Source organism: Serinus canaria, chromosome Z (assembly GCF_022539315.1).
Source record: "Serinus canaria isolate serCan28SL12 chromosome Z, serCan2020, whole genome shotgun sequence".
In the NCBI taxonomy this organism is placed as follows: Eukaryota; Metazoa; Chordata; class Aves; order Passeriformes; family Fringillidae; genus Serinus; species Serinus canaria.
The window spans coordinates 44,382,821-44,487,000 of NC_066343.1; the positions used below are offsets into that span (position 1 = coordinate 44,382,821).

The 104,180-nt window shown below is 38.5% G+C and overlaps 1 protein-coding gene across 4 annotated transcripts; it reads left to right on the forward strand.

Moving 5' to 3' along the window:
- The first annotated feature begins 1,639 nt into the window (after positions 1-1,639).
- TTC39B (tetratricopeptide repeat domain 39B) lies at positions 1,640-78,620 on the forward strand. Of its 4 annotated transcripts, none has more exons than XM_050986584.1 (19): positions 1,640-1,807; positions 26,610-26,644; positions 54,472-54,576; positions 55,840-55,971; positions 57,797-57,873; positions 59,032-59,099; positions 61,074-61,138; positions 61,298-61,403; positions 62,724-62,789; positions 64,331-64,439; positions 65,271-65,338; positions 65,425-65,484; positions 65,787-65,948; positions 66,417-66,508; positions 66,799-66,919; positions 68,872-68,983; positions 72,318-72,435; positions 73,523-73,639; positions 74,613-78,620. In XM_050986584.1, exons 1-19 carry the CDS (start codon positions 1,757-1,759, stop codon positions 74,692-74,694), a joined length of 1,746 nt encoding a protein of 581 aa, XP_050842541.1. In that variant the 5' UTR covers positions 1,640-1,756; the 3' UTR covers positions 74,695-78,620. The 4 variants fall into 4 exon arrangements, with proteins under 4 accessions (XP_050842541.1, XP_030092775.1, XP_050842542.1 ...); XM_030236915.2 differs by having other exon boundaries at positions 74,632-78,620; XM_050986585.1 differs by lacking the exon at positions 74,613-78,620 and adding an exon at positions 73,775-73,805.
- Positions 78,621-104,180: the final 25,560 nt, after the last annotated feature.

Genomic DNA, 104,180 nt, shown 5'->3' on the forward strand with positions numbered 1-104,180 from the left:
CTTTGTGCTTAATTAACTGTTTTATTAATGTAAGATCTATCTCAATAGGAGTAGGTGATAGTCTGCGGTACATTGTGTAATTGGTTTTAACTAACTGGTCGGATGTCACTGGGGCTAAGTACGAAAAATTACACTCGGTAATTTAACAAAATTACAAATACAAAAGTTAGAATGATTTCTGCTAGACAAAATAACATCATTGTTATCAATCTTTACAGTAGCACAAGCAGTTCTTAGGCACACACAACTTTTACTAATATATACGAGTACAGTTTTTTGATCAGTGATTGGATGAATTTCAAAGTGGCAAATACTTTGTTCAGTGTCTGGACACACATCTTGGGCATTAATAGTATTGCTTTCGCAGATGAATCTCAGCTATTCTCTAGTAATGCAGGACTCTAAGTTTACTGTTTGCCATTTTTCATTTACTTTTCGTGCCTACACTCTATGTTCTGAAGGGTAGAGTACTGTTTTTTCATGATTTATTCTTAATGCAATGATGGGGTGAATAATGTAAACAGTAGCATTACGTATGGTCAGTACAAAGGCAGTAGCTACGTTAGAAGTAGGATCATAGGTGAAATTTACTGTAGTCTACTAGGATTGAAACTTCTTTTCAAAATCAATCGCATTATTTCAGACAACTTTCTGAATTTCAGCGGGAAAATTCCAAAGCACTTTGGAACTTGGAAAATTTTTACTTTGTCTCACATGCTACCTGGCTCTTAGCTGGCATTAACCTCACCTGGCAGAATACAGAAAAGAGGAAATTGGTAGATTTTGAGCAAAGAGCATTATGATACTGTGAACTAAAGACAAGACAAGGCGAGGCGAGGTGGGGGACTCTAAGAGTTCTCAGAGAGCTGGCTGCTTTGTGAGCTTTCTTTCCAAGTGACAGCCATCATGGTGATGAAGCCGTTCTTCCCCAGAGCCCGGCCACTGGGAACTGAAGGACTGTAAATCCAAGTTCCTTCCGGACATCAGACAGTGAATACCAGCAGCTCACTGACAACATCGGAGTGGCAGGGTCTCGACGCAGTGCTACCCGAGGCCCCTCCGCACACGAGCACAGCCCGCGCTGCCCTTCCCTGGAGCAGCTGGCCGGGCGGCGCGGCAGATCCCGCCTGTCCGCCACCGGTGGTTCAGGTGTGCTGAACCGGCCCGGGCTAACGCTCAGGTAAGCCAGGCACTGGAAAGGACATCGCGGGAACGACTGCGAGGAGCTTCGCGGCACCTCGGTCAGTGAAGCCGGTCGCGGTGGCGCGAAGCCGCAGCGTGGCTGGAGGTGGGGCTGTAGGACGGGGGAAGGACGGGGGCTTCGGCACGAGTTTGGGACGACGCTCCGCTTGCTCTGACCCGTCCAGCTGCACGCTCTGACCCGTCCAGCTGCACTCTCCGACCGCCCCCGGCTCCGGCGGCCCCGGGACATCCCATGCCGCTCCAGCCGAGAGGCAGCGCGGGCCGTGCGGCGGGGGCGGACGCCGAGGGCCAGCGGGGCGCGACCGGCGGGGGCGGATCCTGCCATGCAAACGAGGGGGCGCGGCCGCCGGAGCCGCGGGGCGGCCGGGGCGGGAGGAGGCGGTGAGCGCGGCCCCGGACGGGCCGGGCGGGAGCAGCGGGGCCGGGCCAGACCGGGCCGGATCGAGCGGGGGCGGCCGGGAAGGGCGTGGGGCGGCACCGCCTCTAGACTGTGAGCAGTGGACGGCGCGCGGCGGGCGCCGAGATCTCTGGCGGCGGGCAGCGGAGAGGGAACATGGCGAGCGTAGGAAACGGCACGGAGGAGAGCGGTGGCGGCGGCGAGGAGGTAAACGGAGGGCGACTGCCGAAGGGGCTCCGGGCGTGCGGGCAGCGAGCGACCGTTCCCGTCGGCCCGGCTGCGGCGGGGGAGATGTGGGCAGGGGCTTCTCTGCACCGGCCGTCCCGGTCGCCCACCTGCTCCGCGGTGGGGGCTGGCGGGAGGGCGGCTGGACAGGATAGGGGCAGGCCTGACTGCCGGTCTAGGGGCGAGTCTGTCGCCTGGAGTTGGGGTGAGTTGTCCCGGCAGGGGGGCCGCAAGCGGCCCCTTGCCGCATCCGCGTCATTTGCTTTTTGCCTTTTCCAATTGTCCTTTTTTTTTTTTTTTCCTTTTTTTAAAAAATTTTTCCCTTAACCCCAGCTCCCGCTCTGCTCCGTGCGAGCGTGCCGCGCCGCCGCTCCGGTGTGCGTCCCTCCCGGCGGGGCGGGCGGGCGCGAGCGAGCCGAGGGACAGGTGTGCGGGCGGGGGCGAGCCCCGGCTGCGCGCGCTGGCCGAGGCCTCGCTGTGGGGCCGTCCCAAAGGGCCCCGTGTGCCCGGGGTCTGCCGTGAGCACGTTCTCTGCCTGGGAAATGCAGCTGGTCAGAGCTGCAGTGTACGTAAGATGCGTTTATAATTCCGCCGTTGCTTTATTAAAGGTCCTTCAGACAGCCCAGACAGAAATCCCTTCAAACGGTCGCTTGAACTTGAAGATTGTCCTTGTTACACTGCCAGTCTGGGAGAACACGGTAGCTGGATTCCTTGACAGCACCTCTCGGAAACTGGTGATTGGAAAGTGTTGTCCTCGATGAGCTTTTGCGAATGGTACTGCTAAACTAAGGCAGTTTTAACTGGAGTGTGCTTTTAAACACAGATACCCAGATACACGCAGCCCTGGCAGGCGCGTGTGGGAATATAGACTTGATTTTTGACTGCACAGTCTAGAATGAACGATTTTAGTGTTGTGTGCATCCAGCTGCTTCTTTAGGAAGGCTGGCAAGGCAAATCTGCCCAAATTTTGCTGAAGATGCTTTATGAATGAATACTTAATAGATTTGGGTTTTTTTCAGTATGCAGTGTTTGAGGTGTGGCACTGTTTTGTACGATGTGGCAAGTGACTAATGTCTACGTAGGACTTGCTGTGCTGTGTAGTTCAGTGGAACTAGCTTGTTCTTGGCTAGGGAATGGCAGTATATGTTAGCCTGTATTTCAGAGCATGCTGTGAAAGTTTCTTTTTCCTAAGGTTATATGTGGCAGGAGTGAAGAGGATGTGAAATGCTTGAATTTCATTGTATATCAGAGTGAATCACTGCAAAATGATAAAGTCATCTCTGTGAAGCTGAGATTTTTTTCCAGAGTAGGGAGAAAAAGAGTTATTAACTAGCTCTTGCAGCTCTCTCAATAAGCAAATAGTTGAAATTCACAGCTGTTGAAACAGGTATTCAGCAACTTTGTTGAAGCCCAGCTGTTCTGTATGAACAGTAGTAAAGAACATACTTCATTGAGTTTGGTGTTAAATGTTAATGCTTTTTCAGAGGAAAAGAAACTGCCATGAAAAAAAAAAAAAAGGTAGGCATAAAAGACCATGAAAGAGGTGTTATTTGAGCAATACCTTGTAAAAAGTGTAAAGTTTCCTCAATATAAGCCTAAAAGACTTCATGCTCTTTGCATGTACCTGATTTGCTTAGTGCTTGATTCTTTGGAATCTGAAACAGACCTGTAGTGGTAATGCAGAAAATACTTAGATATTTCCTGGTCATATTCCAGAGTTGAGGAGGAGAGGGCACATGATTAATTTGGGGATGGTCACTGCTTTTGTTACAAAAGTTGTCTAGACCACTGTAGACTGTGTTTGCCCAGTCAGTATGTCAGTATATGTTCAGTATAGTCTGTTTACTTATAAGCTTGTTGTGATTTTATGCACATGGTAATTGTTCTTAAGTCTTAGCTTTTTTTTTTTTGGTGTGTTTTGCAGTGGCTGTGGTATGGAGATACAGAGGTAGCAGAACCACTCTATAAGCAATTTTTTTTTATGAGCTACATGCATCTAAATAGTATTGTTAACATAGAACACAGCAGATGGGATCTCTGCTTCCTGATTTAAGTGTGTATGCTTAGTACTATATGAACATAGCTTTTAGCATAGAATTTTGCTTTGCAGGGACTTGTGAATGCTTCTTCAACCCTGAAGCTTTGAAGAGGAATATGTTAAGCTAAATCTTGAAGTTGGTTCCTACTTAACAGGACATAGATCAGCAAGAACCCTTCTTCTAAAGTCCAAGCATAAGGTACCAGGTAGCTGCCTCCTGTTACAGTCTGCCCCTGAATAAAATTTATGCTTTTCCTGATGCTTCTTGCAGCTCAGGGAAGTGCCAGATACCATGGGGTTTTTGTTTGTTTGGAGTTTTTTCTTTTTGTTTGTTTGGGGTTTTTTTGGGTTTTTGCTTTGTTTTGTTTTTTTTTTTTTTTTTCCTGATTTATGTCTCATTGGCTGCAGCAGTGGCTTTCCGGTGGGAACAGCGAGAAAATGGCATGAAGTGTAAATAAATCTTTGGATTTTCTTTTTAAGTAACATAAGTGTATTAGTCCATTGGTGTTTTTTAATTAAAGGAAAAGAAACCCACCAAGAGGAACCAGAGACCTAAGACTAAGAGGCTGTATAAATGAGATAGTGTTGTGGGTATGCCTTCTAGGAAAACAAATAGCTCTTAAACTCAGAATTTTCCTGAGTGCAGTGTTGCTTCTTTGGTGTTGAAGTGTGTTTATTGTCATTCTCTACTGGGAAGCAGTTTCCTGATTCCCTAAGCAGGATCAAAGTGTTCACCTGTGGTGCGGCTAGTTTGTGAACTCAAACCTGATATACCATCAACACTTAAACCACTATATGACACTGAATTCACCCCCTAAAAGAATTCACACTGGTATTCCTTTGGAATGAGCTGGAAATCTAGGACAGATATACTTAATGTTAAGGGCAAAGTAGCACTCCCAGCCACTGGAAAGTCTTCAAGCAAAACTTTAATTCTTCTCCCCATCCACCCTTTTCCCATCCCCCCTCACTGTCTAAAGATTACTTAAAATAGCGGACCAGATCTGCTTCCCATTAGGTTCACTCTTTGATGCCCTGGTTTTTCAAAGTCTTAAAGCCAGCTTAATTGGTTACTTGGGGATTCCCTATCAATTAAAAAAAATTAACCCACAGACCCAGTTGAGGTCCTTGTGCATCTGAGGGCTGTGGCTAGACAGAAGGGTTTATGATTGAGAAGCATCTAGATGATAAAAGAACTTTTTGCTTGGCCAAAGGGAGCTGGACTAAGGATTATTTACAGACCTGAAGGTGATTTGGTGCTCTTGTGGTAAACTCTAGGGTTTTGTCCTGACTTTGGCTGGGCTAGCGATAATTGGTGTAATGCTTTGTTTTGGATTTAGTATGAGTATCCTTCGAATAACAGTGATTTCTAGTTGTTGTTATGTAGTGCTTACCCTAAACCAAAACTTTTCTCAGTGTGCTGCCAGCAGCCAGATGCACAAGAAGGTGTGAGGGACCATGGCCAGGACAGGTGGCCTGTATATTCTATACCCTTGACCATCATAAACTGAGGAGAGTTGGCTGGAAGGGGCCAATCACTGCCTGCCTGGAGACAGTCTGGGTATCAGTCAGCAAGAGTGATCCACAATCTCAGTGAGAGATTGTATAGTGGATCACTTCTTCCTCTTGGGTTTTATTCCTTTCTCCTTCCCCCTTTCTCTACTGTTATTAATAATTTTACTTTATTTCAGTTATTAAACTGTCTTTATCTCAACCCATGGATTTTACCTTTTCCACCCAGTCTTATTCTCATCTCACTGGCAAGAGAGCAAATGAGTGGCTGTGTGATACTTGGTTGCTGACTGGTGTTAAACCAGGACAGTCTTGTGCCAAATAGGAGTTCAGGTAATAACAAATCTGACTAGAACATGTTAGAATTTTTTTTTTAAACCATTCATTATTATATATTATATGTATTAGTGACATGGGAGGAATACAGAGATGCTGTTCCCCATTGTAAGGAGCAAATTTGTACATTCAAAGCTCAGCTGGAGTTGAAGATGGCCAGGACTGTCAGAACAATAAAAAAAAAAGGTTTTGTCTTTTGATATGTTATTAGCAAACTGCAGTGCAAAAATAACGTTGGCCCATTACAGGATGAGGACGATCACTTCACAAACAAGGACATAAACAAGGCAGAGATGTTTAGTGCTTTCTTTGCCTCTCTTGTCAATACTGAAAGTGGGCTAAGAGTGTCCTAGCACCCTGAGCTGGAGGATCATGCCTATGAGAATAAAAAAGTAGCTGGGTCCCCCGAAGTCTGTGGGGCCTGATGGGATTCAGCCAAGAGTACTCAAAAGAGCTGATGATGTCATTCATCACAAGATGTCTTTAAATGAATTTGGAATGGTCTTGGGAATCTGGAGAGGTCCCAGTCACTTGCAATCTGGCTAACATTTTCTGAAGAGAAGGGACTGCAGATGTGATCCTGGAAACTACAGGCCTGTCAGTCTCACTTCAGTGACCAGTAAAAGTGTGGAGAAGACTATTTTGGGAATGACTGAAAAACATCCAAATACAATGTAGGTATCAGAGCCAGTATGGCTTCATGAAGGGAAAGTCCTGATCAGTACCATCAGAAGAAGAGAAGGTCTTTAAATATGTCAAGAAGGTGACAGGCTCTAACTCCATTGGTGGGCACTGCAGGTGGAGCAACTCATACAGGTATCATTCACGTAAACAAGAAGAAATGGACACAGAAGTCAGCTCATAGTAAAGTAGGATGAAGCAGGGCTATTGGAAGAGTTCAAGAGAGAGGATGTAGAGGGTAGACAGAGTGGGTTGCTTTATGTTTTTATCTGAGGGATCATAGAGTGGACGTGAGAAAATGGGATAGAAAACCTGCCTTCAGCCCTAGAGGCACTGATACCTGAGTTGTAGGGAAAAACAATCCCAAGTGTTTCTTTTTAGCCGGAAAGTTGTTCTTCCAGTCTCCAGTGGGCAGTTTACCAGAGTGGAAGGTCTTATCTTACTCTTAATTTTTTGGAAAGAAATTCTAATCTCATTTTCTTTAAATGAGGTAAGTGAACAGTCCAGTGACCAGGAGTGAAGGGGCCCTGTTCCAGCCAGGTGGAGGAGAGGGGCAGCCATCTTTATTAGACTCTGTGGATCCGATGACCTAGCATGTCAGACCCATGTGTGTATATGGCCCTAGTAGACACCAGTGCAGAGTCAAGTTATAAGAACTCATTTGTAGTTTTGGAGTGACAAGGGCATCCCAGTAGCTGACTGTTGGAGTCTGAAGTGAGCTTGACTGGGAATGAGTGACAAAAGCACCTTACTGTGGTGGCCCCAGAGGCCCTGTACATCCTTGGCAGAGGCTATCTCCGGAGAGTACATTTCAAGGGCCTAAAGGGTACCAGTGGTGCTTTGGTGTCTCTGCCTAGCACTAGCAGAGCCCATGATTCTCACCCAGAAGCTGATCAGTCAACTCCAGAGCCAAGAAGTGATCAGCAGGACTCACTTACCCGGTCAAGTCCAAGGGAGAGTGGAACTAAGGGACAGGAGAACTCTTGTGGCCTGACTGAAGTCATGCCACCTCTGCGTGTTGCTGTAGTGGACGTGCTGGGACTTCAATAACAACTGGACTCAAAGGCAGCCGAGTGGTGCCACAACTGATAATGTTAGTGCATTTTTCTCAATGCCTTTGGCAGCAGAGTTTAGGCCACAGTTCACTTTCACTTGGAGAGGTGTCAAGTACACCTGGAACTGAGTGCCTCAGGGTTGAACCACAGCCCTGCCGGGGGTATGGGGTGGGGAATGTGAGGTGTGATGGGGTGAGAGAGCATCTGTGTGGTATTTAGTTGCTGGCTTAGTTGTAGGTACAAGACATGACTTGTATTAAGGACAGCTTGGCCAATTCAGCTAATCTGTGCTTTATGTCTAAACTAAGCTATTAAGGAAAATTTAGGTAATGAAGGACTTATGATGCATGTTGTACTCTCTTGAACTGCCCAAGCAGGGATAAACACTGTATAGGCTGGCTTTACCAGCCTGGACAGTTTATCTTCAGAGCTAATTTCAAATGAAACCGGCATAGTCTTTAATTCAAAAGCCGGTTAGTACTTGGTTTAAGTACTCAAGAGTTTCATCCACTGCTGCAGCAGCTGTTGCACTTATGATTAAAGAACTTCCTAGTGGTATGCTTCTTTACATCCGTATTAATGCACTTTATAATAAATTATAGAATGTGCAGCACTGGCTATTTTCTCGCTGATGTTTATGCTGAGGATTCTTCAGCAGTCTCAGTGGTAGGAGCCAGTGGTAGCTGCATTTTCACAGAGACATTGAGAAACTGGAAGCAAGGTACTGTGGTGCCTTTTTCACCTTAAAACTAGAATGTGTTGAAAATATGGAATTGGGAAGCACTAGCGGGGGTACTTTGTCTCTTGAAGGGTAATTTTTTTTTAAACATCCTCATCTGACTTGTATGATTTTGTTTCCTTGAGAAGTACACTTTAGTCAGCTGAAGAATTTAAAATTTGTACTCCTCTTGCCTGATTTCTCCAAAGTGTTGTGTTTTGGCATGTGGCTCATCTATTTTTCCTGGTTCTGTGTTGGTTCTGTCCTACTGTCAGAGCACATCTGCATCTAAGATAAGGGCCATTCTATTTCAGCAGCACAAATGGAAAACTAAACATGATTAGTAATTTCTTTTTTATTAAACAAAATTAGGTTGTCTGTCCTTCCAAGATTCTGAAGTTCTTAAGTTCAAATAAAAATTTGCTATACTTATAGGTGTACCTGTTGAGAGGTACTGTGTTTCCTTGTGACTAATATTCAAAATAAGGACGTGTACTCCAATTTTATACTACCTGTGTTGTTCTGAGATGACTTACTTTCTTTTTTTTTAGCTTTTCCATTTCTTACTTGCTTACTAGAGTCATGCATTTTCATTCGTTGGTTGACTGCAACCAAATCTGAAAGCTGATTAGGTAAAAAACCCTGCGTCTTTATTGATTTGCTGGAGAGAAAAAGGAGTATGGAGTATTCCAATTAAATTTTCTTAATTTATATAATAGTATAGATATATAATAATATTGAATATTATTATATATAAATATATATTAATATTCACTGTTATTAACCTGTGAGCTGTTTCTCTTCAGAGCGAGAGGTAAAAGGTACAGAAGATATGGGAAAAGGTGGGGTCACTGCAGAAAGTACCATGTGCCTTTTAGGGAGGCAGAGCTGATGTAAATGGGGAAAGCTATGTACCTATGATGTGAATTTTTAAAGGGAAGTAAATTTTGCTTTTACTTATTTTCTGAGGTTTGGTTTAGTTTTGGGGTTGTTTTTGTTTGTTTGAAGTTTTTTGGTTTTAGTTTGTTTTTTTTTTTCCTTGGAGGAGGGGTATGACGTGGTGATACTTGAATGCTTACTTGTATATGAATGGAAAACAGTATAACCAAAAGGAAGAATTAGCTTTTTTCTTAAAGTTTTGGGTAGTCTTTGTATATTGAACTGGTGCTATTCTGGTGTGGGAAGTAGCATCCAATATCTTTTAATGTAGCCTTTTCTTGGAGCATTGGAAGTTACTGTCACTACAACTGTAAATTGTACAGTTGCCTTGGTAATTGTAGGAAAAAATTTGCCAGCCACTGTGGAATCACAGAATATTAAGGGATTGAATGGACATGAAATATCATTTAGACCCAACCCTCCCACCCAGGGCAGGGACGGCTCCCACTAAGACTAGGTTGCTTAAGGTGTTGTCCATCCTAGCCTTGAGCACCGCCAAGGCTGAGCTATCCACAACTCAAGATTAAGACAGTTCTGAACTGTTTCTTCCACAGCCTGCATGGAAAGACAGTTCTGTTTCATATATAAGCTTAAAGGGGGATGGCTTTCTTGTACTTCCAGTCAATCTGTGTGAGAGCTATGACTTTGTGGAAACACATTTTGTTCTGCAAATGTTTGTTCTTTTTTTGCTGACATATTGGTGCTGATACGCTTTGAAAAACCTGTAGACCTGATGAGCTTGTTGAAACTGCCAAGTTGATGCCATGGCTTGGATAAAGGTTCTTGCTGGGCCCCTCTCTTGGCAAAGTGGTTGTGTGTTGAAAGAGAAAAGGAACTTAGTTGCTTCTTGGCAGACTATACATTATTTAGCAGCATGGACCAGGATGACTCAACATAGGAGTAAGTGATAGACATGCCTGATCTTGTGCCTCCCGTCTTAAGTAAATCTCCCATAGCTTGCCTGGCCATAAGGACATATTCGAAACTTTCCTTGCTGTTGCAACTAGTACAGCTTTCTTTAAACTTTCCTTGCTATTGCAACTAGTATGGCTTTCTTTTCCCGTGTGACACCAGCATAGGAGGTAGAGATAAGATCACAGCTGTAGGTGGCAGGCTGGCAGGAATACAGCAGGGCACACTATGCCCATCTGGTGGGCAGTAATTTTAACAGATACTGTTTCTTCTGGATTAATAGAAACAGTATTAGAGGGAACAAAAATGGTGGATCACTGCTCTTGTTTTGAAAAGGGAGCAAAACTGCATGGCTAAAGACTTGAGAAGTAGTCTAAGAGTTGGGCACATGTTGCTGTTAGTATGTGTTCTGATTCTAGCCTGGATATGGCCAAGACCTGTGTGCCACAGTTAGTCAAGTGTCCACTTAAATAGTCAGAAATGGGAGAATTTGTGAGAGCTGAAAATTCTTTCTGCTTTTCTAAGCCCTTCAGGTTCAAAAAAAAGGTTTCTGCTCAGTCAACAGTAAGTAAATATCACAGACGTGTGGACTTATGCCCAAATACCAAGTGCTAATGGTAAAGTTTTCTTATCAAGCGAGTAAAGACTTCCTTGTCATCTTATTCTGGAGTAAGGAGGTAATGCTGTTACCACATACATATCTTAGTAGCAATGGTATTTTTTGTTGTGATGCAGTGAATGTATCATGCTTTTATTCCAGTTCTCTTATGCATTCACTTTGCAATAGAGTGGTGTATAAACTTCTGCAAGCCAGCGTTTGGGTGTGCAGCACTTCCCTGATTTCTTGTCATCCCCAGAAGTCAACCTCACACGCACTCCTGCTCTCCAGAAATCCTCTTATTGGAGGGTGAACGAGGACACTCTGTCATCCAAACAGAGAGGAGGTTAGTGGAAAACCTGTTTCTGAGAGTGATTGTGTGTCTGTCAACTCTTGGCAGCACTGGTTCTTCTAAAAAGTATAATGTTGGGTAGGTGAGTAGGAATACTTGTCTGTAACTGGTAGTAGACCAGAGGAAAGAAAAAATATTTCTATTAGTTTTAGTTGAGCTAAGTGGGATTATAGTGATGATAGAGTATATCACACTGGCTTTTATTTTCACCAAGAAATAATGGACTAAGATGAAGATCTTTTATCTGGATTCTCTCCCTTAAGACTGTTGTTACTAAATGCAGTGAGGCAGCTGGTTAAACTTAATGGCTTTGTGGCTCTGTCTTTTTGGTTTTTGTTTTTTTGGTTTTAGTGGCTCTTTGTTTGTATGTGGTTTGATTTGGTGGTGATTTTTTGTTGTTTTTGGAGTTTTATTGCTATTTTTTGTTTTGTTTTTTTTGGGTTTTTTTTCCCTTTTCTGCAAACTTACCGTTACCAGGGCTAGAGAATATTTAATATTTTTCTTTTTTTTTTTCCTCCCTCCTCTTTAGCATGTATAGTTATTTCAGTTTAAACAGCTACTCTAAGGTCCTGTGGCAAAACCTGAGCTTGCCACTGGAAATATGGTGGAGTGATGGAATTACCAGTTGTGGATATGGTAGATCCATCACTTTTTAGGTGTATATTATGGTTTAAGCCCAGCTGACAGCTCACACAGCTGTTTGCTAACTACCCCACCTGTGGGATTGGGGAAAAAATCAGAAGGGTAAAAGGTAAAGAACTCATGGGTTGAGATAAAGGCAGTTTAATAGGGAAAGCAAAAGCAGTGCACAAAAGCAAAGCAAATCAAGGAATTAATTAATTGCTTCCCTGGACAGGCAGGTGTCCAGCCATTGCCAGGTGAGCAGAGCTCCATCACAGGTGACAGTGACTTGGGAAGACAAACATCATCACTCCACAGACTGCCCTGCTGTCGTCTTCTTCCTCCCCTTTATGTACTGAGCATGATGCCACATGATCTGGAATATCCCTTTAGTTCATTTGGGTCACCTGCCCCTCCTGTGTCCCTTCCCAACCGCACATGCACCCCCAACTTCCTTCCCAAACTGGAATACAGAAAGCAGAAAACAAAAAGCCTGTGGGTAAGTCCCTCTCAGCAGTAGCAGAAACATCTCTATAGTATCAACTCTTGTGCTCAGCACAAATCCAAAACACAGCCCTGTACTGGCCACTGTGAAGAAAATTTAACTCTAACCCAGCCAAAACCAGCAGAGTGAGGCATCTTACACAGATGTTCAAGGTTCTTCTAGCTCAGCTGGAAGGAGCTGAACAAACATGCAAAAACTGAAGGAGTCCTCATTTTTGACAAAACCCTCCCACCTTAATTTGGGAAATCGGTAATTTTTTACAAAAACAATTTAATAACTTTGAGAAAAGTAATATATAATATGAGATGTGAAACTTAAGTACTTTTGGACTTTTTTGATAAACTGTAGCATAACTGAACACTTCATGAAGTACAGCTTTTTTGGCTCTTCCCTGTAAGAAAAGTATTTTGAAAAGTAATTTTGTTAACTGAATTGAGGGAGAACAGCAGCGTTTGAGCCATTTTAATCTAAATATTATATTATTGTTAATAGATGACGAAGGTGTTATTTAATATGTTCCTTTTCAAGAGAAGTGTGAAAATCTTAAGAACTAAACTTTGGAGACAAAGCAGTCTGCCTAAATTTAAGTGTGTGGTTTGGACCAGAGAAAGAATTTTAAGGTAAGACTTGGTGGTGTAAGAATATTTAAATCTGTGCCATGTCCAGAAGGAGAATCTTAGCAGGAAAAACATATGCAGCTCTGAGAAATCCAGTTAAATATACCTGCCTGTGTAGTCCTGCTTGACACCACTGAAGTACCTGGCTTTGTTAAGGGGTGGTCTACTGAGCTTAAGCAAAGTTTTCTTAAAACATTGGAAAGCGACATTCAGTAGCAGCTCAGTGTCTGTTTTTTAATGTCATTTGGACTAAAGTGCCACACATGGTTATAGCTCTGGAAAATATGGGGTAGCTCATGGCCATTCACTTCTAGAAGATGGCATACTTGGTTTGATGCTCTGCCAAAGTGCTGTATCTTCTGCTAAATGTGAACTATGTAATTTGAAATCATGCCAAGATGAAGGGGTGGCCAAAGTTGTATTGTTGTATAAGCTTCAGAGTGAGCATTTTTCTCAGCAAGTGACACCAAAGGAGTCTTAAAATCCAAGTTAAAAAAGAAAAAAAAAAAGAAGGTTGTTTAAAAGTCCTTTAAACTTATTTGAATGGAAGGATTTTTAGCTGCTGAGTTCATTAGGTTGTGTTTGGACTGGAAGTGCAGGCTAAATGCAGCTTTTTTTTTTCCCAGCTTTTTTCTTTTTTGTGAACTGGAAACAGAAATATAGGGTCATGTCAGTGTCAGAAATCAGGTCCCACATGGGAGGGTCTCCCTGGAAATAATTATCTGTATTTATTCTCTTCTGCAGTTCAGAGTTCCCCTGTGAAAGACTCCTCCTAACTGCTTTCTTGGTTAGTGCTTGTTGTGAATTTGCATGCTGGAGCACTGAAAAAGTGCTTGTAATTTTAAATAGTAATGTGTGTGAGTGAAGAGGAGGATATTCAGGTTTGTAAGGGAAAGTAGGCAAGAAGTTACTGGATACATGTTTAAGTTACTGGTTTCATGCTGAATCCGCCAGGGTGTTCATCTTAGAGTTGTGTTATCACAGGTAGCTGTGCATGGGTGCAACTGAAGGAATTGTAAAGAAAACATAATGGGGACAAAGACTAGAGATTACATAGTAGAAGTGGTTTATGTGCTTTTTCTGAATAGTTTGAGTTGCTACATGGAACACAGTTTGTGGGCATGTGTTACCTAGTTTCTCTACAAAAAGCAGCTTGTCTTGGCCAATGGGATTTGTACAGTTGCGCTGAATTCCTGTCATTGTTTCTGTATCGGTCTGTTCTGGTCTGTTCCTAGAGAAAGGAAGTCACCTGACATCACTGAAGAAGCGGAAGTCCAGTGTGGTTAATATTTTGGCTTAGTTTCTTTTTAGTTTTTAAACCCTCATAACATGTTGCTTTGTCTTTGTTTGTGGAAGTCCTCTGGTGTTAGGAGGACATATGGAGAGCAAGAAGGGGAAGCTGAGGTTGTATCTTGTGATGACAGCCAAGGATATAGGGCTTGCCTTTGCAATTGTCTCTGAAACATGCTCCTCTTGTCCTTGACTGAAAGTTTTGTGTCAGATCCTTTTTCTTTCTTTTGGGTCTGGTCTTTGATATAGATGAGATAAAGCAGTTTTATGCTGAGAAGGTAAACTCTATATCAGTTTTGTGGCTTGTATCTTTGTAGATCATACCGTAGCACTTGGTCTCTTCAGTTTATGTATGTGAGGTCTGGTAGCTATTGACCCTAGAATTCTTAATTGCAGAATTTGGCCTAAATGGTATCTTTCTAACATTAAAAAATACTCACCTTTAAGTGTTTGTGTGGTCTGAATAAGTAATTTAAAAATCCATGTGAAATTTCAAAAACTTTTGCAACAGCATCCACGAGTTGATAAAAACTTTCTAGTATATAATGAATGGGCTAAAGTGAAAATGGATAAGGATACGAGCAATAGGTAGAGATCAGCTATGACTTAAGTAGTTTCCTGGCAGCCTAGAAAAATTTTCTGTCTGATACTTCCCTTTCCATAATTTAAAAGAAATTCTCTACACCTCATGTAACATTTTTGGCTTTTTTCTGTTCTGTGTCTCTGAGTGCTGGTGGAAGGAAGAAGGGTGCAAGGGAAGGTTGAGTGCTTTGGATTGAACCATCTTGTGGTCGCGCAGGATTTCCTTTGGCAAGATATGAGTCATGAGAGCCAGAGGCAGTTGCTGCTGTGTAGGCTTGCTGTAGAGGGACCAGTGCTCTCGTTGTCCACGAGTACTCAGGAGCAGGAGGAGGAGGGAGTGTGTGTGCATGAATAGCTGACGTACTGTAAACTTACTTTTGTGGTAAAGTGACCCTTTGGGTAGAAGGAGTGACAAATCTGGTAACAAATGTGCATTAATCCTCTCCTTGTTATTACATGCCAGCTAGAATTTTCAAAGGCTATAAATTCCCCATGACATCAGTAAGCTGTAATGGGGGCTGTGCATGCTGGGGAATGGAACTACAACTGTCTGTCAAATGTTACAACTTCTGACTGTGAAACACATGCTGGTTTCAGTGCACCTGTGTAGTCCATTTGGTGTCTCTATTCTGGATCCTGCAGCTGTCCTTCAATACCTGAAGAAATACCATGCTCTCCTTGGGGATGGACTGGATGAAGAATTGACATTGGAGCAGTCATGACAGAAGTAGTAAAGTTGTAGACTTACATTGACACTTGGCACATTACCAAAATTTAGGGGGACATTAATAGGCTAACTATTACTTTATGTTAATGAAATATTTGTGTTACTTGTAGGGTTTTTCTGTTTTATTTTCTTGTAAGAATTACTGTAACTTCAAATGAGAATGTGTTCTTTTTGTGTTTGCCTGTAAGTAGTCCAGGAAGAACTAGCCCTTTAGCTTACTGGCTGGTTAAGTCAAGATCTGATTCTGCTTAGTGTAATTTAATGTGACATTTGGTCTGAATGTGACGCTGCATTTCTGTGTTAGGTGTTTGTCTGGCTTTTTTTTCTGGTGGAAAGAACAAACTTCCTAGAATGCATATAAGGCAGTTAATAGTTAGTTAATTTTATACTGGTAATGAAGTTATACTGCCACAACCTTTAGACAATGCTTTTCTGTTAATGAAAAATATATAAAGCAGCTTTCAGAAGAGGTGGAAGCTGATCTTGCACTGAGAGAACAAGCTGTGGTCTGCTTTCATCTTGTATTACTTTTAACTCTAGATAATGTTGGTTTCTAAAGGTCTCTTCTGTTACTGCAGTTAGTACTGCTAATGGATCAGAAGATATAGAGACTTTGAAGTTCTTAATCAAAAATAGGGTTGTTTGAATTACTGCTACTGCAGCGAGATCTTTTAAAGGAAATGAACCAGTTAAGAAAAATAACTTAAATTGCTTTTCACTGTAAAATAGAACCTTGTGGTGCTAAATATGCAGCAACTGCTGTTACAATTCGCATTTTTTACAAATGAGTGATCAGCTGTATAGTCTAGCAGATACTTAACCTGAGGAAGACAGAAGGTTAAAACCTGATACTCATTTTAATCCCCCTTTCATCTTTTTTTATTAGTTACAGGCAAAGCTAGCCTTTATTAGTTACAGGGAGATTGTTTTTAATATGAGGTAAACCTGTTCTGTTTCCCAGCTTGGGGTCATCTCTGGAATGTATTAATATTACCAGTGGCAAGGTAGTGTGTCTTTAACGAGATTTAATATAGGATTGTTGATTGCATTGTAGTGTATAAGCATTCTGGAATACCGTCAAAATAGCCCTCTAGGGAAGCTGTAATTTGATTTTGTCTGCATAGTCTATATTAAGTGCATGGTGAACCATAATTAGGGTTTTTCCAGGTAGCTTTAGAAATCTGTTGGATGTGGTAAGTATCAAGCATCTTTGTATGAAATTGCTTAGTAAAGTCCAGGACAACACAATGTGCTCTTCTTCTAGCTATCTATATTTTACTGTAGTGGGAAGTAGACTTCACAGTGTCTGTTTCTTATGTTGAGTCAAGAACATTGTAATTGCAGCTTGACTTTCACTATGTGTTTGATCCATCCTGATATGTGTGAGCTATGTGCAAGTAAAAACTGTCAGATTCTGCCTCGCCAGTGACACCACAAACACTGAAGTATGGGAATGAAGGTGGAAACGTTAGATGAAACTGCTAAATAGACATACCCTTGTGAGACAGGAAGCACGATACTCCACCTCCGAGAAGAGCTCTGTTTTCTGGTGTTTGTTAAATGGATCTCCTTATCATATTTTTCTTTCCTCTTCACATAACTTTTATTTTATTTGGTAGGTTGTATTGACTCAAGTGAGGGCAAAAAGTATCTTGGCTTCTTATCCACAGATACCCTATCTCTTGAAGAGATAACATTTTGTTATCAGCAAACTGTCTAGTGATCCTTTCACTAAACTGAGCTGAAGTTTCTGTGAATGTTACTGAGTCATGGAAAGTTAAACTTAATGAGAGAGCCAGTTCTGAACTAGAATAGGTGATAAGTCACTGGCTAGGAAATACTAACCTTGCCAGATTGGGAAAGACCAAACTTTTTGGTTTAAATTGCAGTATGGCTAGTGACTTTCAAGTTGCTCATGCCTTGACTACCTATGTTAAGAGAGTTAACATTTGCTCTGTTTTCTGCTGCTCTACCTTCAGTTAGTGTCTGAAAGTACTCTCTGCTTGTGTCTCTGAAATTACTTTGTGTCCACCTCTTTTATCAAATGAAAAATAATGATGGAATAGTCTTATTTGGAAGCCAACAGAAGTTTAGTGAAAGTTTATTGTTAAGCTGTGTGGCTGAAAGTAGGAAAAGCTCTATCAGATTGGTCTTTCAGCAGCGGTATCTCATCCATGTTTGTGTCCAGTGTTCTGGAAAACACAGCTGTAACAAGTACTTACTGGTTATAGTGTTGGAATTATTAGGACTAGAAAGATATAGTAGAACTCTTGCTAACTTTATAAACATAATAAATAGCATCCTAAAATTCTTTTTGATTTCAGTGGTGTTATATGCAATTTCTGTGCAATGACTGAATGATGGTACAAGATTTTACAAAAACTGATGAGCTTGATACAAAGTTCTTGCAATACTTAGAGGGCTTGTCTGCTGCAAGAAGACTTATTTGATTGAATAATCTTTCTTATGTCTAGAAAGGACAAGCTTAGTGATTTCCCTTGTGTAGTATCTGTTTTGAGAAGAATGCTTGTGTACGCTTTCTGTCTTCTCAGGCTCCTTAGTTGCCTTTGCATTCTTCTCAAATCTCTCTTCCTACAGTGGGAAAAATAAGATGTATCCAGACAAGGTGGTTGTTTGTATTTGCCTTTCAGTTTAGGATTGCTTGGCAATCAGTTTTGTGTAATGAAGTTGACCAAGAATAGAATCATATGCAATATTTGTAGAGATTTTCTATGAGGACTGTACTTCGGTGCAAATGTATCGAATGTTGAACTCCTGATTGAGTATGTGGTTTGTGTGTTTTGTTTGTTTTTTTCTGGTACCTCTTTCAAACAGAAGCTACATGACACTCCTTTGGTCTTGGGGGTGCCCGAGGAGGTTTGTGTGAGACAGACAGAAATGGTGATCAGCTAGGAAGATCAAAGCTTTATTGCAGCAGTGAAGTTCTATGCTCTTCAAAGTGCTTCCTTTGTAGAAACAATTGCAGGTTGAATAGCAAGAAGGTGCCACTGTAAACAGTAAGTAAAGTTGTCTTGGTGATTAGCCAACTTTTACCTGAAACTCTGTTCTACTTTCTTGTACAGCATGTTGGATATGAATCTGATCATGGATAACTGTTGACAGCAGCCATTTGTATGTCAATTAAAATAAAGTAGTTATAATGCTTTACTTGGTGAGTGTGTAACTGAATCTGCTGATTTCCACTTTTCAGTCATAAGGGAACGCTTTTAAACTGTTTAAAACAGTAGAAGCTCATCCAGTTGTTCACAGCAGATGAGAGTGATACAAGTTTATTAAAATGTGACTGCCTGGTTCCCCATCTTTACAAGCAGGTTCAGAAAAACCTTCATCTTGGGGCTGCCTCTGGTATGCAGCCAGCCTGACTAGCATGTCTGACTGCGATTCCTTTGGTTGAGGTTTGTTGTTGGTCCTGCCCTTGTTTATACAGTATGGCTGTCTAAGAATCATCTGGCTGCATGCAGCTGAAGGCAGAGTAGGAACTGTCCACTTTCTGTAACATGTTGATTAGCTGTTCCTAATTATAACAATTGTTTCCATTGCAAATGTCTGTTCAGTGTAAAGCATGGAGGGTAGATTTTTTTTTAAGACTCAATTTTCTTGTTTCTTCTGGAAATTTCTGGGTGACCAGCAGCACCAAAAGGCCACTGCTTTCCAGACTGTAATGGAGAAACCTTTATTGTGGTTACTGATATCTAATTTTTGAGCTAAGTGACACCAAAATTTGTTTTAATTTCTAATTGTTTGTCAGCTCTTTAGTTAGCCTAACTTCTAGCAAAAGTGAGTTTTACCTTAGCAGTTCCTCATTTCTTCTTGGTATGTGGGTATGTTTCTGGCATTGTAATATTTGGTCTCGTTTTGTTTTTATGGTTTGGTTTTAGTTTGTTTTTTTTTTGTTAAAGCATGACTCCCTCCCTTGAATGAGGCATGTTCTATTTAGATGAGAGTGAATAAGTAAGTCTGAATTACCAAGTCTGATCTTTGGCTTCTGACTACTGAAGCTCTTCATCTGCAGTGGAAAACACAGCTTCTCCAAAACAACCACCTTTGTCTGTCCACTCAGCTCTCTGGAAAGAAGCTCTTATTTTAGGCAAATAATATTGAGAGTTTTTAAAAAGCAGATGAGTTATGTTTATAGTTCAAACCAGTAAATCTGAAATAATATGTAACCATAAAAATATGTGCATTTTTTCTTTTAGAGAAATTAATTTCACTTTTTACTTTTCATATGAAAATTTGTTGTGCTGTGTAGAGCAGAACTTGTGCATTTTCATTCCATTCTTGCTGCCTCAAGGCTATTTCTGTCTCTGGCAAAGGGAAATAATTTTCCTGTTTTGTAACAGCTTCATCATCTCCTTCCCCTTTGAACTGAGTGTTATTCATTTGTTTCTCTTCCTAGACTATTAATTGTTAATACCAGGATCTGGTGTCAAAGTGTCAAATAAAGCATGTGTAGGTGACAGAGATGAAGAGTTGGAGATATCTTTCCCTTCATCTGCTCTCCCAAGTTGTTTCTCTGCCAAGACAGCATTAAAATGATGATTTTCTCCTGTATTTGGGGGTCTTTTTGCCTGAAAACATAAAGATGGAGTTTAACTTCCATTTTATTTTCTTCTGGTTTGTAGAGTAGACTGCTCTTTTCTGTAAGAAATTGCTATGAAGTTTAATGAAGCAGTAGCTAAAAATTAGGATTTTTAAGCCCTTTATAATGCAGAGTATTGTCAGTTCTACAGAAATATTAGGAAATGAAATGCATCTTAAATTTCTGAGATGAAACCTAAATTTGTCTCATCAAAGTACTTATTCTTTACATCACTACTTTATAAATTAGCTGAAGATGTGTGACAGATTAGCTTTTGGGTCCTGCTGTAATGCTGGGTATTTTGTTTCCTAACGTATGGGAAAATACGCAGTTCTGAATTGGGTTTTCTCATGCAACTGCCCATTTAAGCAACAGTTATTCTCTCCACTGCCATTCGATTTTTATGGACACCTTTCCTGCATATTTTAACAGCTTATGTTTCATAAGTCAGGTTCTCAGAACTACTTTTCTTTTTGTAGTTCATGCATGTACTGTCTGCAGTTTGTAGATGTGTGTAGCTTTGTTACCCTACTTCTCTTAATTGCAGATGAATCAAACCCAATTTTCATGGCTGACTATTTATTTTGGACTGAGCTGTCTTACGAGCTAAATTTTTGTAATTTAAGACTGATGAGTTGCTCTGTTGTTCACCTCCATCCTTTTTTGTGAAGTACTGATTTCTGATATTTGATGCCTTTGACTGTTGTCCAAAAAAATCAGATTTGTCAACTGATGTGCAACAAGCTAATAATTCCACAAGAGAGACATTGATTATTTATTTATTTCAGAGTTGCACAAGCTTGGGTGTTCAGTGGCATTCCACAAGTCAAGCATGCCCTTCCAGGCTTCCCGTTCCATTATTTAGACACAGAGTTCAGTGTTAGCAACCTCCCAAGTACAGCCCCTCTCTTTAGTTAGTGATTTCCATACAAGTTACATAATCACAGAGATGGGTCTTCACCTGAGCAAGGGTCTTCTTGACTGGGAGTTTTGTCAGTCGTGTTGTTGTTCTTTGTTATTTTCCAGCTTTAATAGCAGTTCTCAGTTCAGTCAAGTCAGCTGAGTGGAAAGATAGCATGCTGTTGTTTGGTACTCTGGAGTAATATTCTAAGGAGCTTTCACATTGCTATAATGTTTGAAAACTTTAAATGCGCAGTGATTTTAAGTTATCACTTCTGTGGACCTGTAAAATTCTTAGCTACCAGTTTCTTTGAATAATTTTTAATGTAGTCCTGGCTAAGGCTAAGGAGAAAAAAACACTCACAAAATTTCATAACAAAAAAGGAGGGGAAAAAAGTGTACATATTTATATTCTATTCCATTTGATAATCAGAGTGTGTGGTGACTGCTGGCTTAGAGAAGCTGTTTGGAAACTGGTTTCCTTGTTGAAATTTTGAGAAATGACCCTCACTTTTAAAATTTTCAAAGGTTTTGAAAAGAGAGAGGACTATGGGAGGACATATTACAATTACATCACTATACATTTTAACATCCACATAATATCTATCTCTTCATTGTGAGAGCCAACTATAACATTACTCATCTATAACAAAATGAAGACCATATAGAAGGTCTTCTGTAGTCTCTGTTCATAGTATAAGCATTGTAGGTCAGTTTCCTCTTATATCTCACCCATTGTCTTCCCATGGTTGCATGTTTTTCCTGTGTTCAGTATTACCGAGGGAAAAGAGGTTTAATGCATACTCCCACATGCAATGTATATGCTAGTGCTGTTTCGGCTGAGTCTGCCAACTTTTCACCAGGGTCAATAGGAAGCCTCTCCTGTAATTTTAGAAAGCTGCTTATTAGCTTGTCAGCCAAGTTTTATTTAAAATGTCTTAAGTCCTGTGGGATGAATCCACACACAGAATGATAATTTTAATGTGAACACAGTGAAAGGTGTGTTATCCTTTCTTTTCGGTTGAGAAAATTTAGACTTCTCAGTGAAACCTTTTTCTCTTCACATCGAATTCAGTGACTGACTTCCAAACTGGTTGGTAACAGAGCTTTCCATGGGTAGCTGCAGGCAGTGAGTATGTAGGGCTGCATGTCTGAGGCCAGAGACTGGGTTTCCTGTGCATCACTTTCACCTAGCTTTGATGTCTTTTTTGAGAAGAAAGATGGTGTGAGACTGAATTACAAAAGACAAAAGAGTAAAAAAGTAGTTAGATGTATGCATACTTGAACAGAAGTTTTGACAAAAGCATCTTGAAGAGCAGGTGCTTGCTAAATACGCAACTGTCTTCATAGATTCCCATGCTTTGCAATATCTTAATATGTGGGTTTCCCAAGGAGGGTATTACAGATAAAATTACTTGGTTTTTCAAGTAATTTTAAAACTATTCTTTATTTAATACTGACAAAATAAAGGACAAGTAATGTGGTAGAGCAACTGTATTAAATGCTGGGTAGGAATTCATTATTATTTTGTGATCTCATTTATCTGTTGAATCATTAAGGACCTTATTCATGGTATGTTTATATTTTTGAGATAACGCCTTTAGTGGAGCTTTGTTTCCTTTGCCCAGTCAGTTGGACTCCAAATTGTGGCTGCTGTATCTAGATTCTATTGGATTTAGTTTTTTGAAGTAATTTTGTTTTCAGCGAGGAGAACCTAGATGCTTCATACCCTACTTGGTAGTCATATCTTATCATAAATCTGAATTTTAAAGGAATAGTTTAGGTTGATCAGATTGGCCTGCTTCGCTTGGAAAAGAGCAGTGTTTAAATGCTTAGCTTGATAAAACATTTAGTGAACTTAAAACAGCAGTTTAGGAGTCACAGGATGTATTCTGAAATTTCCTTAGAGTTGATTTATGATGAATGTGGAAGAAAGTAGGGTTCACATTTGATGCTAGGATCTCTAATGAGCAAGGCAAGAAGTTATTTCTCCTTTCTTCCAGTGCATTAGAGCAAAAGTGTGGGTAGATGTTCTTATATTAGTTGAAGAACCTTCCTTACGTGGTACTTTTGTAAAGCTTGAGAGTGAAGTGTCTGCTGTGAGTGGTTTCTGCTGTCATTGCTAGAGTGCAGGAACTCTCCCCTTTTTCTCCATTAGTACACTGTGTCCATTTATGTTTCTGTTTTCTTCATAAAACATGTTAGTATCTCTGAGTTATGTACACTTAATTGTTTTTAAGCCTGCTTGCATCTTGAAAAGGATGCATCATAAAGATTTAAAGAAATAATGCAATTATCAAACAAAAAAAAAACCAAAAGACTGTACAATTCAAGAAACATGATTTTGATACAGCTTTATTTTGCTAAATCTTGTGCTAATGATTTTCAGGTATCTGCGGAGTCTGAGTCATGCCATCTAGTGGCAGTTTTGCATATATTTGTGTTTTAAATTCTTGGATGGATGTATACTCTAGAAAAAGTGCACGAAAAATCTATGGATTGCAGCATTAACCAGCATTGTATTAAGCAAGATAGTTGTCAGACTGTTTCTCTTGGTGCTAGTTTACGTGCTCATGTATTTCTTTTTCTGAGTAGAATGTCTGAAAAAAGGCTTTGTTGTCCTTTTTGAGGATTTAACCACAGTTCATATTTTCTGGATATTTCTGCTGTATGTTTGTCCTGTGGACAGGACACCATTATAACAAGGACATACTAGAGTAGGAACTTTGGGACCTGCTGCCAGACAAACCTGGATGAGGTGAAGGAAATGATTGAAGGATTGTATCCACCTCAGTCTCTTCAGCCATGGAAATGGTGTTCTATGCTTAAGTGTGGAGGTCACATTCAGTCTTGAAGGAACGCCGTGGCCAATGCCTGAAAGTGGCCTTTGTTTGTGCTAAGTAAAAACACATCCCTTGCATTAAATAGCCTGCTTTGCTGTAGACTAAAATGAACAAGCAACTCTGGAAACTTTTGGGGCTTCTCAGCTGTGTCAGGTGCAACTTGCAGTGCTGCAATGAGCACTTGAAAATAGAAACTTTACCAGGCTTTAATTGAAGGCACAAGAATGTGTCTGTCCATGTTTTTGGTCTCCTTCTGTACTCTGAAGAGTAGACAAACTTTATCAATCACTAGAGTTTTTGTGTTGACATATGCGTACATGTACACATTTGTTAAATACAGCCTTAGGCCTTTAAGATGCGGTGTATTTTATGTAACACTTCACTCAATTTTTTTGTTGAACGGACTTAATTTACAAGTAGATTTTAACAGACTACTGGGGAAAAAGTGAATATGTTCTGAGTACTTATTAAATCATTTGTTTTGTGGTAGGAATGGGATCACTCCTAGAATTTGATAAGCGAGGAGTTATTCTGGTTACCTCTGTTTCAGTCCTTTTCTTTACACCTTAGGATGATGTCACTTTTTGATTGTAATGGGCATGAAATGGAGTAGAAAATGGCTGGGCTTCTCTTCCACTGCTCCCAGCTGTTTTCTGAGAGTCTGTAGAGTCAACTGCAAAATTGTGTAAGTCTGTGGAAATGGGACCAAGATATCAATTTGAGTACTTTCTAATAACCATTTTGCATGCAGTGGGAATAGGAAGACATGGGAAACTTCAGAAAAAACCTATGGATTGTGGTTTTGGTATTTTGTTGTTCTGCTGTTTCTTTTTTTTTTTTAACATAGAAGCTGCCTTTAGTGATGTTGTTTTTAGCACCTTTGAGGAGTCTCTTGAAAGTCTGTGATTGTTCCCTATGCCTTGGTGTTTGGGGAAAAACACTAAGGTTGTACTTCATCCTTTTAAATGTTTGGACAGCCATTTGAACAGTGTGAATGGCAGGAATCAAAACTCAGAAGCCACTAGGCAAAGGAGGCATTTAGCAAGACAGAATGCAAATTTTCTCTCTGTTTCTTCCTGTATGTAGGTGCTGCCCTTGTATGAAGGTTTGAAAGAGCCTGCAAAAGGCTTACATCACAGAGATTTTTTTCATGTGAATTTCCAGTCATTACTATTCTTTATTAAGTACTTGACAGTTAAAAGTATATTGACTTTTGCTTTTCACGTTTGTTCTCCTAGGAGAAATGGAATTGTGCTCAAAAAGCTATAAGTGTGTTTTATTGTTTATTCTGCTGAGTTTCTTCTTTTGACTCCAGAAATGTCTAAAGGAGGCAACTAGTATTTGGTGAAGGAGTTTATTAGAAGACTGGTGACTTCTATCAGGGTCTGGGGTGAGACAGGGATAACAGAATTTCTGTTCATGATGTTCCTGTTGGTTTCTGTTCAGCTTTTTGAAACTTGGGTTCTCCACAGATCAGGAGGATCATTTAATTGGCTTTTTCTGAGTTTTTTTAAGTTCTCCCTATACTTGGCTCTGGTGAGGCCACTCTTGAAATTCTGTGTTCTGCTTTAGTCCCCTCATTCCAAGACAGACAGTGAAGTGCTGTGGCATGTATAAAGAAGGACATGGAACTGGTGAAAGGTCTGGAGCATAAATCCTGTGAGCTGAGGGATCTTAAAGGGAGGGAGCTGAGGGTGTTTAGCCTGGAGAAAAGAAGGCTCCAGAGAGATCTTAGAGAGACTCTCTACAGCTAACTGAAAAAGGTTGTATAGAAATGGAGGTTAGTCTCCTCTAGGTATCTTCCTAGAATATATTAAAAATCTGTTCCATCATGCTTCCAGTTTTTCTTAAGGGAAGAGCAGAATGAACAGCTACAGGTAGGAAGTAGTTTTTGATTGAAGAGTGACTGAGCAAAGTAGCAGTCTTTGGCTCAGAAGAGGGATGAGTTGGATGATGTAACAAAAGTTTTCAAAATTTAAGTGTCAAGGAAAGAGTAAGGACAAATAGTTTAACAATTCCTAGTTTTATTTATTCAAAAACAGTAAAGAATCCAAGGTAGCTGGAGCCAGGTTCAAGTATAAATTCTTATTTTGCACAAAACGGGTGTCAGGCTCATGGAATTCGTTACTAATGTTATGATTCATGAATAAAACCAAGTCTACGTGGGATTGGGGAAACTGGTATTTGGAACAGAGATCTATTGAAAATCACAAGAGGGTCAGACTGTATTTAGGCCTTGAATACCTGGAGTTGCCAGAGGCTGGAAAGTGTGAATTTGAGTGTGAGGGAGTGCTGCAGCCCATTCGTCCCTGCTACACACTTCTAAAGCCCAATTTTGGAAACTGGATACAGAAGTAAATGATCTTTGAGCTAAGCTGTTCTGCTCATTTTCACATTTGTGCATTTCTTCCTTTATTTCAATTTGAAATTTGAACCTAGGTTGAAAGACCTTTGAATCCAGGTGGAAAGAAACAACTTCTAGATTTCTGGACTAAGCTGTTCACATAACAGCTTTTAATGTGGAAGCTGGCTGTATGTGCATGCTGCATTCCAGACCTCTTGTATGTACTCTGGCCAACCTGCATATCAGGTATATGCAGCTTTTGTTTCTAGTGTAGTTTATACTGTTCAGCTAATGCATCCTGAATATGCCACATGTGCTGCATAGACTCCTGAGGCATAAGCCTGCATTGTCTTCGGTGATTTACATGGTGGAAGCCTAGAATCTAAAAAGGAAAAGATTTTAGTTTAATTCAGCTGTAGTCTGATGTAGTAGGTCCATAGGAAATCTCTCTGTGTAATAATTTGCAGTGAAAGCTTAGCAAACAGTCAGTAGACTGTGACTGTCCCTATGATTACTGTCTGTTACAGAAGTAAGTGCTATCTGGTAATGGTAAATTTCTGCTGTGTTACAAAACATATACACATTAGATTGAAACTTCTTTTTTTCTTCTGCAGGAAAACTTTGAAGATGCCTATGAAAACATCCCTGTGTAAGTAGAATTTTTAAAAATGTGTGTTTGTTGAAACTCTCTATACAAAAATAGAATACTGTGTGCACACCATTCCAGGGAAACATAATTTTATATGCACTTACTACATTCACATTTTTCAGAACATTTAAAGTCCTCAAGAGTTGAGAAATAGAAGTATGATTAGGTTGATATATGTGATGAAGTATTTGTCAACAAATGGGAAAATTGTAAGGAATTAAACCAGGAAATCTAGTAACTGATTTACATACTGACAGCTCTAGACATTTTTGCGTGGTGAAAAAATATAGTTACTTAACATTATTGGGAAAATCACATGCTATGCAAGACCATCTAGGAAGATTTTCAAATGGCAGTTTCTCTGTCTTTTAATATACTACTACACAGATGTTTTTCCCTAATGAAGTGAGATAGTCACTTCTCTGGTGTATGATCTCATGCCAGAGTAACACCTAACTTAAACTGACTATGATGAAAACACATTATGCTGTTTTTAAGTGGTTTTAGTTTTTCTCCAGGATTTTATTGCATTTTTATGCCATGAAACACATGAGGACAGGTACTTCTGATATTCTCAGATTGCTAAAACACTTCTAGACTCAACAGTAGGTTTGGACTGAACTTTATGGTCAAAACATCCATGGTCTTGGCAAATTGTATTTTACAGATTGCCATACCCTCTGTTTGTATCTTATCTAGAATACTAATGTCTGATGTTTTGAACTGAGAAAAATTAAACTTTGTTTCTTGACAGTCAGAAGGAAACAAGAACTTGATATGTTCAAGTTGAGAATTCTTCATGTTAAAGATTGCTTATTCTTCCTTGTCTGCCTTGCAGTTTGTCTGTGGTTGGGTAACTTATCTCTTCAGCTGCTGTTTTTCCCTGGGACAGGGATGAGTGTAACTTTGAAATACTGCATGAGAATATTTATCCAATATTCATTTGTTCTATGACAAAGTGATTTTGTTGTTTTCTGTTGATGTCTGAGCTGGGCATGGTTGTTTATTTTTGGCATGCAGAGCTTTGATTTGTTCTTCCTGAATGTCTCTTCTGTGTTCATAGCTGTTTTACAGGTACACTTTTCATAACAGAAGTTAGGATGTCAGTTTATTCTGGCTGGCATTGCTTCCATCTGCAATAAGCATTGTATAGAAGAGTCAATGGAAGATGATAGAGAGAATATTAATGGGACAAAAAATTTTGTTGTTACTTAACATGACATTGAACATAGCGAATGTGTATATTCTTTTGTATCTGGGCAGGATTGTTCACTGAATTAGACTCCCCTTTCTCAAATTCTTTCAGAGATATGGCTATTTAAAAACGTGTGCCTAAGGAACTGAAAAAAAATCTTGGAATGTTTTATGAAAGTCTTCCGTCTCATCTTTCTTAAGATGTTTTGATTGTAGTTTTCAAATGATGCTAGTAGTTTGCCTGAGGGAAAGCCTTTTGTAAATCTAATGCCATACTGTTTTTTCCTGACTTTATCTATGAACAGAGAATTAATTGAATTTTTTCATTACTATATTGAAGCAATGAATGGCTCAAGGTTTAAGCTTCTGGGAAGCTGTGTCTGGTTTTTTTTTTTTATTTTGCTGTTGTTAATACTCACTTTCATAATTTTTCTGTGTCAGTGTTTCATTCTCCCTTATTTTGGATTGGAAGGTGGCATTGTTATAGCTCTGTGGTGAGATGCCTGGCATTGATTTGAGTGCTTTGTTGCAGTAAGTTATATCCTATTGAATTTACCTAAAATGGACCTTTTTTATAGGGAGTGGGTCAACAAAAGCTCACATTTACTTTTGAGATCAGTTTTGGTTCAGATTCTGTCAGAACATCATGGTGGTTTAGGAAAGAATGTTTAACAACCAGATCTTCATAGTATTTCACACACCACTCTGCAGTTCTTAGTGTAAAATATGTATAGAGTAACACAGCTCTGTATTTGCACCAGTAGATGCTAGTGAATAGTTTTGGTAATCCAACTTGACTTCAGCTGGCTTTATTCTTTAAATATTGCTGCTTACCAATAGATATCAGATTGTGCAGGTTAAATGTTGAAAGGGCAGTAAGTTACCTTAATATGGTAAAGTCCTTTCTTAAATCTCATGTGCTGGCTGTCATGTCTGAGGACAGGCCCAGGAGGAAATCAGTCTTTGCTCCAGTGGTTTAAACATATTAGATTATCTGTCTAGACTCTTTTGTCATCTTCTACTCATGGTAGCTATTGTAGATATAAACAACAACTTCAAAACATGTGGTCACAAAATACTTGCTTTGTAGAAACATGAAGAAACCTTTAAACAGAGTTATTTACTGTAAATTTTGTTCACTGGTACTGAAGGTGAAGAAAGACTATTACAGTAGGTCACTCTGCTATTTTACTTAAAGCAAGCACTAGCATTTAGTATCTTCTTTGCCAACAAAAGTAACTGAGTTTTCAAAGTACTGGTTTGACAGTAACACTTGATAGACCATCCTCAACCTTCTAAAGATAATAGATGGAATATATGTCAAAGTAAATTCACCATTAACTGTTTGTGTTAACTCAGAGCGAGTTTGATTGGTGTATTCTGTTTTTAAAAGGAACTGAGTAACTAGAGACAACTGTGATTTCTGTTGTGGAAAGTGAGGTCTCTGACAAGAAGTTTTGTGGTGGTAGGCTGCTTTTTACCATTTTTGCACTGAAGTGTCTGCTTCTAAGTTTTGGGCTGGGTAGATACATTTGACTAAGTTGCCTAGTGCCTGCCAAGCATCTACAGGTATAAAAACATAGATATACATAGATGGAACAGATTTGTGTGTGGTTTATTCTTTTATTTAATGCTTGCTAAAAATGCCTCATCAATACCTAAATCTTACTGTGGAAGAACTGCAACTTCAATTTCAGTCTTACTAAACAAGATAATTCTCTACTTCTTTGATTTTTTTTTTCAAAATATTTCTGCTACCTTAAGTTTTACTCAAATAATTCTGAAAAGATCTTTGTAGATTGCAGATATTAATGTTTTCTGTTGCCAAAGTGTTATTTTCTAAATTATATTGTCTTTGGCTTTGCAACTAGATTGAAAGCGGGTTGAGTTCTCAACAGTTTTTAACCATCACTGTAGTATGCTTAGCATGTACTGACCTTGCCACTGCTGTTTTAATTTCTGTATCTATTTTATCCTCTGAAGTTCTCAATTTGTTTAGAACATATATGAAATATTAATTCTGTTGGTATTTTTGTCCATCTCATTTTACTTACTGTTCCTTTAAATGTCATCTGTATGTAAAAGGAATAAGTAGCCATCAAGTTATGTTTGTCCATGCAATCTTTCTTAGATTGCCATGCAGTCTTTGTCTTTGAGATGAAGGAAAAGACAGTGCCTTTATTTACTAACCCAATATCAGAGGCTTATGTAAATGAATAGCAGCATTTAGAGCAACTGTATTTTGATAGCTGTGTGAGTATGAAGATGCACTGTCATAGTCCTTGGGAAGAAACACAGTTTCTTCTGCCTGACAGTTCAAGCAGCTCATGTGCAGAGGAAGTCTTCATGTTGTGCTATTTTTATAGAAATTTCAGACACCAGACCCTGTGTTATGTCATCAGTGGAAAGATAGTGAGATCTCATTTAAATATGTTTAAAACATAAGTATTGGAAAAGTGGGAGCTTTTTGATAAGCAAAGCAGACAGACGATTTTTGATCAAGAATGGAACTCCTTGGATTTTTCATCTTTATAAATTTCAGCAAAAAGAGACATAGTTCATTGATTCTCTTTTGCATTTTCTTTGCCTACCCGAAGCTGTGTACTGTTAATCCTTGATCCTGCCAAAGCAGCTCTGTGTGGTATTACTGGGGTGATAGATTAAGGGCCAGAAGTGTTTAAGGAAGTTAGAGCAGGTTATCCTTGTAATCTTAGATGTGTAGTTAAGATTTCAGTTACACCTGCACATGTGAGTGTTTTGTCAGTGAATGAAATTCAACAGTTAAGGAAATTGCTCTAAATTCAAGTTTAAATTCAGGGAGCCAACAACTTTTAGGAACAGTTCCTGTCTTCATAACTTTAAACTCACTTTTTGGCATTGTCTTTAGATGGCGAGAAGCAGCTGTGACAATTTAAATGATCAAATTTTTATTCTCTTATGTTTGACCCTCAAGGTTAGTGGAAAAAAGTTCCAGTAAAGGCAGTTTTTGTGTCTAGAAGATAATATTTTCTGCATAAATATAAAAGTATTTATATTTTTATATATAAATACACACTAGCTACTTTTTATTGTGAATTTCAAGATATGAAAGAGTAGTAATGATACAGCAGCCTTACCTCTCTAATCTTTCCCCACCCCAAACAGTTCTAAGATTATAGATTTTTAAATTTGGAGAGGTTTCCATTGGTTACGCATTTTCATGGTTACACATTTTCATGTGTAAATACCTGTTTATTCCCACTACACCTTTTGCCTGTGCCGTAATATTTCTTTGTGCTTGTATTTCAGTAGTAGACTTCAGGCCACATTGTGCTATTGTTTGTATTGGGATCTTCTGTTCACTTGGAAATCTGTGTTTCCACTTGTGTTCGTAGCTCCTTAGAAAGTGAGGAGAGGAAAAACCCAAAGATAAAAATACCATTTCAGAGACATTGTACACAGAATTGCCCAAAACTCTGCATGTTTTCCACACCCTGTTATTCTTTTGCAAGCCTTTGCTGAAAAGCTGGTGCATAAAAAGATACCACAGCATGTTTTTCTGTTTTCCCATGTTCACCAAAAGAAATCTCTCTTAATTGAGCGTAAATATTTCTTTGCTGTTCTGTGGCTTTTTCTTTCATTACAAATCAATTAATGCTGTGGCTTTAAATTCACAAAATTTTTAGAGTGAGACTTTCTGGAGAATTCTGGAGTTTAAGTGTTGTGTTGGAATCTTGATATTATGCTGGAATATGTTTTCATATCTGTGTTTTCTTTCTTTAAAGGTCTTTCAGGAAAGTAATGATTGTTCTTTACTTTAATAAAGACTGCATAGCACTGTTAGTAGCCCTGCAGCTCAGGAATTGCCTTCTCTGAATAACTGCTGAGACTTGGAAAGTGATGTAGACTTTTGACCATTAAGATGTAAGTGCTTTAGATAAGAAAATGGAAAGATGGGTTTTAACTCATCAATGAAGAAAAAGAATAAATCGGTCAGAATTTGTTAATAAGTAGGATTGCTTTTAAGGAAAACAGACTGAAACACAGATTTGCCTGTTTGTTTATTTTAAGATATCAAGCAAAAAAAATTCCTGGTTTTTAATAGTGTTGCTTTGGTTGTTTGATTTGGTTATGTCATGTCCACCTCCTCCTTTCCTTCCCGAATGATTAAATGCTGTCACAGAATGTTTTGGGAATCAATCTGTGTGAAAGGTTTAGTGTATGTGTATTAGTTGATTTTCCTTTAAGTCAGTCCAGGGGAAAACGTTTGAGCATGGGCTGATATTTGCAGACAGAAAGTTTGTTTTTGTCAGCTTTGTGCAAATGTTCTCCTGACTCACTCAACTTTTTCTAGAAAGTAGTTTCTGAGCCATCAAATGTGGACTGTCTGAAACTTATGCTGTGTTAAAAACAGAACACTGTATGTTTTGTGGGGAAATTGTGTTGACTTCTTTGTGACTGGGCAACCTCGACCGAAACTTGTCTATTCTTCATGTGTAGAAAAGGTCACAGAAGTCCTGGCACTTTTACTTTCCCTGCCCCTAATATTGTCAGTATATTAACTGACAATATGCATAAGCACTACTTCAAATGACATGGTGGAGAACTTGGATATGTATTTCTGAACTCCTTGGTCTTTAACACTGCTGAGTCAGGTTTTATGGGAAAGGTAGGATGTCCTGATTTTAAAGATGCTGTTGTCCTTCAATTGCAGGTGTCAATCTCATCTCTTTGAAAGATTTACAAAATTTATGAAACCTTTTTCACCTGATCATAGTCCTTGGTTCCCACAGGCGTTCTTGAAAATACTGTGCAATTCTTTCCCAGTATGTTACAAATAAGAATGTTTTAACAAAAGTAAAATGTTTAAAGAAATTGGTTTGAAGTATTACTGCTGATACCTATTTTGCATGCACCTGAAATAAGTAAATGCAAACCTATGGTTTCCTGCATTTTGCTTTAGAAGATTTGTTTGGGCTATTTTTTGTGAGTAAATCTCAGTTCATAACAGTAAGCATAGCTAGAATTAGGTACTATTAGTTCAGTTGGTACAGCTTTAAAGAATACCTTTTGAAGGTAATAGTGGAGGACGTAGTTTAATTTTCTGCTGCTTAGCTCCCATTTACTGAGCTTTCATCATATCTCATCTAGAGGGATTAGACCAAGGAGGATAAAACTATCTGTGTTATAGCTGTTTTGCTTTTGATTCCTGCTTTCTCCTGTTGCAGCTGATATTCATGAAGAGAATTGTTTTTTAACAGCTCTCTGTGTTAATGATTTGTTTTGGTCATAGAACTCTAGCTAAAAATTTGGATTTCTAGGAGAAAGAACGTTGAAGGGTTAATTAAAAAAAAGGGATGTTTGAGTGCTGTCAAATAAAGAAAATCAAGCATGAGCTAGTTATTTTTCTTCAGTGTTCCTTGCTATGAACTCTCATATATTTGATCTAGTTTTCCTCCAGTTGCTTTAATATACTTTACTGCAGTTTCATTAGCATACTTTTCCTTTTCTGACTTCGTTTTTTTGTTTTGTTTTTTTTTTTTTTTAATTCAGGAAATACAAAGGTGACTCCTTTTTTGTCTTTAAATATAAATTACTTTGCATTCCTCATGTCTCCGTTTTCCTGTTGCAGTTAGGAGTGATGGATTAGAATTAGGCTGCAGCACAGATTGGTAGAATCTCCCAGCATCCTCTTCCTGCAGAGGCATCAGCTTCCAGCATTGACTGTAGCTGCTGCCACTCTCACTGACATTTCTTTTGAATTCGGCTATGGAGAGTGCCTCTGTTGCCAGCTGCTGGCATGGAAACTTTTATTCTTTTTGCTTGATAACTCATTAATGAAACCTCATGGATATTGAGAAATAAAACAGAATCACTTTTCTATTTATGCTTTTCTTTGTCTTTTTGCCTTTTTTTTTTGGGGTGTGTGTGTGTGCGCACGGTGGAAAAGAGTGAAAGAAGCAGCACTTATTTTTACACAAGGACTATATTTACATACCTGAAGTTAACTGTATAAATCCTGTAAGTATATTATCTCTGGCTAATAGTTCTTAAAATCATGAATATGGTAGTAAGATTTATGGGATTTTATCTATGAAAATTTGCTTTAGAATGTATGTCAAAATACAACATTGTTTTTTTAATATAGATTTCCTTGAAGATAAAGGAAAAAGTATAGTGTCACAATAGGATTATAAAATAATTGCTTCTCCTCTGCACTTTGCTGTGGTGAACAATGCTTTTAGAGAGCAGAAGCTTCTCTGCTGATGTCAGTGCTTAATCAGCTCAGATACTGTAGGTTGTAGAATACTGCAAGGTGTGTATTTTGGGATGCCATTCTTTAAAATGTGGTAGTTTAAGGACAGTATCAGACTTAGAGCTACTTTTTCCATTTATAGACTGTCTTCTGCTCCTGGTAGCTGTGCTGGTTTAACCATTTGAGGTTATATAATTTTTTACTTAAACATAAATAATTTATTTCATGGGATGCAATGCAGTACTTTCAAAGTATTACATGTTAAGTATAATGCAGTGTGCTTTTAGAGACTTTAGTTATTTCAGAATACCTCCAGCATAGGCTGTAAGTTAACTATGTAATAAATTCAAGTAAATTGGTTTGAAGTTTAGGAATAGTGTCTTGCTAGGATCATGATGTCCTAATTGTCTCTTTGGATCTGGGCCAGTATTTGTGTGACGCAGTGTCAGTCCCATAAACATCTGGCCTGATCTGATGTCCTACTTGCAGCATGATTTCTTTTTTTTCCCATAGAAAGATAAGTGAAATTTTTATTCATTTAATGTAAAACTGCTAGTGAGCTGTCATTATTTTCATATATGCTAGCTCTTCAAGGAGGAGGTTCCTTCTCAACCTATTTTCTAGTCAGCATACCTTATTTGGACCTATTTTCTAGCAGAAATGTTGAACAGATAAAATTATGTTTTTTTTTATGGTGAACATCTACTTGTCTGTATCTACATGCTATATATTAAGTGTGGCAGTATCACTCTCTGCCATATTCACGTGGTCATTTTTGTACACCATATTGCATGCATTGACCTCAGCTTGATTATTTGATACAAACTATTAGTCTGATAAGGAGTATGCAAACATAGTAAATTTTCAGTTTGCCTGCAAAGATCTCATGTTAAAACTTAAATCTAAAAATACTGTCTAACCACTGAGTCCTATTAAATGAATCTGATAATCTTTTATACTGCTGTGTATTTCCATTAGTCTTGAACTGAATAGAAATTTAGAATAGAAATAGGAAATCGGGTTTTTCTTCTACCTGCAAACCAATGACACTTACTTGATTTTTCTTACTGACACTTACTTGATTTTTCTGCCTTCTCAGGCAGACTGTGGTCAATTCTGAATGCCTGTGATCTGATTGTTTTGTTGGCAGTTCTTAAGCTTTCATATATTTAGGGTCAAATTCATGCTGGACTGGCTTGATAGAGTTAAATAGGATTATTTTGTAATCATTTTAGTGATCAGATGAACTGTGTATGTATATTCAGGTGGGTAAACAGTAACCTAAGGAGTTGGCATGTCTTGCTTTCACAATATGGCTGAGTCCTAATTGAGAATTTGGGTCTCTTCCTGTCCATATGCAGTGCAATCTGCTGTTGAACTTAAGAACTTGTTGTCATATTAAGCTGCTGATGTTTCTCAGATGATAAAAAAATCACCTGACTTGAAGTAAATTGATTATTGGTTTACTGTATCTGGATAATGATCAGTCAAAAACTGGAACATTTGGCTATGTTCGTGTTTTTTTTTATAAATACAAATAAGATAAAGTGGCTTGAACTGTAGCCTGTGTTATTTTCAGAGTAGTAGACTCTGTTGGCAATGGTGAGTTGATGGTGAGCCAGCAAGATGAGCTTCATCTTGGCACTATATCCTGTGGCACCTGAGATTCAAGCAGATGGTCAATTTTGCCTAGATTTTCTTCCTTCATGCTTATTCTGTTGCTTTGTTGCCTTGCAGAGTAGTATGTGAGGATACACCAATCAGTATTTTCTTGTGATGTTCAGACGCTGCATTGGTAGAGATATGTAGATAAGCAAAATCCATGTTTTTAATAAGATAGATGACCAGGAAAGTTCCTTGTCTCATCATCCGTCCCTGCCCCCTCAGTCATTGAAATATTTGGAAGCTAAGCCTCTTGATCACTTTCTTGTAGTCAATTGTTAGATTCCCATGAGGCAGCATTGTGGGTGCTGGCCTGCTTTCTGGCTGGAAGGCAGGCCAGCGCATGCCTTCTTAAGTTGGAGATTGCCAACAAAACTTACATGCAGAATGTAAAGCAAATAACACAGGGTGATCTGATACTTAAATTTTAAGATCAGATGATACTTCTAAGGAGAAATTTTTGTTTGTGTAGAAAGGTTTTTTTTTTGTTTGGTGGTCTTTTAATGCATTTCATTTGTAAGACAGCATTACAAATGCAGCAGCATTACTGCTACTGTGAGCAGTAATAAGTCCTAAAATACAACACTGTCACTTGTAGGTAAATCTGTTTAGTTTAGAAGAGCGAAGACTGAGACTTCTAGTTCTAAAAAGAAAGAGAGGAAAAACACTTTTCCTAAATACTAGCCGGTTTCCCCTATGCCCAGCTTCTGGTCTGTAAGACGGAGCTGTATCTGCCATCCTTGCCCTTGCCTTGTTACATTACATGTAACATTATATCTGTTAATGTAGCAATGTATTAACTAAAATCCTCTCTTAGTGAAATTCCAGTCCCTTTGAAAAGCTATCAGCCTCACCTTTTTTTGACAATGCTAAGGCATCGATAAAAACTGTGAAGTCATTCTCAGCTAATTTTGGTGCATATTATTTTAATAATAGTTGGTTTTCAATTGGAGCAGCTATCTCCTTTTTTTCTCCCCTCAGTTGCCTCTTCCCTTCTCACTGTTTTTTTTTTGAGAGCTCCAACTCCTTTTCCGTAGCTGTTTGTTTTTGAAAAATAGTTTTCAGTGCTTTCTCTTTATGTATACAAATGTGTAATATCATCTAGGTACTGTTTCTTTTTGCTCTCAGTCATCTTTTTTGCCACAACTGTAAGAGGAGGGAGAATAAATAATTTAAGAAATCCTAACCCAACAGTAAACAAAACCCCAAAACAATGAAACAAAACCCCCAGTACTATTAAAGGAAGGAAAATGACCTAGTGGTGAGTTGGCTTGATCATTCAAAGAATTGTATAGGCAAGTCCATTGGTATTGCAGCGATGATCCAGAAATTTACTGATAATGATATAACCAGCTAACTAAATGCTGCCATCTCATAGTCAGGTAGTGTTGAGGAGGGAGGTGCAACAACACTGAATTGCTTTCTAACATGGTGTTTGCATCATGTGCATATTACCAGCTCTGTGGGTGGATAGTTGTCTCCAAAAATTCAAATGGAAGGTAGCACCAAGGAAGGGCTTGGGTAATGACAATAATGTATATCTCTCGCTGCTATGGAATAAGATTTCAAATACAGTGTAAGGAAGTCCTAAGGGAGAAATAAGTGAAAATAAGTGTGTTACCCTGATGGTTTTGCTTGAATACCAAGCTACATTACCTAATGTAATTTAAACTAAATGATTGTTTAGGGGGTGTTTTGTTGTCAGTTGTGTGTTTTCTGGTGGGGTTTTTTATTATTTTTGTTTCTTTCTTTTCAAATTTGCCGAATGTTGGATACATTTTATTATACTGAGCTTTTAAAGTAATTTCTGCCTGTTTGCAAATTTGGCTAGCACAGTTGTGCATAGTTTTGCTTCCAGTTGGGTTTTTTAAATGAATGTTCAGCATACAGAATATTGCATGCATTGATGAAGTTCTGGAACAGTGAAGACAGTGAGCCTTCAAAGGAATAAAGAGTGCCTTGCATCGGCAAGAAATTTTTTTTTCAGTGCTTACCATAAATATTTTATTTACCTAAAATTCATGGTTCTCATAAGAAGGGGTGGATCCATCATGAATGCAGAATTTGCTATGGAAGTATGGCTAATGGATGGGTAAAATTAGGTACTGTTTATTATACTGACTAGTTGACTGAAGTTTTCAGACTTTTTGTATTAGCCTAGGATAGGAAATGCTTTATATAAATTGCAAATCATTTCATATGCCTAGCAGTATACCTTAAAGCATTTTTCTTAGGGCATTTAGCCATTTTTCTGTTATGTGATTATAAGTGGTGTTGAACACTGAGTTTTAGATTAAATGGTGAAAGAGCTCACAGCAATTTTTCTTTTCATTAAAAAATATTGATCATGTGATCTTATATTTCTCCAGGATTATTTTAAACTAATGCAAAAGATTTAAGAATCATTTTTGTTCATAAACTGATATGATTGGCTGCTTAAAAATATTGTGATCCCTTTAATGTCAAGGATGTAATATGCTTTAATATCTTTGCAGCAAGAAATGTTCCGCTGTGAGAAAGGTTACTCAGTTTGATTCTGCATTTCTGAATTATTCTCTGGGTGAAAGGTATGCATGGCATGCCTGTAGGCGAAAGAAGAAAATTTCAGCTTCATGAGGCTTGCCTAATGGCCCTTCAGAGGCTGAGTCCTGTACCTGTCCAACAAGATACTGAAAGACAGGTACTGAAAGCCAGCTCTAGCATAGTGTGGGATTGAGGTGTGTGTGCAGTTTCTTGCGTGTGTCCCTCAGAATAATGCACGTTCATGAGAATTCCTTAGTTTCAGACTTGATTCAGGAATTGTTCATAAAGGTTGTGCATGATTGTATTTGTTTAAAACTAAGTCATACAGAAGTTTCTCACTTGTGAGATACGAGAGTAATCCCTTGTATAAGAAAATCCAAAACAACTAAAAAGGTATTTGCTTTTTTTGAACATTTCTTGTGTGTGTCCGTGGATTGTTTTACCTTCAGCCATCCTTCAACAATGTAGAATATAAAACGTAGACCTAAAGGAATATCTCAGCAGGATTTTGCAACAAGTTATTTTGCTTCATTTCATCATGTTCTTGCTGCGCATTTGCCATGAGAACTAGTGCAACCCACTTCTCTGTGGTAGGTAGGTAGTACTCCTTCAAGTATGTCACCTTATGTTTGATGGCTTGTGTTGCAACTTTGTCTGTGCAAATGGCTAATAGAAGTGATAGCAGCTAACACTGTCTCTTAAGAAGGGTTGGAAACTAAATTTTGGCACAGCACTGAACAGGAAACTGGAATACTACTATTGTCTCGTATATGAGTGATGCATGAGAGGGATAAGATGCAAAAGCCATTTTTCTTTTCAAATTACAAACTTAGCGGTGAGAAGTCCAATGCTTTTGAAACACGAAGAAAGTTATTTGAAGAAATAGTTCCAGATAGCAGAAGTAATATCTGAGTTGCCTGTATAACTGCTCAGGTACAGCGAATACACATGGACCTATGCTAGTCTTTTTGTGAAAGTAGTTCCTGTTGGACATTTCAAATCTTTGCAGTTGCTTGATGTCCATATAAAAACATCAAATGCAGCCTTAAAATAGGTATTTCAGGGACAAAGCATCAGAAAAAAATGTTCACAAGGAGATAAGCAATCCTGTAAGCTTTTCAGACATAGCAAACTGCCCTCTATTTGGATGAGTATTAAATAGGTACTAAGAACCATACTTCACTGGTGTTTCCTTAAATAAACACAGTAGTAATGTTTCCTATTACCCACAGATACACAGTTTGAACATTTTCTACTTAAAGTTTTTTCAAAGAATGTGAAACCTTACAGAAGAAAAGGTGTTGAATCACAAGAGGAATTGACACATGTTGGTGGAAGACAAAATAGTCAAAGAAAATAAAAGATATAGGGTTTGTATCGTATTTCACAGAGCTAGGGAGAAATAAAGTGTCCCTGCCACAGTAAAGGATGACTCTTTCCACTTCACTGAGACTGAAGTAACAATAGATTATAAAAGGATTTCCAGTGTTTGAATGTTTGAGGACTGACAGAAATCAACAATAAAGAACCTGTTCCTTAACAATTTCCTTTTCCTTAATGTATGATTTTTAAATGTTGCAGAATTAAGGATGTTAGTTTTCTTGTCCTAGTGACATGCTTCTAATCTGAAGCATTGTTTAAAATTAAAACACAGCAAAAAGAATTATGCCAGCAACAAACTTTTGCTGCAGTAATACAAGGTGTCTGGGTCATTTCAGTCTGAAAAAAGAGTAGTAATATGGTGGTGACAGTTTTCCAAATGTTTTGGATTTTTCCTATACTAAAACCAGGCAAGAGGACATCTAGTGCATTTTGGCAATGTAAAGTTATGCAAGACATGAACATGAAGTGACGATTCAGTATGTCTGTGACCTGTAAACTGTGACCTTTGATACTGTAGTTTTAGTACAGCTTTTGATGTTGGCTGGGAGGAAGTCTTCCAAGGAGACTGGGAGTGAAGCGGAGTGCTTCAGCGGGCTCTTCTGAGAGCGACCACCGCTTTCGGGGTCCAGAGCACACTTGCTACCATGGCTGACGAAAGAGTGGAAGGATGGGTCTTTGTTTGGAGATCCAAAAGCTGATTATTGCTTTGGAGAGGGTCCAGGGACAAAGACGAACTTGGGCTGGGTGGCACAGGCTTTTACATGGGGAAAAAGGAAAGGGGGTAGATCTGAAGGTCAATGACCAATGGGAACAGGTGAAAGTGGTGCAGAGGAGGGACAGACAACCAGGGGGACCAGTAGGGTAACAAGAGTGGAACACTGCAGCAAAGTGGGACCAATGGGTTTCAGGAGAGGGGAGAACATTCTACGGAATATACAAATATGGTGAACTAGGGCTGAACTGGGGTGGAACAACTGTACAAACCAATAGAACTTAAGACATTAACACGTGCCTGCAAAAGCCTATGGGAGGGAGGCAGTTCTCGCCCTAATCTTAGAGGGGTGTTTCTCTTTGCCTGCTTTGGCGTCTCTAGGGCTAGAGCATTACAGCCCTAGTAGCAGGCCCTTGGACCTCTACATGGGAGAGCTGGATTTGAGTTTATTTTATGCTAGGTAGGCATGGAAGTACACAGCACAGGGTCAGGTGTGTGGGAAAAGCACAGTGTGGTCTGCACATAGTTCCCTTGGTATGTGGAGGGAAGAGGGATCCTATCAAGTAAAAAGCTTTAAAATGACCACTTGAACATTCCAAAGGATCAGTAAAGTTCAAGTAGAGCAGTGTACAAAAATAGAGCCTTCTAGCTAAGAAAATGGAGCTATGAGGTAGATTCTACTGAGGATCAACTGTTATTTCCCGTTAAGAAGTCATGTTGTGGCTGTTTAAGATTGACAACGAGATAGTTACTCTTTTTGATATGATAAAACATAAGTGGTTCAATATTGAGTTTTCTTGAACCAATTCATTGCTGCAAAGGAAAAGATCTACTTCAGAAAGAATATAAACATTCTATGTAGTGAAAGTATCAGATTTTGACAGCATATTATGACTATTTGACTTAACAATCTTCCTGCAGAAGACAAGCACCAACTGAGAGCAATACATTTTAAAGCTGTTTTGTCATCGTTAGTTTGGCAGTAAATACTCCAGCAGATGCTTGCATAAATGTTGTTCAAGAAGAGTACTGCATATGGTAGCTTCTTGCTGCCTTTACCTGTTGATACTGTAGTTCACACATGAGGTGATATTTATTTAAGTTTACAAAAGTAAATGTCTCTAAAATACTTTCCTTCTGATTAAGCTTCACTAAATGTTAAGGGTCACTTGTTTGCTAAAGTATTTATGTTCTGGGAAAATTATCTCTTAATTGTAATGCATCTTGTTTTCTTGATACTTGTACTCAAAATAGCATTTTCTCCATATTCCCTGCATTTTTAGAAGACATTATTTTTCCCCCTTTAGTTTGTGTCAGATTTGCATCTGATTATGATTATCTTAAAGTCGTTATTAGTAGTTTCACTTTTTTGTGGTCTTTATTACTTACAATTTTGCTTTATTCCAACTTATCATTACAAACATTTTCAGTAACTGTAGTGAGACTTCCTTTGATAAGAACAGCTGAACAAAACAAATTTGCTGACAATTCAATGTTATTTGAATTGTCAGGTAAGGCTGATTATTTTAGCTGTGTTGTAAAAAGAGACAACAAAATGTTTTAGAAGTTTAAGAACTAAATTCTTCGATCCCTATTCATGCTAAGCGTTGCTTGAACATTTGAATCTAGCTAATGTTAATAAGGTGATGTGGGACTGAGTCCTAAATATTTAATATAAAAGGTGGAAAGCATTGGTAGATTAGAGGTAATTTTTTTTTCTGCGGTTCTCACATTTCTAGCTCCTGAATCCCCTTCCAAGAGAAGAGTTGGTAAATCACTGCACCTGGGGTGATTGTTAAAAGCTTACTAAATCTTCAGCAAATACAAAGACAGCCGCCTATACCAAGTTAATGTTTAACTTTAGCTTTATAATGGCTTTTCAGGAATACTCTTACACTAATCCCTGATGCTGTGACATAGATGTCATTGCCTAACTCATTACTGGTATTTACATAACTTTTAAATACTAACACACTGACTTTTCCTTTGTTTTAGGCTAGTAGTTATGCTCCCTTTTTCTATTAATCTATAGAGGGGGGAAAAAGGAAAGGTCTTTAGGCTGTAAACTTTTTGACATTTTAAATTAAAAATGTTCTTGTTCTGTGTTCATCTTGAGAACTGTTATCCTAATAAGTGAGTATTCCGATATGTCTGGGGGTTTTCAGTTTGTATTGTTATGCTTTGTTTTTGTTGTGGTCTCAAGTACTTTGTTCAAAGAACCTTCTTAAAGTTGCTAATAATTAATTTGCTTATGGACAGTATATCCCAACTGAGTTGGAATAATTCCATTAGTTTAATACCAAGCTCAAGGTATACAAACTATTGCTGGAATTCACAACCTCTTTTTTTTCCTAGAAGAAGTTTGAAATAGTAGTGAGAGGAAAACCTAAAAACTTACATGTGTTGGGGAAAAAAATATCCCTGAAGTGTCAGGACTGTAACACAGTAGCATTTTATTCTGCTTGTAATATAATATTATTATCTTGCTGTAACATTCAATGTAGCATATTTTTCTGTTCCTTTTTATTTCATTTTGAAGTGAATGAGATTATACTGGTTTTGGCTGAGGTAGCATTAACTTTCTTCACAGTGGCTGGTATGGGGCTGTGTTTTGGGTTTGTGCTGAACATTGGTTGATAAACAGAGATGCTTTTGTAACCAGTGAGCAGGGCTTGCACACAGCCAAGGCCTTTTCTGCTTTCTGTAATGCTGCCTTGGTGAGGAGGCTGGGAGTGCATAGGAGGTGCTGGGAGGCACATAAGAAGGACAGCCGGCATGTATTTCAGAGGTGCAGGTCCTGCCTTACCAACCTGGTCTTTTTTTATGATCAGATAAACCAGCTGGTGGATGCAGGAAAGGCTGTGGTGTTGTCTATCATGACTTCAGCAGGGCCTTTGACACCATTTCCCACAGCCCTGTCCTGTAAAAGCTGACAGCCCACGGCTTGGACAGGAGTGCCTTTCACTGGGTTCAGAACTGGCTGATGCCAGTGAGGCCCAGGGAGTGGAGGGGAATGGAGCTGCATCCAGCTGGTGGCTGCTCACTAGTGGTGTCCCCCAGGGATCAGTGTTGGGCCCAGTCTTGCTAAATATCTTTATTGATGGTCTGGATGGGGAGATGAAATATGTCTGCAGTAAATTCACAGATCCCACCAAATTGGGAGCAAGTATCAATGAGCTGTAGGGAGGGTAAGAGGGCTCTGCAGAGGGACCTGGACAGGCTGGATCAATGGGCTGAGTGCAGCAAAATGAGGTTTAACAAGGTCAAGTACCAGGTCCTGCACTTTAGCCTCAACAGCCAGTGCCCCATGCAGCACTACAGGATGGGGCAGAGTGGCTGGACAGTGGCCAGGCAGAAATGGACCTCAGGGAAGTGACTGACAGCAGCTGAACACGAGTCAGCTCTGCCTGGCTGGCCAAGAAGGCCAATGGCATCCTGGCCTGTATCAGCAACACTGTTGCCAGCAGGTCCAGGGGAGGGCTTGTCCCCCTGTATTTGGCACTGGTGAGGACACACTTCGAGTGCTGTGTCCAGTGCTGGCACCCTCAATTTAGGAAGAATGTTGAGATCCTGGAGTGTGTTAGGAGAAGGGCAGTGGAGTTGATGAAAGGTCTGGAGCCCAAATGCTGTCAGGTGTGGTTTAGGGAGCTGGGATTGTTTAGCCTGAGAAAGGGGTGACCTTATCATTCTCTACAACTGCATGAAAGGAGGCTGTAGCCAGGTGGGGATCAGTATCTTTTCACAGGCAACCAGTGACACGACAAGAGGACATAGTCTTAGGTTACATGAGGGGAGGTCCAGGCTGGTCATTAGGAAAAATTTCTTCACAGAAGGAATGACTCTGCGTTGGAGTGGGCCACCCAGGAAGGTGGAGGAGTCACCACCCTTGAAGGTGTTAAGAATCAAGACTGAGTGTGGCTTTTAGTGCCATGGCCTAGCTGACACAGTGGTGTTTGCTCATAGATTGGACTTGATCTCAAAGGCCTTTTCCAACCTAGTTAATTCTATGTGATTTTGTGGTTCAGGTGACCCAAACTGACCAAAGAGATATTGCAGACCATATGACATCATGGTCAGTATATAAAGTGGGGGGAAGAAGGAAGAAGGGGAGGACATTCAGAGTGACAGTATTTCTTTCCATGTCATCGTTATGTGTGATGGGGCCCTACTTTCCTGGAGATGGCTGAACACCTGTCTGCCCCTGGGAAGCAGTGAGTTGTTCCTTGTTTTGCTTTGCTTCTTTGTACAGCTTTTGTTTTCCCAATTGAATTGTCTTTATCTCAGCCCACAAGTTTTCTAGCTTTTACCCTTCCAATTCCTTCCCACCAGTGTGATAGTAAGTGAGCAGCTGCATGGGGCTTGGCTGTCAGCTGGGGTTAAACCACATGAGTCTTTTTTGGTGCCCAGTGTGGGGCACAAAGGGTTGAGATCAGGAGATATCTGAATAGAGTGTGATAAAATAAAATAAAATTGTTATAAACATTCATTGTATTGGTTTAATAGTTGCTGGTTACAAATTACTTATTTGATCTCATACTTGTGGTATTTTGTCTGTATTATAGAAATAATTCTTTACTTGCAGTACATGTTCTGTGTGGTGTATTTTATGCAACAGGCTTATCATGTGATGGTGTTGCTGGTCACCAGTCTGGTGTGTCTGTATTCATGATTGCAGGCACCTTTGTGCTTTGGGAGTCACCTACTGAGAGCAACTAATAATTACATTTTTGTTTTATTTGGTTCCTCAGAGGAACAGCCTATGAGGGAAACACCTTCCTATATCTTTTTCTCCTTTTTTTTCCTTCCTTGTCTTCCAGGCTGGTAGTCAAGATTTTAAAGATTTTTGAATATCCTTTGGCTGCCCTTGCAACCAGCCTGGGTTTTTTTGCTAGGAGCCAACATGTTGTTGCATATGGTTCAGGTGTTGTTTAAGGTCAGACTAATAACATGAGATCTGCCCAAAAGCTGGATAATTCAGAATGGCAGCGTGTTTGGGGTTGAATGGGCCAGTACCTAGGGCAGTGAGCACCTTCAGTGTCCTTGTACCTTTACTCCTGAACAAGTGTACAATCCAGAAGAACTAGCAAAATATTGAAAAAAGTTGCTCTGTCACGATGTTGAACACTGCTTAGTACCTGCAGGAGGAAAAGAAGGTCTCTAAATATGACAGTGAGATGATAACAGGCCCTGCAGCTGCTCCAGCCACCTGAAAGACACTGTGACTGCACCACTCCCACTGACTGTGGCAATGAAACCACTGAAACAGAGAATCAGATTGGGCTGTTGTCAGTGGAACTTGCACAGAAGGAGGAGAAATGTGCATGAAAATTGCCCAGTCAAAATGCTTTTGCAAAAAACAGTCAATGACAAGGAGAGTGAAGATGATGTAGCAGAGCCATCACAAGTGTGATTTTTCAGAGCCATTATCAAGGCCATCACAGGAACCAGAAAAGGAGACAGAAGAAACATGACTTTATCCCTATCCCTGAGTGAGCTGTGGGAGACACAAAAAGATTTCAGCAGTCATCCATGAGTGTATTACTGCCTGGCTAGTGTGCTGGTGGGACAATGGAGCCAACAGTGTGGAATGAGAGGCTAAGAAGCCAGGCTGAGATCACTTGCTAAGGACCCAGACTCTGACAAAGCAATGGGCAAAAAGACAGGTCTTTAGTCTCTGGAGGTTATTCTTATCAAGTATGAGGGGGAAAGGTATCCCCATAAAGATGATATTCCATGTAATTTAGGAAGATGGACTGCAGTAGAGAAAGTGACTCACTTCCTAAGGGAATTAGCTGTTCAAGAAATGAAGTATTTTGATGTGGACAGTGCCCAGATCCCCACAGAACAAAATCTTGTGTAAATTACTCATGTTGCAGAAATTTCTACAGAGTGCAGCAAGGGCACATAAAACCTCTTGACAGCTGTAATTTGGAAAGATGATGTACCACCAACAGCAACTGATGCAATTTGGCAGCTTGGGTAATATGAAGACAGTATTCCTTCCTCCGTCATAGCATTTGTGGAGAAGTTAACCAATGAACTGATTTAAGAGCTCCAGCAATTCAGAGGGAATATGTCATACTCCCCATCTGTGTGAACCTGTGTTTCAGTAACTGACAGCAGGTATCCTCTTCCTTCAAGAAGGATATGCACACCATGGGGTACCCTACGGTTTTACCTGCAGGACCATGGAGATGATACAAGGAAGTAGGATGGATGGGAATACCTTGATTGTAGATGAACTGGTGAGGGAATTGCAGGGAAAAACAACCATATCTCAAAGTTGCTGCTCCAGTCTCCAGTGAACAGTTTTTCAGGCAGATTGAAAGGTTTGATCATACTACTAACTGTATGGATTTAAAATTGACCAAAGGCCCTGGCCTTTGCGGGGCCTGATCCAGCTAGCTCTGGACCCCCAGGCCCTTCACAATCTCACAAGAGCAAAAAGTGAAAGACTGGAGATTCTCTTTCCCCTCAGGACGAACATCCCATGTTTATTGTGGAATAACTCCAGGAGGTCCAGGAGAGAGAAAAAGAGACTGAGGGTCTTGTTGTGGGAGATTTTAAACCCAGGGGAAGGGGGGCAGAGCAGAGGGGCCACAGCCAATGGGATACAAGTGATGGGAGGGGAGAGGAGAGGAATAACCTGGGGAGAGACCACCACCCCAGAGGCTTTGAGGGAGAGTGGGGAAAACGGAACAAACCATGTGATACCAATATACTATTCAGTGCAAAATACCAAACCCAGTGCAAAACAACAACTGAATAAACTATTTAATGCAATACAACATATGGAGAGAAGTACAAGTCCATTTCTGCAAGATATTAGTGGGGAACATTGTGACCAGTATTGGAGGGGCCCTGCTTCCACCTAGGGGGAGAAGAGAAATAACCAGGTTAATTGGACTGTGTGGGTTTGATGGCCTGGCATAGGAGCCCCACAGGAGTACAAGGCTTCAGATGGAATTCATAGATTCCATCCCTATGCAGCTTGATGACATTGACTACACTGGTGGTCAATGTCATCAAGCTGCATAGGGATAGAATCAATTTGGATTTCTGGGGTGTAGGGAGGGATCCAAACCACTGACTGTATTGGAAACTGAGGCTAGCCTGACTGGCATGAGTGGCAGAAATACCCTATCTTGATGGGAGCAGAGGCTCCATTCATCCTTGGCATAGACTCTCTCAGGAGAGGGTATGTCAAGGATTCAAAACGCTGTTGATGGGCTTTTGGTATACCTGCCCTGTAGACTGAGGAACTTTCAGACATCCCTTTTGTTCTGGGACTGAAGAACAGCAGCTGCTAGTTGCCACCACAACAGTGCCCTAGAAGCAGTGTCTCACAATCTACACTCTGTAATTCCCATTTATAAACTAATTTGTCACCTAGAGAGCCAAGGAGTGGTCAGCAAGACTTGCTTACGTTTAACAGCCCTGTATTGACAGTATGAAAGTCCAGTGGAGAGTGGAGGCTGACAGTAAACTGTGGCTTGAATGAAGTTGTACCACCTCTAAGTCCTGGTCTACTGGATATACTGGAACTTCCGTATGAGCTGGAATCAAAGGAAGCCACGTGGTGCCACAATTGATACTGCTATTGTGTTTTTGTCAGTCCCTTTGGGAGTTGAGTGCAGGCCACAGTTTGCTTTTGTTTGGAGCTGTGTCCACAGTACCTGGAATCTACTGCCAGTCAGAAGGAAACACAACTGTATCATCTGCCACAGACTGGTGAAGACTGGAACAAGGTGAAGCTCTGGAACACCTGCTGTGTGTTAGTGATACCATTTTGTGAGAAAGTACAGCAGAAGAAATTTTTGAGAAAACGAAGCAAGTAATCCAGTCCTTTTAGAAGCTGGTTTTGCCATAAAACAGAATAAGGTAAAGGGACCTACCTACTACAGAGATCCAGCTTTTAGGAATCAAATGTCAAGATGGACATTGTCAGATCCCAGTGGTATTTATTAAGATAACAGTGATGTTTCCAGCAACTAGCAAGAAAAAGAAACAAGACTTTTTAGGTGTTGATTTTGTAGAATGCACATTCCGACTTGAAGTCTGATTGTAGCCCTCTATCAAGTGACCTGGAAAAAAAAATATTTCAAATAGCCCTCTGAGCAGCAACAAGCCATTGAACAAGTCCAGTAGGAAATAGTTAATGCTGTAGCCCTTGGGCCAGTCTGAACAGGGCCAGTCTAAACATATGTAAAAATATGCTTTTTATTGTAGCTGGAGAGAATGGACCTACCTGGAGTCTCTGGCAGAAAGCACCAGGGGAATTTTGAGGTTGTCCTCTAGGTTTTTGGAGCTGAGCATGCAGAGGATCTGAAGTAAGCCCACTATACTCTTAACTGAAAAGGAGATACTGGCAGCTTTCAGAGATGATTGGTACTGACACACACAGCTTCTGGCACCACAGGTACCTGCATTGAGTTGGATGTTCAAAGGGAGCAAAGGAGTTGCATTGATCACATAGAGTTTGGATAGGAAACCCTTGTCATCCAGGAAATTTAGAATTTATCATGGACTGGCCAGAAGGCAAAGATTTTTGGAATGTCACCAGGCTTGTGCTGAAGAGGCCCCAGTATATAAACTCCCAGAAACTGAGAAGCAATATGCCTTGTCAGTACTGATAAATCCTTCTGTCTTGTGGGAAAGCAGCTGTATGGAGTCCCTAATGACAAGTCACAGAAATTGCTGGAGGAGGACATGAATTGAGTAAATAAGCAGAGTTGAAAGCTGTTATAAATGATCAGCAAGAAAGCCAAATTAATAATAATAGCGAAAGAGGACCTTGATAGCCACGTCAAAGAGACAGCATCGAGCCCGGGATTGGCACTGGGTGAACACTGATTCAACCTCTATTACATCGGATCCCCTCTGTTCACAAATGCCGTCCTTTTTGGGGCTGGTTTTATACAGATTTTTCTGCCTGAGGCAGAGGTGCACCTATTCTTTTGTTGCTCCGCATATGCATGAAGTCTCTTTTCTCTGTGCAGGGCTGGACAATGCTGTTTCTGGGAGGTGGTGGGCGTTGATGTTGAGTTATGGGAATCAGGTATTCAGATGAATGTTTCTGACTGAAGATACTTATCAAGTGTTCATCACTCTTGGGTGTTCTCCAGATAGTCCTGGGAAAGGCCCATCTCCACACCGGCCACGTCCTTTTGCTTGCTAATTAGGCTTTCTTTCCTTACTGCCATCTGGAGTTTCACAATTTCAGTCTGGCAGTCTGTCTCCTGAGTGTCAGGAGATTTTGGATTTTTGTTACATACAGAATTTTTTTTACAACTTTATTTCATATATATTTCATATAAGCATGAATTATCTCACACCGCATACTACAAAAGCTATCCAGCTGGCCTTAGACATTGCTGAAGGAGAGAAATGGCAAATGCTCTTTTTTTTTTTTTTTACCTCTGTACTGGTTCATGGGTGATGGCCCTATGGGAGTGGTGGCAGCAGTGGAAGCAGAGTAACTGGCAGCACAGGGGTAAACCCATCTGGGCTGCTAAGTTGTAGCAAAACATCTCTGCCTGGTTGTCTCGGTTTGAAAAGACAGGTATCTACTAAGGAAGGCAGGAACCTCTCTTGAAATGGAAAATGTAAACCCCCTCCTTCTGAATTTTTATGGTTTTGATATTAAGGGGCTCTTAGGCAAAGATATGGGAGTAGGAATAACAGTTCTTTATTAGGAAAAATAAAAAAACCACAAAAATAAAAATGCAGTAATATAAAACAGCACTGACAGAGTCAGAATACAAACTGACACCCTGTTGGTCAGGGTCTTGGTAGCAATCTCGTTAAGTGGTGGCTGCAGTCCTCCTGGAGTGACAGATGTGATCCTGTAGGAGGGTATAGGTTTCCTCTGAAGGTCCAGTGGCAGTGTAGATGGGCCTGGTCTTCCTGTGGGAATCCAGTGGGAAGAGACTGCCTGTGGTATTCCAAATCAGGTAGGAATAATTGGCTCCTCCCCCTGGGCAGAACATCTCCCAGTGGGAGATGATGTAACTTTATCAGTCATGCAGTGACACTCAATGGCCCATTAACAGAAGATATCATCCTGGAGTAGAGATGGATTGTGGAAAAGATAAAGAAAACTGCCCCACCTGTTTTTGACAAGAGGCCCAATTAACAGAAGATAGCTGCCCCACTTCTAACAGCTGGCAATAGAATACACACCCCGGCCACTTCTTGTGTTTGCAACTTAAGACAAAAGGCTGTTTCCAAAGGTGAAGGACGAAGCTAGAGACTTCATGGATTCAATAATTTTTTTTTTTTGTGGACATTTCATGAACATTTAACAACATCCACAGACTAGGGGAATGATGTCTGCCTCTGTATCTATCAAAACAGCTAAATAGGGAAGGTGTTGGGATATTGGGAAGTGTGACACTTGGTGTGACATGAAGGGTATGGAGTAAGGGGTGGATAAGTGTTAGTTTTGGCTGGGTAGAGTTAACCTTTTTCACAGTGGCAGGTATGGGATTGGATTTGTGCTGAACATAGTGTTGATAGTATGGAGATATTTTTGTTATTGCTGATCAGGGCTTACCCACAGCCAAGGCCTTTTCTCCTTTTCATTTAGTGACGCTGGCAAGGACACTGCATGTATGTGGGAGATTGGAAAGAGACACAGCAGGGGCAGGTGACCCAAATTGGGCCCCAAAGGGATATTCTATACCATATGACATCATGCTCAGTATATAAAGTTGGGGGAAGAAGGAGGGAGGGTGGACATTAGTAGTCATGGTGTTTGTCTTCTCAAGTCACTGTTATCTGTGATAGGGCCCCCTGCTATCCTGGAGATGTCTGAATACCTGCCTGCCCATGGAAAGCTCTAAATTACTTCCTTGTTTTGCTTTGCTTGTGTGTGTAGCTTTTGCTTTCCCTATTAAACTGTCTTAATCTCAGCCCATGAGTTTTCTAGCTTTTACCCTTCCAGTTCTCTCCCTGATCCCACTGCTGGGGGAGTGAGTAAGCTGTTGCATGGGGCTTGACTGTCAGCTGGGTTAAACCATGACATCAGCTGTAAAATCCATAGTAATATCTCTAGATGTAAAATCCATAATATCACTGAAGCAGTGTTAGCTTACATCTGCTCTAGGGTAAATTAAAGAATATTTTCATCTAATGTGCGAAAATGTAGTAAATTTCTGTCCATTCCAGGAAAACTATGTGGAGATAGGGGAAAAAATAAGATAAAAGGAAAACAACATGAGTTGGAAAGAGAGTGTGAGTCAGCATTACTGACTGAACTGTTTGCCAGTCTGGTAATTGCAGTAGAAATTGGTTTGTAATGATTCGGGAGTGGGAGAGGAAATATGTTTATTCTGAGCCTCTGCATAGAAATGCCAGCAAAGATAACCAAGTTGATTCTGAGTCAGTGTGCTCCTTTCTTCTGACTATTCTGCTATCAAGCTATGAATCTGAGTTGAAACAAATCCTTCTGGTTATGTTCTTCTGCTGCAGCATGTAGGAAAGCATTAGAAAATATATGTGAAGAATAATGAAACAGGAATGAGGAATTTTCTGGTAGAGAATGTGATTCACTTACCAGAAATAACAGTTTGAGAAAACTAGCTTCCCAAGTTTTATGTCTGAAGTGGCAGAGTAACTCCATAAGCATGCTTGATGCTGGGAACATTAAATACATATCTTAAGGAATACTGTTTGCATTATTTGCAGACTTTGGTTACATCTAGGCGGCATCAGGGGAACTAGTCTGTAATAGAGGGAAAAAATGTGATAGCCAGGTGCTGGAGAGATATGCTGCTTAGCCATTTAATTGGGAAAATATGGTTTTGTTGTGATGCCAAGTTGTGCAAGGACCCTGGTTTATGGGATCAGTTAGCAAATACTGATATATACTGTGGTGGTGCTCGAGCTGGTGGTGTAATGGGATTTGGGAGCCCGATAGCAAACCATCCACACCTGCAGCTAAAATGCTGTCATGTCCATGGGTGTGTTAAATTAAAGAAAGATTGGATTTTCTGTCCAGTGGAAGTTCCAGCAGTTTCTGATTGCAGAGTTGGAAGTGTGCAGATTTACAACTTAAAAGTAGAGAGAACATATTTCTGTTCACTAGGATGAGGCTTAGTAAAGCATAGTAAAGCAGTTTTGAAAACAAAATGTAGATCTTGGTAATTGCCTTTGGAGAAGTGCTACAGTGGTGGAGTACTATGATATTATTTCTCTGCTGATGCTTCTTATGTGATATGCATGGTGTTTTGAGGCTGAACACCAGTACTTTGCAACTTAGTGTTTAAGGCGGTCATCAGTTAGTTGTTAAATTACCTGTAGTTACCAGTGGTCTGCCTTTCTTCAGATTGTTTTATGAACTGTATGGTTATACATACATTGCCGTTCTCTTCCCTCTCTTGACTTCAGATCACTGTTTGTATTCTCCACGGCCTGTGAAGCAGAAAATTGCCTCACGTGGCGTTTTTCTGTTCCCATAGTTGACAGAACTCTTGGCCCACTGCAAAGTTAGTAACTGTGCCTGTAAGGAGGAGAGGACCAAAAGGGCCATTTGTCTGCTGTAATTTTGAAGATTCCACACACTTTAGTACTGACCCTGGCATTTGTTTGGGAAGAGACCTGCAACAGGCCACTGCTTCAGTGCTATTCACAAAAGAATTGTAGTGTGCAAGTATGAAAAAATAAAAACTCATTCTTGGTGTCTAGTAGATATGAGCTTCAGTTAGTGATGTGGTAGTATTTTTTTTTATTTTGCCACTAAAGACAACCAGTGTCAATTTAAGGGAGGGAAAAATTCCCTCACCAACTCTCCTCCCACCAGTTTTTTTTAATCTTGTAAAACTTTTGGAAGCAACTAACCCCTTCTACCTAGCAGGAAAGGCAGAGCAAATGGATTGAGTAATCTAAATAGGCATGGACCAAGTGAAAGAGTTTCATTAGACACAAATGTGAAAAGAAGATATAAAAGTGTGGGAATACACAGGGGGTAGGGATGATGTGTTATTAAGGGACTAAGTCAGGTCCTTTCTTGTGTACTAGGAAAAAAAATCAGCCTTTAAATCTAGTTAAAAAACACTTATTTGGAATGTTTTTGCTAGCAGATGGTATTCCTGGAGCTAGTTAATAAAATAGAATGGTTTAAAAAAATTTTGGTCTTTATAAGCAAAAATTGTGGCCTTTATAAGCCATTTTAGCACTGTTCTTTGAAGGGCTTTTTTTCCCCCTGTCCAGTCATATTTTCCTGTCCACCCCACTCTTTGTTTTGTGTGTGTGTGTTACTATTAGACTTAGAGCAGCTGTGCTCCTCTGTTGTTCTCTTCTTAAATTCCTCCTTTAGAGTTCTTCACTTCTGGTCAGTACTTAAATATTTATCTCATTGACATGATCTGTTGCTTACCACTGCTTAACCGTACTTGGAGAAAGCCCATTATCTAGTTTAAACCTGTTGTTTTAAAGCTGTAGAGAGATTATCTTTTCCAGATCCATCTGTGCACATTGATGGCTGTGTAGCTTCTAGCTGTATGTTAATATCATGATTGTCACTTTTTCCCAGGTCTGGCCCACAGAATAATTTGTGGGTGCTCCTGAGTATTTCAGGCAGAACTGGCCGAAGCATGGGTTTGTTGAGATGGCTTCTGCTTAAGCAAGTGCAAGTGCTTTTACTTGAAGTGAATTAGGACAAACAAAAGCTGTTGGCATAGCTATAGGTTTCTGTCAGGATTGTTTGTCCTGTATACCTGTTTGCTGAATGAGTGTCTGTTTACTGCTTTTTCTGATGAAAATATTATCTTGTGACCTCTTTTGAGAGTCTGATATGAATAGAGAGTCTGAAACAGCATGTTTCAGACATGAAACAGCAGGTTGTACTGATGGGAAAGATTGAGAGCTTGGACACTATGATAAATTTTGAGAATTTCTCTGGTAAGATTAGGAACACAAAGCTATAAACATCGCTTAAATAAGCAGAGGGTGCACCTGTGTTACACAGATAAAGTGTTAAGCATATGCTTTGGTTTTGAAAAATTAAACTTTGAAAATGAAATCACTACAAAAGACCTTCTGTGTTACATAAGAAAAGAAATTTTTAAATTTTTGTTGATGTTTACTGTTTGAATAAACTAAGAATCTGTTTTTTAGGGCATCCAAGATGGATCTCAAGTGTGCTCTGGAAGAATGTTCAATGGCACTGAACTTATTTCTAAACAATAAATTCTCTGAAGCGCTGGAACTACTTCGTCCATGGTGAGATTCAGTTATTTCCCAAAGTTGTTGTAAACAGACAGTGCTTTGTACCTGAAGATTAATTTAAAGCATCTGAAGATAGTAGTTTTAATTTATTATCTTTTTTCCAAAAGCATTATCCATATTTGTGGGGTTTTTTTTAATTTTTTTTTTGGGTCATTAAAACAATCTCAAAAACTGTGTATGAAGCACTGCACTGTTATGTTAGAGTTGATCGCTCAAGCTGTCTTTACTCACACAGAGGGAAGAGGCTGGGGAGCAAGACCTTATTCAATGCATCTTTGATCAAATAATTTGTACAAGGAAACTGCTTTTGACAATACAGAAAAGCTGGAACAAAGCTCCAGAATAGTCTTTTGGTTATGTTTTATATTATGTTTGAGTCTGGTGCTTATTTTTAAGCTTATCTTTTTATGTTCTGACTATTTTCCTTGGTCCTCTGTTGCCTTTCCTCCCCTGAGAAGAAAAGCATGGCAGTGCAGATGTAGGGAATTAAAGAATATGGAGAAGTTCACAGGTGAAACCTGTCTTATCTGTGACTTCATGGGGAGGCAGTCTGAGTGGCTGATCTTCAGGAGTGGGATCTGAATCCCATCCATTTTTCTCTTGTCTGTGTCTGAAAGGAGCAGGTGGTATTGAGGGATGTGTTGGCAAGAGGGATATGTAGCTCATGTTAATAGACTGGAGTAATGTTCTCCCTCTGCAGTTTGTTGCTAGTAAGAGTGGAATAAGAGTGATGTGTTGGTGATGTGTTGTATGAACAAGCTCAAGGATAGCTTTAAATGAAACATCAAAAGGATGACACAGCTATCAAGTGTTTGCTTTTAGTGCTCTGGAGAGCTCATGTGAGGAAGGTAGTAGGCCAGGGATATTATCTCTTAGAATTAGCTGTAGTTAAGCTCATTGGAAGATGATATTACTGTTGGAATACCAGGATCTTTCTTGCTCCAAGGTCAGGGAGAATAAAACTCAGGACAGGTTGTTTTTGAAGTCTCACTCAGAAGTTTATTATCCTTATCTAATACAAACTCACAAGATGTGAGCTCTCTCTAACAAGTTGAGAAAGTGAGCTAAAATGGTGTCTGTTCAAGGCTATTTAAGTCCCAGTTATTCAATAAACAGTTATAGGTTATATTCTCAGATCTGTTACTTTCCTGCTTAATTCTTTTGTCTTTTCACAAATTAATACAAGTGCCTCTGCATTTAATTTTGTTTTACAATGTAAAGTGTTGCTTAAATGCACAAGATTCGTGTCTTCCCTAGGTCCAAAGATAGTATGTACCACGCACTTGGATACAGCACTATTTTAGTTATGCAAGCTGCAATGACCTTTGAACAACAGGATATACAAATGGGAATTTCTACAATGAAGGATGCTTTGCAAACCTGCCAAAGGTAAGCCCAAGTAATCCCAACCGCTATGAGATACTAAATCCAAAAAGTCTTATTTGTGAAATACCCCAGTTCTCTGTACATTTTAAAAACAGACTCTTGTCTGTATGAGAGTGGTCTTACTTTGTAAAGGTGGAGTAAGTCCCACTACACAGTTATTACTGATGAGGGTATTTTTCTACATGGTGTTGTGGCAACAACAGGCTTGTCCTGTGAGGGTATTAATAGCCACTACAGTTAGTTAAATGGTTCTTTCACTGTGTAGACCTGCACATAAGCTGACATTTTGAACTCTCTGAGCCAGTGACAGCTGTGACTTCTTGTTTTTCCAAAAGTTTAAAGGCCTATATTTTGAATTTTCCCCTCTTAGCATGAGAACAGTCTTCTTTAAAATGTTGTTTCCAAAGGTTGAACCAATAGTCTAATACAATTAAGTTTGTACTAAGGTTTCTGCTGAAAACCAATTAAGATTTTTTTGTTGTTGTTACAAATGTGTTTAGCTTACCTTAAAATTAACGATTTTAAGAGCAATTTCTGTTGCTCACATCAGAAATTATATGGACTGAACATTTTGCTTCTGGTCTTCCTTTTTTTACAGAAAAAAAAACCTTTAGAAAATGGGTTGTGAAAGCTAAAGTTTAAACAAACCTCTGACAAAAATAGAAATTATTTCTGCTTTGCTGGTTCTTCATCATATTGGGTAGTCTACATTTTATCACAATGATCTCCCAAAAAATGACTGCCAAATATTAGTTTAGACATTTAACATCATTGTCTTAGCCATGGCAAAAAAGAAAAGAAATGAAAAAACATTATCAGATGCTATCTGAAGAAGAGAAGGGGTCAGCAGTTTCTGCATCTTTTTTGGGTGTGCTATCACTTTGCAGTTTCATCTGAACTATGTTGTTTAGTGTCTCTGAAGATTAGATGTCCCTCTAGTCTAGACAGCTGCAGTACAGGATGTCATCTCTGCAGGATGTAAACTTTAATTCATGAGAACTCTGGTCTAGTCTGTTGCAAAACTTGTAAAAATGCAAGAGAAAGGCAATTAAATGTTCAAAGTTGAAGGATTACCATAACTACATGTACTTTAATTGACTCTTTTCTTGTATACATTATGTTAATCTGTATCTGCATAATATTCTTCTCAGGATCCCACAATTGTCAATGTGTAGTGTAAACAAAAATAATAAGCTAATGCTTAGTATTTATAATCAGTGACTCCCTGAGTCACTCCATAGAGTGTATTCATTTTCTGAATATAGAATTGTTTCTCAAGCTTCTTCATAAAGTTGAGTTGTTTGTAATTTTTTGTCAAAAATTAATTTTTGGAATTAAAATGTGCTGTTGAGATCTCTTGGAAGTAGTGTGTGATTGTTTTGACATTTTATCTGGCATAAACCACCATAAAATACTGAAGCATTTTTGTTGGAAACAGAGCTCCTTTTCATTTTTTTATTCTAATTCTGAGTGCAAGTTTAAGAAAAAGAAAAAAGCAATTCATAAAACTTTGAAGTTGAACTTGAAGTGTCTTGCCCAGCATCAGAGACACCTCTGTGGCTGGTGAGTGGCAGTGGGTTTGAAGCTGTTGTACATTAACACAGATTAATTTAAGTTACAAGCACGCATTTAATATTGGATAGGCTCTTTATGCTAGAGGCATACAAGTCTTTAGACTACTGAAAGAATTGAAACTGTTGACAAATGAGATCATTTTGCTAAGAATCTCTGTAAATTTTGGTTGGAAATTTTTAATAATTCCAGTTATTAAATTCAGGTTTGTGTTGAAATATATGGCTTTCTTTTCTTCCATGCGCAACCTATTTAGATTCAGGAAAAGAAGCACAGTGGTGGAATCTTTGTCCAATCTAGTTTCTAAACAGACAGTGGATCAGTTGAGTGAAGGTAAGTAGTTAAATAATACAGTTAAAATAAAAAAATGAAAAAATCTCAAAACTACCCCTACCAATGTGTACAAATATGCTTAACTCTGTGACTTTACTAGTGTCTTACAGTAATAAACATACAAACCATGTATATAATCTTTTCTAATTTGAATGCAAAGCTTCAGTGGAGAATTCAGGCTAATTTTTTTTTGTCTCTGAGCATGCGTGAATTAAGAAAGGAATGCCTTTCACAACACATTATAGTACTGAAGGGAAGTTTCCTTTTTTTTGATTTAAGAGAGCTCCCAAAAGTTTAAGAACCATTGATGTGGAGGAGTACGTCCTTGTCATTAGTTGCATTGGAATCTGAATATATTAACAAGTTTTATGCTTGTCTGTTTTGCCTTAAGGTGTTTTGGGAAATGGTATCAGTACATTGTTCATGGCTCTGAAAATGCTGATCTCCTATTTCTGATTCAGGCAGAGTCAAGTATGCATTTTTTTCTAACCTGGCACAAGAATCCTCTTTAATACTTGGACACATCAAACTCACCACGTATGCACTGTACATACAGCAGCCTTGTGCATGTGGCTGGTCTTGCAGCATGGGTGCAGAGCAACTTGTGTCATGTGTGCTAAATCAAATGTACTTTAGTGGTGCATGAAGACAGAGAGTCTGCCTGGGGCTTTCAGTATGTTAAGCATGACTTGGTGAAAACCTGTTCATAATGTCTCAATGGATGTAGGAAAAGCCTGAACCTCCATGAGGGTTACTATTCATTTACAGAAATTTCTTGTAAGACATGGAAGGAGGCCTGAAAGACTGAGTTGCTGTGGGCTGTTAAGCTTAGAATCAATGAAAAGTATAGGAGACCATCTACCAGAATGTCAAGTAGCTTTTGCCATAGACTGAGGTCAGGTCTGACAATGTCTTGTCTAAGAAGGGAAATAGAAGAATTCTGTTGGGATTTGTGTGTTACAGCTATTACTCAGTAGTTACTGAAATGGCAACAGCAGAATTTTGCTTTTTTTCTTTTTCTTTCTTTCTTTTTCTTTCTTTTTCTTTTCTTTCTTTTTCTTTCTTGTCTTGGCAGCATTTTGTTTGTCCCATTGACCCCAAGAAGACAGTATTGACAATGACATTGCTGATACTAAATAACTTTTCTTTCTTATATAGAGGAAATGCATGCTGAAATCTGCTATGCTGAATGCTTATTACAGAAAGCAGCTCTCACCTTCGTACAGGTAAAGTCACTTTCTCATTTTGTGTGACAGTGTAATGGAAAGAGATTAGTACTTATAAAACATCATTCCAACAATAGATGTGATGTTTAAACCAAAATTTTTTTGCTAGTGAATGTTGTTTCATGGCAGTGGTTGAAAGTATGGTAAATCTTATGCTGCTCAGCAAAGTTCTCTCTTTGTTTGTATGAATAACCAAAGATGATATTCAGATACCAAGGTATTACCCTAAGGTATAAACATACCATCTTTTAAACATACCTCCTGTATACAAGTGGTATGTTTAAATGATTTGCATCACATTGGACAATGTCCAGTGCCTGCATAAAAATATTTTCAAGTATAAGTAAGTGTGTTGTTTGAAAGTGCAAGTTATTTTTGCATGAATGAGTAGAATGTTTTCCAGCTAATAAAACTTCAGCTGCTACACACGTGTAATTTCCAATTCAGTCTTGGTCTCTGTGCACATGGTGTCAGAAATAATACAGTAATGAATGCTTATAAAATGGGCATGCTTAGCATTGCTGAGGTAACAATTCAGCTCACAGAAAGATCTGGTATTTTATACTGTGTGGTGCTAATGACTTAGGTTGTGGTTCAAGGACTTCATGCTACAGAGTTTTCAAATTGAATTTGAGACTTGATTCCTGAAAACAGGAGTTGTTTGTCATACTTTTTCAAGGTATGTGAGTGTTTAACAAGTGTTTATTGATTATATTTTAGATAATCTTTTCCAGTATAAATTATGATAGACAAGCGAGGCACATAGGATACTAAGGTCAGATTAAGTTCCTTTGGTGAATGCTTGTGAACTACTTGATTTGGCTAGAAGTGTCAGGAATTGCTATTAATGGAATGCTAGTCTTTCCTGAAACTGGCTTGCTCCTTTACTAACCATATGGAAGCAACCCTCTTTATTTTTATTGGGTGGGTGGTGTCTGTTTTAACCATGAAAAGAATTTTGAAACAGGTGTTGAAGGAGGTGAGTTAGGACTGTATAAAATAATTTAAAAATCCGTAGATGTATATTTTCTCTGAAACACCACATCTCTATTGCTGTTGACTGTAATACCCCACTTTTCTGATTGCTGTGCTGCCCCATATTTTTCATCTTCACTGACTATATTTGATGTTAGGATGATGATGATAACAAAAATGTAAACACTCAGAGGGAAATAGAATTGTTGTACTGAAACACTTGCATCTGGGTGTCCAGACTTGGAGACAAGAGAGATGAGGAGTTTTAAAATGGTAATCTTTTTATGGAAGCCAGTATTTCCTTTGGTTGATCTTTCGGAGACCTTTTTTTGTTGGTTTTTCATTTTCCACATTGTGTATACTATTTTAACTATTTAAATTTGCATTTCTGAAATGCCAGCACATTTCCCTTTTATGTGAATTCTGTGAGAAAAAAATTCATCCTGTTGAATGATGTCTTGCTTTTCAGGAATTTAGTTTTGATGGCAAGTACATTGTGGCTTTGTTTTGGTTTTTCTAGAGGTTAGTAAGCACATAAATTGAGAACACAGGTAGTTACTTCTGATCAGCAATGGAATTTCATCTGTTCAGGGGATTTTTAATTTTGTCTTCTGCCAGTTTCTGTACGCATCCTTGTGTATGTCAGAATCGCCATTTCCAAATATTTGAAACAGTTCCTGCAGCACCATCTGGTGGAGAGCTTTCTTGGTTCATTTGTATACCTTGCAAATTTGTGCTATAACTAGCACTTTGACTTTCTTTTTCACCTCTCTCTTCAGTTTACAAATTTGTTATGTGCACCAAAGAAATGTTTCCCTGACAACTTAGAGCAAGTGTTAACGTCAGTCTTAGAGACACATCTAGTGACTGAAAAATATTTTCAGTGTTTCCTATAACATTAACTTATAAATAAATGTAAATGTAGTTGGAGGATTTTTATGTGTGTGTTATGTGTAATATGAATGTACCATATTTTACAGTTTGATCTTTTTCTTCCAGGATGAAAATATGATCAACTTCATCAAAGGTGGCCTGAAAATCAGGACAAGTTACCAAATATACAAGTAAGCTATTAGAAAACACTTGGCTTCAACATTAATATAAGCAGTTGGAGTGGCATTAATGCCCCCAAAATACAAAGGAATATTTTTTTATCTATCATAGTCATCAATCATAGTAATTTCTATGTTGTGTTTCCCCTTCCCTCCTTTTTCCATCACAAGGGAATGTCATCAGGTGCTACAGACGACTCAGGGGAACAAAAGCAAAAATGAAACATACTACCAGTTTGAAGGAGGAGTAAACCTTGGAATTGGAGCATTCAACTTGGTATGACTTCTTCCTCTGCAGTAAGGCCATTGGGTTATTCTATAGGACTGTCTTTCTTTGTATTTACGGTACTGTAACTGGTTTAACATTTACACATTTGTAAAATAGAGATGTAGGGTTTGGAGGTTTTAATGCAATATGAAACCAGCATTAACTTCTGACATGCATGCTTTCTGGGATGTTTCTATTAGTTTATTCTGAACTGTTTAGTTCTCTGGGAATAACTAATGTATGTATTTCTGAAGTGAAAAAGGAGCTGCATGTACCTGTGTGTAGCAGGATTTGTAAAGATGCTTAGGCTGTGGTTACAAAATGCCTCGAGTGACTGTTTAATTTGAACTCCCCCATGTATCTCATTCTTTTACTTCAGTGACACACTGTAGAGTCACATAGATAATTATAGTTATAAGAATAAACAGTAGTTTACTGAGTTTGTGCAAAAGAAAATTTGCTTTTCTTTACAATTTGCTGCAGTTACCTTTTCACATCTGTCATGGCGATGGTGAAAGTTGATTTCTGCCAGTGTGTTAATTTCTGTATCATTCTAGATTGGAGATGGCCAATTTTAAGTATGGTCAGAAGAACTCAGGTTTATCTGCACCAGACTTTAAAGATCACGCAACTGTGTTCATAAGTGCTCTGGCCTCTCCTATTCTTCTTGGAATCCTCTCAGTAGGAGGCTTAACAGAAAAAGTGTCCAATGGGCAAAATGTAGTAGGGTGAATGGAGCTTTCTAAAAACTCAAGTTGATCTGCTTCTTAATGCTCATTGAAAAGGTGGTTATGATGTTTGTACATTTTCTGTTGTGTAGGATGTGGAGGATGCAGTTACAGAGGGGACAAAAATGCTTATAATAGAGGGCTAAAGGATGATAGCAACAGCTAGTATTTCTAAAAACACTGATCTGCTGATTCAGTGCTCCCACAGGAGCAACAAGTAGAGCCTCTGTGAGACTCCCAATAAAATGAAATAATGGTATAGGAAGATGACAGTTGCAGGTTTCAAGTCATACTAAAATAGGTAAGACTTTAATTCCAAAAGACCCACAATTTTCGAGCAATTCTGATCAGCTGAAGATAGAAACATCTGTCATTATATATAGAAGCACAGCTGGATTATGTCTCTTTTCATGCTGGATGGTCATCAGAATTCTGAGCATGCATGTTTACTTTCAAGTTCTTTCATGTTTTAATTTTTTACTAATGTGTAATAGCATTTAACATAGTAGCTGCCCTTTTTGGTTCATGTTTATAGCAATGTAACTTTTTTTTTGAAATGTAGATGTTTTTAATAATTTTTTTATTTTAAAATGTATTTCAGATGCTGTCACTTTTACCAGGAAGGATTCTCCGACTTTTAGAATTCATTGGATTTTCTGGCAATAGGGTATTCAATTTGATACTTGTTTTTCAAAATAATTTTTTCTCAGATTAAAGACTGGATTAATTTAATGCCATATATTCCATACTAGAAGTATGATATTGACTGTTTATCAGTATTTTAGTGTTGTTAAAAAGATAAATGGGTTAGATGACGCAGGCATAAAAGCACATATGGTGGTACTCCAGTCTTTAACATCCATGGGAAATTACCAGTTTATTAAAGAGGAGATTTTGCCAATGCAATTTCCTTTCCTTTTGCTGACCCTTAAGTAGAGGATATCAGCTCTCTTTTCTAGTTATGTAGCCAGAAATTGACACTGCTCACCAGTAACCGAGGGAAGAATCATATTTCTACATTTTTCCACCCCAAATCCCAACCCATTTCTTTGGGAAAAAAAAATTTGAATATCATGTGTCACCCTGGAATCTAAGTACATCTTTCTCTCATAGACAACAAAGATATTTGTAACTTATTTTGTAAGTATTTTTCAACTCTTTGAAACTTTTTGATGCCCATAAGGAATGAAAAACCCCAAAAAACTCAAGTAAAATACTGTAATAAAGTAATCCACAGAACTGTACACAATTGAACTACAAATTATTACTCCTGCATTCACCATATGGTCTTATTGCTGTTAGATTGTCCACAATATGGTTCTCTTACTGTAAAATTAGACTTCAGTAGAGACCAGTTCATTCAGTTTCTTCCTCTGAAAAACCTGGCTCTTGCTGAAGCTCTTCCAAAATACACATTTTTCCCTGACTAAAAATGCAATAGAGGCTGAAAGAAAAAGAATGATTTTGAAATATCCTCACAATTTTTTTTGTGTGGTGCTTGAATTCTCCTATAATTCATCAAGTTGCTATGCAATAAAAGTGATCTGTTACTATTTGTTTTGAGGCAAAATTATGTTTCTGGGGAGTTACTGCTTTTCATCATGGAAGCTTTGAGCTCAACACCCCTCAAACAGTCAAGCTGTTAATTAATGGGTCTAAACAGAAATGTAAGGGGAGTCTTGTGTTAAATCTGCATAAGGCTCCATGAATCTGCATCTGTCTTTAGACATCAGTGTATCAGCAGAGGTAATATTTTGGTCAGAGCCTCAAAGTAGTGGCTGACTTGATGGAAGAGAATTGAGGATAATCGGGGTTTTCAGTGAAGGAAGACTCACGCCAACAAGTAGCACTGGAACAATTGGGAGAGTTTCCCTCCGAACATAGGTTGAAGGATGTTATTCTGAAAGGCTCGTAGTCAGAACACAATGGGGAAGGGTTGTAGGCCTGTGTGTCTGCATGGTTCATGTGGTGTTCCCATTTCACAAGAGGACTGAAATGCATGATTTTATGAAGAGTTAGATTAGTCTTCTCCTTCCTGAGTGCTATTAGCTGTGACAGAAGCGTTTTGAGGATTGTGTTGGATTTGAGATAAGTACTGAATTATAAATACTTACATCTGAAAGGAAAACTGAATTTTTAACCAGAAAAAATTGATAGTAACTCTGTATACTTATAGTTAATTCTGCATGTGTTTGTGATATTTCTTAGGAGTTGGGCCTCTGCCAACTACGGGAAGGCGCATCTGGCAGCAGTTTGAGGGCCATTCTGTGTACTTTCACCCTGTTGGTTTATCATACTTACGTCTCCTTAATCCTTGGTGAGACCCACTGTGTAGCTTTTCAGTCATGCTACACCTTATGATAGATATTGTGATTTATTTTTATAACAGAATTTCAAAATTGTGGCCAAATAGGAGTTTGCTGTATACTTAATTATGATGTAAAATTAATATCCGTGACAAAGCTGTGTCTGCAGAAACAGTGAGGATAGACAGCATGATACCAAAATCTTGCTCTGTTTGCAGGGCTGTCTCAACAGCAAAATATTGCAAAACATTATTAAGTTCAGAAAAGTCATTATCCATAAATTAACATCAGATATTGTGAAAACTATCTCCATAAAAAAGTATGCAACCAGAATTAATTGCTTTTGCCATTTAGAGCTGGAAGTCATAATTAATTCTATATTCTTCTTTACCATATATTTTTACATTCTTTAATATTTAAGTATTTTAGTACTTGTCCCTCAGGCTCATCAGGAAATTAAGGAGAACTTCATTTCTTCCAGTATCACTTGTATTTCATTACTGAGTTCAAAATTAGGAGTGGAAGCAGCTGAGGAATGTTTTCCTATCTTGCTAAAGCAATTAAAGGGATTAAAAAATATAACTAGGATCAGTAATGGAACAGTCTCAAAAATATTCCTGTATTGTATCTAACTTGTTTCTACTCAGAGACAGTATTTTTAAATCACTTAGTATCTTAGGACAAGAATTTAGTTTTATAGAAACACAATATGATTAAAAAATTCTGCTTTCACATAAAGCAATCATCCATTGATCTGTCAAATACGATGTGAAAACAAAACCTTAGTCTATGAAACTTGGATTCTTTTAAGTACATTGAGGTTGGTTTGTTACATTTTCCAGGTACAGGGGAAGCCAACCTTCAGGAAGCAGACAGTCTCCTTGAACCCTACCTCCTGAAATTTCCAAATGTGCGTATTTCTAATAAATTTTATAACAGAAATGTATTTCCCTATGCTCAAACTCTAACTGGTTATTTTTCTCATCTGTTTTCAAGGGTTCCATTATTCTATTTTATGCTGCCAGAATAGATATACTGAAAGGAAATTTTGAAAAGGTAAATCATATTTTCTTTCTAAGATTTTTGTTTAGTGTTTAGTTTGAGGAGGAAAAATTATTAATTCATCTGTGTATCAGTTGGACTGATAACTATGCTGTTATCCCTGTTCACATCCACTGGCAATGTTGATTCTAGCCCTCTCTCTAAGTGATACTGAAAGGGAAGTTTATCTCATTTTACTTGTCAGGTGTTTTCCACCTAGGTGCTAGGTAAGAACTTGTCCTGTAATTAGACATGCTCTCACATGGAGCTGTAATTGAGCCAGTTTTCATAATTCTTACTTAACTACTCACTCATAGGCACAATTGGGGTTCCAAGACTGCATAGCAGCCCAGCAAGAGTGGAAACAGATTCATCATCTCTGTTACTGGGAACTGATGTGGTGCTACACCTTCCAGCAGGACTGGCTTCAAGCATATCGGTATGCAGACCTGCTCAGCAAAGAGAGCAGGTGGTCTAAGGTAAATGGGCAGTAGTATATTCAATATGAAGTGCAAGTGTCTTTAATAGAATTATGGATTTTTTTTCCTGCAAAGCCCAGTTTCCTTGAATGAGTACCCAGATACTTCCTTCTGTTTTTTTCAAGCATGTCTCTACATGTAATAGATCATATAATAACAGTAATGACTTTAGAACAGTTAAGTCAATTAACCTCATCTCTTTGACAGTGGTTTGAATAATAAATTCTCCTGTTCTTTGCAGGAGATACCTTAAACTTTCTGACTAATATAAAAATATAAATACATTAAAAATAAACTTACAGCATAAATTCTGTGACAAAGGGAATACTAAAGTTTTATAATATATCTGCCTGAGAATTATGGGAATACTTTGCTGCAGCAATTGGGTGAGAGATTTGAGTCTTTAATTTATTGATTAAACACAGAAAATTAGAAGTGGTAATCTGTTGCTGTTTCTTTTTCAAATAGGCAATATATGTATTTCAGAAGGCAGCAATTCTGTGTATGTTTCCAGAGGATGATTTGAAGAGGACTGGTGAGGACATAGTGTCTTTATTTAGGTAAACGTTGATTAAGCAGCTGAATGTGCACTCTTTCTCTCCCCATGTCTTTATCTTGTGTGACTTGCTTTGTACTTATAACCATAAATTTTCCAGTTTTTTATCTTTGCCTTTCACATTAAAACTGCTTCGATCAGCGAAGATACATCCTACAGTTCTGATCTCCATGGTGTAAAACACTTATAAGATATTATATTACAGCGGGAAACAGTAAATATTTCTAACTGAAATGAGATTAAAAAAACCCCAAAAAATAAACAACTTTTTTTTTCCATTTTCCCTTCTTGTAGACAAGTGGATGGTCTAAAACAGAGAATTGCAGGAAAATCTATCCCGACTGAGAAGTTTGCAGTAAGGAAAGCTCGACGCTATGCGTGTCCTCAACCAGTGAAGCTGATATTACCTGCCTTGGTATTTGTTCTTGCTTTGTTTTCATCCTTTTCAAAGAGAAAAGAAATCAGAATAGTTCATTATTCAGGGAAGGAATAATATTGTCAGGTATTCTATGTCTGCATTTTAAATTTTAAGAAGTACTGCATTAATGCAATGTGATTTTGGTGAAAAGTATTAGGGACTGGATCATACTACCAACTAAGCAGCAATATGAAACAAGTGCCATACTTTTCATGTGAAAAGTATGGCACTTGTTTCATATTTCATACTTTTCATATCACTTTCAACATACAGAAAACTGCATTAGTGTTCTTTAGGTTGGTAGGATTTTAGTCCTGGTCTTCTAGACTCATTAGAAAGTCAAAGAGTACTTCAGTACTTTCTGTTTTTCTTATGAAAATGTAGAGTTATGGTTGGTTTTTGTTGGTTTTTTTATTCCCCTTGTCTTGAGTCTGATTAAAACAAGCAGAAGTTAAAGTAACTTCATGAATGCTATTCTAATTTCCCGTATTTTAACATCAGTCATTAGTATTGCACAGTCTGTTTCTATGTTCACAACAGTGATACTTTTCATATGTGTATGCTACAATCTTTGTACATGCATAATTTACCAACAACTGTACATGAAAACCCCAATTTGAGAAGAAATTTCTGATGTTAAAGCTCATTGATCTAAAAAGAAAGGAGTCGAAAGAAAATTATTGCATTGGTTCTGAAATTCATTCTATATTAAATTGCATGTAGAGGACTAAGTAAAATCTGCCTTGGGCTTGTACAGCAGTGCTTGTAAGTTGCGAGTATATATATTTGGTCTTGCTGTCAAATAAAGCATTCTGTTTTAATTTAGGAATTTTTTCATCATGGACTAAGCATAACCAACATAGTTTATGGTTTATTTCAGTAAGTATAATTTAGAAAGGGCTACAGAACTGAAATAAGTCCAGCATGCTGTAGTTGATGATAATAACACTGTGTCAGAATTTCATACGACCAGATTTTTTTCTCTATCTGAAAATGTACATATTTACAGTAAAAATGCAAGCGGAAATATTTTACCAATGTATTCTCTCAGCTTCAGAATGACATTAGGCTTCATATTTCAGAGGTGTAATTTCAGTTATGGTAGAACAAATGATATTCTAGTTTACTCTAGTAGTGACTGAGTAAAGATGTTGGCAAAGCTCCTTGTTGGTTAGCATTAACCCTCATTCTCCTCAAGTTTTACAAAGTGTTAGTGTATCAAAACAAGCTTACTGCTTACTGTTGTACTGAGGCATCTGGGAAGATATGTTTCCAGGATTTGCCTTGGTTTTTTTTCCAACAAAATTTTGTAGAAATTAAAGTACAATCATATGTTGGATGTGCCTACTGGAATTGCATTTTTATCCAGAAAGTTGTATCTACCTCCAGCTCTGAATGGGAGGTAATTGTTGATTAGAGCAGCATATATATATAAAACACAAGAGAGTGCTTTTGGGTTTGGGTGCATACTTACATTAAGTATACTGTATATACAAGCACAAACTCAAATGCACTCGAAATTTACCTATTATCCTTTAGAAAGAAAGTACTTTTAATTCCTTCTTTAGTTTGGGTGGCAGGGACCACAAGTTGAATCTAAAGCATCCAGTTTTGCTGATGTGGTATGTGGATGATGGTAAACTGTCCTGATAAAATCTGTTCAGTTTATTTTCTGAAGATCTGTGAAAATACATGGCAGTAGGCATCAAAACATTCAAATCTTAGGAAACCCAGGTTAACTTTGTCAACGCATGTTCAATGTAATTTTTCCTTTCCTATTCATAGATGTGTTGTACCAAAACAAGCTTTGGTAGTATTTTTATGTACTCAAAAATGTTCCATAACAGGCTTTTCAGAGGCACTCTTTAGTTAAATATTTATGCAATTCCATGAGTTTTTCTCACCTTTTTCTTTTGTTTGGTTGTTTGGTTTTTTTTTTTTTTAATCAGGAAATGATGTATGTCTGGAATGGATTTGCAATTGTGGGCAAAAGAGCAGACCTCACTGAAAGCTTACTGGTAACAATTGAAAAAGAAGAAGCTGCTCTACAAAATGAAACTAGTAAGTGATCAATTAAGGTGGAATTAATAATCTTATAAGAAATGCTGAAATTTTTCCATGCTTTTGTCTTCTGATATTCTGCAGAGTGAATGTTGTCTTTGACAATGTTCTAATTTAAGTCCAAATATGGAAGTTTTGGAGCCTCATGAAAGTTAGGAGTGGTTCTTCAATGTGTTCTTCATGCAGTATGATTGATGCTGCAGACGAATACAGAAAACTCAGGGACATGAGGTTATTAGTTACAGAACATTACTGGTCTAGCTTAGTTTTTCTTGTCTTTGAGAGTGTTCTTGGACCATAATCTGCTATGTCTTAAATGTATGAAAAATACTTTTTCTAAACCAATTTATATCACACTTTATTACATAGGACACATGCTGCATAGAATATGACAAAGTATAAATGGTACGATGAAGTGCTATGCATGAATGAGTCTGGTTTTTTGTTTTGCTTTCTGGCAAAATAAAACACATTTGCTAGTTGTAAAATTAAGCATATTTAACAAATAAACTTTGACCATGGTTTTACATTTTGGAGAAAAGTTTAGGCAATCAGCCCATAATTTACTCCTAAAAGAACTTAAATTCATTTATTACAACTGGTTTACTGCACAAGTACTTGATTTTTGTCAGATTTTATCAGGACGGTTTTTCTACCTGTCATGTGAATTTTTGGGGAGAATTCTCTTTTGAGCTTTTCTAGAATAAATATTACCATTTTGCATGTGAATCTTTTAAAATGATAATTCACTAAAATAATTTCTGTTGAACCCAGATTCTAGTCACACTTATGAACAATTTAGCAGTTTAGTGGTTATGAACACCACTAAACCATAAGTCACACTTATGAACAATTTAGTGGTTAAAACAGCAATTCTGAAATGTAAGATATATATAAGTCTGATTTACACTGTAAATTGAGGTAATGCATAAGACATTATACAGGGACATGCAAGAAATTTATAATGGTCAAATCTGGATGATATAATAAACCAAATGAGAGTAATCTGCATGGCCATGTTTGAATGGGGTTCCTTGATTTTCTGTGTTGCCTTTCATGTTTCTGCAGAATCAATAGTGTGCCTCTTAAATCTCAAGCCTTTTCCTTTTTTCTTCTTGTAATATTAAAACAAAAGTGTAGCGATATGCAAGATACTTGCAAATAAAGTAATTCCCATGAGCTCCACATGGATGGTTCTGGCAGAACCTGTTGGAAATCCAGTGCTATATTGTGCAGAGATTTGTCCTAGAAGTGCTCATCAATTGTAACAGCAAAGTAAATTTTCCTATTCAATCCCTGAGTAAAGACTTACAAGGTACCAAATTAAAGCAACGGAGATAAAGTCATGGTGGTTTTTCTTATGGAAATTCACTGTTTGCAAATAGTATATACACTTCCAGACAATATCCTTTCTGTGTTTTTTTTGTTTAGTAATAACTTCAGTCAGATGTAATTTTATTCTGGACTTCACATATGTGAACTTGATCTGCTTTTAAAGATATGGATTCAGTGAAAATAAAGACTCTGATTATCAGAGTTGCTACTGAATCCCTAAAAAAAAAAAAAAAAAAAAAAAAAGAGAATAAGGCTCCCAGCAGAGTATGACAAAGCTACAATATAATTTTAATAGACAGTTTTTAGTGGTAGTAATACTAAAGGATTGCTCAGGTGCTGTGAAAAAAGGGTGTTGATTATACACAAAGGTCACATAGGGATTGAGACTTCATAGAACTGTTTTTGCTTAATTTGCTTCACATGAACAGGCACAGCATGGAATCTCTCAAGGACTGAAAGAAATTTTATGTTGTATAGAGATGGTAGAAGGAACAAATGGGAGGATATTAGAGATGGGGTTCTTATTATTTTTTCCATAGGATTTCTGGGAATCTTTTTTCATTTCCAGTATATAAAAAGAGAATATTTAACTTCAAGAAAAAAATAATTTTTTGCTTGTTTTTTTTTCTGGTAATGATACTTCCTTTGGTGTAGACCACTGCAGCTGCAAAGATGGTTCTCCCACATTTATTGTAAGGTTATCTGTGTTAAATTGGCCTGTGCATTTGTTGTTTTTGTTAACGTTTTAGCTTCTGTTCTTTTGGGCAATAAGAGTACTGTTTGGAGTTCTTAAAGACTGGTGAGCCCTTGCTGACATCAGTGCGTGGCCCCAGTAATTTCAATGAGTGAGTTCTTCAGGAGACAGTCACAGAATCCAACACCTTAGCCTAGCAAAAAAAAGGCTAGAGAGAAGGCAAAGTACTCATGCGCTGCACTTCTGCTATCACTAAAAGCGCAGTCTGGCAGTTACAATCTATCAAGACTTTCTGGGTTCAAACACAGACAGAAATAAGGCTGAACATGGTGGCAAAGCACTTCGTGGAATCCTAAAATGTGTTAGTCTTGCATGTTTCAGAACTGTTTATGTAGGATTTCTTTGGCAGATTGTTAAGGAAAAAATTAATGTGACCTTAGAGAGCTGGTAATTAGTTGTAAACAACATGATCTGAAGGGAGAGTGTTTTGCTTCCTGAATTGTTAATGTATGTGGAGCCATCTGTCTATCCATATGTGTATTCTTTCCTTTCTTTTCCTTCCTTGTACCCAGCAAATGCTTCAAACCAAGGAAACTAAGAAGGATCACACTTGTTAAGTAAATTTTGAATTGATTCAAACACCCTCTTTCATCTGGTATTTTTGGTCCTATTGAACATAAGACTTTCAATAAAGTTTTTCAAATATTATATGCTATTACTTATTTTCAAATATTTTTCAATTATACACTGCTACTGAGGCTTCTCAACCATTAGAGATGTTCAAAATACTAGTAACACACGGTTTCTTGAATTTGTACTGCAAAATGATGCTTCTGAAGAGTTCTGTAAGAGAGTCATGGTGTAGTTTTACATGTTTTTTTATGCTACTGATGCTACTGGCGGTCTGCCAGTGCTCTGTTTTAGGGGAAGCTGTTAAGATAATATGATGGTTTCTGTCTCACTGTAGTTTTAGCTATGGCAAGTAAGAAATCTTTAATTTATGTAATGTAATGTATTTAATTAATGACTGTTTAATCTTCAGTTAATGAAGTTTATGCCTATTTGTTGGATGTTTCAATTTCTTATTTCTTCTTTGCCTGTCTTTTAAGAGAAAGATATGGATGTCGTGGACACATCTTCTTTAGTAAACAGTATTTTAAATTATACATGAAGGTTATGTGCATTTTGAGGTGTAGAACATGAGAAATAACATCCTGCATCTGAATACATATTCCCTATTGAAAATCTAATTTTCCTTTTCATGATGTCTTCAAATTGTTTGACATATTTCACTTTTACTATTAGATCACAATGAATACTATGTGGATGATGTGTGCATGTTGCAGCTGCTGAAAGGCCTCTGTCTGAAACACTTGGGAAGACTCATGCAAGCTGAATTATGTTTCAGTAAAGTAATTCAAAGGTAAAAAAAGAACAGAAATAGATTTTCTAGCTTTTGGTGACATTTCTGATACTCTAGTTGCAGCTGTCATGTTAGAATTTTGAATAATTAAACATCATATTAAGGACCTGGAATTAAAATACGTCTGAAAGTACAGAAAACCAGAAAACTTTGCATGTATTTTTCTGTAGCAATTTAACACTTACTATAGTTTTGTATATGTGGTGTTTGAGGCAAAGTAAGTCAAACTGCCAGGTAACATACCCAAATACATTTGGAATTGTATTTGCAGAGCTGTAAGGACAATACAGTTAGGTTTATTGTTTGTTTGTTTGTTTGTTTTTTTTAATTCAGTATTTAGTACTTCAGTAGTTAATGCTTCCCCATGTAGATGAGAAGTTTTTGTTACATGTTTCACTTGAAGACTGGCTTCTGCTGTGCTATGGATTTTCAGGTGTCAGCTCCATACCAGCTGTAATAGCTTTTCTATATAAAATATGAGTCAGGTTGTAGTTGAAAACTTCTTGTAAGTTTTTAGGTGGTTGGGTTGAAGAAGAATGTTTACATGTGCAATGTTTCTAACAAATTATTTAGAAAAATTAATAATAGAATTTGTTATTGAGAATTATGTGTGTTTCAGTTCTCTTGCCATCTTGTTTTCTCTTACTCTAAGGTACCTTGTGAGTTTAGTCAAGCACACTGCACGTTACAGGGCAGAGGGGTTTGATTGGTTGCAAGTTAAAGGAACACTATTTCTGAAACATATATTTCCAAAGGGAGCTGGCAGTGGGCAGGCTTTTATAAGTGAGGTATTTAAAAAAATCTAAAGATAGCAGTTCTTCACAAAGTGTATGTTTTGCATGGATGAGGGTAAAAGTTTGCCGGTGCAGGGAGTACCTACATTTTGTTCAACTTTATTTTCCACATATTTAGGGCTGCTATGCTGCTTTAAGACTGTTTAGCAATGTGTACAGAATTAATCAGTAAAAAAGGCTTCAGAATGTTTTTCTGGCTATGTGCTGTTACAGGCAGTGATTGCTTTTAAACTTAACTGGTCACTCAAGACAGGGTTGTAAGTAACCATTTCTGTATTTTTCTCATTTTCTAGTGAGAAGCAAATAAAATATGACAGTTACTTGGTGCCGTTCACACTGTATGAATTGGGTCTTCTGTGCAAACAGCAGGATGAGACAGAAAAAGCAATAAGATACATAGAAACTGCAAAGTAAGTGGATTTTTTTAATCACCCTGTAAATTAAGAATAACTCTGTATTTGCAGCATTAAGGACACTTGTTTTTTCTTCCTGGCAGCTTCCTTGCAAAATCCAAGTAATTATAAATCTCTGTTCTTGATTTGCAGGACTTGTCCAGTATAGTTGAATGTTGCAGTTTCATAAACTGTCCTTCAGACACAGTGGAGTAGACAGATTCAAATAAGACACAGTAGGAAGGGAAAATGTTTACTTCTTGTATGGGCTTCTGAGATGCTGAGGGTCCACTGCATGCATGGGAGGAAGCTGGAGAGTCCAGGGAAGGGATATATGTACCATTCTGTCCCAGAGGGTAGCTGTGGCAATTAAATCAGTTCCACTAAAGGTGTTCATAGGAGAAGGTCAAAAGCCAGTATGCCTGTCTGACCGCACCCCTTTTTCCTTTCACATGGTGTTGCAGACCAGTTGATTTACTGTAGAGCAGCATATTTGCATCATCTGCAGATTGTAGTATAAGATGGAATGTCCCTCATGTTTACAGAGAAATAGCCCAGTCTTGTCATAGTGTTCCCCCATGGGGTTTTGTTTGTTTGTTTGTTTTGGGGGGATGGGATTTACAGAATACTATTTCTGTACATACGATGTTTATTACCTACTGGCTGAATTGTGTTCTTAGTTGAAGCATACATTTTCTGCTAACACCCCTTTCTGTAGTATTTTGTCTTTTTACAGCAAATTTCAGTAATTGGGAGGGCTGTTAAAATGATCAAAATAAGTGAAAGAGATGCTAAGACATGAGTTCAGTTTATCAGGATATTTAATTTTAGTATTGGCCTAAGTTTGCTTCGCTCAATTTGTGGATGTAATTTTAAATGTCTCATAACTCATCTGTGTGTCATTCTCCACTTCCTATTAAAGGAATAAAGACCATTAACTTACAAGCATATGAAATATAAACAATTCAATCCAAACATCTTTTTCTTAAAGTAACTTGTCTGTTTTGCAGAAACAACTACAAGGAATACTCTATGGAGTCCAGGTTGCACTTCAGAATTCATGCAGCACTTGACAGCTTGAAGGTGTCGCCTGCTTCAACACCTTAAATGAGGAGGGATGCTTTTCATGCATACAATAAATAGCCTACACAATCTTTTTTTAATCATAGAGAAGAACATAATGATTGTTTTCTGTCACTTCTGATTTGATGTCATTCTTTTAGACTTTTCTGTATAGCACCTATACTGTATCTACATGCTGTTAAAGAAGACCTTATATTTTGTTGATAAAATAATTTAATATTTGACTTGAATGGGGGATATTTTTAAAAAAAAGGTGATGGTGCAATAAAGTTTAATGAAAATATTTTTTTAATATAAGAACAGATGCAGGTTATGCAGTGAAACTGTTGATAATTTCTGCATTTTTTGAAAGTTTTATTTTCTGCAGTGCACTTGAGACTTTTTTTCCCTCTGGACAAAAATGCAATGTCTGCAGATAACCTTACCCACATTTTTTGGCGTACCATATTATGAAATTTGTGTTCCAGAGGAAAGAATTAGTAATTTGACTTAATTGACTTAAGTCAATTGACTTAATTTTATTTTGGGAACAAAATTAAACTATGTGAAGTGCAATATTTTTACTCTGTCAGATGAAGCTGAGGAGGGCTTCAGATGAAGCTAAGCAAGGCTACAGTTGTAGTGTCTTTACAGGTCTGTTTCAGTCAGAAGAAATGCATATAGGGGATATTTTTCACTTGTAGAAAAGCAGAGCTACAAAGGACATTATGTCCTTGTTCTAAAGTAGAATTCAGCAGTCTTAAGTTGATCCTGACAGATTTATTTCACCTGTATAACAAATTAAAAAAAAAAAAAAAAAGGCACTGAGAACAGTCATTTGGAGCTTACACAGGATGTCTTTCCCAGTGAGAAAAGACTGGGAAATTTTGTCTGATGTCTACCCCAAATAGTTCTTGACACAACTGAACTGATTGTTTCCTATCTTGCCTATCATGGATCTGGAGAAAAGATTGTTCTTTCCCTTTTTTAAGCAATTGTTAGGATTTGTAGACTAGCACTCTAGTTGGTATCCTCTGGTTTTGGATCCCAACCAAAGTAAATAAAATATCAGTGGATTTACGTATTTTCCTAATAATGAATTAGAATTCATATTAACAGAAGTTGATTGTGCATCAAGAAGTGCATCCACTTTTAAACTTGGCATTAAGAAAATGTCCATATTCTAGTCTAATTTCTACCAAAAATGTGCAGTAAAATTGAGATACTTATAAGTGTATTTTTCTTTTCATGCTACTATGCAAACAGAAGTATCAAATTGAATTTCCTATTTATTTAAATAAACAGATTCCAGCTGTCTGTTCTTAAAAAATACATTTTATTTTTATTTAAGTATACACCAAATAACTCTTCTTTCACTAGCTATTGCAAAACTTACCACTTCCATATTTTAACCATGTCTGGTATGTTTACTTCTGCACAGTAAATTCATAGTACCTGTGTATGTGATTTGCTGCTCTTAACTACCACCCAAGCAAAATCAGGATGAAATAAATAGGTGAAAAATGTGCCCTCAGTAAATCAGTAACTGGAGTTTCTAATTAAATAGTCAATATGATCTAAATGCTATAGCAGTTCTTCTCAGATTACTGAGAACACAGCTTTCCTCTATGACTTATAAATAACGGGGTCATTTAATTGCTTATAATTCTATAATAGAGTGGTATATTTACGGGAGAATTAACAGTTTAAAAATATTAGCTAAATAAACATAATGGGTCTTTCAAAATGGAAACCTGATCCAAAGTCCTTCTTTGTTGGTTTGAATTTGTGCCTATTGTAAATGTGTAACTTAAGTTATTGTGTAAAATTATACACATGTAAGTTTGAAGCTTAAATTCCCAAGACTGAATGACTGATAAAGTATGCATATTTATTTTCAAATATATTCAGTTGACTGTAGCTAAACCTCAAAATAGAGATTAGCATATGCTATCAAATGACTTCTCTAAAGATTTACCCATTTATATATATCTGATTGTAAACTGTAGTGAGCATAAGCTCACTCAAAATTTTCAGAAAATACTTTTGATGCATCTGTGGGCATTAAATGTTCAGTTTAGGATTATTTTGTTTTAATCTGATTATTGGATTAGGGTCTGCTTCATTTTTCTGTAGAAGGTGTTGGGAACAATTGCCAGTAAAATTTCTGTAATTTGTGTTCCAAACAATACTTCACTTCAGAAGAGTTATAACTGGGACTACAGACTCTCAGGGCAGAGCATGATGTAGTCTCTGATCTCTTGTTTTTGTGGGGAGTGTCTTGCAGCTAATATTTTAGGGGTGATTTGAGATAGAAATCAAAACTAACAAAAAATGAACAATGATTTCCTTAGAAACTGATTTTTTCAAAGTTTAGTACAAAGCTTCAAGAAGCAGTGTACTTTTTCCATGGGTGATGTTACTGACTAAAGAGAGATTAAAAAGAAATATTTTCTTCAGTTCAGCCTTCCAAAGGTAATATTAGTTCCCTGTGTGTGTTATACTGTGTTTCTTTAGGGATCAGCCTTTTTGCACTCCTGCAGAGGACAGGCTCATCCACAAAAATTTCCAGTACCCTCTGTAGTGTTTTGAGAACCCAATAGTAAGTGCTATTTAGAGCTTGCCTCCTTTCTGTGCTGCTGTTCCAGACTTTGCTAGAAATATTGACTGATCAGAATTCTTACTCTAAGCTTTATTCTGAACATTTTTTTTCCAAGTTGTTAACAGTGGATGTATAAATGTGTGAGAGTGAGTTATAACCCTTCAGTAAAGGTGGATCTCCACAGAGCTGCAAGAGACGCTTAGTTTTCCAAATGCTGCAGAAAAGTGCATGTCTCCTTGACAGAATGCATCTATGATGCAGTATTATTTAGGACATTATGCCCGAGTTAAGTGATTTCTGTCTAAAAGTTCAGACAAAAGATTTGTGGCTTCTTAATTTTTTTTTTTAATCTGCTGTATTCTGTACTGGGCCTTAAATACAGCTCTGATTTAGTCTTAACTGCTGTTTATAACGTTCACTGCACATGCTCTTCCTCCACGGGAACTTTGAATATTGTGCTGAGACTTAACTAAGCAAAGCTGATCATTTACCTATGATGCTATAGCCTCTCTTGATAATAGTAGGAATTATAATATATACGAGAACAAATTTAACTTGTTAGTTTAAGCAAGAAAGGCTGAGCTTATAGTTAGATTATGACAAAAGGTTATTTAGTTCTTTCTGATAATAGGTGTATTTTTTTTAAGGTAAGCAATAATAAATTAGCCTGGTTATAGGACAAAGCTTCTCTTTGATTAAGAATTGCCTGCCTAGAAACTACTACAAAAAACTTCATATCTGTGCATATCAATCAAATGTTACTCTGTTGAAAGATCATTGTACTACAGTTTGTAAGTCTTTATTCATCACAGTAAAGAATAAATTTCTGTTTTTAAAAGAAATTGAAAGCAAATATATGTTAAAAGATAGCTTATGCAAGATTGTTATATATCTGTTCTAATACACAAGGGGTAGCAGCTGAATGTAGCACTTTATGGCCAGATAAATGTATAATACTCAGATCTTGTTATGTTTCTTAAAATACCTTGCAAAGTAATGTGTAAAACAAGTAATTTGTTGTAACAAATTCAACTTAGACTTTGCAGTTATTTTATTACTAATCCTAACGTTTTGTGTCTTTTGTTTCTGTATATTCTTACACTGCCTAGTGCAACAAAGAATGTTTATATTTGCCCTGGTGCTGCAGTCTCTTTGCTTCTAATCTACTGAGGTTTGCACATGTTATCTGGTACTTGATGAGTAAACAATGAGGGAAGAAAAACAAAAAATGAGGAATGAAGTATCTTCTGGTTTAAAGAGCAGGTAGAAATGTTCATTATGATGGACTGGAATGGATTTTCACTGCAGAGGAATAAATCACATATGCTTGTGCTACTGAGTGCTGAATTTGGCACTGTATTCTAGCTGTACATCAAGAACCTCCAGATGAGATTTACCAAAGCATTATCATCAAAAAAGGCCTGATCCCTAGTTTATAAATGCTACCTTACACATTGAGCTCTAATACAACCTGTCCAGACTGAGAGGTTGTACAAAGCTGTCAAGGTCTGTTGAGTGAATAAAGGGTATTTTGAATGTAAATAGCAAATATAAAATAGGCTGCGGGGTTTCTTGGCTTTTTGGGGTTTTTTTTTGTGGTGCTACTCATGTTTTGGGATGTTTTTAAAATTGTGGTTTGAGTTTTGATTTGTTTTTTTTCCCCATAATCTGGTAATAAATGCTATAGGACAGCTTCATAAAGAAACAGTGTGGCTCTTAACTTTGCAATTGTAGAAGATTACCTTCTGGAAAAAAAAGTCAAGAGTTCATGGTTAGCATAATAAATGTAATGCTTAGTGATTGCAAGATTAAGTACTTTCCTTTTTGTAGTGGCCTAAGCATGTACTTCCAGTCTGTAGAGAAGCACATGTCAGCTAGTATTCCCAGGTAGGAGCACCTTCTTAGATTTAGTCACTTACCTAAAGAGAGAACTTCTTCAAACACATAAGCAATAGGATATGTGTCTGTTTTCTGTTGGGTCTTCTGTTCCATGAAAGTTACAGTGATTGAGATTCATTATCTCTGCCTTTGAAGCATGGAAAATACTTGGTGTTCATTTCTTGTGACTCTGGGAAAAGTTAAGGTTTTACTAAAATCCTGCCTGAGAGGTTAATGGTCTTACCTGCTGAAGCCTGTAAATGTGGAACTCAAAACTTAATATTCATACAGTGGATATAACAGTATGTAAGGATAATTTTACTGATACACTTAAAAGACATGTTACTTCAGTATTTACAGTCAGGGTGGAAGAATATGTAAATTAGGTTAATGCTACTTATATAGTTTATGTGGCTTAACTTGTTCCAGGGCATTAGGTTATCTTCAGAATTAAACTTCATTGTAGAAAAGAGGGCAGTAGGAATTTAAATATGATTTAATTTTTATTACAGGTTTGCTCATAGTCATGGAACTTACATCCACGCAAAACACATTGCCTACATATACTCAGGTACAGATAATAAAACTTTCATTTGTAACGCCCCACCCACCTTGATTAGATTGTTTCTCTTTTAAGAGAGGTTCTGTATTTATATAAGCAATATTCTACAAAGGAATCTAGCTGTAGTTAAAAGTTTCATATGGTGTAGAATATGCATGCTCAAGCTTTACTTGGAAAAGGTGCATGGCTCAAATCTCGAAATTGTAGTCATACCAGTAAAGTTGCTTCATATCCCATCTGTATTAGTTTTTACGTAGGAACATTGAAAACTTGTTGACAATTAAAGAATGTCAGATGTTTCTTCACCTACTACTAAATGGTTTTTTATTTTGAAGAAAGTTTATACTTTTTTCTTCTATATTATGCATAAATTCAAGATCAGTTTCTTTTCACAACCCAAATGGAAAGTACTCCTGTAGTTTACATTAATTTCATTAGACTATTCATATACTGTGGAAGCAACTTACTTCATTTATTGCAAGCAATAATGCTAATAATACTGTAATCATTGTGTCTGCTTCATAATGAATCTTTGGAGTGGAAGCTGCTTTAAATCAGATTTTTGTGAGTTGAAAGAAAAGGAAAAAAGGTGAAAGTGAAATGTGTTGTGGGGAGTTCTGAGTGGCCATAGAAGATGAACAGTTCCATCAGGATGTTACTTTAAATGCAGTGTACTCTGGAGGCCTATGAGAATACATCTAATGAATATAAAATTACAGGCTGTTTTCCTACAATCTAAGATTTTAATAGTTGAGGAAAAAAAAAAAAAGCCTTGCCTGAAAAATAAAACCTGCAACCCAAAATATTGTATGCTGTTGAGTAATAACAGTTCTTCTTACTGAACAAGTCAGTCTTTTGAGGAAATCTGTGAAAGATTGAGATAAGCTAACTTAAGATGTTGGTATGTGCTGTTTGTGAAAAGTTACTTATAGAATGTTACTTGTTGGAAAGGACCTTAAAGATCATCTGGTCCCAGCCCCACCCCCTGCCATGGGGAGGGGCACCTCGTCCTAAACCAGGGTGCTCAAGGCTTTTTCCAGCCAGGCCTTCAGCACTACCAGCGGTGGGCATCCACAGCTTCTCTGGACAACCTGTTCCAGTGCCTCAACACTGTCTCAGTGAAGAATTTATTCCTCATCTCTAACCTAAAGTTCCCTTCCTTCAATTAGTACTCATTCCTCCTTGTTCTGTCACTACAGGTACTGAATCCCTTCCTTCCCCTGCTGGCCAGGCAGCTTTTTTTGATGCAGCCCAGGGTTGGTTTGCTTTCTGGGCTACAAGTACATATTGCCAGTTCATGCTAAGTTATTCATCAACCATCCCCCTCACATCTTTCTCCCTAGGAGATCTCTCTCTCCATTGGTACCTTTGGGAGTTGGAAGTCAGACAATCTATTTAAAATCAAGTTATATATTTTCTTGTCGAAACACTTCTGGTTTTCAGTGCTACTTGGTAAATTGGTGGGCCTTACATTATGAGTATTCTGTTTTCTATCTTTTTTCTTTTTGTTACTAATTTTTATTAAAGCTGCTCTGTTTATTTGATATGTTACCCAAATAACATGTTGCAATAAAGATACCAGTTTTGGTACTGCAGAATTGAATTCAAATTTTACTGATTGACATTGGCAGGACAAAAAACAGAATTCTGGTTTCTGAAACGAGCAAGTTTCCTTAACTTCAGGAATCTTACCTATGCTAAATGAGATTAGGTCCACCAATCTGAATATCCTCTAATGTGTCATTTGGATATTTTGTCTTGATGGACTTTGGAAACTGTTACATGCCCAGTGTTTCTGGTGTATAAAACCCCAGTGAGAATTTGTCAGCATCTGTTTTCCTTTTGGAGAATTCTGCAGCTGAAAAAGAAGCTTTCCTTCAAGTTTTTTTCCTTGAATTTTTTACTGCTTTCCTAGGACAGCAAAGTTGGATTCGTATTCTCACCTCTTTGCTAGACTGTCTGAAATCTGTAGGAGTCTTTAAAGAAAAATCTTTTCTTTTTCATGAGTGTCTAGCTCCATGTTTCCCTAGATTAATGTGCAGCTGAGATACCTGGTTGTCTTTGCAGGCTGTGGCAGTTGCCCCCACTCAGATGGAAAAGAGGATAGCCACTAGGAAAGAGAGAAGATGAAAGGGAAATTTATGTATGAAGGATAAGTAGGAATATGTTGGGTAGGAGTTTCTGTGGCACATGAACAATTGACGTCATCTTAGACTATGGCACCAAATAGAATAATATGAAAAGATGAAGAATCATTCTATCACAAGGATTGACAGAAGGATGTCTAGGAAGAGAAATTGTAGTGCAGAGTACTCACTTGCTAACTAAATGGAGGCAATGTAATCCAGATGTGGTGGTGTCCTAAACAAACAAAAATTTTAAAAAAGAAAACCACAAACAAAAACCAAAAAGAAAACCACACCAACCAACCAACAAAAAACCCCCAGACTGCTCACTTTGGAACAAGGAGAACCTGCAGGGGTGTTACACAATTTCTGTGTGACTAATTTCAGAAATAGCTCTTCCGTCTGGAAGTTCTTAAGGTATAATGTAGTTTTTGTAGTATGGCTCTGACAATAGATGAAAATCTATAGCAATTGTATTGTTAGCTATTATAATCAAAAGCATTGCTTGTCAGTAAATAGATCAGTGTAGTTGTAGGCTCTGTCTCCCAGCTATTTCTTAGGGAACATTTAAGGAGCACGTAAACTGTCCTAACGAAATATTGGCAGCTGCTGCCCAAATTGCTTGGTAGTAGCCTGGGCCAGTAGCCCTGTTGGATTTCACAGAAAAGACTCTACACTGTAACTTCTAGTCTGTATGTGGCAAACAATCCCCCATTATCTACACAGTGTGTCCTTATGGATTTCAGTGTGCTTGGTGCAGCCTGTCTGATCCTATTAACTGGTCTTCTGTGACCAGCTGTACTATATCTGGGCAAAACACACATGTGCTTTTGGTTACTGAAGAGGCCTTGGAAGTATCTTGCAATGTCTTGTGAAGAGGCCAGGAGCTTCCATAGCAGTGCTGGTATCATATGGAGTTCCAGAGTGCCCTGCCATGCCATTTAGCAGTTTGTTGGTGTAGGATTTTTTTCTCCTCCCTTAGTAGCCTGCTGTCAGTCAGGCCCTGGGAAACGATACACCATCAGCAAAAGGTTGCTTATATTGGATTGATTCCAACAGTGTTTGTGGAAAACAGCTGTTTATTAACTATCATGAGACTATGTCTGAGCTTTTTCAGGGCCAAATTAGGACTCTTAAGGACCAAATTCAAGTCTCAGCTATATGCATTTCAGTTCCTTCAAAACCACTAAAATTGGCTCTTCTAGATGCATGAAAGGCATGTATATTCTAAACAAAATAAGATAAAACAGCAGTGGAAATAGTGTTCATTGCTTCTTTCTTATTTATGATGTGAAGCTACCTTAGTTATAGCTGACCATGAACACATGCCACATAAAATCACTTATTTTTGAGACTTGAGGCTGAAGTTTGAGCACTATGCAATTCAATCCAACCAGAATGCATGGAGGATAGAAGTATTTGGCAGGAAAATAATTGTTGCAGAACAAAACCTTGTTTATTCAGTCTTGTTTTGTAGGCATCTTCTGTAGCAGACAATGGGCCCTTCATCACTTGTAGATTTCACCTTCCTTTTGTGACTGGTGCCTTTTAAGGATCTTCAGGGTTCAGATCTGGAAAAGGGAACTGGGAGGGGTGGTAGTCTTGGTCAAAGAAAATTTCCTGCTCCCCTGCTCTACTGTCTTTGACCACCCTTAGCGGGACATAGTTTATCTTCTCTCTCTTCTCCCAACTCCATGAAGACTCAAGGCTTCATCAGCTGGCTTCCTTCTGCCTAGCTTTCCCTCTTTGCCAGGCGAATGAGGGGAGCAGACAGAGTGGCACAGTCCAGCAGCTTGCAGTGCAGTGAAATGGTGTATTGAAGACAGATGCACCAGGGGTACCCTGCAGAGCCAGGGGAGCAGCCCATATCCTGGGCACCTAGCATTGCCTGCTATTGGCTCACATCACCTTTGGCTTTGGCATCACCTTTGGCTTGGCTATGTATGGAAGTGAACCCTGGTTAATGGCAGCCGTATGTGGTGAACATGAACAGGGACGAGTGAAAAGACAAAGATGCCAAACCCTGCAAGGTGCCTTTGTAAAAGAAAAAAACCCAGCAAACAAGAACCCTGTGTTCTCCATCACAGATCTCTTGTGAGCAACACATGTCCAAGAGACTGGAGACTCACCAGGCCTTGGGCTGATCTGTCAGGGAGGTTGCTGCAAACCTTAGAGTGGAGTGAGCCTTCTAGCAGCTGGGGGATTACAGTCACTTCTGCTGGCCAAAAAGTGCGCCTTGGGAACTGGGCTAAGGAGTTTCTATGGGGAAACTTTCCTCTAAGCAGGGCACCCCAGGCTAGCAGTCTCTCCAGTGTTGAACCTCTGTATTGGCACCTGTCTGAAGGTGAGGTGCATCACATAAGCCATTTCTCACAAACAGAGCATTTAAAATGAGAATGCAGTAGTAAGAAATGATGCTGTGAACTTGCTTAAAGCATGAGATACAGGATGGCCAGAATCATAGGTCAACAGAGAAAAGCAGCTTTCCTGCTGAATGTGAGACAAGCCACCATCAGTGAGAATAACCTAGTCACAGACCCCCAGCTCTGTGTCCAGGACAGTGACACACATTGAGGATGCTGAAACTGGAATGTCCCAGTTTCAGCATCCTCAATGAAAAAATGTTCATCCTTGCTTATCCCTGCTCACAAATTGCAGGTGAGCTGGTTGTAATCAGAATATTTACTGATGGTCATGTGAAAGTAATGAGCACATTCATGTGCGTACAAAACAGAGCCTTGATCTTGAGATGTTCCAGACCTCTACACATGCTGCTCAAAATGAGTACAGCAGAAACTGCAAGCTTATTGTCCTGCCCCAGATTACAGTGACTGGGCGGACACTCTGGAATAACACCTGTCATGGGATCTTTCAGCCTTTTGATTTTTCTTTCCCTCTACTACCTTTATATTCTTCCAAGAAAATAACTTAAATGAGCAGATCCGCGCTTCTTGGAAGGGAAAGACTCTATTCCTCAGGGAGGGCTTGTCAGGGAGCCAGAAGCTAACCTCACCCTTGACAACACAAACAACAAAGGATTCTGAAATTACACAAAAAAAAGGTTTGCTCTTTACAGGAGCTAATTGAAATTGGGCATACAAAATGCTGTGGGAGTTATTTTCCAGGATATGAAAGAAATAGCTGTAGCTGTAATAAGATTAGCAGAAGCTGAGAAATGTGTGCAGTGTTACTGAGGACAATGTTCTAATTGCTGGAGAATCAGTTGGAGGACGAATACAGATATCTGAAGGGTATTGAGAAAGGTTACTCACAGACGAAACAGTAGTCTCAAAGGCAGAAAGCAAAATTTGGAAACTGAAAAAATGCTATTGGTATCGCCAAGGTAAAACTGCTTTAAAAACTAATGTCATGGTTTTGGGGTTCCAGAAATTAGTAAATTGGTCATTGCCCAGACTGGCTCCCGTTTGGGGCAGAATACTTAACCCTGACAAAGCTTACCTACTTGGCCTGGAACCTGGTCAAAAGATACAAACAATGCAAAGTCTTTGTGGTGAGCTACTGGAGGTGCCAGTAATTTTTGGTATTAAATATCCTAAAAGCCCTACTCAGCTTTCTATCTTCGAACCCTTTGAAGTAAGGTTTGACAGAAAAGATGCTAAACTGATCTGAAGGCATATGTTCCATAACCAAATCCTTTATGGTATAAAAGTCCAGCATAATTTCATTCACTTAGATTCTTCCATGTGAAGTATACGGAGTTTCTTCCATGGATTGGGATGCCTCTTCATGGTTTCTTCCCAGAGATTTATATAAAGAGGAAGAAGTATTCGATGGAAAGAACTGTGATGAGATACATCATCAAAACTTTTACCTAAAGTTTCTTTTGCTGGCTTTAATAAATAGTTGCTTTAATATAGTGCATTTTTCCATTTTATGTCATAGATGACTAGTTTTTTTAGCTTTTGTACTGTAAGTAATTCTGATACACATCTTCTGTCTGTTAATTTATTTAATAAATAACTCATCTTTTATAGATATATCTGATTTGCCATCTTTAAAACTTGTGGGACATAGTTACAAAAAAAACCTGTTGACAGTCTGAGGCTAAAATGAGGTCCAGCTGCCTCAAGATTCCTCTCCCTGATGTGGAGTTAAGAAAGCGGGGGGTTTTCTTGGCACCTTGTGACTCAGCAGCAGGGCTTCTTTAACAGACTTTGTCTGAAGTTCCCACTTCACCCACAGCAGTCACCTATGAGCAGCCAGGGCCAATCATTTATGCTCCAACAGAAGGCAGATGAAATTTACTGTGGAGCTGTTGCTCTCTGCTGTGCTAGGCAGCAAACTCATCTATTAGCAGGGAGGTAATATTTTGATGAGGCTTTATTTGTACCCTCATGACCACGTGCTAAGGAAAACTAAGATGGACTCTGAGTCTTCTGCACCTTTTATGTTCTGATTTTTATTTTCTCCATGGCTCCATTAAGGTTATTAATGGTATTTTTGTGTTTGTATGTATTTTACCTAAGTGAATGTGAAATGAAAGCAGACCTGTCTCCACATCCCGTATGAGAACCCTCTGCCTTGCTCCAGGGCCATGTTACATTCCATGTGTTTCACACTAAAGCAAGCTGAGAGATCTTTGCAAACCACAACAGATCTTTCTGGACTTCTTATTAACAGGCAGCATTTCTCAATGCTCCTGCTGTAAAGGCAGACTCTTAGTTTCTTAAAAGTACTTCTAATGGGCCTGTGAGGTAAATATAAATGACTGATATAATTCTGGAAATGGCTACAGCATGACTTTTTATTACCTAGCAGTTTGTGACTTAGGACAACTCAACACCTCAGATTGCTGAGAAATTGTGTTACTTGCTGAAGCTGTAATTTCTAGGTTGGTAAGGCAAGATCTAGGACTGATTCAGGGTAAACTACTGCCTTTAAAGCTTTATGTATTAAGGAGGAGAAGTATTTCTGTTGTTTATTTGGTCCTTTATAGAGGTATTGAGGTATAGAGGTATTGAGAAGCCTTTACAAATAGTCTATGAGGGCAAATATGCCTATAACATCTAATAGCTTCAGCACAATTAAAACATTTTTTTTCACCTTATTTTTTCTGGTATTGCTGTGCTGTGCTTTCCTCAGTAGGTGGCAAACTTCACAAGCTGTAGGCCTTTAACCTCAGATAAAATAACATGTGCTGAGAAAGCTTTTCTTGGACCTCATCCAAATAATATTTGCCTTCTTTCACTTGCCAAAAAGGAGCCATTATTGCTCCTAATTTAAACATTTTCTTTTCTGAACTGATCTGTGAAAAATCATATAGCTGCTGCAATGGAGTATTTACTCTCTGTGTGTACTGCTTTTTGAGATTAGTGAATAAGCAACTGCAAAAATGTCCTCTTTTTGCTATTTAAAAGGAAAACCAATCTTTCCATGAAACACAGGGCTGGTTTGTTGATTTGTTGATATGACAGATCAAGCATTAGTTAAAATAGGAAAAAAGCACTGCCTTTTTTTTGAATAATAAGGATCCTCTGTTGCTACCATTTTTTTTAGTATCATTAAGTGTGAGGGAGCACATGGTATTCTTCATATTACAGAAACAAGGATCATCTTCAAGAAACTTATGAGGTCTCTCTGGCATATAACAAAAATGGCTCCTGTGTTTCAGGAACTGTGGAATCCAATTCAAGCAGTGACACCGAGTCAGTAGGCAGGGGAAATAGACGGCAGGATATGCCTTGGGATGGACCAGTGACATTTCTTCTAGCCATCCATGGTCTTTGCAGAAGAACTTACATCCCAGGAGCATTTGGAAGTATAAAAAAGTGTATCTGATGCACAGGGGCGCTAAGAAAGGAGTTGAAAGCATAAGGGGCTGTTACCTGGCTCTTTTCAAACACCCTGTAAATATTTGTGATCGCATTCACAGTATAAGACATTGTGCATTGTGCATGTAAAGTGCAAATTTTTTCCGTGGATATTTTTTCTCTGGTGTTTCTTCACTAGGAAGAGGTAGTGAAGAAAACTATGGAAAGAAACAATCAGCAATAGAGATGTTTTAATGAAGATCTGAAAAGAGCCAGGGAGGTTCAGTCCCTGGAATGACTGTTTGGTTGAAACTGTTGTTGCAGCTGTTCGGCTTGTTTTTAACGACATTGAATTTAGTCAAAGAACAAAGGCCCTCTATTCCTCTGCAAGCAAGTCCTCTGTGGGAATGTTTCTGGGTCTGTGAAAAGAGATTGCTTCCTCATTAGCAAGAATGAAGTGTGTTGGGGGGGAAAAACTGAAAACAGTCAGATTGAACTGGAATTTGCTCTTCTGAATGGTAATGATGACAAACCATGCATCCAGTGGCAGATAATTTCATTACTCTGTGCATGTTTATTTCTGTTTCCAAGAAATATTTCTGTTTTCAAGATCATGAGACCTTGAAGCAATGATGGGAGTTTTTTTTAAACCTAACATCTGCTTTTTGAACTGGAGGACCCAAACTTACAGCATCCATTTAAACTGAGGAAAGCATATATGCTTGCTGTGGGAGAACTCTGTTAGTACTTTTCTCTCTGTTAGTACTCTTCTTTGCAGCCCTCTCCTGCCCCCTCCTTCTCCCCTGCCATGTATTTCTTCATGTTTTAACCAGCAGGCTCAGTAGATCTATTAACATAATCACCTGGAGTGATCATATCCACAATAAAATACCCTCTTTTCTATCTCTTCATTTGTGCTCTCTCTATACAGTGCATATTCCCCACATAACCTCTTGATCCTGTCCAAATTTGTGTTCATCTTAATCATGTTATCTCCCAAGGTTTGAAGTAAGATTTTTCTCTCCATATTCTAGCCCTATTGTTTCCTCCTCCTTTTCCCCATGTACTTTCTGCATGCAACTAACTCCTCATTTTTTTCACCTATGCTCTCAGTTTAGGACGTGGCAGTTACATGTCCTGGGGGAAAACCAGCCCCTAACAAAGCAAAGCAAAACAGTAGGAGCTCATAACCTTCCTGAGGAGGTACGGGGATCTGTGCCTCCACACTAGCTCTGCTGGAACTAAAATGGAAGACTAAGAATTGTATGTGAAATACAAGTGTAGGATACTACTGCAAGGAAATTGTTCCTTTCCTAATCAGTAAGAGACTCTCCAATCAAAGTGCAGAAATGGGGAAAGGTTCTGCAATCATGGTCCTGAAGGTCTGCCTCTGACTGTTGTTGTAAGAAGAATGACAAAGCTTGAACTTTATAACTCAGCATCTGGGGAAAGAGTGGAAAGCAGAGATGATGACTGGATATCAAGGCTTGACATGTCCACAAGCTTCTGGAACAGCAAGCCTTGTGTCCTTTCAGGGCAATCCCTTGCAGCCAGCTTTAGAAGAAGAAAGAAGGGGGGTCATCTGGCTCCAACTTAGCTCATGCAGTCAGTTTGTCAGGCAAGCCGAAGCAGATGCCTAGAGGCATGAGGAAAATGGGCATCAAAGCCAAAGAGTTTGGAAAAATGTTTGGGGTAGATTTCAGGAGAGGGTGGAAGAAGATTGAGGTACGTGTGTCAAACTGAATGTTGAGAAAGACGATGGTGAGGAGGAACATCCATGGTGGAGCTCATGCTGAAGAGAACCATGTCCGATGGGAAGCCCAGCTGTGAGTGTCTTGGGAAATACAATGTGATTTATAGGGTTTAAGGAGATGGTGGGGACCATGGGAGGTAGAGAATATTTTCCTGAGGATTTAGCTGAAGGGTACTCAACTGCCCATTGGTGTCCAGCCAAAAGTAATTGGTTTCTTTCCCTCTCTGGTCCCTTCAGGCACAACCCAAGGTCCCTCAGATGGCTGGGCTGAGGACTGTGCTGGCTAGAGGTTAACCCAAGCTCAGCCACCATCACCACAAGTGCCTACACTGAGCTGCACACAGGCCAGCTGTGGGGCAGTGGTGGGAGCAAGTGGAGGCGCACAGTGCCGAGGCTGTAGCCCCAGCTCCTCATGGCATAGTCCTGGGACTACAGGAGCCATCAGCCAACCCAGACTGCATCAGAATTGAAGACCCATGTTCCCTGCTGTATGAGAAGCCGTATCAGGCTTCAAGGGTCTAGGTATGTCTCATGTCACACTGACCATGATCTGCTCTACTGGTCAAGACAACCAGAGCTTCACAAAGGGCTGGCTTGACTGGGTCTCCCTTTGGGCTGGTTTTTACAGCTGACATCAACAGTGTGGTTCCTGCAACCTGTGCCTGTTGAAGGAAGAAATTGAAGCAATATACACTGCTCTCACAGGCCAGGATCCCCTTCCTCTGCATGCTGTCCTGGTGAAGCCAATGTGCTTACTGAGGGAAGGAATGTTTGAGAAATGCTGATGGGTGTTTACCGACATCCTGTGCAATCTGACAGGGTCCTTGCTGCAGAAAGGGAATGCTTAGCCCTGGTTCCATGGGTGTTGAACACACAAAATGGAAATAACAGCACAGTGAGGAGTTTTTCTGCCTTTTTGTGGCCATGTGATTGGCAGTATGTAATGACACACACAGCTGAATGAATGTTGACTTTGATGCAAATAGTCTTTTCACGTATGTCTCAGTGGGATCCCAGGTATTTAAGTCTTCTTTTCCACTCTGTGTGTTACTGTATGAGAGAAACAGTGGAAATTAATAAGTTCATATACCTGTGACTTCCTTTTACCATCTAAGATGTTTGTTCAAATATATTTCAAACTAGTATTTTAAATTATTTCAGGAGCTCTGATATATTTTGTCTGGCTTATTGTGTTTGGTGTTATCTGTTTAATAGATAATCCTCATCCTTCAGTTTATCTATTAGCTGTGCAGTATCTGCAAACTCAGAGTAGCAAGTAGCTGATTGCCAATTTTCCTCATGAATATCAAGCATGCCTCCTGTCCTTTGCTGTGGCATTCTTGGGGTTTCATGATCCTGTTTCCTCTCCCACTTGGAAATCTGATCTGGCGACATTGTTGGAATTTAAAGCATGAAAGCACAATCGCAAATAACTTATTGCTAGTCTGGTCGTAATTTCTCTCGTGGGTTGTATTTTTTATCCATGGCTCAATTGACTGCTCTTCATTCATTAGTGATAGAGATGCACCATTCAAGTAATGAAACTATTCAAAAGGCACCTGTCTGGTTATTTATAAGATAGAAGGCTCGTAAGCAACATTCTCAGCTGCCTGTGGGATGTCATAATTTCATTCGCTCATACAAAGACCAGAAAAAGTCACTTTGCAGAAAATCTGCACAGGAATTAGGAATTTCATGTAAATTCAGGAAGAACATAATTAAATGTCTTTCCATGAATACCAATAATTTCTTCACTGGGAAGAGATGTTCTAGCAACTTAATTTCTCTGGAATGGCTTTGTTCAGCACACATTTGGTAAAAAGCTACAGTTTTCTGCTGTGTTGCACTCTTTGCTGTAAACCTCTGTGCAAATTCTCAGCATCAGTTCTTGTGACCCTCCCTAGGATTATTTAGATTATTTGAAAAAATTATTTTATAATTGGTAATTATTCAGATTAGTAGTTATTCAGTATATGCAGGCTTGAATGGAAAGGCCTGGGGAATAGAGTCAATGCTATAACTAGAGGTGTCTCAGGGGTGAAGTATATCAGGGATCACTACTCAAGAGGCAGACTTGTACAGGGACTCTTAAGGAAAAAATGCTAAACTAGTGTTGGTGCACTATGGTATTAATTTGATTGGCCTAGCTACACTTACAGTTTGGGAAGTTACTGCAAGAAATAACTTCAAAATCATAGTTTCACAAATTAACACTCAATATATGAACACTTTTTTTGGAGCTTTTAACCTGTGCACCTTGGTGAGATAAAATGTTTCAGTGTTATTCATCTTTCTGATTCTGAACAGTGTATTTTACTTGAAATTTGCTGTGAAGAAAAAACATGCACCCAGTTTGCCATAGCAAAAAGCAGGATAATGACTTTGTAAGGTTTGACTGCTTATAGTTTTCTGACCTCCTGCTATTGTGTGTACCTTAACACTGATATGAAGACAAAATTTATACCCAACAAGCCTCGTGTTTGCCAGAGTTCAACTTGTTTACCTGTAAGTCTTTCATTCCTTTTAATCAGAATTCCATTTGCTGTTAAGCAGTCAAGCTCAGTCATCCAGGAAGACTGGCGATGTAATTTTGCAGCTTTTACTCCCTCAGCTCCCACTGGCTGGAGGTCTGGTTGATTAGCTAATAAAGTGGTTTCTGGTCTGCAGAGTGCAGGAGGAGGAAGTCTTGTTGGTATTGTTCTTTCATTACAAACTGGAGATGTTATTCTCTCACACATTTTCCCAGTTCCAGGGTAAGATGGGAATCACTGCCCTCTCTGTGGGAGTTCTCGCTTTGTTCACTCCATGCCTCTAGGAAATGCTGCAAATGCACCATAATTTTGTTTGGATTTGCTCATCAGTTAATGAGATCTGTGCTATATAGTGAGCTTATCTCTCCAATGAGGTGCTTTACAGAAGTTATTGGGCCTACCAAAATTTATGGTATCAAGTAAAACACATTCATTCCAAGGTCTGTCACCAATGGTTGGTTGCAACTTCTTTTTTAATGGCAGATATTTCACTGTTCACTTATGACTTTGGAAGATAAAGTGGCAACTGGAGTTTTCATGCAGAAATTTTCAGGACAACAAGATTTTTCAGTGGCAATTTCTTAGTTGTCTCTGAGCAAGCTTGAGATTGGAGTTTTCAAGGTATTTGCTTAATACCTCTTGTTCAGAACATGGCCAATGATACCCATCTGGAAAAGCTGAGAAATACTTAAGGCAAAAACATCGAATCTTTTCATATACATGGGGGTTATTCAAACCTATTACAGTAAAAATGTTACCCTGAAACTAGTACTGGAATCTATTTGCCGCTGGGTCTGGCTGTCCATAAAACAGAGAGCAAGAGTGGTGGGGTGGGGTTGAGATTCCAATCTTCTCTCGCATTGCTTCCTGCATCCTTCATGTTTAGGAGCAATTTCAGTCAAATGTAGCCAGCTCTGGCAAATGTACATATCCTCACAATGTTCAAATAATGGTGAGAGACAAGGAATGGTACTCAGGTTGCCATGTAAAAGTGTACTTTTTTGTAGTTACAGTTTAGTGATTTTCTGTCAGTTTGATTTCACTTGTGATTACTCTCAATAGATAATTTTTGAAATGAAATAGGGCTTGGAAAATGGAGGCAAGTAAATTAACAAGAAATTCAGAGAAAAAATTGTTTTTTTCTAAAAGCATCTTAAAAATAGGCATAATCACTTAAACACTGCCAAGAGTAGTGTTTTAAATAACTCAATTGCAATTTACTTGAGTTGTGAGGGTTTTTTTTTTGGTAATGTTGGTTTTTTCAGGGTTTTTTAAGGGTTTTTTTAACTGTTTGTTAGTTTGGGTTTGTCTGTTTGTTTAGTTTTTGTTTTATTCCATATGTTTGTTTGCTTAAAATATTTTTGTTTCAGAGAGCAAAAAAGTTTCTAAGTTCTGTATTGGATAACTACTGCAACTGGACAATGTTTATGTGACTTTGCAGCTACATCTCCAGATGTAAAATATCTCCATAAAAATGAGAAGACTTATTCAGAAAAGGCACAGGCTGAAGTTCCTCTTTCTACAACAGAACAGACACTGACTCTAATACAAAAAGGAACTGAATTGTTGTTATTAATGTTGTTATTGGGAGCTATTTTTATTCTCATTCTTATCTTAAATGTGTATTTTGCAGAAGATTGAAAAAATATATGATGAATCTGCACTGGATCTGTGAAGGATTTCAACCTCAGCTGCACTTCCCACAATGCCAAAAGCGGGTGCTGTGGAAAAAGGGTAGAAAAGAGAGGCAATTGTACATATCAGCCTTTTTTGTTCCCCTTTCTGCCCTCTCTTCTGTCCAAGCTTTCCATGGACAATTGACAACTGCAAATTCTTTCTTATATTTAGCAGCTCCCAAAGACCGTGTGGCCATATACTTTTGCTCAACAGATGATCATTTTATACCTGGGTTCACCAGGTTGGGAAGGTGTGAAAACCCACGACAGGGTTAGAGGTTTTTTTCTGCCAACTCTATGACTCTTGGAAGCATTTTTCCCTGTGTGGGAATGTATGGCCCACTGCAATAACACTTTATTTCCATTATCTGTAATTTTCAGTTTCCAGATCTAGTAAGAATTTCTGGTGTTTTTTTTAGCTCTTGCCAGCTAAGATACTGCACTTCCCTCCCTTTGCCCTTCACCAAATGTAGCTGCTTGAGGTTCAATATTCCCTTCTCTGAGATGTTTTTTAAGAAACTTTTTTTTATGTCTGAAAGCCATATGTTCCTTATCACACAGAAAATCATTAACCAGGCCAAACCTTTTGCCAAGTGCCCTGGGGTCTGTGAGATACTGTGACTCTGGAGATGCTTTCCTTTTTCATCTTTTCAGTATCTCTTTGCCTTTTGCAGGGATCTGGCTGTAATTTATAGCTGGTTTAACTAAGAGAATGTAACACAGCTGGAATTTTTTCTTCAGCTGCTCTAGGAATAAATCACATCCTAGGCTCCCTTATCAGCCATGAACGCTGTTACTGACACAGAACAAATTGCTTTACCACTGCACCAGACAAGTTATGGGCAGAGATGTCAACCTGATATGCTTTTATACAGTCCATGTTTGAAATATCTCATGCATGGATGTAGATTCACATTAAAAGGGATGGAAAGATAACTGCCTTAGACAATTCAATACTCTTACCTTTGGTTCACTCTTGTATTCCTAAGGGGTTTTTCAATTATAAATTTGAATGAAAGATAAGCAAATGCATCAGTTTACAGGATTTATTTAGTGGCCTCCAGGATCATTAAACATAGAATGTGGTAGGAGCTTACTCAGGATTTTTTCTCAAGATTTTTTATTATTAATGAGAAGGCTGTGTAAACTTTTTTTTTGTTTGTTTGGTTTTTTTTTTTTATTTGTTTGGTTTTTTTTGGTTTTTTTTTTTTTTTTTTTTTTTTGTAACAGTGCTGCATTTTAGTATTAGAATGGATAGTATTTCTTATCATCCATTGTAGAAGAAAGTAATTTTGAGTCAGAATGAACTGGACTACTAAAACTGGCAACGCTCCATCTAATTTCTTTAAAGAAAAGTTGAATTTCTGATCAAGCATAAACTCTGTGAAAAATCTATGCAGCACTACATAATTCACTTGAATAGGAGATCCAATGAAGACACTGAGATTCCACATGAGCAAAGTAGACAACAGCTTTTGATGGCAGAACATAGCCCTTGTGCCTGCCCCTGTGTGGTGATCTCCTCAGGGCAGGAACATAGCAGCTCCTTAAAAGCCCAGCTCAGGTACTGGTGTAGCCATATTTTATAAATGCATTCCCCAATGATAAATAAGTGGTTTCTGTTGTATTCCTTTCCTCCCCTTTAAAGCTTTAATGGACTAAAAATCTCATATTGGAGGTAAATACAAATCTTTGCACATGAATAGATTTCTCTGTTGGCATGGAAAGCTGCTGTTTCCTCTGGAACTGACGTGAAGCTCCCAAGGACAGAATCCCTGTTCAGCTTCCTGAGTTCTGCCCTGTAAGTCAAAGATTACTGGAGACCACAGGAACTTTGCATTTCTCCATGAGCTTTGCATTTCTTCAGATCTGAACTCCATGACTTGGACCTGCCATTAGCCTCTGCCACTTCTACGGGAGCAAAGTCCTAAGAGCTCAAAAGTAATCCAGCATGCTAAAAATTCTACTGTTTCAGGAAGAGAATAGCAATAATTTTGTAGAAAACCCACCAACCATACTTGTGTTTAGCCACAAGAGAGGATTGGGAAGAGAGACAATTGCTCCTGTAGGCTAATGAAGGATTCTCTTCCTGAGCATGTCTGAGCACTGATATGATCACACTGTGTATTGCAGAGTACTTGTATTGGCTGGCAGCTTCTGCCAACTTCAGGGTTGCAACATTGTCTCTGTGTTACCTGTGTATTACTCTTAATAGATAATTTTTTACACAGGTATGTGTTCTATATTAGAGTACACGTGTGCCTAATTGTCTTCTGTAAGTCTGCCAAATGTTAATTTGTAATAATTTTATTGGCTGTTGGCTTTTTCTTTCTTTCAGTACTTCATTATATAGGATTAAAGTTCAAACTAATTCTACCTGATTAATGTTTAGATGGGAATACAGTTTGTGGTTTATTTTCATTTGTGTTGGGCCTTATTTTAGCTTTTATTTTCTGTATGCACAAAGATGTGAACAAATACTGTTAAGTCTTAGAGAATGTGGAATATTTTTTCAGCATGCTGAAAGGCTTGCCTGGGACAAACGATTATTAATAAAATGCAATGCATTGAAAAGGAGTAAAGGAGCCTTTACTTGTTGTGTTTTCTGGCCATCTTGGGAATTTTAGTATCTGTCAGAAGAAACAAAGGATCTGAACCTTTTTTCACTCCCTTCAGACTCAGCATGCCGAGTTACCCCAGAAGTCATAACAGTGTTTCTTTGTCACTCCTACATGCACATGCCTTCGCCTCTACCTGTGGAGAGAATGGTGAAGGAGCGCTGTGTTAAAAACAATGCAGGGATGTCGTATGTGCTCAGTCACACTGAGAAAGCAGCCAGCTTTGACTAAAACAACTGAAGTAGATTAATGTATGGTCTAAGGAGGATGTGCTTGATACTTCATGGTTATCTGTATTTCATGGATTTGTCTGGGAAACACTAAAATGATGCTTGACTGGCTGCCTATTGTGAGAGCAAGTCCCAGTGCAGTTGTTTTGACTCCAGCTGTCTCTGGCTGTGCTAATCACAGACAAGTTTTAGCAGCTTGGGGTGACTTTTCACAGTTTCATCTTTGGGCAAGGTAAGTCATGGTGTACACTGAGACTTCTAAAACTTGCTAATACTTTCTAGGAAGACATTTCCCTAGATATGGATATTGCAAGCAGTACAACGTCCTGAGGGACAACCATGGACCTGGGGAGGACCAGCTACATCCATCACACAAACTGGGCAGGATTTAAAAAATGGGAGGAGTCTTTTTCTTCAACAGGAACTGAAATTTCCAGTCACAGGAAAGTGAATCACCATGAAACATTTAATAGCATTGCTGGAAGTGAAATACAAGTGTTTGTGCCACCTAGGTTTGTCTTCCTATTTGTATTTTGGTCAAACTTTTGGGGTTACTATAGAAATAATTAATTGAACATGATGACTCCTTCAACCTACTAATGGTTTTGGAAAAAGAAACACATGGACCATGCAGGTACAACACTTAAACTGGATATCTTATTAACAAGTGTTCTGTGGGTTTTTTGGTGTGAGGTGGGTTTTTTTTTTTTTTTTGTTTGGGTTTTTTGTTGTTGTTGTTGTTTTCTTTTCTTTCCACTTCAAGAGGGTACACTACACATTTGTGTTGAATTAACAGCACCACTGTTCCCATTATATGGGAGAAGAGATCCATCCGCTGTTCAGGAACACAAAGGAGATATGTTTACTTTATCATGCCATGTTATCAACATGTCGCTTTATCAACCTGCATTCTTCTTGCTGCAAAATAAGCATCTTTCAGTCAAGGGAATTTTTGTGTGTTTAAACACAAAATGCACTGAAATGAATCCATACAGTGAAATCTGACTAGTAAATATTTAATTGTTTTGAACAGGAAACAAAACGTTTGACATTACAATTATATTATTTTGTGACAGACCAAAATATAACCCATAAAAGAGCTTTCAAATCTGCTTTTTTGACATTTCTAGCTGTTAGAAAGAGCTGGCCTTTTCTACTCAGCATTAAAATCTCAGATTTTAAGAATAGTCTTTTTGCTTGTTTTCTTTCCTGATAAGCATCAGAAATAGCTGTTCTGCTCGGTGCTGGTTCAGATGAAGGATGTCCTAACACAGAAGAAGGCTCACTTCTGTTTTCTGTGTGTATTCTTTGACTGATGGGAAGATATTTCAAAGTGTTAGCCAAACCACTATAAAAATCAGGATTAAAAGCTGTGAACAAAAGCTTAGAAAAACCCCAATGTTAGAGTTTCCTCACACTTTCCAAATCTTTTGCCTTCAATTTCTTGACTTCAGAGAGAGCACAGTTTTCCCAGTTTCCCCTGTATCTTATATTTGAAGTGATCAAGATTTAATGTTCTGACCTAAGTAGAACAGAGTTTCTGCTGCAATAGACTTACTTCTCTCTTGTATACTTGCTTCTTTGCAGTATTAGTTAAAAGATATCCAAAAACTCTTTTTTTTTTTTTTAACTTCCTATGTTTTTTCAACATTCCCCCCAAAGAAAATTTGAGTGAAAAGATGAAAACAAAGAGACAGGGAAAATAAGGTTGTAAGCTAGCAGGCAAAATACTACTTGGCTTTTCCTACAAAAATATTCTGGATGGGCCCCTGACCCCTGAGCTCCCTCTGCTCACAGAAAAAGTTATAGGAAACACTTTTCTCATGGGGAAGGAGCAAATTTCTTCCAAAGTAAGAAAATGCTTCAGCAATGTAGCCAGCAGGAGGTTTTAAAGCAGCATTAGCAAAGAAATGTGTTTGCAGTGAGTAGCATCGTGTTTAATTTCCTAAACAAACAGTTCCTTTTGTTGTTAAACTGTAAATGCTGTAACAGGTGTCAACTATGTTGACTCTTGCCATTATTAACAACCTGTTATTTTTGGGAACATTCCTGTCCAGCTCCTCCCTCCTGCCATCTTTCAGAAATATGCTTTTCATTATCCTAGTATCCTGTTTCAGCAAGGCTGAGAATGGCATGCTGAGAAGTCATATGGATGTAAGACAGACCTCCTGATTTTAAGAATATTTGTTATAGGTAGTGAAGAGAGAGTGTTCTCATTACAAAATGAAATCATATACTGCAAAGCCAGTATGAATAGTAACTCTGGCATTTACTTTCTTTATGAAGGGTGATATACTTGCTCCATATCCTGTTGTCTCCAGTACTTGGCAGTGTTCTCAGCAAGAACTGGTTTGGCTAATACAGCAGAACACAAGCTTGGGGCCCCCTACTCTGGATATTCAAGAAGTCATGGTCTTGGTTTCAGAGAGGAATGCTGAAATAGCAGTAGTCCCTCTAAATAAATTTAAAGACATTTCTTATGTGCAATTTACTTCTGTTTACATGAGATGTTATCTAGAGGATGCTAAGAATTTAAACATCATTCTTCATTTGTGCTTACCAGGAAAAGCTGATTGTAACCAGCTGTTGTAAAACAAACTCAGAGAGGAATGACCTTTCCAGTTTCAAGTTACTGCCTCGCAGAGCTCAGCCTAGCAAAATGAGAGCAGTGAATACACAGTTGCATTGCTGGGACCTGGCTGAGCGCTAGGTGAGATAGAAGGGATCCTTCAACCCTCTGTGAAAGTAGATGTTTCTGTTTTACAGTGCTCTGTGGTTGCATCCAATTTTTAAATGCAATCCACAATCCATTTGGCAGGGGTTTTGGCACTGGCAGTATTTCTGCTTTGTTTGCTACAGTACTTCTACTGAATTGTTGATAAATGATGAATTTTGGATCCCCTGATAAACTCTGAATCAGGAGAACAAGATTATTTCAGTGAGGCTCCGTGGGAGCTCAAAGATCCACCTAGACAATGATAATTCATTGTAGGATCACAGGTTGGATACTTGGCCTGCAGGGTAAGCAGCTTTTTGACTAGTGCTTAAAATCAAGATAACTGAGGTTTCCTGGTTTTGTAGCACATTGATAGAATATGGTTGAAATTAATATACTACAGTTAGAAATACTACATCTGATCTTACTGCCAGGCCTCTGATGGTGTGCTGTTGTCACCTGAAATCCTTAACAGCTGGCACCAGCAAGGGGGGATGCCAGATGCTCAGCACCTCTGCAGATCAGTGTACTGCAGGAGGACATCCAAACACAGGGCAGCCAATTGCCACCTACATGGGAATTTCCTGGCCCTGTCTGGTGCTGACACAACTGAGGGGGATTCACTGTGACAGACTCCTGCAAAGAGGAAGATGTTAAATATTATCAGGACACAGCTTCAGGATTGAGAGGAATGAGGCTCCAGAGGGTTTCACCCATGACTTGAATGAATATTGGAAAGGAGAAAACATGTGCTGAACACATTGATACAGAAGAAAGAGGTCATCAATTTGGATTAAGAATTGTTTATTTTTTTTAAATTATAACTTCAGTAAGACCTTCCCCTTCTCTTTTTCATTTGAAATACAGTGACTTTCTGGTTTTGGTACAACATGTTTGGTCTACTCAAATAAATACTTTAAAAATAGAGGTCTAAAATGAGTTTTGGCTAAGACTGTTGGCTTATATAAGGACTTTAAAAACATTGGTTAAGGTTAAAAGTATTTTTTTTCTATTTGCATTATTATCTTCTCAATGCTCAATAATAATCTGTGGCTCCCAAGGAGTAAATCCTTACTCCTGGTCCTAAAGGAAAAATAACTCATATAATTATCAGGTCTTACTGATTTTAGCAAAGATGGTCTTTCATCTCAAAGCTGACCAGGATTCTGTGTTTCTGTGGCTTTCCTGCACCCCTGTTTAAAACAGTCCTGATAAGGTCAGCTTTGGGAATAAAGGCACAGTGTTAGAGGCAAGATAATGTTTTCTCTCAGATGGACAATTCCTCGAGGGGTATCTGCTGGCCAACAGTAACTTACTTTGAATATTGGAGTCAATATATAGTTTACATTAAACACTGAGGTCTGGTCAAGAACTTGCCCTTAAACTTCAAGAACTGCCCTTAAACATTGCTTATAAATGTAATTGGCTATACTTCCTTGAAGGCTAGAAAAGCTTGACTAAGCAATTCCCTGCTTCTGCAAATCCCTCTCTTGGGGGGGAAAGTCAACTATATTAGGAAGATGCAGTAGTAGAGAGAAATTAAAGATGTAAAGAATAAATTTTGGTTAAAAAGATGGAAACTCTCCAAAATTTGCTAATGTACAGTAATTGCCAGTTTATCAATGCATCCCTCAGTTGTAGTAATGACCCTCCTCTCCATCCAGGAATTTTGGTATTTGGTTCTAAATACCATGCTGTTTTACACTATCTTTTTCAGACCATAGCACAGGCTGGTTAACAGCATATGTAAGTCATTGTCTTCTTTGGCCACAAGCAAAATATAACTTTATGGCTTGTACATCTGAGCTAAGTGTTGTAGGATGAAGTTGCTCTGATGCCTCAGTTTTCTGTAGAAGTGCTGTATTGTGAATGGAGAGAATAGGCTTGGTGAAAGGAAAGAAATGTGCACTGTCGGTTGTTTCCTCATACTACTCTCATCCTGCCAGTTCACAAGAGATTGGTTTCCTGTCACTGGGGAGTCAGAGCAGCCCAAGCTGTGTCTGAGGAAGGAATGCTGTTTGCAGTCACTCACAGGAGCTAGGTTTGCCACAGCTGGGATTTCTGCTAGCATCCTGCTCCTCCACCTTGAGCTCCCCCAGGTCCTACCTAGCCGGCACCATGTCCGTATTTATCACGAGGCTCCAGCTCTCTCTGTGCCCAAGCAGGTGAACACAGAGGTAGAGAATTTCCCACTTTGGTCTGGAGCCAATGTAGCACGTGTGGGAAGGTAGTTCTGTCTGATTTGCCCGAAGTGTTTCCCTAGCAGCCCATGTTCTGGGCTTTCCCAGGATATAAGCAGTGCACAAAATGTGTTCCAAAGGTAGGACCCAACAGTGCTGCTTCCCTGTGAAGTCAGTGTTGGAGCATGCACACCATGGATGCACTCCTGTGGTCTAGACAGTCATTAAGAGAAGGATAAGTGCAAAACAGTGTTTGCATGGATTTTTCCTGTAAACTTGAACAGTGTATGCATGGCCATGCAAGTGGCTTCAACTGAGGAATCCCCTCACTTGTGCATATACTTCTGCTCTCCTCAACATAGCAGCCAGGCTCAAATTTCTCATGTTGCATTAATGGAGAGAGCATGTTTGCTTCTTTATTTAAAAAATAGGGCAAACTTCTCTTATGTTATGCTTTCAAACCCTTTTACATCAACAAGTCTTTTTGAAACCATTCTTTCTACTTTTCCTTAGGATGAAAGAGCAATTAGCAGAATACAATAGCCTCAACATGGTGATATTCATTAAAGACCATGAGTTAAGATCATATCTGTCACCACAGGTAAGAAGTCTTTGATACTGCCTGTATAATTCCCTTCTGTGTGATTAGAGATGTGACCTGAGTACATGACTTAAAAGGATCAAGCTACAGTTTTTGGCTAAGTTCTTACAGGGTTTTTGTTATGTGTGCATTGGCTTGTTATAATAAAGCTGTTTGCTGCAAGACACTGGTGAGTCTTTTGGCTTGTCCTGGTTTAAACTTTGAACATAGTGAAGAGGAGTTGGTACACTTTTTAATGGTGATCATATGACACACATTTCAATATGTCTGTTTACAATTTAAAATTGTGTAATTGTCCCAGAAAATTTGAACTGCAGACTATACATTTGTGACATTAAAACTTTCTTTTTTAACCAAGTTGTATTTTAAAAAATGTCTTTTTCAGGTTTTGAAGTCTCCTCAAGTATCCAGTAATGTTGCTGCAGGTAGTGATGGGCTAAACTGCTAGGAAGTACATCTCCAGAAGACTGGAATATCTCTCCTCAAAATCTATAAAAAAAATTCAGTTCAGAAGTTCCATCTCTCTTAGAAAAATAACCTATATTCACCCAATTAAAAACTCTGTATATACTCAAAATACAACTTTTTTTTTTGGTAGAAGTTGGATCAGAATCAGCCCAAAACCCAGTTTTTGTAGATTCAAGTAGAGTTGCCTGCTTTGAATAAAAGCTTAATTCATGTTGTTTTGCATCTCTAAACCCTCAGCTGGTGGCTGAAAACAGTCTGGTGGCTATATCAGTTCTTGCACTGAAGCTGCTGAGGAGCTCTGAGGCCATCTCCTCTGTTGACCCTGCTTCAGGGCCGGTGAGCTCTGGATGAATATAATTACAATCCACTGGAGCTGGGGTCAAACAGACGTCCCTGAAGCTCTCCTGAGAGTTAGTGTAGTGCCTTAGCTCAGCACTGCTACATCCTCCAGGACAAAGGTCCATGTCGACTAGGCTACACATCAGAGATGCAAAGTGAACGCCTTCTGCACCAGCAGAGTTTGCTCAGCGTGGTGTTGGCCCACAGGATAAGCTTCCTTTGGGATTGCGGTCACACATGTCTTCAAAGAACTTAGTCTTCTTGAATTTAAGGTAGATTATTTTTGCAGATCATTCAATGTGACATTTAATTCATTCTGGAAAATGCCATTTTCCAAAACTGTGAGCAACTGAGACATGCAATCCAAATACAGGTGCAAGCATCTCTTATTTTCCTAATTACAGCCATGCACTCTGTAATGCTGCTAAGGCTGAGTAGGTTTCTAATCACTCTGCCCAGGCTGTCTTTGGCTTTCTAGTCTCTCTGCACTAATAAAGTTGTTGTATATTTCAGTTTAACAGCACTTGAGATGTGCCCCACTCCATCCTATGAGATGAGGTTTAATGAGACTTTGAGCAACCTGATCTTGTAAAAGACACTTCTGTCCATGGCAGGGGGTTTTAGATAGGTGATCTATAAGGTCCCTTCTGAACCAGAACACTCTGTCATTCTACAATTCCATGAGGCTTGTTGGTGGCCTGGCAATTCTGCAGCTGGTTCAATATATATGCTTTAGTACTTTCACAGTCTGGATCTAACCTGGGGTACCTTTGGCTTGGGAAAGTCAGAAAATGGGACAGCTTTCTTTGTCCCTCATTCATATTTCTGTTATTTCACAATATCCCAGCTCTTTCTGAGAGCATCTGCTTTTCTGGCCAGCACCCTACACTCCTCAAGAGACTTTGTGCTTTTTCACTCAGACCTAGGCTGGCTAAATTAAAATTCTCTTTGGACAAACTGCCAAGAGAAAAGACACCTCACATGTTACTCTGTAAAGAACCTCAGGTGGAAAGAGGTTTTAAATGAAGTATATTTAATTCTTCCAGTTTTTTTTTTATTGGGCTCGACCTCTGACCAGTGCAGGAAGGATGGTTCAAGCAAGAAACAGACACTGTGAATAAAAACTTGGCACTTCCAGGTGAAACTGAAATGGAGCTATATTTGGTCATCTGAAGACTTAGAAAAGAAAGACTGCAAAAAATAGTGCAAATAGTGAAAGAGGAAGAGAGGATAGAATTGACTTTTTTTTTTAAAGAAAAGAATCTTCCAACTACCAGTGACTTGGTGCTGAATTTTTAGAAACTCTTTGTTCTTCATAGCATGTCTAGGTGTTTTGTGATGTCTTTTGTCATTTCCTTTTTCAGAAAGCTCATGACGTTAATACATCTCAAAACACCTATTCTTTCTCAGACATTTAGAAGTTCTTAATTAAGAATTTTCTCCTAC

What these genes read in the sequence shown, in the direction of transcription:
- TTC39B (XM_030236915.2), top strand. Translation starts at nt 1,757, where the DNA reads ATGGCGAGCGTAGGAAACGGCACGGAGGAGAGCGGTGGCGGCGGCGAG. An exon ending in GCTTTGCAAACCTGCCAAAG is followed by an intron (nt 55,972 to 57,796) that starts GTAAGCCCAAGT and finishes CAACCTATTTAG; the next exon opens with ATTCAGGAAAAGAAGCACAG. An exon ending in GAATTGGAGCATTCAACTTG is followed by an intron (nt 61,404 to 62,723) that starts GTATGACTTCTT and finishes AATGTATTTCAG; the next exon opens with ATGCTGTCACTTTTACCAGG.